Source organism: Anomaloglossus baeobatrachus, chromosome 6 (genome assembly GCF_048569485.1).
Source record: "Anomaloglossus baeobatrachus isolate aAnoBae1 chromosome 6, aAnoBae1.hap1, whole genome shotgun sequence".
In the NCBI taxonomy this organism is placed as follows: Eukaryota; Metazoa; Chordata; class Amphibia; order Anura; family Aromobatidae; genus Anomaloglossus; species Anomaloglossus baeobatrachus.
Window position 1 is genome coordinate 23,078,365 of NC_134358.1, and position 121,896 is coordinate 23,200,260.

At 49.6% G+C, this 121,896-nt stretch overlaps 1 protein-coding gene across 3 annotated transcripts; it reads left to right on the forward strand.

The window, feature by feature from the left end:
* Positions 1–51,992: 51,992 nt before the first annotated feature.
* On the forward strand, positions 51,993–121,336 carry PTP4A3 (protein tyrosine phosphatase 4A3). Of its 3 annotated transcripts, none has more exons than XM_075352817.1 (7): positions 51,993–52,063; positions 81,476–81,508; positions 110,180–110,836; positions 116,038–116,130; positions 118,478–118,608; positions 119,350–119,424; positions 120,688–121,336. In XM_075352817.1, the coding sequence occupies exons 3-7, from the start codon at positions 110,732–110,734 to the stop codon at positions 120,803–120,805; spliced, it is 522 nt and encodes a 173-aa protein (XP_075208932.1). In that variant the 5' UTR covers positions 51,993–52,063; positions 81,476–81,508; positions 110,180–110,731; the 3' UTR covers positions 120,806–121,336. The 3 variants fall into 3 exon arrangements, with proteins under 3 accessions (XP_075208932.1, XP_075208934.1, XP_075208933.1); XM_075352819.1 differs by having other exon boundaries at positions 52,032–52,063; positions 81,476–81,504; XM_075352818.1 differs by lacking the exon at positions 51,993–52,063 and adding an exon at positions 57,995–58,060.
* Positions 121,337–121,896: the final 560 nt, after the last annotated feature.

Here is a 121,896-nt window from a genome sequence, read left to right on the forward strand (position 1 = left end):
GTGGGAATAATGACAGATGCCAACGGAAACTGAGCCAGAACAGATCAAAGATAGATGGAAAGAATACACGGAGCATTTCTACAAGAACCAATCAGTGATAGGGGAAGAAACTAAGACTGGAAATGATAGAGAACCGAACATCTTGAAAAGACAAAATAAGTTCTGTGATAAGGCTTCTGTCAAAACATAACTGGATAAGACAATATTCTCGTAGAGCTAATAAATAAATAAATAATAACAAGCATAAATGGAATGAAGGACATATTATGGAGTGTCAAGATGGAAAGCTCCAACATGGGACTCCTACTCAATACAGTACAGCCAGGTACAACCAGGACACATTTGAGATGGACGACGACAAACTGGAAGTTGTAAAGGAATTCAACCTACATAAATCAATGATCATTCAAGGTCCAGCGATGAAACCGGAAGTCCATAGGAGAAGAGCTTTAGGCAAATCAACAATGAAGTCAATGGACAAGGTCTTCGAATCGAGGAACATTTCACTAGTAACGAATACATAGCTCGTACATAGTCTGGTCTCGGCTCGTACGTAGTCTGGTCTTGGCTAGTACGTAGTCTGGTCTCGGCTAGTACATAGTCTGGTCTCGGCTAGTACGTAGTCTGGTCTCGGCTAGTACGTAGTCTGGTCTCGGCTAGTACGTAGTCTGGTCTCGGCTAGTACGTAGTCTGGTCTCGGCTAGTACGTAGTCTGGTCTCAGCTAGTACGTAGTCTGGTCTCGGCTAGTACGTAGTCTGGTCTCGGCTAGTACGTAGTCTGGTCTCGGCTAGTACGTAGTCTGGTCTCGGCTAGTACGTAGTCTGGTCTCGGCTAGTACGTAGTCTGGTCTCGGCTAGTACGTAGTCTGGTCTCGGCTAGTACGTAGTCTGGTCTCGGCTAGTACGTAGTCTGGTCTCGGCTAGTACGTAGTCTGGTCTCGGCTAGTACGTAGTCTGGTCTCGGCTAGTACGTAGTCTGGTCTCGGCTAGTACGTAGTCTGGTCTCGGCTAGTACGTAGTCTGGTCTCGGCTAGTACGTAGTCTGGTCTCGGCTAGTACGTAGTCTGGTCTCGGCTAGTACGTAGTCTGGGCTTTTCTGTAGTAACATAAGGAGGAGAAACCTGGACGATAAAGAAACAAGACAGAAGAAGAATTAACACCTTCAAAATGTTGTGCTGGAGAAGGAAGTTATCAATACCAGGGATAGCAAAAAGAACAAATAAATCAATTTTGGAACAAATCAAGCCAGACATGTCAGTCAAAGCAAGGATCACAAAGCTAAGACTTTCCTACCTTGGACACATTATACGAAGAGAACAATCACTAGAGAAGGACATCATGGTCCGCTGAATAGAAGGATCAAGGCAAAGAGGAAGACCAGCAAACCAATGGCTTGATACAATCAAGATAACAGAGAAAAAGACTCTGGTGGACTTATCCATACACGAGATCGATCTTTCTACAGAGCGTTCATCCATCAAGTCACCATGGCTCGAGATTGTGCTGAAAGACATAAAAAACAATTATGAGTAAAACACAGATTTTAGGGTAATGGGCTTTGAAGAACATTTTGTTCTCAAGTCCAGTATACAACTAACATAATACTGCTCCTATGTAGAAAAATATCTCTTATTCTGCACCTATGTACAAGAATATAACTACTATAATACTGCCTCTATGTACAAGAATATAACTACTATAATACTGCCTCCTATGTACAAGAATATAACTACTATAATACTGCTCCTATGTACAAGAATATAACTACTATAATACTGCCCTCTATGTACAAGAATATAACTACTATAATACTGCTCCTATGTACAAGAATATAACTACTATAATACTGCCTCCTATGTACAAGAATATAACTACTATAATACTGCTCCTATGTACAAGAATATAACTACTATAATACTGCCCTCTATGTACAAGAATATAACTACTATAATACTGCTCCTATGTACAAGAATACAACTACTATAATACTGCTCCTATGTACAAGAATATAACTACTATAATACTGCTCCTATGTACAGGAATATAACTACTATAATAATGCCTCCTATGTACAAGAATATAACTACTATAATACTGCTCCTATGTACAGGAATATAACTACTATAATACTGCCTCCTATGTACAAGAATATAACTACTATAATACTGCCTCCTATGTACAAGAATATTACTACTATAATACTGCTCCCTATGTACAAGAATAGAACTACTATAATACTGCTCCTATGTACAAGAATATAACTACTATAATACTGCCCCTATATATAAGAATATAACTACTATAATACTGCTCCTATGTACAAGAATATAACTACTATAATACTGCCCCTATGTACAAGAATATAACTACTATAATACTGCTCCTATGTACAGGAATATAACTACTATAATACTGCTCCCTATGTACAAGAATATAACTACTATAATACTGCCCCTATGTACAAGAATATAACTACTATAATACTGCTCCCTATGTACAGGAATATAACTACTATAATACTGCCCTCTATGTACAAGAATATAACTAATATAATACTGCCCACTATGTACAAGAATATAACTACTATAATACTGCCCCCTATGTTCAAGAATATAACTACTATAATACTGCCTCCTATGTACAAGAATATAACTACTATAATACTGCCCCCTATGTACAAGAATATAACTACTATAATACTGCCCCCTATGTACAAGAATATAACTACTATAATACTGCTCCTATGTACAAGAATATAACTACTATAATACTGCCCTCTATGTACAAGAATATAACTGCTATAATACTGCCCCTATATACAAGAATATAACTACTATAATACTGCTCCTATATACAAGAATATAACTACTATAATACTGCTCCCTATGTACAAGAATATAACTACTATAATACTGCCTCTATGTACAAGAATATAACTACTATAATACTACCCCCTATGTACAAGAATATAACTACTATAATACTGCTCCCTATGTGCAAGAATATAACTACTATAATACTGCCTCTATGTACAAGAATATAACTACTATAATACTACTCCTATGTACAAGAATATAACTACTATAATACTGCCCTCTATGTATAAGAATATAACTGCTATAATACTGCCCCTATATACAAGAATATAACTACTATAATACTGCCCCTATGTACAAGAATATAACTACTATAATACTGCTCCTATATACAAGAATATAACTGCTATAATACTGCCCCTATGTACAAGAATATAACTACTATAATACTGCTCCCTATGTACAAGAATATAACTACTATAATACTGCCCCCTATGTACAAGAATATAACTACTATAATACTGCTCCTATATACAAGAATATAACTGCTATAATACTGCCCCTATGTACAAGAATATAACTACTATAATACTGCTCCTATATACAAGAATATAACTGCTATAATACTGCCCCTATGTACAAGAATATAACTACTATAATACTGCTCCTATATACAAGAATATAACTGCTATAATACTGCCCCTATGTTGTAGATTATATCCCCAGCTTCTGTGTTACTGTTTCCCGCTGTTAATGATCCGTCAGTGCTCTGTGTACAGGACGTTTCAGTTCTTCTGTAATGTATTTTCTGCACCCGTATCAGTGACAGGAAACATTTGTGTTTTGCCACCTGCAGCAGTTCCAGTAAATGTATTTCCCGTTTTATAAATTTTCTAGCAATTTTTAGCCGCGTGCGGAAGTCTCATGTCATAATTAGTGCTTTATTTATACTGGAGGCTATAATTGAATGGAACAAAAAAATATTAGAGAAGCTGAAGTTGTAGAGATGGAAATTCTGTGGAAAGTCTAAAAACAAGTTCAGTAGGAGGGATTCCCTGGTATCTGAAGTGATGGAAAATCACAGTAATTTACCCTTGTAAGTTTATGCTCCGGATGGTTTCTGCCTCTGCACTGCGCAGCCCTCTGCATTGGGGGCTCAGAGATACAGCTGTCCCTTAATTTGGACCCTCAGCTAAATTTGGCACCGTTTTATAAGGATGTATGTCACCTTCATTGTTTTCATTAATATTGAAGAATAGCTAAAAGTGACTTCTAATGGAGAGTAGAGATGAGCGGACCTCTGGATGTTCGCCGGGCTCAGCCTGACTTAAAATAAAAGTTTGGGACCTGGACTTGACCCCGGACACTGAACCCAATATCAGTCAATGGACAGCCAAACTTATTTGCTTAAAATGGCTATTAACTGGGTATAGTAAGGGCTAGGAGTCTACAAAAGGAAAAAGAAGGCCATTGCTCTCCAAACAAATGAGAATAGGAAATAAATAAATAAAAAATGGCGTGGGCTCCCACCTAATTTGATAACCAGTGGTGTGGGTAAATAAAGTAGTAGCTGCGGGCTGCAACCCCCAGCTGTCTGCTTTACCTTGGCTGATTATCAAAAATAGAAGAGATCCCATGCCATTTTTTTAATTATATTTAAATAAATATTTTTAAAATAAATATAGTGTGGGCTCCCCCATATTTTTTTTATATACAGCCAAGGTAAAGCAGACAGCTGATGGTTGTTGATATCAGAGCGGGAAGGTCTATGGTTATTTGGCCCTTCCCAGCTTAAGAACACCAGCCCGCAGCTGCCCCAGAAATGCTGCAATATAATGTATATATGCTCCAATTCTGGTGCTTTGCCCGGCTCTACCCGATTGCTCTGGTGTGGCAGCAATCAAGGTAATTGGTTTTTGGGGTTAAGTCAGCTGTGAATCGTCAGCTAGAATCAAGCCAAGGGGTTAGTAACGGAGAGGTGTCTATCAGACACCCCCATCACTAATCTGGCAAGTGTAGAGTTAAAAAAAACACACAGGGAAAATAAAAGTTTATTTGAATAAAGGCTCCCCCACACTCCTTCATTCACCAATTTATTAATTAACAAGAAATCCTGGAAGTTCCAAAATAAGTGTAAGGTCCCACAGCGCGCATGGATTCCTATACAGTCTCGTTCTGAGAATGTTACTGCTGGTGAGCAGTACGTACGGAATTTCTCATGAGTAGTGACATCATCACTCGTGATAAACTCTGGGCTGCCACCGACCGGCAGTAACCTCTATCTTCTCAGAACGAGGCTGCATAGAGGTCACTTGCCAGTCAGCAGTAGCTCAGAGTTTATCACGAGCGGTGACTGCTTATGAGAAATTCCATACCTACTGCTCACCGGCAGTAACGTCTATGCAGCCTCGTTCTTAGAACATTCTCAGTACGAGGCGGCATAGGAATCCAATGGGTGCCGTGGGACATTACAATTTGGAGTATGTCGGAGCTTCTAGGATTTATTTTTCATTAATAAATTGGTGAACAAGGGAGTGTGTGGGGGAGTCTTTATTCAAATAAACTTTACACAGATAAATCCTAACAGCTGGAGGCTGGTATTCTCAAGCTGGGGATACCCATTGTTATTGGGCGCCCCCAGCCTAAAAATATCAGCCAGCAGCCTCTCGGAATTGCCGCATCCATTATATGCGTCAGCCCTGTCACTTTACCGGGCTCTTGCCGATTGACCTATTGCAGTGGCAGTTGGGGTAAGGAGGGAGTTAATGGCAGCCCATAGCAGCGACTAAGTCTTAGATTAGTAATGAAAGGTGTCTATGAGACGCCCCCATCACGTATCGGTAAGTGAAAGTAAATAAACACAAACACCCAAAAAATCTTTTATTTGAAATAAACGACAAAAAAGCCACCCTATTTCACCCCTTTACTAACCCCCAAAATACCACTGCAGGTTCGACATAATCCACACGAGGTCCCAAGAGGCTTCCACCACTACTACATCTGAAGCTCACAGCAAGCACCATAGAACATGAGAGTCCGCTGTGAGCTCCATGCTGCGACTAAAGAGAGCTGCGTGATCAGTGGTGTCGTCACTCAGTTTAGCCACTGCCCCAGCTGGAGTCATCCACCTGCGACAGCAAATCACTCGAGTGACTGAAGTGAGCCGCGCAGTCAGTGGTGACATCACTCAGGATAGCTGCGGCCACAGGAGTCCTCCACCTGTGACCGCAAATCACCTGAGCGACGTCACTGCTGATCCCGCAGCCCACTTCAGTTGCTGAGTGGAGTTCACAGCGCGCAGTCATGTTCTATGGTGCTTGCTGTGAGCTTCAGAAGTAGCATTTTTGCCGTGGGTGCTATATTTTAGGGCCAAAAACGTGCATCTTTGTGGTCACCACAAAAATGCAGCATGCGCACATAGCCTAATACTCCAATTGATCTACAAAATATGTGCGCAAAACTCTGGGGGTCTCCTAGGAGTGTATCCAATGAAGCGCTGCAAAATCAGATGGAATTGAGACACTGAAGACTTGCAATATGTAATTGTATGTTTTGATACAAGAAAAAGAGCGGTCTTGAAAAAGAAATATAAAAAAAAAAGAAGTGTCTTCCCCATGTCAGGATTAAACCACCAGGATCAGAAATGTCTCCAATGCTGGCCGTTAGTGTTGGAGGGCAGCAATAAATAACATTCATCCTGCTCATATCACTGCACACAGTATCATGTATAAGATTATGTAGGAAGAAGTTAAAGGGGAAAATCCCTATAGCAAATAAACAGCCTGTGAGCCCTTGGTGCTAATATATACAGCCTCCAACACCCGGTGACAGCTGCGGAGGTGCCGTTGCGTTTCTGTTGATGTCAGTTGTGATGTTCCGGGAAGCCACTTGTAAGAAAATAAATACAGAGTGAGAAGTTGTTAACAAAGTGTCCTACAAAATGTGAGAGGCGCAAACACCAGCACATTTCCTGCAAGGTCTCTGTCCCTGCCTCAACTCTCAAAACTTCCACATTCACATCCGAAAACTTTATTACACATCCAAGAAAGTCATCGATATATTGGAGCAAGTCCAGAGAAGAGCAACCAAGAAGGTAGAAGGTCTGCAAACCATGTCCTATGAAGAACGGGTAAAGAACCAGAGATGTTTAGTTTGAAAAAGAGAAGGCTGAGAGGAGACTTAATAGCGGTCTACAAATATCTGAAAGGTGGTCACAGGGCAGAGGGATCTACCCTATTCTCATTAGCACAAGAAAGTATAAGAAGCAATGGGATGAAACTTAAAAGGAAGGAGATTCAGATTAGACATTAGGAAAAACTTTCTGACAGTGAGGGCAGTCAGGGAGTGGAACAGGCGACCACAGGAGGCAGTGAGGGCAGTCAGGGAGTGGAACAGGCACCCACGGGAGGTGGTGAGGGCAGTCAGAGAGTGGAACAGGCTACCACAGGAGGCAGTGAGGGCAGTCAGGGAATGGAACAGGCACCCACGGGAGGCAGTGAGGGCAGTCAGGGAGTGGAACAGGTGACCACGGAAGGCAGTGAGGGCAGTCAGGGAGTGGAACAGGCTACCACAGGAGGCAGTGAGGGCAGTCAGGGAGTGGAACAGGTGACCACGGAAGGCAGTGAGGGCAGTCAGGGAGTGGAACAGGCTACCACAGGAGGCAGTGAGGGCAGTCAGGGAGTGGAACAGGTGACCACGGAAGGCAGTGAGGGCAGTCAGGGAGTGGAACAGGTGACCACAGGAGGCAGTGAGGGCAGTCAGGGAGTGGAACAGGCTACCACGGGAGGTGGGGAGCTCTCCATCAATGGAAATCTTCAAGCGGAAATATAAATAAATATATATATATATATATATATAAACATATAGCTGGGCTGATTTAGGAAAGCCTGCACTCGCAGGGGGTTGAACCCGATGGCCCTTGAGGTCCCTTCCAACTATACCCCAACCATCGGGAAAGTCAAGTATTAGGACATGATGGTGGCTGTGATTTCCTGATGGAGACTGTAGAAGTTTTGGTACAAGGTCAATATAAAGCTCCGTTCGCTACTCAGTCGGGGCGACATTGGAGGTAAAAGTCAGAATTATTTTTTACATTCCATTGCAAATTTTTTTTTTTTCGTTTTTTTTTTTTTTTTTAAATATCTACAAACGTTCTGCTGTTTGAAACAAAGAACAATGTAAATAGTCGAACATAACAAATGGTTTTTCCAAATTCAGCACAAAATGGACTTGGAAATGGGCCCCCTTACCACTTGGGCCCCTGTGCGGCTGCACCAATGATATGTCCACCCCTGACCCTTCGTCCTTATTAAAGCCCCTCTGGTTGTTATGCCCTGCTGGACACATGATGCCAAAACCAGACACCAGCTGCTGGCAGGGTTTCTGAGGAATCTTAGCCAAATGCTAATGAGCCATTGCCTCCAGGTCGCTAATTTTCTTGGGTTTCCTGCACCCTCAGATTTTCACATCCTAAATAAAAGACGTCCACTCCAGAATTCTAAAATCTTCCAGAGCTTCTTCTAACGCCAAGCCTTGGTATCCTTTGGGAAGATTCAATGATGTCCATCTTGCCCTCCACAAGCTGAGGTTTCCAGTACAAGAGGAAGCAAAGCAGCCGCAAAGATTCACAGAGCCATTTCCATGCTTCACTGTAGACATAACCGGGCCTCCACCATGAGTCACTGAAGACATTATGAAGCCACTGCCATGCTTCACTGTAGGCATCACCGAGCCACTGTCACGCTTCAATGTAGGCATCACCAAGCCAATGCCATATTTCACTGTAAGAAACACAGAGCCACCACTATGCTAATATATAGGAATCACCGAGCCACCGTCTTGCTTTACTGTAGCCACCACCACCATGCTAATGTAGGCGTCACCATCACTGTAGGCATTACCAAGCAATGGGCCAGGCAATGGTCACTGTAGGCATCACTGAGCCACAGCCATTCTTCACAATATTCATCATAGAGCCCCTGCTATGCTTAATTGTAGGGATCTCTGAGTCATAACTCATACTTTACTGTAAAAATCATAGCGCCAACGCCATTCTTTATTGATGACATCACCGAGCTACCACGATGCTTCACTGTAAGCATCACCGAGTCCCTGTCATGTTTCACAGTAGGCATCATTGAACCCCCACCATTCTTTACTGTAGGAATTTCCATGCCACAACTATGCTTTACTGCTGGCATCATCAAACCCCTGACAAGCTTCACTGTAGACATCATCCAGCCACCACCATGCTTCACTTTAGGCATCACCAAGCCCTCGCCATGCTTCACTGTAGACATCACCAAGCACCGGCCATGCTTCACTATAAATATCATCCAGTAACAATTATGCTTCAATGTAGCCATCATCCAGTCACCCTTATGCTTCACTGTAGTCATCACCAGGCCACCACCATACTTTACTGTAGGCATCACTGAGCCCTGGTATTCTTCAAAGTAGACATCACCAAACACCCACAGTGTTTCACTGTAGGCATCACCAAGCCTTGCTAGTCTTCAAAATAGGCATCACCGAGCCCCCGCCATGCTTCACTGTAGGCAGGAGGCACTTGTCAACTTATGCTTTGTTTTTCTTCCTCCAGACATACCACTGAACCATAGGCCCCAAAAATTTTACTTTTTTTTCATTCTTCCAAAGAACATAATTGCAGAGCTTCTGTCACTTTGTGTTGAATTTAGTGAAACCAATTATTATATTAGTTGTACTGAACTATTTAACTTGTTCTTGTTTAATTTGTTTATAAGTGCAGAAAGTTTGTAAAATTGCTAATAAGTCTAATTGACAATCGAGCAGTGAAATATTTTGTTTGTAATTATTTTCCCTAATGAAAAGCCTTTGATGAATGTCACTTTATAGCTTCCTTTATATGTGCCCTTTTTGTATGTTAATTTGTGGAATGCCTTCTGGTCCTGGATCACATCGGCCCCCTGCGGTGCACTAGTCTGTGTCACCTAGAGGACAACTGAACTAGCGAACAATGAGCAAACAGCCTTGATTAGGTTTCCCCAATCCTGTGGGACACAATACCCTGAAATGGGAGCTGAGGGATATAAAAAGGAGCCTGCTCTTATCACCAGTGATTCTACAGGACTTCAGCTTAGGGTCCATGGTTCCAGTGTGTGGATTACAGAACTGCTCCACTACCCAACAATGAGTACACAAATTTGTTTGGAGAATCCAGGTTGAGACTAATGGTCCAGTCACACTAAGCAACTTACCAGCGATCCCAACAACGATAGGGATCGCTGGTAAGTTGCTAGGAGGTTGCTGGTGAGATGTCACACTGCGACGCTCCAGCGATCCCACCAGCAACCTGACCTGGCAGGGATCGCTGGAGCGTCGCTACACAAGTTGCTGGTGAGCTCACCAGCAACCAGTGACCAGCCCCCAGCGCCGCGTGGAAGATGCTGCGCTTGGTAACTAAGGTAAATATCGGGTAACCAACCCGATATTTACCTTGGTTACCACCGCACGGAGCTACACGTGCAGAGAGCAGGGAGCCGCGCACACCGCTTAGCGCTGGCTCCTTGCTCTCCTAGCTACAGCACACATCGGGTTAATTACCTGATGTGTGCTGCAGCTAAATGTGCACAGAGCAGGGAGCCGCGCACACCGCTTAGCGCTGGCTCCCTGCTCTCCTAGTTACAGCACACATCGGGTTAATTAACCCGATGTGTGCTGCAGCTAAATGTGCACAGAGCAAGGTGAGACTCTGTCACTTGCACCATCTTGTATCCTTCCTGGGAATGTACTGTTGTCTGTTGGGAAACCAATAATGTCTTACCGGAGTGTGGTTCCCTTGTGACGCCCTGGACTAGCCAGGTAGTCACAAATAGCGCCCCGAATAACACCTGTCCCTCACAAGGTAATACCAGCCAACCACATTAAACCCTAGTCACCTCCCTCAGGGTTTGATGGACACACCAGGGGGCGGAGCCAGGTGGTTGGCCATGCCCACCGAGGAGTTCACAGGTCCTGAGGCAGGAAAACACAGATTAGTTTTGAAGTTCAAGTCTGAAGGCAGGCCCGTGCCAAGGTCTGCAACACTGTGACAGGTGTCCGGATTGGAGCCCGGGCACCTTTGGCTAGGAGGCATACGGTGGCCTCAGCCTGCAGGAGCCGGGAAGACAGAGCCGGGAAGGCAGAGAGATCCCACGGGCCAGCGTCTGGGGCCAACGGGCTCTCCCGACATCCACAAAGCCAGGGAGCGGGCTACCGACGCTGAAGCGCAGGCAGCCACAAAGACACAACACGGTGCAGGAGAAAGGCAGAGACCACCAGCCGGGTGGGGGACCAGACGCAGCCGGCTGCGGGCACCGACCACCATCATCTTGGTTTACCAGAGACTTGTGTGTGTTATTAATAGTGAGTTCAACAGTGCCCTCCGGCCACGCACCTCCCTGCAGCGCCCATCACACAGCACCCAACAGGTCCCGGGGCCACCATCCCTACCCACGGAGGGGTTAACATCTTGCCGCGCAACATCTCCCCCGGGTGCCCAGTAACCACAGCGGTTGTGCCCACCTTCACCACAACCCGTGGGTGGCATCACGAACTCAAACACGGCTCCGGCCGTACACCTACGTCCCCATAAAGCGCCAGTCCCCCTTCAGATCGAAGTGGAAGATGGGGCCCCCGGGTCCGGAGACGCTCGAGCCACCACCCGGCAGGTCTGGACCCGAGCGGCTCGGTTGCAGCCAAGCGTGGGGCGGTACACATCGACTCTTCTGGCGTCACGAACAGGATACTTACCCATTCACTTACCTTGAAGTGCGCCTTGAAGTTGAAGTCAGCGGTGACCCGTTGAAAATTTTCAGAATCCGCCATTTTGCCACCATTTTTTGGCGCAGAGATTCCCGCCAAAAGCCGTCTTCCCCGCGAAAAAAGCGCGAGAGTTGAAGCCCCGCCCCCTGGGAACACGGCCGTGCCGAAAAGCCGGAAGTCGCAAAAGGAAACTGACCGGCCTGAGAAGGGAGTGCCGCGAAAAGACCAAGGCGGGGCGGGCGAGGATCCCGCGCCATGTGACCGAGCAGATATAGGGCAGGGACTCCAGGACTCTGCCACCCTTCTGGTTCCTGGACCCCGAGCGAGTGCTATGGCTGACCCGTCCGGCAAGCCCGAAACCCCGGAGCCCGCGCCCAGAACAGTGGCGTTGGTGGTAGCCCGGACGACGCAGATTTGTCACCGTCTGCAGGCCCAGGTGCGCTTCCTGATGGAGCGGTGGGTAGCCGAGATGGAGGAAGTAGCTGCGGCAGTGCGAGTACGTGAAGTGGAGGCAGCCTTGGAGGAGCAGGTGAGCGACCCACACCCCTATGTCCCTGAGGGACCGGCCGCTGCGGCTGAGGGACTCGGTCTGCCCCCGCCTTCCATACTGCCTCCCTCGCCGCTCGTAATGGTTGCCGCTGTTCCCCTGATTGGTCCGCTGCCACCGACACCGGCAGCGGAGCCCATCCTACCCGCCTGTGAGGACCCGCCTGTGGGAGCAGCCCGCGGACGGCCGGTTACCCGACCAGCGCCAATCACCTGAGATTCTCACCTGATTAAGAAAAGTTTGAGTAGGTAGCGGCACCCGGCTACCATACTGCAAGTCCCCGTTGGGACCATGTTAATGTTCCCGTGTTTTATCTCCGTTTAAAAAGAGACAAGGCCGAGAACTTGCAGGCCACCCAAAAACTTTTGGGCTTTGTAAATAGCCCCTTGGACCACCCTTTCAGACCTACAGTCTCCGGAGAGGCTGGTTGGAGGAAGGGCCTGCGATGAACTTTTAACCTGCTTAAAATGTAAAAATATTAATATACTTGTATATGCTTCTCCGTTTTATCTTTTCCAGTTTCAACAAAAATAAACGGTGGTGGTCGGACAGCCCGCGGACGGTCTGTGGCTAACCATGGGAGAGTGTGATGCCCTGGACTAGCCAGCTAGTCACAAATAGCGCCCCGCATAACACCTGTCCCTCACAAGGTAACACCAGCCAACCACATTAAACCCTAGTCACCTCCCTCAGGGTTTGATGGACACACCAGGGGGCGGAGCCAGGCGGTTGGCCACGCCCACCGAGGAGTTCACAGGTCCTGACCAGGAAAACACAAACAGATTAGTTTTGAAGTTCAAGTCTGAAGGCAGGCCCGTGCCAAGGTCTGCAACACTGTGACAGGTGTCCGGGTTGGAGCCCGGGCACCTTTGGCTAGGAGGCATACGGTGGCCTCAGCCTGCAGGAGACGGGAAGACAGCTAGGTGGAACCGTGGTGGACCGGGACAGGGTAGTGGCCCGCCGATACCGACCCGGGGAACCGACCCGGAAACTGGAGCACAAAGGGGGGTACTCCGACCCTGAAGCTAGGTCCAGAAGCTACTGGGGACTAGCTAATTAACTGATTGAGGCTAGGACTTTAGGTCCTTTCCAACCCAAAGTCCCGACTGAAGACAACAGCACACCGAGGGGGATAGAAAGCCACCGCACAGGCAGAGAGATCCCACGGGCCAGCGTCTGCGGGCAACGGGCTCTAGTCCCGACATCCACAAAGCTGGGGAGCGGGCTACCAACGCTGAAGCGCAGGCAGCCACAAAGACACAACACGGTGCAGGAGAAAGGCAGAGACCACCAGCCGGGTGGGGGACCAGCTTCGACAGATCAAGCACCAGGCCACACATACAATACACTGTCAGATTTGATTCAGGAATTGGTTCGTTGGGATGCCCAGCATGTCATGGAGGACAATGAACAATGAACACCTTGCCGAGGTTGGCCCAGAGGAATTGCTTGCCACATCAAGGATCCAGTAGCAGTTTGGAATCAACAACCCAGTCCCAAGCAGCCTGAATCCAGGAGTTGTTTGTCACATTGGGGCCTGAAGCCTCACGTAGGGGGAAGGCTTGTGTTATGGAAGTTATGGAATCAGTTTTGGGAGTTCCAGTTCCCCTTCTACCAGCACCAGCCCCTACCTCCATGGTGATCCACCACAAAGGAAATCCTCTCAGCTACAGGGTCATGCCAGTTTTGCAAGGACCAAGGTTGATGAACACCTGTAAAGCTTTGAGACGCTGATGCACCAGTTGTCCATTGCTGATGGCAAATACCTGTGGACTAGTTTGAATGGCCGGGCCCAGGATGCAGGTTGATCCCTTAGGCCTCACAACTGCCTGGACTATGGGACAATTAAGGACAACCTCTTGGCCCTTTTTACCATCATCCCCAAGAGATATTGCACCAAGTTCTGGACTTTGTTTCACCAGGGCCTCTTATGTAGAATTTGGCAGTCAACTCTGATGGCAGTGCAACGGCTGGGTTGATCGTTGGGCTTCTCACTCCTTGCTGCCCTTTGGGACGCAATTTTGCTACCGCAACTTATGAAGAAGATGGCCTCAGAAATACAAGATTGGGTAGCCGATCGGAATCCCGACTGGCCGATAGGTTTACAGCTAATTGGAGACCCGATATATCCACCAAGCTTAGGAGGAGACCCCTCAAACAGGGACTTTGTGTCACGGGTACAGACAGTACTGTGGTGTCTGTAAAGTCACAGTGTTTTGCTGAGAAACTGCTCCCTAACCTTTTATTATTCCTGGTTGGTATATTTGGTATCCTATGTATCTCCTCTGCTTGTTTTTCATCCCTTTCTCTTTAGGTCCCTGCGGAGTTCTTCACCATTTCAGATGTTTTTCATCAGCACTTTCCCTTTGTGTCTTTATACACCCTCATTTGTCCTTACTCTGTGCTGGTGATAGGTCTAATACCCTCAATAAGTCTTCAGTGAAAGCAGTCGGCTTGTATTCTTCTGAAGAAACGTTGTTATTTGCAGGTCCTCTCTCTGAGTTATCTGGCGATAAATTACTCATTTTCTTTTTCCCCTGATTGTTATCCCTGTGTCTTTTTCAGAGCTTTGTGGGGTTGACTAAGCGCTCAACCCATCCGCTTCCTACCTAGGGCCTATTTCAGGATCAGCCAGGGTCAGGTATCCGTCTCGGCGCAAGGGTGCGGAACCAATCTAGGGTGGTGAGGGAATCCAGTGCCCAGCGGCAGGCTTGGTCAAGGGTCACAATTTACCCCTTCTGTAGATACAGGGTTTCCCTTCCCTTTTACTTGGCATTTCCTCGTACCTAGCAAGACTTACTGGACATCTTTAATTGAGTAGGGTTTCCACAGGTGATATTGACTAATCAGGGGGCCCAGTTAAAAAGCGACCCGATTCAGACCCTATGGGAGAAACATGTAGTCCGCCTCATGCGCACCACACTCCAACACTCCAGCACCTTGAAACTAACGGGTTGTGTGAGTGCAATGAAACACTCAAGCTGCTCCTTAGCTGGTGTATGGTGTCCGAGGGGGTGGACTGGGATAAAAATTTGCAGCAACTCCTCTTAATCTACTAGGAGGTGCTGCAGGCTTTTAGTGGGTTTTTCCCTTCAAATTGTTGTACAGCCGAAAAGTAGCAGAGCTTTTAGAGCCGATACGAGAGAGTTGCGAGGGCACCTTCCAAACATAAGAGGTTCCTATTCAGGATTATGTCCAAAATTTTAGAGAAAAGATGAGGTACCTCATGGCCTTTGTGCACGGGAATTTAGAAGCAGCTCAGGACAGGGAACAAAGATGTTACAACCAACTGCCCGAATCAGAGAAATTGCCTTTAGACAGAAGGTTCTAGTACTAGTACTGGTACGCAAAATCAAGCCGCAAGCCAAGTGGGTATATCTGTTCACCATTACTAGGTAATGCGGGAATACTGACTTCATGGTGGCCCAAGATCGAGCAAATGTTTGAGAACGGACCTACCAGGTCAATGGGTTCAAGCGTATGAGGCTAGAAAGACCACCAACTTAGCACTTTGTTGTCCCCTTTTAGAGGATCCAGATATGGACCAGATCCCAGTCTTATTTGACTCCAAAAAGGGAAGGAGGGTGATGGATGTCCCATTGGGGAAGCAGCTTGGTCCATCACAGAATCAGCAATTAACAAACCTGCTCGGAACAAATGGACCGCTGTTCACGAGTTGGCATGGTTGAACACCCATGGTGCAGCATCATGTCAACGCATGGGCAGCCACTCCACTCAGACAACCGGCCTACCAGGTGACACCCCTGGTATTGGCAATGATGAAGGCCAAGGTGGATGACATGTGAAGTGAATGATGTGTTGAATATGGGGGTTGTAGTTCCTTCCCTTAACCCATGAGCTGCCAGTGCAGTTAGTGCCCAAGAAGGATAAGACTAGTTGCTTCTGAGTGAACTATAGGCCACGCAATGAGTTCAGTGTTACGAACACCTACCCCATGCCTCAGGTGGATGAACTACTGTACAGGTTGGGGGGGGGGGGGGTCTGTGTTCATATCTACGATAGATCTGAGCAAGGGAAACTGACAGCTCCCACTCACAAAAGAGGTTCAAGAGAAGTCAGTGTTCTTCACCCCTTTTTTGAGTTCACCGGCACGCCGAACAATCCGCTTACTTTACAAAGGAAGGTAGACCAGTTAATAGAGAGATGTCAGGGGTATGTTCAGGCCTTTCTTGATGACACTCAGGGCCGTATTTACCATTAGGCACCCGTGGTCCCGTGCCTGGGGCGGCAGGATGCGGGGGGGCGGCACCTTCTAGCAGTAAAAAAAAAAATTTTTTTTTTTACATATCCATTAAATCCGCTGTATTTTCGGAGGGGGGAGGGGGGAGAGGCGCACCTCCATTTATTTGTATCCGCATCAATTAAGGCGCGAATGCAGACAAACTGCGGCGGCCGGGCACAGAGAGCTGATTAACCCCGGAACTGCCGGCGCCTGCACTTCCGGGGTCACAGGCGTGCCAATCAGCTCCTTCCTCTGTGCTGCGTCCAATGCTGTGTGGATTTCACATGCAGAGCTCACAGCAGGACGTCGTAGAGGACGCCGCGATGGAAGCCGGTGTCAGAAGAGGATACTCACATGAGCCAGGAAGATGACAGCGGGCCCTGGAGCAGGTAAGTGCTCGCAGAGCTGCAGATTCATAAGGAGCGTGGGGGTGTCTCTAATGCAGACTGGAGATCTGCGCATGTGGTGGGGGGAGAGAGGCTGATATTGGGGGAGACTTGGGGGGAGAGAAGCAGATACTGGGGGAGGCTGGGAGGAGAGAGTCTGATGCTGGGGGAGGCTGATGCTGGGGGAGGCTAAGAGGGGGGAGGCTGATGCTGGGGGAGGCTAGGAGGGGGGAGGCTGATGCTGGGGGAGGCTGACGCTGGGGGAGGCTGGGAGGAGGGAGGCTGAGGCTGATGCTGGGGGAGGCTGGGAGGAGGGAGGCTGATGCTGGGGGAGGCTGGGAGGAGGGAGGCTGATGTTGGGGGAGGCTGGGAGGAGGGAGGCTGATGCTGGGGGAGGCTGATGCTGGGGGAGGCTGGGAGGAGGGAGGCTGATGCTGAGGGAGGCTGATGCTGGGGGAGGCTGGGAGGAGGGAGGCTGATGCTGAGGGAGGCTGATGCTGGGGGAGGCTGGGAGGAAAGAGGCTGATGCTGGGGGAGGCTGATGCTGGGGGAGGCTGGGAGGAAAGAGGCTGATGCTGGGGGAGGCTGATGCTGGGGGAGGCTGGGAGGAGGGAGGCTGATGCTGAGGGAGGCTGATGCTGAGGGAGGCTGATGCTGGGGGAGGCTGGGAGGAGGGAGGCTGATGCTGGGGGAGGCTGGGAGGAGGGAGGCTGATGTTGGGGGAGGCTGATGCTGGGGGAGGCTGGGAGGAGAGAGGCTGATGCTGGGGGAGGCTGGGAGGAGGGAGGCTGATGCTGGGGGAGGCTGGGAGGAGGGAGGCTGATGTTGGGGGAGGCTGGGAGGAGGGAGGCTGATGCTGGGGGAGGCTGGAAGGAGGGAGGCTGATGCTGAGGGAGGCTGATGCTGGGGGAGGCTGGGAGGAAAGAGGCTGATGCTGGGGGAGGCTGATGCTGGGGGAGGCTGGGAGGAGGGAGGCTGATGCTGAGGGAGGCTGATGCTGGGGGAGGCTGGGAGGAGAGAGGCTGATGCTGGGGGAGGCTGGGAGGAGGGAGGCTGATGCTGGGGGAGGCTGGGAGGAGGGAGGCTGATGCTGGAGGAGGCTGGGAGAAGGGAGGCTGATGCTGAGGGAGGCTGATGCTGGGGGAGGCTGGGAGGAGAGAGGCTGATGCTGGGGGAGGCTAATGCTGGGGAAGGCTGGGAGGGGGAAGCTGATGCTGAGGGAGGCTGGGAGGAGAGAGGCTGATGCTGGGGGAGGCTGATGCTAGGGAAGGCTGGGAGGACAGAGGCTGATGCTGGGGGAGGCTGATGCTGGGAGAGGCTGGGAGGGGGGAGGCTGATGCTGGGGGAGGCTGGGAGGGGGGAGGCTGGGAGGAGAGAGGCTGATGCTGGGGGAGGCTGGGAGAAGAGAGGCTGATGCTGGGGGCAGAGAGGCTGATGCTGGGGGCAGAGAGGCTGATGCTGGGGGAAGCTGGGGGAGAGAGGCTGATGCTGCGGGAAGCCCTCTTCCCAGCCTCCCCCCTCCCAGCCTCCCCCAGCATCAGCCTCCCCCCTCCCAGCCTCTCCCAGCATCAGCCTCCCCCAGCATCAGCCTCTGTCCTCCCAGCCTCCCCTAGCATCAGCCTCCCCCAGCATCAGCCTCTCTCCTCCCAGCCTCCCTCAGCATCAGCTTCCCCCTCCCAGCCTCCCCCAGCATCAGCCTCCCCCAGCATCAGCCTCTCTCCTCCCAGCCTCCCCCAGCATCAGCCTCCCTCCTCCCAGCCTCCCCCAGCATCAGCCTCCCCCAGAATCAGCCTCCCTCCTCCCAGCCTCCTCCAGCATCAGCCTCCCTCCTCCCAGCCTCCCCCAGCATCAGCCTCCCTCCTCCCAGCCTCCCCCAGCATCAGTCTCTCTCCTCCCAGCCTCCCCCAGCATCAGCCTCCCTCAGCATCAGCCTCCCTCCTCCCAGCCTCACCCAGCATCAGCCTCCCCCAGCATCAGCCTCTTTCCTCCCAGCCTCCCCCAGCATCACCCTCCTCAGCATCAGCCTCCCTCCTTCCAGCTGATGCTGGGGGATGCTGGGGGAGAGAGGCTGATGCTGGGGAAAGCTGGGGGAGAGAGGCTGAAACTGGGGGAGGCTGGGGGGAGAGAGGCTGATGCTGGGGGACGCTGGGGGGAGAGAGGTTGATGCTGGGGGGCTGTGGAAAAGAGGCTGATGCTGGGGGAGAGGCTGCTGCTGAAGGCGGGGGAGAGAGGCTGCTGCTGGGGGAATGGGAGAGAGGGGCCAATGCTAGAGACAGAGGACAAGGGTCGAGGGATAGTGCAATGACAAAATCGATGGGGGGAGTGTAAGGACTCAGAATGAGAGGGGGGCAGCATTGGGAGCTCATTATGGAGAAGGTGCAGCATGTGTGGGCTCAGTATGGAGTGGAACAATGTAGGGGAGTCAATATCAAGAGTGGGGTAGTGTGTGTGTGTGTGGGGGGGTGTCTCAGCATAAGCGTTAGTGTGGTGGTCTTAGTATGATGAATGGGGCAGCATGGAGGTGTCATTATGGAAAAGAGGAAGGCAGCATTAGGAGCTCATGGAGAGGGGCAGCATGCATGGGACATTGTGAGGAGGGGGCAGCATGCATGGGACATTGTGAGGAGGGGGCAGCATGCATGGGACATTGTGAGGAGGGGGCAGCATGCATGGGACATTGTGAGGAGGGGGCAGCATGCATGGGACACTGTGAGGAGGGAGCAGCATGCATGGGACATTGTGAGGAGGGGGCAGCATGCATGGGACATTGTGAGGAGGGGGCAGCATGCACGGGACATTGTGAGGAGGGGGCAGCATGCATGGGACACTGTGAGGAGGGGGCAGCATGCATGGGACATTGTGAGGAGGGGGCAGCATGCATGGGACATTGTGAGGAGGGGGCAGCATGCATGGGACATTGTGAGGAGGGGGCAGCATGCATGGGACATTGTGAGGAGGGGGCAGCATGCATGGGACATTGTGAGGAGGGGGCAGCATGATGTGAGGACAATGTGCAGATCATATTTCATAATTGAGGAAGGTGTGGTGGGTATAATTTATAAGGGAGGGCAGTGTGTAGTCTATTAGGGGCAGTGTGACAGTCACAGTATATAAGTGGGGACGGTGTGGTGGGAGTATTTTATACTCATGCTATGGTTTGATGTGCCTGTGGTGATCCCCATTAGGGGGGGGTTAGTGCCCTTCGTTTCTCATTGAAACTTTTTCAAGTGTTTTACAGAGTAGATCTGCCTTAAACAGATGTCGTGTGCGAAAACTCATAGTGTTACGTTGTCACTAAGGGGCGCGACCACTTAAAGTGCCTAGGGCAGCACGAAGGCAAAATACAGCCCTGATGACACTGCTATCTTCAGCGACACCTGGGAAGAGCATCTTCAGCACATGTCCAAGGTCCTGTAGAGAGTAGCCAAAGCCTAGCTCACCATCTGACCCGGTAAGTGCCAAATGGGAATGGCTGAAGTGTTATGCTTGGGACATCGGCTGGGAAGTGGGTGCATTCATTCAGAACCTGCAAAAGTAGAATTTGTTACCCAGTGGCCCTGGCAAGTCAGCCAAAAACAGGTCGGCACATTCTTAGGGACTGCAAATTATCGAACGTTTATCCACAGTTACAGTACAGGTTCTCACTAAACTCACCACCAAAAGGTACGGCCGCACCTCATCTAGACCTCAGCATGCGAGTCCGCATTCCTCCAGTTGAAAGCACTGCTAGAGCCCAGTCATAACTACTCCAGACTTCTACCACCAGTTCATTGTTCAAATAGATGCATTAGATACAGTGACTCCAAGAGTCATGGGCCTTTGTTTTATGAGGGATTATCCAGTGTCCTTTTTGTATGCTAATGTGGCGCCCTGGACAAGCCAGGGGCCACAGAGCACAACACCCACAGCACCCCACACTCCCAGCAGGCACACCGAAGTCAGACAAAAACCCTTGTTGCCTTCCTCCAGGGGCTGATGATCACACCAGGGGGTGGGCCAGGTGGTTGGTCTCCACCCACCGAGGTGTTCACAGTCCTGGAGGCGGGAAAAGAGCTCAGCAACAACACCGCAGCCGTCTGTGGGACCCGTCCATCCAGCCGAGTGTTTTACCGAGAACTGTGTCTTCATTATTGGGCTGAGTGAGTACCACCGTGCCGTGCGGCACAGCGCTGCTCCCGCGACCCTGCACCTCACCAGGCCCCGTAACCCGCCTGCCATCCACCCCTACCCCATCACCGGGCCCCGGGACAACCAACCCCCTACCCACGGAGGGGAGAACTAACAACAAAGCTGCTCCCTGTCACCGCTCCCGGGATTCCCCGTCCAGAGCAGCAGTGGTGTCATCAAAATCACCACAACCGTGGGTGGCGTCACGGACAATAACAATAAATCCCCACAATCAATCCCCTTTTCACTCACGGGCGAGGAGCGCCGCTCGAGTCCCCGGGATCTGGCCCACCGACCGAGCCACCACCGAGCAGCGGCAGCCGCAGCAGCAGCGGCCGGACCCGAGCAGTGGGAGAGCGCGGCGTCCCCTCCTCCGCCCGCGACAACTTGGCGCCACGAACAGGATCCTACCGCTCTGCCGTTGGGTAGAGGTGCGCCTTGTTATTGCCGGAGGTGTCCGGCTGAAAATTTGCAGAAGCCGCCATCTTTGGCGTGAAGAATTCCAGCTCGAGCATCTCCTCGAGTAAGCCAAAACCCCGCCCTGATAGAGGAGGAGCCGGAAAGAAACTAAGGGGGACGAAATGGCGGCTGGTCGCATGTGAGCGCGGCTATAAAAGCAGAGACGCCAGGACTCTACAGCGATACTGTGTTCCTGGAAGACTTTATTGCCAAAATGCACAGTCCGACTACCAACGAGGACGCTCCCGCACCCGGCACGGCGACGTGGCTGAGGGACCGGACCGTCCCGCTGAGTAACCGTCTGCAGGCCCACATGCAGCTCCTCCTGGAGGAGTGGGAGACCGACATGGCGGATGTGGTGGCTGCTATGCGGAGACGCGAGGTGGAAGAGGATTTGGAGGAGCGGGTAAGAGACCCACGCCCCTGTATTCCCGAGGGATCGGCCACTGCGGCTGAGGAGCCCGGCCTGCGCCCGCTCACCCTGCCTCCCTCCCCGCTACCCGTGTTAGCTGCTGCCGCCCCGCCACTAGGCCCGCTACCTGTCCAACTGGTAGCGATACCCTGCCAACCCACCCCGGCGGACCAACCGGCTGCAGACGCTCAGGACTCCCCTGAGTCGCTCCCGTGGGAGCTGCTGGGACTGCGGCCCCTTAATGAAGATATGCCAGAAGCCCCGGCAGTGATTGCGCCGGACCCCGAGCCCGGGACCGTGGCATGGATGAAGGCCCGAGTGATAGAGTTCCACCGACGCCAGCAAAGTCAGATATTCCGTATGATGGAGCAGTGGACCAACGAAGTGGAAACGCTGGTTGCAACCGCCCCAATGTATGGGAAGGGAGTAGATGTGATGGAGCCAATGGGTAGCCCACGTCCCCATGTCCTACCAGGACCAGTCACTGAGGCTGGGGGGCCCGGCCCTGTCTCGGCCCTCGTATCATCCCTACCATTATTCTTGGGGCGCCCCAGCATTAACCAACCTGACCTACTACCCCAAGCTACCGCAGAAGAATCTGATGTGCTGGATACTGGAGGCCAGGAGGCTGCGGCAGCTGGCGGCAACCCGCCTGACGCAGAGACAGGTGATAGTGACTCCAGTGACTCTAGCTCCGGTGCTGAACCCATCCCTGGAAGCGCGGCGGCAAGTGAGCGCCCCCGCTACGTGGGAGAACCGGTGGTTTATTACACCCCGTGCAATGGTGGAAACGGATACCGGGCACCCCTTTCACAGCAGGCCTGCCACTGCATGTTTGATATGCTGGTGGCGGATGGTGGGGCCGCCTCGCCTCTTCAGAAGAATCAGAATAAGGGCAGCGGAATGCCGTTGTCACCGTCCCCGTTGGGACCACCACTGTTTAAAGTTTGAAAGTTTTTGCAAAAATGATAAGTAATGACACCGTGAAAATTCACCTGATTTACTGCTGATTGAAACCGGTTGTTACCGGCACCGTTGTCCCCGTGGGGACCGTTCAAAAAGTTGCATAAAGGACTCTTTATGGACAAGCCCGAGAACTTGCAGGGCAACCACAAACTTAGTGGCATGTAAATAATGTTATGTTGTGGCTTCCACCGTTATCGCCTCCGGAGAGGCAGATTGGAGGAAGGGCCCGCAGTGGAGCAGGCTGGGGCCCAGCCACCACCGGAACCGGTGGCAATCCTCTGGGGGTTTCAGGGGTTCCCCATGGACGTGGGTCCCCTGAAAAGGACAGAACCCGCTCAGGCAATTTGTGCAGGACTGGGGTCAAGGGGTGCTGCCTGTTTGCTAGGGGCAGCATCAGGGCCAGGTTGCTTGGGTGGGAGAGAGCGGAATCCATAACCGTTACGCAACGTTTAAGTAAGAGTACCTCCCGATGTGGGAAGATGTTATTATACTTGTAAATATGTGTTACCGTTTAACCGTTTTAATATTTTTCAGTTGGTGAAAATAAAACCGGTTATGGACGGGCAGCCCGCGGACGGTCTGCATTTAACTAAGGGGGAATGTGGCGCCCTGGACAAGCCAGGGGCCACAGAGCACAATACCCACAGCACCCCACACTCCCAGCAGGCACACCGAAGTCAGACAAAAACCCTTGTTGCCTTCCTCCAGGGGCTGATGATCACACCAGGGGGTGGGCCAGGAGGTTGGTCCCGCCCACCGAGGAGTTCACAGTCCTGGAGGCGGGAAAAGAGCTCAGATTAGTTTTGGAGGTGAAAGTGGAAGGAGGAAAGTGTGGTAGTGGAGCAACTGACTGACAGTGTCCGGGTGTGCGGCCCGGGCGAGACAGCAAGGTTGGCAGACGCTGGTGACCGTCTGCAGGAGTGGCCTATCAGAGTTACCGTAAGGACCATGGACGGGCGGTGGCCCGGCGGTACCGGACCGGTACACGAAGAGAAGTCAGCACCATCTGGCAGGGGCTTTCGGACCCCGGCAAGGCTAGGAGTCGCCGTGAATTTGCCGAATCCGTTAGTGAAGGGGACCTCCTGGGTCTCCAAACAGCTAAGTCCCGACAGAAAGCAACAGTCCAACCAGAAGAGGGAGACACCGCCACCGCCAAGGCAACCGTTTCTCAGGGCCAGAGCCTGCGGGCAAGAAGGGGCTCTTCCAGCCCACATCCAAGCTGGGGAGCGGGTTACCGGTGGGAACCCATCGGAACCAACAACCGTACACAGGTGCAGGGAAAGGCAGTCACCATCAACCTGCCGGGAGCAACAACACCGCAGCCGTCTGTGGGACCCGTCCATCCAGCCGAGTGTTTTACCGAGAACTGTGTCTTCATCATTGGGCTGAGTGAGTACCACCGTGCCGTGCGGCACAGCGCTGCCCCCGCGACCCTGCACCTCACCAGGCCCTGTAACCCGCCTGCCATCCACCCCTACCCCATCACCGGGCCCCGGGACAACCAACCCCCTACCCACGGAGGGGAGAACTAACAACAAAGCTGCTCCCTGTCACCGCTCCCGGGATTCCCCGTCCAGAGCAGCGGTGGTGTCATCAAAATCACCACAACCGTGGGTGGCGTCACGGACAATAACAATAAATCCCTACAATCAATCCCCTTTTCACTCACGGGCGAGGAGCGCCGCTCGAGTCCCCGGGATCTGGCCCACCGACCGACCCACCACCGAGCAGCGGCAGCCGCAGCAGCAGCAGCGGCCGGACCCGAGCAGTGGGAGAGCGCGGCGTCCCCTCCTCCGCCCGCGACATTAGCATGTGGAATTCCTGCCGGTTTCAGATTGCACCAGCACCTTACGGTGTACTGCGTCATCTGGAAGACAATTGAACAAGCAAACAATGAGGAAACAGCCATGATGATCTTCCCCCAATCCTGTGGGGCACAATGCCCTGAAATGGGACCTGAGGAATATAAAAAGTGACTTTCTCCTATCACTGGTGATTCTACAGGACTTCAGCCCAGGGACCATGGTTCCAACTGGTAGATTAGAGAACTGCTCTATTAGCCAACACTGGGTAGGCAAATTAATTTGGAGAACCCAGGTTAGGACTATCTGGTCACTTGGCCACATACCTCACTGTGCCTGGTCGACTTTCCAAGCTTGCTGCTATCTCCTAACAGTGGATGCTCGCCAAAAGCAGGGTGCTGCTGACTGGGGTAGTGGCCCTGGATGCCCCGAGGTCAGAAAGATTATAATCTCTGGTGACCCCGTGGAAGAATGAGACTGTCACTTGCACCATCTCGTGTACTTGCTTGGAATGTATATACTGTTGTTTCTTTTGAACCCAATGAAGTCTTACTGGAGTGCTTCTTGAAAATCCAGTTAGAAGGATCCCACCAGGGAGGGAGAAATCTGTGGGTCCTACACCATTTCCCAGTAATGCGGTGGAATCAGCTTGGAATATGGATGATGTTCATGTTCCAGCCTCGTCAACCATTTTCACAGACGTGGAGAATTACATTCTTCCCGATGTGATGACAGATGTCTGAAGTTCTCAGGGCTGAAGAAAACTTTTATCCACAACTGGATTACAGAGCTCTGTGTCTCACAAGCTTGAGGGCAAGTAGATAGTCATCCATCAACTCCTCCTGAACGCAAGGGAAATCTTGTCCAAGGTTTGCGGGATGATTTCCATTTGAGCTTCTCTGTGAGTGCTGGACCAAATCTGATCTTTGGCCTCATAGTCTGCAAACACTTGAATCCCAGGAATCCCGTCAACTTTCTCTGACCCATTTAAGAAGGAAAACTAACGTAGGCATGACGTGTTCAGCTACAGATTATACACAACCTAAAAATCACGTCTGAACTCCGGAGACGTGACTTTCCTTTCTCTAAGGATGGCCATATACTTTTGATTCCAAAGAAGATGCTGGCATGTCTCCAAACTGATTCCTCTAGTAGCTAATGTACTCCATTACCCAGTTTCCATATTATCTCCACTTTCCAGTTGTTGCCCCAGAGGAACCCCTCAGGTACATCCCATAAAAGGTTCCCCATACAGTACCACTGTTTCCCTTTTCCATCAACAGAGATGGACTATAAACTTGCCTGTCCATAAGAGGCACCTTCAGAGATATCCCCACCTAATATCATAGGATGACCCATCAAGGTGCCTGCCCCAACATACAACCTCTCCTCATTGCTTTGCGGGAAGTTCCCAACAGTTCATAAGGAGGTCCATCAGAGTGCCTCCTACATAGATGCCTCATCTGCCTCCCAGAAATGCTCCCCTGCCCCAGAAATCTGGAAAATGAGAAGCACACAATGCTTTGTGATACATTATCGTGCTACACCCGGTATATGAAATTGGTGAAATCCATAGTCACAACTGCAGTGATTTTCCCCAAAAATGATCATGATGGACGCCACGTTCTAGAAAATCATTTTTGGCAGATTCGTGGCAGTTCTGCTGTAATTCAAGGTTTATTTGCACTGTATTACTTACAGCAAGATGGGCTGTAGTGTGTACATCGCCCTGGCCAAAAACTAGTACTCTAGCAGGATACAGCTAAACCCCCACTAAAATGGAAGCATCACAGGTGCAGGCGGAGCGAATCACACACACACCTCCATGGAAAGGAGGGGGGCGACTGCTAGATGATAAAACTGCACACTAGTGGCTTGCAGATGTGGCGCCCTGGCCTAGCCAGGTCATCACAGATAACACACAAACACCCCACCCCCAGTAGACAGGGACACCAGCCAAACACAAAATCCTTGTTGCCTCCCTCCAGGGTCTGATGTCCACACCAGGTGGGGCGGAGCCAAGCGGTTGGCTCCACCCACCAAAGAGTTCACAGGCCTGGAGGTGGGAAAAGTGGCAGATAGAGTTTAGAGTTGGAAGTGAGAGGAGTAATCACTTGGGTGTCTGGGTTTGTGGCCCAGGCACTGACAGCAAGGTTGGCAGACGGTGGTGGCCGTCTGCAGGAGTGGTGAAGCAACGCGAAACCGTAGGACCGGGGTCTGGCGACGGCCCGCCGGTACCGACCGGGGAGCGAAGTGAAGCCAGCACACACAGGCAGGGCCATCGGACCCCGACCAGGCTTGGAGCCGCCGACAATAGTCAAATCCGAGTGTGACGGGAACCCCAGGGGTTTCCTAACAGCAAAAGACCCGATTGAAGGCAACCGCCCACACCGTGAGGGTATACAGCTACCGCCTAAGGCTAGAGACCCAAGGGCCAGCGCCTGCGGGCAAAGGGGGCTCCTCCGGTACCCATACACCGGGGAGCGGACTACCGTTGGGGATCCATAGTAGTCAAACGAGAACATCAAGGTGCAGGGAAAGACAGCCGCCATCACCTGTCTGGGGAGAGACACTGCAGCCGGCTGCGGAACCCGTCCATCCAGGCCTTTGGTTTACCGAGGACTTTGTACCTTTCTTGCTGAGTGAGTACACCAGTGCCATCTGGCACCCCCCCGCGCTGTCCCTGCAACCCTGCACCTCACCGACCCTGCCTCCCCGTCACCTCATCGGGCCCCGGGACCACCGACCCCTACCCACGGAGGGGGAAAACAACATCCCAGCTGCTCCCTACCATCGCTCCCGGGATCCCCGTTACCAGCAGCGGTGGTGCCCATCTTCACCACGACCCGTGGGTGGCGTCCCGGACTAAATCCCCCAAACCAAACACCCATTTCACTCACGGGCGAGGAGCGCCGCTCGAGCCCCCGGATCCGGCCCACTGCTCGAGCCACCGAGCAGCAGCCGCAGCAGCGCCGGACCCGAGTGTTAGCGAGAGCGCAGCAGCGGCGGCGTCCTCCCCGCCCGCGACACATAGAGCGCTGTTCACACATGCAGATAACACAGTCACAAACCCGCAGCCTATTAGGTGACGCCCATACTATTAGATCAGGTGGGCTGCCAAGCCGTACCCCACCTGTGTATCATGCACGGACAGACACTCTACAGTGCAAGGCCCAACAGAAAGGGGCCTGGCTGTATCCTGTACAAAAAAAAAATAAAAAATGAGGTTTTTGTTGGTATTTATGGCCATAAAAACGTAAGCCTGAGGTCCCGTGACACGGGTTGTAGGCGTACGTTTTTATGGCCAAAAATACCAACAACAAACCCCATGGTTTTTTTTTTTGGACAGGATACAGCCAGGCCCCTTTCTGTTGGGCCTTGCACTGTAGAGTGTCTGTCCGTGCATCATCTAATCGCTGGAGTCAGACACCCCGCACCCCCGATGATCAGCTGTTCTCAGTCCCGGCGGTGGCAGCAGGGGGCCAGAAATGCTCAGTTCTGGAGCTGCTCCATCTTCTGATAGTGGCCATGGCTGGGTACTGCACATCCGCCTCCTATTGATCTGAACGGGAGGCGGATGTGCAGTATCCGGCCGCGACCATTGTCAGACAATGCAGCATCTCCAGAACTCAGCATCTCTGGCTGTCTGCTGCTGCCACCAGGCCCGAAAACAGCTGATCGGTGGAGGTGCGGGGTGTCGGACCCCGGCCGATCAGACATTGATGACCTATCCTAAGGTCGTCAATATAAAGTTGTCAACCTCTGTAAAGCAACTTAAGTTGACATGTCCTGTAATCATTCAGTAGAACAGATCCAGCAGCGATCCATTGGCAAAAAAGTTGTGCAAACACAACTTTCTTATCCATTTTGAAATATATGATTTTTGCAGGATGCGTTTTTTAAACAGTTGAGTCCATGGAAAACGGATCTCTTGCTAATTATCTTCCATTTGAAACTGATCCAAAAAACGGATCCTTTACAAAAGAAAGAAAAAAAGAAGGCTAAATAACAATCAGGTAACAGATCCATTTTCCATAGACTCATATGTTAAAAAAACGGAACTTTCAAAAATCAGTTTTATCAAAACGGACCAGAAAGTTGTTTTTGCAGAACGTTTCTGCTAACGGATCCATTCTAATGGAGAATTACTGGCCATAAGAACTGAGCCTTAGCGTCTTTTTCCGATGCTTTACAGAAGTTCTGCTCTTAAAAATGCTGGAAAAAGCCCTTAGAAAATGCTCAAAATGATTTTCCTGAAAAAAGATCTGCTTTTAAAATGTTCAGGCTTTTCAGCATCTGGTGGGAGAAAAGAAAGTGCAGGTCACCTCTTTTCAGCATATACTGACGGAAAACTTATAACCGTTTTAGGAAAAGAAAAACTCCTCCAAAAACTCCCCAAAATAACTCCCTTCAGTTTAAATAAACCCCAAAATCTTGCAGCTACCATTAGATTCATTTTCTCTGGTGAGCACAAGCTTCACAGTCACAGTCGTAGTCTGTAATTCAGTCACAGTCATAGGCTGTAATTCAGTCACAGTCATAGGCTGTTATTCAGTTACAGTTGTAGGCTATAATTCAGTCACAGTCATAGTCTGTAATTCAGTCACAGTCATAGTCTGTAATTCAGTCACAGTCATAGGCTGTAATTCAGTCACAGTTGTAGGTTGTAATTCAGTCACAGTCGTAGTCTGTAATTCAGTCACAGTTGTAGGTTGTAATTCAGTCACAGTCGTAGTCTGTAATTCAGTCACAGTGGTAGGTTGTAATTGACTTGTGACATGTAAGCGTCACCTGGACCATTTGAAGAGTGGTAACGTTACTGATGTCACTGCACTTCAGAGGCGTGGGGTCTCGTGCGGAGCAGCATCACCAAGAAGTGGCTGTTGGCATAGTCTATGGAGCCTCAGACCGAGGTTCCATAGACTTTATTGATTAGATTCTCTCTGGACCACGTTGAGCCTGCTGAGGATTTTTTATTTTTTAATAAATGGGTGAACGAGGAAAAGTGTCTTGTCTTATTTCTCTGTATATACAGTGTTGTCCACCCATGTTCTGTCCACCGCCATTAATTTGAGAACGGCGGCAGCTATAGGCATAGAAGTGGTGTCTAGGTATAGTAAAGTAGCCATGCGCTACGCAATGAAACCACCTATAGCGCCACCTGGTGGAAAACAACAGAGTTAGCATTTTTATCTAAAAAACGGAACGAGATAGAGAAAAAAAGCGAATTACAAAGTTGTAGGGCATCATCAATTCAATACGAATCGACACCTTGCATACAGAAATGCTATGATTAAAACGTGTAAAACTCACAAGGCTGCGGAGTGAAGCGATACCTCATGGAGACCTTCCTACAAGTCATTGGGTACGGTGGCTGTGTGGAGTGGCCTCCGCTCACCGGACCTGACCCCATTGGACTTCTTTCTGTGAGGTCACATCAAACAGCAGGTGTATGCGACCCCTCCACCAACATTTCAGGACCTACAACGACGTATTACAGATGCAAACGTGTCACCTACCATATTGCACAGCGTGCAGCAAGATACAGTATGCTGTCCAGAGTCCAGATGTGCATTTCAGCTGACGGGGGCCACTTTGAGCATCAACATTAAATGAGCGCAATATGTGTGACCAGCATTCAATGTTTTGAGGGGGTCATGGGTTTCATATCATAGCATTTCTGTATGCAAGGTGTCGATTCGTATTGAATTGATGATGCCCTACGATTTTTTAATTCACTTTTTTTTTCTATCTCGTTCCGTTTTTGAGATAAAAATGCTAACTCCGTTATTTTCCACCAGGTGGCGCTATAGGAGGTTCCATTGCGTAGCGCATGGATACTTTACTATACCTAGACACCACTTCTATGCCTATAGCTGCTGCTGTTCTCAAGTTAATGGCGGTGGACAGGAGATGGGTGGACACACTGCATACTGTATATTTTTTTGCAGCTTTCCACTTGTGGACTATGACGGGTTCGCTGAACTACGAAGCGTTTGCTTGGCTTTACTGCTTATCAAAAATGTGAAGGGACCAACAAGGTTTATGATTTAAAAAGAGAAAAACACAGCAGTGACAATAAACGGCTTCACCCGACCACTGACCATGAGTGGGAAAAAGATTTTGTGTTATCATTCATATTCTCTGAAAAAAGGCCAAAAAAAGCAAAAAAAATCTGCCAGGGTGTGTAAACTTTTGAGCACAAAAGTACTGTATATATATATGAATATCTATTGATCTCTGCACATCCTTAACACATAAGCCCATTTATTTCAGTGTCATGTGTCATTTTTTTCTGGCAAGTGTCACACGGATAGTATATGGATGACACATACATATATACATGGGTGTCACAAAAACGTTACACACATATGGTACACGGATGACACACATGTACAAACAGAATGCCAAAACAGACCGTGCCACATATGTGGTTTTTTTATGTGCATGTGTGAAGAGGGCCAAAGTGTCACAGGATGTCAGGGGATAACAGGCCCTAAAGCTAGGGGGACCTTAGCTTTCCGTACTGCCAGAAATACCTCTGATGGTGATGATGTCTGGGCCGCCTTCCTAGCCTTACTCCTAGCCAGACCTAATCTTATACCCCCTCTCCTCCATCCCAGTAGAAGACCGGGTCAGGAGTGGTTGAACCCACAGATCTGGACAAACAGGGGAAACCAAATTCATCACACAGCAGGCTCACACTGATTAATCAGACAACAAATGTTAAGGGGGAAAATAAAGAGCAGGGAGGAAACAACCAAACAACAAAATGAATTCCACAACATACAAAGCAGCACACAATAAATCATAAATCACCAGTTGCTGGAACATAACAGTACATGGAAAAGATAAGCAAATGCTATAGTCAGCATGGCAAGACAGATTCCTCCATCTTAAAAAGGTGGGGAGTGCCTGTGATAGGTCTATCACAAGATGTGATCCAAGAGGTAACCAGCAGGCTAATAGAAATTAATTCCTGCTAGTCCGGTCACTGATGAGCCCTCAGCTGATCGATATCCAAACCTGCCTGTGCAACTCAGAAGCCCCAGAGAAAGGATAGTGTAGAGTGTCCGAGTCTGTAGTGTGAACAGTGTCTGATGCCGCCATGACATTTGGCGAGTTTAGCGCCAAACACTGAGACACAAAGACTGTGTTCGTCCGTGATGTCATAATTGTATATGGCTTTTTTTGCTTTAGGCTGCGTTCTATATTGATGATGGTCATGATCTCACACCTTCATTCTGTGCTGACATCACAGGAATTTTTGGATTTATTTCTGGGCTGAAATCGATTTTTCAAAATCAATCCCTCTTTGATTACACGCTGTGGGTATTTCAGACAAACCTTTAAAAAGAACCTGTCAATGGCCCAAACCACAGGCAGTAGGTGTCCGGCTGGTTACCTCTTGGATCACATGTTTTGGGAGACCTATCACAAGTACTCCTTTTTAAGATGGAGGAATCTGTTTTCCCATGCAGACTATAGCATTTGCTAATCCGGTCCGTGTGCTGTTGTGTTCCAACTGGTGATTGTTGCTTGGTGTGCTGTTGAATTCCTTCTGTCAGCTACATTTTATTCTGGAAGGCTACAAAGAAAACACGCTATCCAAAAGACAGATGATAACTTGCTAATTGGTGGGCATCGCACCGTTGGGACCCGCACTGATCGGGGAATTTGTATCCCTATTATGACAAGTGATCACCCTTCCCATGAATAGGCGATGGCTTGTTTCACCAACCACTTTCAGGTGGTTTGCAAGTAGCTTATTAACTTAATGATAATTGATGTTTTGTGTAACTATGGGTCTATTTACATGAACCAAACGGTGGCAGTTGATTGGTAAACATTTACGGATCGGTGTAGTTAAATAGCCTGTTTACAGACCGCAGTAAATGATGTGCACAGAACAAGCTGTACCAGGCGTCTTCTCCAGACTGGAGGTTTCAGCTTCTTCCACAGATGTTTAAAAGGGTGTAGATCGGGGCTCATAGAAGCCACTGGCTGCTGAAGAGTCCGATACTTTGCTCTCAGCCGTTCTTGTTGAGTTTCAGGTCATCATCGTGTTGGACCTGTGACTACGTTTTCTGACACCCGGCAGCACATTTTGCTCCAGAATTCCTTCAAAGTCAGGCGCTTTCATTGCACCTTGCACCGATACAAGACCCCCCCCTGCCAGAGGCAGAAAAGCATCCCCAAAACATAACAGCCTCCACCATGTCTCACAGTAGGTCCAATGTTTTTTATTCTTTTATTGTTCATTGTTGCGTCTGTGAGCATAGATAACCCAAAAAGCTCCAGTTTTGTCTCATCTGTCCAACGGACGTTGTCCCAGAAGCTTGATGACTTGTCGATATGCATTTTGGCAAATTATAGCCTCATCTTTTGAAAATTTGCTCCTTGGTCGTCTTCCATGAACTCTATTTTAGACAACACAACAACTGATGGCCTGATCTCCCACTAATGGATTTTCACCTAAGAAAGATATTTATCCGTCATGTTATCAGGGAAGCGCCTGGCTCAAATATATTCTGCATCCGGACAATCACCCTAAATATCCAGCCAATGTCATTAAGGCTAGATGCGCACGCTGCAGTTTTGTTGTCACAAAAAAATGCACCTTTGAGACATCAAAACTGTACCAAAAATTGCAGCTTGTCCCAGAGAGCCTGGAAATGTAAAAAAAAAACAAAACCTAAAATAACGCTTGTAATGATGGTACGTTTTTGGTGCATTTTTGTCAATTCTAACTTTGATACATTTTTTGTGAAAAATAGTAATGGGCGGACCAGTCTGTAAAGTCCGACCCATGCAAGGTCAAAGGCTCCCGGATCGGGCACTCAGGAAGTAAAAATAAAAAAATAATGTGAAAAAAATAATAAAGAAAGCGCGCTATACTTACCACTCCGGCACAGCTATAACTGCTCCTGCGGCCACTCATTGTTCTTCCGGGGGCGCTCATTAGGCTCATGCATATTCACTGCTTTCCCCACCCACCGGCGTCTGTGATTGGTTGCAGTCAGACAGCGCCCGCCAGCCTGCATGACAGCCCATCTGACGCTTCCAATCGCAGACCAAGTCTGTGGGACTATAGCGTACAGTAAAAATAAATTAAAAAATTGACGTAGGGTCCCCATCATATTATGATACCAAGCACAGATAAAGCCTATGGCTACAGGCTGCGGCCCCCAGCCATGCACTTATCTTGGCTGGGTATCAAACTAAAAGGAACCGCATTCATTTTTTTTTGTTTTTCTTTTAATTATTTAAAAAAAATGATAAAAAAAAAAGCATTCTCCCACCTCATTTTTGATACCCAGTCATGATAAAGCCAGACAGCTGGGGACTGGTATTCTCAGGTTGGTGAGACTTAAGTTTATTGGGAGCCCCCCAGCCTAAAAATAGCAGCCTGCAGCCGCTCAGAATTGTTGCATTAGATGCGACAATTCCAGCACTTTACCCGGCTCTTCTCAATAATAAGGAGTTAATTGCAGCTTACAGCTGCCACTAAGCCCTAGATTAGTAATGGGGAGGGATCTATCAGACCCCCCCATTACTAATCTGTAAGTGAAAAGAAATAAACACAAACATGGAAAAAATCCTTTATTTGGAATAGAATTTTAAAAAAAAAACACCCTCTCTCACCACTTTATTAACCCCCCAAAAAACCCCTGCAGGTTCGACCTTGCGATCGCCAAGTATTTATGGGATTTAGATTTCCTTTTTATTCATTCACTTTGCATTTAATAAACTTTAATACTTCTACTTTTGAAAGTATTCCTACTTTGCAGCATTTTTTTCTATCCCTGCCAAAAAACTTTTGCATAATACTGTATAATGGTTCCTTCATATGAAACAGTATCAGGACAGAAAGAACATTTGAATATATTTGGAAGCGGAGGCTCCTGGAATGATATGGAGCTAAACAAGAGAACGTGATATTATCCGGCTCTAGAGAAACAACTGTGAAATTGCAGTTTATTTTGTGCTGTATAATCAGACAGTGCCCGTATAAGAACAGGTTCGGGCGGCTAAAAACAGAAGAGACAGTGACAGTGATAACGCAGGAAACGGTTATATTCCCAGACAATTGTACAGTTGGCTCCAGACCCGGGAAGACTCTTTCAACTCTGCGCAAAGTGTGTTTGGACGTCCCCGAGATACTGCGGTTGTGATACTTCCTTCGCGTTGGCACTGACACCGCCATAAGACATTGGCCACAAGGGAAATTGTATCACAAAAACATCCGTTTAAGTCCAGCAAGGAAATGACACTGAAAGCTGTGTACTGCGGTAACAGATAATAAAAATGTAATAAAAATCAATTGTCAAGAACCATTCTGCTGGCTGATAAGAACATAAGTGCTGCAGCAATGTCAAGAATATAACTGCTATAATACTGCCCCTATGTACAAGAATATAACTACTATAATACTGTCCCTATATACAAGAATATAACTACTATAATACTGCCCCCTATGTACAAGAATATAACTACTATAATACTGCTCCTATGTACAAGAATATAACTTCTATAATACTGCCCCTATGTACAAGAATATAACTACTATAATACTGCTCCTATGTACAAGAATATAACTTCTATAATACTGCCCCTATGTACAAGAATATAACTACTATAATACTGCCCCTATGTACAAGAATATAACTTCTATAATACTGCCCCTATGTACAAGAATATAACTACTATAATACTGCTCCTATGTACAAGAATATAACTTCTATAATACTGCCCCTATGTACAAGAATATAACTACTATAATACTGCCCCTATGTACAAGAATATAACTACTATAATACTGCCCCTATGTACAAGAATATAACTACTATAATACTGCCCCATGTACAAGAATATAACTACTATAATACTGCCCCCTATGTACAAGAATATAACTGCTATAATACTGCCCCTATGTACAAGAATATAACTTCTATAATACTGCCCCTATGTACAAGAATATAACTACTATAATACTGCTCCTATGTACAAGAATATAACTGCTATAATACTGCCCCTATGTACAAGAATATAAATACTATAATACTGCACCTATGTATAAGAATATAACTACTATAACACTGCCCTCTATGTACAAGAATATAACTACTATAATACTGCCCCTATGTACAAGAATATAACTACTATATTACTGCCCCTATGTACAAGAATATCACTACTATAATACTGCTCATATGTACAAGAATATAACTGCTACAATACTGCCCCTATGTACAAAAATATAACTACTATAATACTGCCCCCTATGTACAAGAATATAACTACTATAATACTGCCCCTATGTACAAGAATATAACTACTATATTACTGCCCCTATGTACAAGAATATAACTACTATAATACTGCTCCCTATGTACAAGAATATAACTACTATAATACTACCCCCTATATACAGGAATATAACTACTATAATACTGCTCCCTATGTACAAGAATATAACTACTATAATACTACCCCCTATATACAGGAATATAACTACTATAATACTGCTCCTATATACAAGAATATAACTACTATAATACTGCCCCCTATGTACAAGAATATAACTACTATAATACTGCCCCCTATGTACAAGAATATAACTACTATAATATTACCCCCTATATACAGGAATATAACTACTATAATACTGCCCCTATGTACAAGAATATAACTACTATAATACTGCCCCCTATGTACAAGAATATAACTACTATAATACTGCCCCTATGTACAAGAATATAACTACTATAATACTGCCCCTATGTACAAGAATATAACTACTATAATACTGCTCCTATGTACAAGAATATAACTAGTATAATACTGCCCCTATGTACAAGAATATAACTACTATAATACTGCCCGCTATGTACAAGAATATAACTACTATAATACTGCCCCCTATGTGCAAGAATATAACTACTATAATACTGCCCCTATGTACAAGAATATAACTACTATAATACTGCCTCTATGTACAAGAATATAACTACTATAATACTGCCCCCTATGTGCAAGAATATAACTACTATAATACTGCCCCTATGTACAAGAATATAACTACTATAATACTGCTCATATGTACAAGAATATAACTGTTATAATACTGCCCCTATGTACAAGAATATAACTACTATAATACTGCTCATATGTACAAGAATATAACTATTATAATACTTCACGTTGACACATGTATGTGCTTCACATGGGGATGACAGAGGACGACTCTGCTAGACACCTCGGGATTGGGGGTTGCAATGCAATACTCCCGGTCAATTCTCTTCCCGTCAATTGTCTGAGAGGAATCATGAGGTCTCTGATGCACATTAGATGGTTCACGTGTCGGGGTGGGGGGGGGGGGGGCAGTTATGTGGATTTTTTTCTCACTCTATGAAGCCTGTGTATACTCGCAGTCTGCAGTTATGTCTGACTCTCGCTCATTGCTCGCCTCCTCCGGGCACAGGAGAGACATATTTTTCTGCATTCAGCTCCCATGTGAACTAGGTCCATGCAGTTTCTGTATCTTGGTTACCGATTGTGTACAGTTACCGGCTTCTTATTTACCTCCTTCTCAGCTATGCCGTGACGTGTTCTATCACAGTAAATAGTGTAGTGTTATTTACATAGTTATGTATCCAGGAAATTACAGCTTGCACGTTTATTTCAATGTGACAGTAGTAAATCGAGGACACCCAGGCACAGCATAATAAAGGAGGGCATAAAAAGATCAGAATTATGGGGAAGACCCACAGAGCCCTGAACCTGCAGCTGTACAGAAAAGACCCACCGAGCTCTGAACCTGCAGCTCCACAGGAAAGACCCACAGAGCCCTGAACCTGCAGCTCCACAGGAAAGACCCACAGAGCCCTGAACCTGCAGCTCCACAGGAAAGACCCACTGAGCCCTGAACCTGCAGCTGTACAGAGAAGACCCACCGAGCTCTGAACCTGCAGCTCCACAGGAAAGACCCACAGAGCCCTGAACCTGCAGCTCCACAGGGAAGGCCCCCTAAGCTCTGAACCTGCAGCTCCACAGGGAATACCCACTGAGCCCTGAACCTGCAGCTGTACAGAGAAGACCCACCGAGCTCTGAACCTGCAGCTGTACAGAGAAGACCCACCGAGCTCTGAACCTGCAGCTCCACAGGAAAGACCCACAGAGCCCTGAACCTGCAGCTGTACAGAGAAGACCCACTGAGCTCTGAACCTGCAGCTCCACAGGAAAGACCCACAGAGCCCTGAACCTGCAGCTCCACAGGGAAGACTCACTGAGCCCTGAACCTGCAGCTACACAGGGAAGACCCACTGAGCCCTGAACCTGCAGTTGTACAGGGAAGACCCACAGAGCCCTGAACCTCCAGCCACACAGGGAATACCCACTGAGCCCTGAACCTGCAGTTGTACAGGGAAGACCCACAGAGCCCTGAACCTGCAGCTACACAGGGAAGACCCACTGAGCCCTGAACCTGTAGCTGTACAGAAAACACACAATGAGCTCTGAACCTGCAGCTGTACGGGGGAAGACCCACTGAGCCCTGAACCTGTAGCTGTACAGAAAACACACAATGAGCTCTGAACCTGCAGCTGTACGGGGGAAGACCCACTGAGCCCTGAACCTGCAGCTGTATAAGCAGGGAACACTCATTGAGCCATGAACCTACAGTCTCCCAAGCAGTGAACACATACTGATCTCTGAACCTACAGCTCACCCAGCCGGAGAAACCCACAGATCAACAGTAACTAAAATATTGTGCATGCTCAGAGCGCTCAACGTGTAGTTCTGCTTTACGCTCATGCCCCTGGTTTGGGCTCAACTCCACATCAATCTGTGCTTCAGCAACCCTGTCTCCTACTACTGTCATCTGTACACCTGCTGTTCTTCCGAGGTCTTCTCTTACTTCACCATCTGTCACAGCTCTTCTGTTAAGCAGCCATTGGCGCTTGTTTTTGTCGCCATATATGTTACGTAACTGTGCCCATGTCCGTTATCTGTCTATTTATTCCTGGACTTCATTAAACAATTATTTTGTATTCCATGAGTCTATGTTCCTTGTGCTGCACCTCGCTGCTACATTGGCGCCCGCATAGCCACATGTTCGTGTTCTGCGTGCTCCACTTAGCTGCTTCACCGGCGCCCGCATGTCCACCTGGACTAGGAGGAATACAGGATCCACCACCACTGGGTGGGCTCGACCCAGAAAACACACTGTGAGTAGAACATCTCCCACTACGCTCTGTACCTGCAACTCTAGAAGCAGAGGACAACTGAGCAGCTCTGATGTTGTAGCTTTACAAGCAGAGCATTCCCACTGAATGCTGAGACAGCAGCTCCACAAACAGGTGACACTCACTGAGGTCTGAACCTGCAACTTAAAAAGAAGGGAACTCTCACTGAGGTTTAAGCTTGCACTCCTACAGCATGGGACAGTCACTGAGGTTTGAGCCTTCAGCTCTACAAGTAAGTAACATTCACTGAAGTCTGAACCATCAGATCCATAAGAAGGGGACACTCACTGAAGTCTAAACCTGCAGCTCCATAAGCAGGGAATATTCCTTGAGGTCTGAACCTGTAGCTCCACACTAAGGGAGCACTCACTGAAGTTTATACCTGCAGCTCCACAAGAAGGGAACACTCACTGAGGTCTGAGCCTACAGCTCCACACTAAGGGAGCACTCACTGAGGTCTGAACCTGCAGCTCCACAAGAAGGGAACACTCACTGAGGTCTGAACCTGCAGCTCCACAAGAAGGGAACACTCACTGAGGTCTGAACCTGCAGCTCCACAAGAAGGGAACACTCACTGAGGTCTGAGCCTACAGCTCCACAAGAAAAGAACACTCACTGAAGTTTATACCTGCAGCTCCACAAGCAGAAAACACTCCCTGAGGTCCAAACTGCATCTCACCAAACAAGTAGAAAGTAGAAATAACTACTGAGCTCTGAACCTCCACATAGAGAGAAAACCCACTGAGCTCTAAACCTGCAGCTTCACAAGCAAGGAATAACTACTGAGCTCTGAACCTCCGCATAGAGGGAAAACCCACTGAGCTCTAAACCTGCAGCTTCACAAGCAAGGAATAACTACTGAGCTCTGAACCTCCACATGGAGGGAAAACCCACTGAGCTCTAAACCTGCAGCTTCACAAGCAAGGAATAACTACTGAGCTCTGAACCTCCGCATAGAGGGAAAACCAACTGAGCTCTAAACCTGCAGCTTCACAAGCAAGGAATAACCACTGAGCTCTGAACCTCCACATAGAAGGAAAACCCACTGAGCTCTAAACCTGCAGCTTCACAAGCAAGGAATAATTACTGAACTCTGAACCTCCACATGGAGGGAAAACACACTGAGCTCTATACCTGCAGCTCACAAGCAAGGAATAACTACTGAGCTCTGAAACTCCACATGGAGGGAAAACACACTGAGCTCTATACCTGCAGCTCACAAGCAAGGAATAATTACTGAACTCTGAACCTCCACATACAGGGAAAACACACTGAGCTCTAAACCTGCAGCTTCACAAACAAGGAATAATTACTGAACTCTGAACCTCCACATAGAAGGAAAACCCACTGAGCTCTAAACCTGCAGCTTCACAAGCAAGGAATAACCACTGAGCTCTGAACCTCCACATAGAAGGAAAACCCACTGAGCTCTAAACCTGCAGCTTCACAAGCAAGGAATACCTACGGAGCTCTGAACCTCCACATAGAAGGAAAACCCACTGAACTCTAAACCTGCAGCTTTACAAGCAAGGAATAATTGCTGAGCTCTAAACCTCCACATACAGGGAAAACACACTGAGCTCTAAACCTGCAGCTTCACAAACAAGGAATAATTACTGAACTCTGAACCTCCACATACAAGGAAAACCCACTGAGCTCTAAACCTGCAGCTCACAAGCAAGGAATAACTACTGAGCTCTGAACCTCCACATAGAAGGAAAACCCACTGAACTCTAAACCTGCAGCTTCACAAGCAAGGAATAACTACGGAGCTCTGAACCTCCACATGGAGGGAAAACACACTGAGCTCTAAACCTGCAGCTCACAAGCAAGGAATAACCACTGAGCTCTGAACCTCCACATGGAGGCAAAACACACTGAGCTCTAAACCTGCAGCTTCACAAGCAAGGAATAACTACTGAGCTCTGAACCTCCGCATAGAGGGAAAACCCACTGAGCTCTAAACCTGCAGCTTCACAAGCAAGGAATAACTACTGAGCTCTGAACCTCCACATGGAGGGAAAACCCACTGAGCTCTAAACCTGCAGCTTCACAAGCAAGGAATAACTACTGAGCTCTGAACCTCCGCATAGAGGGAAAACCAACTGAGCTCTAAACCTGCAGCTTCACAAGCAAGGAATAACCACTGAGCTCTGAACCTCCACATAGAAGGAAAACCCACTGAGCTCTAAACCTGCAGCTTCACAAGCAAGGAATAATTACTGAACTCTGAACCTCCACATGGAGGGAAAACACACTGAGCTCTATACCTGCAGCTCACAAGCAAGGAATAACTACTGAGCTCTGAAACTCCACATGGAGGGAAAACACACTGAGCTCTATACCTGCAGCTCACAAGCAAGGAATAATTACTGAACTCTGAACCTCCACATACAGGGAAAACACACTGAGCTCTAAACCTGCAGCTTCACAAACAAGGAATAATTACTGAACTCTGAACCTCCACATAGAAGGAAAACCCACTGAGCTCTAAACCTGCAGCTTCACAAGCAAGGAATAACCACTGAGCTCTGAACCTCCACATAGAAGGAAAACCCACTGAGCTCTAAACCTGCAGCTTCACAAGCAAGGAATACCTACGGAGCTCTGAACCTCCACATAGAAGGAAAACCCACTGAACTCTAAACCTGCAGCTTTACAAGCAAGGAATAATTGCTGAGCTCTAAACCTCCACATACAGGGAAAACACACTGAGCTCTAAACCTGCAGCTTCACAAACAAGGAATAATTACTGAACTCTGAACCTCCACATACAAGGAAAACCCACTGAGCTCTAAACCTGCAGCTCACAAGCAAGGAATAACTACTGAGCTCTGAACCTCCACATAGAAGGAAAACCCACTGAACTCTAAACCTGCAGCTTCACAAGCAAGGAATAACTACGGAGCTCTGAACCTCCACATGGAGGGAAAACACACTGAGCTCTAAACCTGCAGCTTCACAAGCAAGGAATAACTACTGAGCTCTGAACCTCCACATGGAGGGAAAACACACTGAGCTCTAAACCTGCAGCTCACAAGCAAGGAATAACCACTGAGCTCTGAACCTCCACATGGAGGCAAAACACACTGAGCTCTAAACCTGCAGCTTCACAAGCAAGGAATAACTACTGAACTCTGAACCTCCACATGGAAGGAAAACCCACTGAGCTCTAAACCTGCAGCTTCACAAGCAGATACACAGGGAAAAAAAGAGAGAAATTCGGCTAACAATGACAAAGGTGCATATTCCAATCTTATACGGAACGTGACTGTCCCTGTTTCTAGGTGTGTAAAAATCAGTAAACCATCTGGAGGGTCTATATTTATGGTTTGACATGGAAGGTTGCGATAAACACTGTGCTATCCCGAGAATGTCTTCAGATCTAGAAATAACGCCTTGTATACATGGGCAGATTAGACAGGTGATTTGCTCTGAGTAATGCATTGGCGATGAGTGGGAAACGTAGATGTTTATCCCCTTGCTAATACCAGTAATAATTTGATTCATCTTGATGTGACCTTCCAGAAGCATGACCACCTCTGCCTGGCTGGCGTCAGCACCGGCGTGGTGTGAATAGCTCTGCAGCTACAGCCACGATTAGATTTCCCTAAGGACATAACCTGCCTGGTGGATTTGTAAACAGCCTGACCGAGGGAGCCTGAAAGGTCACTTATGTATCTGTTCAGAAAGGCAAAAACATATCGGGATCTGCAGAATCTGCTGCAAGCTGCACCGATGGGTCTAGGTCAAAAAATGGCTTCCGTCAATAGGATTGTTTCCATTCAATGAAAGCAAACAGAGACGTTTTATTAGGCGCTGATTAAAGTGTTTTCTCAAGTGACGCATATCACCAAGGTATACTATGTTATCTGATCCAAACCACTGCTGAGGAGGCAAAAAAAACAATGAAGGGCACAGGGCGAAAAATCAGCCACAGAGACCGCTATTGTCAGAGCACTGACCCCAATGATCAAGAAGTGACATATTGTATGTGGAAAAGGCATTACAAGGCAAAAAAAGACCAAACTTTAAGGATTTTTTTACTGAACCCCTTCAGCCCCCAGCAACTTTTCATTGTTTCCTCCTTTTTCCCCCCCGAGAGACAAATCTTTTTTATTTTTCCATCAATACAACCATATGAGGGCTTGTATTTTGCAGGACGAGTCGTACTTTTGATTGACACCATTCATTCTGCCCCATATTGTACTGGAAAGTGAGAAAAAAAAATCCAAGTGTTGTGAAATTGCAATAGGTACAATTTTACGATTGTGCGTTTATTTCTTTTCACTTGCAGATTAGTAATGGGGGGGGGGGTGTCTCAGACGCCCCCCCATTACATATCTAGGGCTTAGTGTCAGCTGTCAGCTGTTATTAACCCCTTTTTACCCCAATTGAAGGGTAAGGGGTAGGGATTGTCACATCTAATGAATGTAATAATTCTGGGCGACTGCAGGCTGCTATTTTTAGTTTGGCGGGGCCAATAAGCATGGGTCTCCCCAGCCTGAGAATACCAACCCCTAGCTGTCGGGCTTTATCATGACTGGGTATCAAAATTGGGGTGACAGCATGCCATTTTTTTAAAATATTTTCATTAAAATAATAAAAAAAAACCAAAACACATGCGTTGCCTCATATTTTGATACACAGCCAAGATAAGCGCATGGATGGGGGCTGCAGCCTATAGCCATATGCTTTATCTCCGTTGGGTATCATAATATGGGAGGACACTACAGCAATTTTTTTTTAAATGTATTTTTATACAACGATTTAGACCCGCAGAAAGGGTCTGTGATCTCAAATAGTCAGACAATGTCACACAGGCTGGGGGCGTGTCTGTCTGCAACCAATCACAGGGGCCAGGACTACCGGTGGGCGGGGGAATCAGTGCTTATGGATGAAGCTAATGAGTGGCCCTGGAAGCAGTTATAGCTGTGCCGGAGACTCGGTAAGTATAGCTCGCTTGCTCTAATCCTCCTATCCCTTCTACCACCATTTCTAAGCATTGGATTCTTGTCCCCATAGACTTATATGGGGACCAACGTCCGGTCAGATATCTGGGATACATTTCAGGCTGGAACCGATTTTTTTTTTTTTTTTAAATCCGGTTAGTCCCACCGAACCTGCATATCTGCGAGTCCTCAGCACTATTAGTTACGAGTACCGAGCACCCGAGCATGGTAGTGCCCGCTCATCACTAGTTACGAGTACAGAGCACCCGAGCATGGTAGTGCCCGCTCATCACTAGTTACGAGTACTGAGCACCCGAGCATGGTAGTGCCCGATCATCACTAGTTACCAGTACTGAGCACCCGAGCATGGTAGTGCCCGCTCATCACTAGTTATGAGTACAGAGCACCCAAGCATGGTAGTGCCCGCTCATCACTAGTTACCAGTACTGAGCACCCGAGCATAGTAGTGCCCGCTCATCACTAGTTACGAGTACAGAGCACCCAAGCATGGTAGTGCCCGCTCATCACTAGTTACCAGTACTGAGCACCCGAGCATGGTAGTGCCCGCTCATCACTAGTTACCAGTACTGAGCACCCAAGCATGGTAGTGCCCGCTCATCACTAGTTACCAGTACTGAGCACCTGAGCATGGTAGTGCCCGCTCATCACTAGTTACAAGTACCAAGCACCCGAGCATGGTAGTGCCCGCTCATCACTAGTTACGAGTACTGAGCACCCGAGCATGGTAGTGCCCGCTCATCACTAGTTACGAGTACTGGGCACCTGAGCATGGTAGTGCACGCTCATCACTAGTTACGAGTACCGAGCACCTGAGTATGGTAGTGCCCGCTCATCACTAGTTACGAGTACTGAGCACCCGAGCATGGTAGTGCCCGCTCATCACTAGTTACTAGTACTGAGCACCCAAGCATGGTAGTGCCCGCTCATCACTAGTAACGAGTACTGAGCACCCGAGCATGGTAGTGCCCGCTCATCACTAGTTACGAGTACTGAGCACCCGAGCATGGTAGTGCCCGCTCATCACTAGTTACGAGTACCGTGTGACGCCCGCATTAAAGTCTTTCCTTTCTCTGCGCATTGCTGGTCTCCAGAATGAGTTTAGTGAGACGGTCAGTGAGCGCATTGTAGATGTGACACTACCAGTCTTTTTTTCTGAAGTCCTCTATCCAGATTTTACACTATAGACCACATTGCAGCGGAGCTGAACTTTGGAGTCGTAAATCAGCTGAGAGGGAAAACAGAAAAGTGATTATCTCTCCATCAGAAGGAGCTCGGTGACAGCGTCTACAGGCAGCAATGTGCGGGGACATGAGGGCTCTCACACTGGAGTATAAAAAAAATCCGTCCATTTCTCATCCAAAAAAGTAGAACCATCCGTTTGGTTTTCTATGTCTGCGAGTGCGATGTGATCCGTATGACATCAGATATTATTGTTCAATCATTCACAACCATGTACGGTGTTCAGTGCTACAGAATGGGAACGGAAAATCGGACGTCACGCAGACACCGCGCGGACATGCGTTTGGCATCCGATTTTTTTCCTGCACCCATTGACTTGCACTGACGAGTCGTGCCCGATAGATGAGTGCTGAGAAAAACCTCGTAGATGGTCTCGGCCTCATTCACTCACACTGGCCGGAGTGCGGTTTCTTCTCACGCTGCACTCATCCGCTTTTACTCAGACTCAGGAAGCAACACCGTGCAACAATGATACTGCACCCGAACCCAGAAATATGTATCCAAACATAGAAGCATTGTACTGTCTGCTGAGCTGTGTATCTAATCCTCTCCTGTGTGATACTATCTGCTGAGCTGTGTATGTAATCCTCTCCTGTGTGATACAATCTGCTGAGCTGTGTATGTAATCCTCTCCTGTGTGATACTGTCTGCTGAGCTGTGTATCTAATCCTATCCTGTGTGATACTGTCTGCTGAGCTGTATCTAATCCTCTCCTGTGTGATACCATCTGCTGAGCTGTATCTAATCCTCTCCTGTGTGATACTGTCTGCTGAGCTGTATCTAATCCTCTACTGTGTGATACTATCTGCTGAGCCGTGTATCTAATCCTCTCCTGTGTGATACTATCTGCTGAGCTGTGTATCTAATCCTCTCCTGTGTGATACTGTCTGCTGAGCTGTATCTAATCCTCTCCTGTGTGATACTATCTGCTGAGCTGTGTATGTAATCCTCTCCTGTGTGATACCATCTGCTGAGCTGTATCTAATCCTCTCCTGTGTGATACTGTCTGCTGAGCTGTATCTAATCCTCTACTGTGTGATACTATCTGCTGAGCCGTGTATCTAATCCTCTCCTGTGTGATACTATCTGCTGAGCCGTGTATCTAATCCTCTCCTGTGTGATACTGTCTGCTGAGCTGTGTATCTAAACCTCTCCTGTGTGAAACTGTCTACTGAGCCTTGTATCTAATCCTCTCCTGTGTGATACTGTCTGCTGAGCTGTGTATCTAATCCTCTCCTGTGTGATACTGTCTGCTGAGCTGTGTATCTAATCATCTCCTGTGTGATACCGGCTGCTGAGTTGTGTATCTAATCCTCTCCTGTGTGATACTGTCTGCTGAGCCGTGTATCTAATCCTCTCCTGTGTGATACTGTCTGCTGAGCCGTGTATCTAATCCTATCCTGTGTGATACTGTCTGCTGAGCCGTGTATCTAATCCTCTCCTGTGTGATACTGTCTGCACAGCTGTGTATCTAATCCTCTCCTGTGTGATACTGTCTGCTGAGCCGTGTATCTAATCCTCTCCTGTGTGATACTGTCTGCTGAGCTGTGTATCTAATCCTCTCCTGTGTGATACTGTCTGCTGAGCTGTGTATCTAATCCTCTCCTGTGTGATAGTGTCTGCTGAGCTGTGTATCTAGAGTAAAAGTAGCCCTGGCACACCGTTTATTTCCCAATTGTAATAACGAAGAAAATGAAAATCTCTTTTGTATTTTTATTGAAGAAGATGATACAGATGCAGAAAGTCCGCCTGTGACAACGTTTCGGCCTTCATTTCGGCCTTCATCTGGTCGGACAGACTGACTATTTGTGGATAGATTTGTAAAATCCTAGGATAATCGCGGAGTCCCGTCAATATTTCAGATTATACTTATAGACCTATTCTGTGATACAGAAGTAATACTTCGCTCTATGCGAGCGTCTGACCAATATGTGTGGCTGGATGTATACACAATCTTTAGACAGGGCTGCTGTGTGGCAGATGGCTATCCAAGGAAATATAAGTATCAAAGAACTTGGTTTTAGTTCTTAGTTCATTTCTACATAGTAGAGACGAAGAGTAGTGGTGCCACAAGTTACATATTGCATGAGATCTGGGGTACTATGTCTTAGGCCCCCTTCACACGTCCGTGATACACGTGCGTGTTTGTTCCGTTTCCGTATATACCGGAGACACGGCCAAACGTGCACCAATGTTAATCTATGATTGTGGTCACACGTCCGTTATTTCATTATGTCCGTGTGTGCGTGTCCGTGATCCGTATGTGTTTGCGTTTGGCACGGATGCATGTCCGTTATCTGCACGGAGCACGCACACGTGGACACAATGAAAGTCTATGGGTACGTGCACACACGTTAGTAAACACGTATGCATCTACCTATAGCCCGTGTCCGTTTGGTGTTTTTATTTCTAGTGATGTCGGCCATTCTTTCTATTTCTGTGTATGTCGGTCAATCTCCCTGAGTCCATCGGTCAGTCTCTCTGTCGGTCTCTCTGTCTGTCTGTCCCTCTCTCACAGTCTGTCGGTCAGTTTCCCCCCCTCTCTCATACTTACCGTTCCCCAATCTCCGGCGCAGCGCTGCACGGCGTTCACACTGCTGCGGCGGCTTTTACTATTTTGAAAAAGCCGGCCGCCCATTAAACAATCTCGTATTCCCTGCTTTCCCCGCCCACCGGCGCCTATGATTGGTTGCAGTGAGCCACACCCCCACGCTGAGTGACAGGTGTCTCACTGCACCCAATCACAGCAGCCGGTGGGCGTGTCTATACTGTGCAGTAAAATAAATAAATAAATAATTAAAAAAAAACGGCGTGCGGTCCCCCCAATTTTAATGCCAGCCAGATAAAGCCATACGGCTGCAGGCTGGTATTCTCAGGATGGGGAGCTCCACGTTATGGGGAGCCCCCCACCCTAACAATATCAGTCAGCAGCCGCCCAGAATTGCCGCATACATTATATGCGACAGTTCTGGGGCTGTACCCGGCTCTTCCCGATTTGCCCTGGTGCTTTGGCAAATCGGGGTAATAAGGAGTTATTGGCAGCCCATAGCTGCCACTAAATCCTAGATTAATCATGTCAGGCGTCTATGAGACACCCTCCATGATTAATCTGTAAATAACAGTAAATAAACACACACATGAAAAAATCCTTTATTAGAAATAAAAACACACACATATACCCTGGTTCACCACTTTAATCAGCCCCGAAAAAGCCCTCCATGTCCGGCGTACTCCAAGATGGTCCAGCGTCGCATCCAGCGCTGCTGCATGGAGGTGACAGGAGCTGCAGAAGACACAGCCGCTCCGGTCACCTCCACGCAGCTAATGAAGACAGCTGCGCGATCAGCTGATCTGTCACTGAGGTTACCCGCGGCCACCGCTGGATCCAGTGACAGCGGGTAACCTCAGTGACAGCTCAGCTGATCGCACGGCTGTATTCATTACCTGCGTGGAGGTGACCGGAGCGGCGGTGTCTTCTGCAGCTCCTGTCACCTCCATGCAGCAGCGCTGGAAGCGACGCTGGACCATCCTGGAGTACGCCGGACATGGAGGGCTTTTTTGGGGCTGATTAAAGTGGATAACCAGGGTATATGTGTGTGTTTTTATTTCTAATAAAGGATTTTTCGGGTGTGTGTGTTTATTTACTGTTATTTACAGATTAATCATGGAGGGTGTCTCATAGACGCCTGACATGATTAATCTAGGATTTAGTGGCAGCTATGAGCTGCCAATAACTCCTTATTACCCCGATTTGCCAAAGCACCAGGGCAAATCGGGAAGAGCCGGGTACAGCCCCAGAACTGTCGCATATAATGTATGCGGCAATTCTGGGCGGCTGCTGACTGATATTGTTAGGCTGGGGGGCTCCCCATAACGTGGAGATCCCCATCCTGAGAATACCAGCCTTCAGCCGTATGGCTTTATCTGGCTGGCATTAAAATTGGGGGGGGACCGCACGCCGTTTTTTTTTAAATATTTATTTATTTATTTTACTGCACAGTATAGACACGCCCACCGGCTGCTGTGATTGGGTGCAGTGTGACACCTGTCACTCAGCGTGGGGGCGTGTCTCACTGCAACCAATCATAGGCGCCAGTGGGCGGGGAAAGCAGGGAATAGGAGATTGTTTAATGAGCGGCCGGCTTTTTCAAAATAGTAAAAGCCGCCGCAGCAGTGTGAATGCCGTGCAGCGCCGCGCCGGGGATCGAGGAACGGTGAGTATGAGAGAGGGGGGGAAACTTCAGTCACTCGGGGGATTAGCGGTCACCTGTGAATCCTTCACAGGTGACCGCTAATCAGTACTCGACACAGACAGAGCCGCGGTATGAGGATGAAGTCGGGTGAAGTTCACCCGAGTTCATTCTCATCGCGCAACTCTGTCTGCTGTCAGCCGACATTTATAAATGACATTGTGCATCACACACACGGACATTCCACACGGACATTCCACGTACACATACACGTTAATTCCACACGCACACACGGACGTTCTGCACACAAACACGGCTAGCATACGCAATTCACACAGGTGCCACACGGACCATAAAAACGGACACAAAAACGGGACACGGACCCGAAAAACGGCCCGTAACACACGTGCGTGTTTTTCACGGACGTGTGAAGGGGGCCTAAGACTTAGTTCATATGCACAAGGCAGAAAGAGTGAATGATTGGAGTCCACAGGTGCCTGGGAACAGGAGCTTTATGCCTCAGAAATCCGGTTTGTTTAGTGGCCAATGGGGCTTGGGGATACAGCGGTGAGGCAGGTAAGGAAATCAGTGTGTGTGAAGACCGCTTGCGTGCCCTGTGCGTCCGGTGAGGTGGGCCTAATCCTCTCCTGTGTGATACCGTCTGCTGAGCTGTATCTAATCCTCTCCTGTGTGATACTGTCTGCTGAGCTGTATCTAATCCTCTCCTGTGTGATACTGTCTGCTGAGCTGTATCTAATTCTCTACTGTGTGATACTATCTGCTGAGCCGTGTATCTAATCCTCTCCTGTGTGATACCATCTGCTGAGCTGTATCTAATCCTCTCCTGTGTGATACTATCTGCTGAGCCGTGTATCTAATCCTCTCCTGTGTGATACCATCTGCTGAGCTGTATCTAATCCTCTCCTGTGTGATACTATCTGCTGAGCCGTGTATCTAATCCTCTCCTGTGTGATACTGTCTGCTGAGCTGTATCTAATCCTCTCCTGTGTGATACTGTCTGCTGAGCTGTATCTAATCCTCTCCTGTGTGATACTGTCTGCTGAGCTGTATCTAATCCTCTACTGTGTGATACTATCTGCTGAGCTGTGTATCTAATCCTCTCCTGTGTGATACTATCTGCTGAGCCGTGTATCTAATCCTATCCTGTGTGATACTGTCTGCTGAGCTGTATCTAATCCTCTCCTGTGTGATACTGTCTGCTGAGCTGTGTATCTAATCCTCTCCTGTGTGATACTATCTGCTGAGCCGTGTATCTAATCCTATCCTGTGTGATACTGTCTGCTGAGCTGTGTATCTAATCCTCTCCTGTGTGATACTGTCTGCTGAGCTGTATCTAATCCTCTCCTGTGTGATACTGTCTGCTGAGCTGTGTATCTAATCCTCTCCTGTGTGATACTGTCTGCTGAGCTGTATCTAATCCTCTCCTGTGTGATACTGTCTGCTGAGCTGTATCTAATCCTCTCCTGTGTGATACTGTCTGCTGAGCTGTGTATCTAATCCTCTCCTGTGTGATACTGTCTTCTGAGCTGTGTATCTAATCCTCTCCTGTGTGATACTGTCTTCTGAGCTGTGTATCTAATCCTCTCCTGTGTGATACTATCTGCTGAGCCGTGTATCTAATCCTCTCCTGTGTGATACTGTCTTCTGAGCTGTGTATCTAATCCTATCCTGTGTGATACTGTCTGCTGAGCTGTATATCTAATCCTCTCCTGTGTGATACTGTCTGCTGAGCTGTGTATCTAATCCTCTCCTGTGTGATACTATCTGCTGAGCCGTGTATCTAATCCTATCCTGTGTGATACTGTCTGCTGAGCTGTATATCTAATCCTCTCCTGTGTGATACTATCTGCTGAGCCGTGTATCTAATCCTATCCTGTGTGATACTGTCTGCTGAGCTGTATATCTAATCCTCTCCTGTGTGATACTGTCTGCTGAGCTGTATATCTAATCCTATCCTGTGTGATACTGTCTGCTGAGCCGTGTATCTAATCCTATCCTGTGTGATACTGTCTGCTGAGCCGTGTATCTAATCCTATCCTGTGTGATACTGTCTGCTGAGCTGTATCTAATCCTCTCCTGTGTGATACTGTCTGCTGAGCCGTGTATCTAATCCTCTCCTGTGTGATACTGTCTGCTGAGCCATGTATCTAATCCTATCCTGTGTGATACTGTCTGCTGAGCTGTGTATCTAATCCTATCCTGTGTGATACTGTCTGCTGAGCTGTGTATCTAATCCTATCCTGTGTGATACTGTCTGCTGAGCTGTATCTAATCCTCTCCTGTGTGATACCATGTGCTGAGCAGTGTATCTAATCCTCTCCTGTGTGATACCATGTGCTGAGCACTGTACCCACTATCACCATGTATGATGCCGTAAGTTCTCCGGGTACAATGGCTGACGGTGTGGGGGGCGGCTCCCGGGTTTCCTAGGCCGGTGGTCCAGGCTGTGCGGGGTTTCCCTCCCTCTCTGCCCGGGGTGCAGGTCACCTCAGGACACTCGGGTCTCCTTTGCTCCAGGTCACGTGACGGCCACATAGTTTCACTGGAGCCTCGCCCAATCAGCGTGTCCAGGGTTACCGAGCGGTGGGCGGAGTTTAGAGCGTATGAGACGTGTGACACTCAAAAGGAGGCGTGGTGAGCCTGACGTTGTTCGTAGTAGGGCGTGGCTCTATCGCTTGTATAGCAAAGGGGGCGTGTTCACTAGATGGGCGGGGCGTGCACTAGAGGCGGGGCCGCTCGGTGGCGGGGGAGGCAGTATCGGCACGCAGCACCACGGTGAAGCATCGCGGCTGGAGATCGGGCGGAGAGCACGGTAAGCTGCGGCCGAGGCGGAGAGGGAGGGAGCAGTGAAAGATGTCTGCCGGGGCCCGGGCAACGGCCGGAGGCACAAAGAGCTGAGATTCCCGTTATATCACGTAGTCAGCAGCGCTGTGCCGGGCGGAGCGACGTACAGGACCGTGTGCGGTGTATAATCACCCCTCTGTATACCGCCCCCGTGCTGTATATGGGGGGAAACCCCGTGTATACTGCCCCCGTGCTGTGTATGGGGTGTATCCCCCCGTGTATACTGCCCCCGTGCTGTGTATGGGGTGTATCCCCCGTGTATACTGCCCCCGTGCTGTGTATGGGGTGTATCCCCCGTGTATACTGCCCCCGTGCTGTGTATGGGGTGTATCCCCCGTGTATACTGCCCCCGTGCTGTGTATACTGCCCCCGTGCTGTGTATGGGGTGTATCCCCCGTGTATACCGCCCCCGTGCTGTGTATGGGGTGTATTCCCCGTGTATACCGCCCCCGTGCTGTGTATGGGGTGTATTCCCCGTGTATACCGCCCCCGTGCTGTGTATGGGGTGTATTCCCCGTGTATACTGCCCCCGTGCTGTATATCTGGGGTGTATCCCCCGTGTATACTGCCCCCGTGCTGTGTATGGGGTGTATTCCCCGTGTATAGTGCCCCCGTGCTGTATATCTGGGGTGTATCCCCCGTGTATACTGCCCCCGTGCTGTGTATGGGGTGTATCCCCCGTGTATACTGCCCCCGTGCTGTGTGTGGGGTGTATCCCCTGTGTATAGTGCCCCCCGTGCTGTGTGTGGGGTGTATCCCCCGTGTATAGTGCCCCCCGTGCTGTGTATGGGGTGTATCCCCCGTGTATACTGCCCCCGTGCTGTGTGTGTGGGGTGTATCCCCCGTGTATACTGCCCCCGTGCTGTGTATGGGGTGTATCCCCCGTGTATAGTGCCCCCCGTGCTGTATATGGGGTGTATCCCCCGTGTATAGTGCCCCCCGTGCTGTATATGGGGTGTATCCCCCGTGTATACTGCCCCCGTGCTGTGTATGGGGTGTATCCCCCGTGTATACTGCCCCCGTGCTGTGTATGGGGTGTATCCCCCGTGTATACTGCCCCCATGCTGTGTATGGGGTGTATACCCCCGTATATACTGCCCCCCGTGCTGTGTATGGGGTGTATTCCCCGTGTATACCTCCCCCGTGCTGTGTATGGGGTGTATTCCCCCGTGTATACCGCCCCCGTGCTGTATATGTGAGGTGTGTCCCCCGTGTATATAGTCCCCGTGCTGTATATGTGAGGTGTGTCCCCCGTGTATACAGTCCCCGTGCTGTATATGTGAGGTGTGTCCCCCGTGTATACAGTCCCCGTGCTGTATATGTGAGGTGTGTCCCCCGTGTATACAGTCCCCGTGCTGTATATGTGAGGTGTGTCCCCCGTGTATACAGTCCCCGTGCTGTATATGTGAGGTGTGTCCCCCGTGTATACAGTCCCCGTGCTGTATATGTGAGGTGTGTCCCCCGTGTATACAGTCCCCGTGCTGTATATGTGAGGTGTGTCCCCCGTGTATACAGTCCCCGTGCTGTATATGTGAGGTGTGTCCCCCGTGTATACAGTCCCCGTGCTGTATATGTGAGGTGTGTCCCCCGTGTATACAGTCGCCGTGCTGTATATGTGAGGTGTGTATACCGCCCCCATGCTGTATATGTGAGGTGTGTCCCCCGTGTATACCGCCCCCGTGCTGTATATGTGAGGTGTGTCCCCCGTGTATACCGCCCCCGTGCTGTATATGTGAGGTGTGTCCCCCGTGTATATAGTCCCCGTGCTGTATATGTGAGGTGTGTCCCCCGTGTATACAGTCCCCGTGCTGTATATGTGAGCTGTGTCCCCCGTGTATACAGTCCCCGTGCTGTATATGTGAGCTGTGTCCCCCGTGTATACAGTCCCCGTGCTGTATATGTGAGCTGTGTCCCCCGTGTATACAGTCCCCGTGCTGTATATGTGAGCTGTGTCCCCCGTGTATACAGTCCCCGTGCTGTATATGTGAGGTGTGTCCCCCGTGTATACAGTCCCCGTGCTGTATATGTGAGGTGTGTCCCCCGTGCTGTATATGTGAGGTGTGTCCCCCGTGTATACCGTCCCCGTGCTGTATATGTGAGGTGTGTCCCCCGTGTATACAGTCCCCGTGCTGTATATGTGAGGTGTGTCCCCCGTGTATACAGTCCCCGTGCTGTATATGTGAGGTGTGTCCCCCGTGTATACAGTCCCCGTGCTGTATATGTGAGGTGTGTCCCCCGTGTATACAGTCCCCGTGCTGTATATGTGAGGTGTGTCCCCCGTGTATACAGTCCCCGTGCTGTATATGTGAGGTGTGTCCCCCGTGTATACAGTCCCCGTGCTGTATATGTGAGGTGTGTCCCCCGTGTATACAGTCCCCGTGCTGTATATGTGAGGTGTGTCCCCCGTGTATACAGTCGCCGTGCTGTATATGTGAGGTGTGTATACCGCCCCCGTGCTGTATATGTGAGGTGTGTCCCCCGTGTATACCGCCCCCGTGCTGTATATGTGAGGTGTGTCCCCCGTGTATACAGTCCCCGTGCTGTATATGTGAGGTGTGTCCCCCGTGTATACAGTCCCCGTGCTGTATATGTGAGCTGTGTCCCCCGTGTATACAGTCCCCGTGCTGTATATGTGAGCTGTGTCCCCCGTGTATACAGTCCCCGTGCTGTGTATGGGGTGTATCCCCCGTGTATACTGCCCCCGTGCTGTATATGTGAGCTGTGTCCCCCGTGTATACCGCCCCCGTGCTGTATATGTGAGGTGTGTCCCCCGTGTATACCGCCCCCGTGCTGTATATGTGAGGTGTGTCCCCCGTGTATACAGTCCCCGTGCTGTATATGTGAGGTGTGTCCCCCGTGTATACCGCCCCCGTGCTGTGTATGGGGTGTATCCCCCGTGTATACTGCCCCCGTGCTGTGTATGGGGTGTATCCCCCGTGTATACTGCCCCCATGCTGTGTATGGGGTGTATACCCCCGTATATACTGCCCCCGTGCTGTATATGTGGGGTGTATACCCCCGTATATACCGCCCCCGTGCTGTATATGTGAGGTGTGTCCCCCGTGTATACCGTCCCCGTGCTGTATATGTGAGGTGTGTCCCCCGTGTATACCGTCCCCGTGCTGTATATGTGAGGTGTGTCCCCCGTGTATACCGTCCCCGTGCTGTATATGTGAGGTGTGTCCCCCGTGTATACCGTCCCCGTGCTGTATATGTGAGGTGTTTCCCCCGTGTATACAGTCCCCGTGCTGTATATGTGAGGTGTGTCCCCCGTGTACAGTCCCCGTGCTGTATATGTGAGGTGTTTCCCCCGTGTATACAGTCCCCGTGCTGTATATGTGAGGTGTGTCCCCCGTGTATACAGTCCCCGTGCTGTATATGTGAGGTGTGTCCCCCGTGTATACAGTCCCCGTGCTGTATATGTGAGGTGTGTCCCCCGTGTATACAGTCCCCGTGCTGTATATGTGAGGTGTGTCCCCCGTGTATACAGTCCCCGTGCTGTATATGTGAGGTGTGTCCCCCGTGTATACAGTCCCCGTGCTGTATATGTGAGGTGTGTCCCCCGTGTATACAGTCCCCGTGCTGTATATGTGAGGTGTGTCCCCCGTGTATACAGTCCCCGTGCTGTATATGTGAGGTGTGTCCCCCGTGTATACAGTCCCCGTGCTGTATATGTGAGGTGTGTCCCCCGTGTATACAGTCCCCGTGCTGTATATGTGAGGTGTGTCCCCCGTGTATACAGTCCCCGTGCTGTATATGTGAGGTGTTTCCCCCGTGTATACAGTCCCCGTGCTGTATATGTGAGGTGTTTCCCCCGTGTATACAGTCCCCGTGCTGTATATGTGAGGTGTGTCCCCCGTGTATACAGTCCCCGTGCTGTATATGTGGGGTTTATTCCCCGTGTATACCGCCCCCGTGCTGTATATGTGGGGTGTGTCCCCCGTGCGGCGCATGGGGTATATCCCCGCTCCGCTCTATGGGGTGGCTGTTCTTTATGTTCTATTCTGATGTGCAGTGGTTGATACGTGGTGGATATCTTGTGGTCTGTACGCTCTGCTCTATGGGGTGGATATCTTGTGGTCTGTACGCTCTGCTCTATGGGGTGGATATCTTGTGGTCTGTACGCTCTGCTCTATGGGGTGGATATCTTGTGGTCTGTACGCTCTGCTCTATGGGGTGGATATCTTGTGGTCTGTACGCTCTGCTCTATGGGGTGGATATCTTGTGGTCTGTACGCTCTGCTCTATGGGGTGGATATCTTGTGGTCTGTACGCTCTGCTCTATGGGGTGGATATCTTGCGGTCTGTACGCTCTGCTCTATGGGGTGGATATCTTCTGATCACCTCGTTGATAAGTTGTCGATATGTTTTGCATTAAAGAGTGTGCTTCATATTCTGCGGTCTGTACGCTCTGCTCTATGGGGTGGATATGCTCTGTGCGCTCCGCTCTGATGAGGTGGATATGTTCTGTTTTGTACGCTCCACTCTGATACGTGGTGGATACGCTCTGCTCTGAAATGTGGTGGATATGTTTTGTCCTGTATGTTCCGTCCTTATGTGGTGGATCCGCTCCGCTCTGTGGTGGATATCTTCAGTCCTTATGTGGTGGATATGCTCTGTGCGCTCCGCTCTGAGATATGGTGGATATGTTCAATCCTGTATGTTCCTTCCTTATGTGTTGGATATGCTCTGTACGCTCCGCTCTAATGTGGTGGATACGCTCCGCTCTAATATGTGGTGGATATGCTCTGTATGCTCCGCTGTAATATGTGGTGGATACGCTCCGCTTTGATATGTGGTGGATATGCTCTGCATTATGGGGTGGATATGCTCTGTACGCTCCGCTCTAATGTGGTGGATACGCTCCGCTCTGATATGTGGTAGATATGCTCTGTATGCTCCGCTCTAATGGGGTGGATACGCTCCGCTCTGATATGTGGTAGATATGCTCTGCATTATGGGGTGGATATGCTCTGTATGCTCCGCTCTAATGTGGTGGATACGCTCCGCTCTATGTGGTGGATATGCTCTGCATTATGGGGTGGATATGCTCTGTATGCTATGCTCCGCTCTGATATGTGGTGGATATGCTCTGCATTATGGGGTGGATATGCTCTGTATGCTTTGCTCTGATATGTGGTGGATATGCTCTGCATTATGGGGTGGATATGCTCTGTACGCTCCGCTCTGATATGTGGTGGATATGCTCTGCATTATGGGGTGGATATGCTCTGTACGCTCCGCTTTGATATGTGGTGGATATGCTCTGCATTATGGGGTGGATATGCTCTGTATGCTCCGCTGTAATATGTGGTGGATATGCTCTGCATTAAGGGGTGGATATGCTCTGCATTATGGGGTGGATATGCTCTGTACGCTCCGCTGTAATATGTGGTGGATATGCTCTGCATTATGGGGTGGATATGCTCTGCATTATGGGGTGGATATGCTCTGTACGCTCCGCTGTAATATGTGGTGGATATGCTCTGCATTATGTGGTGGATATGCTCTGTACGCTCCGCTCTAATGTGGTGGATACGCTCCGCTCTGATATGTGGTGGATATGCTCTGCATTATGGGCTGGATATGCTCTGTACGCTCCGCTGTAATATGTGGTGGATATGCTCTGCATTATGGGGTGGATATGCTCTGTACGCTCCGCTGTAATGTGGTGGATCCGCTCCGCTCCATTGTTACTGGCTCTGTACAGCGGGATTATCAGAGTAACAGATGGCGATTCCTCTCCACAACAATAGCCGCTCCGTCCTGCGCCGCTCGCTGCTGGATTGAGTCACCGTGGAGGGTGAGATCAGCCGGAGACTCACCGGGCTCGTCCTCTTATTGGGTGACTCGTCCCCTGACCCCCCCCCCTCTGCAGACACCCCCCTCATATCTCTGCCCGGTTCATCACATTGATGTCACTAGGATCCCGCCGTCCTCCGTGCCACAAGCTGTGACTGGAGCAGGTACAGGGGCAGACTGGGGCTCAGGGTGGAGGGAATATAATGGGTTGGGGGGGCTGCAGTCGGCCCCCTCCAGTGACTGCCCGTATTCATTCTCACCGTGGGCACAGCCAGTCTCATAATTGGCACATTCTGAACTTTCTGCCCAAATCTGATTTTATTCTGACTCGGTGGTGATGGGGTTACCCTGGAGGGGTCGGAGTGTGCGCCCCCCAAGCTGACACTGCGGTATGTGCCCCCTCTGTAGCCTGCCCCAGCCCCTCTTATCGGCTTTCGTTATATAGTCATTTGAGTGGGACCCCACTGATCGATGGCTTTGATTTAAAAGCCACATCAATAGTGCTGGAGTGGGCGCCTGTACGTGGCTGTCGCACATGCGTGGTTTTTGGGGTGTAGTTGCTCAACATGACTGTCCTTAGGCCCTGTGCGCACGAGAAAAAGGATTTTTCTCAAGAAATTTCTTGAGTCTGAAAGATTAGCGCACTTGTGTTAAAAATGCACAAATAACGCACCAAAAAATGCATGAGTTTTTACCGTGTTTTTGACGCTTTTTTTATGCGGTTTTGGTGCTTTTTTCCCATAGGTTGATCCCTGCGGATTTTTAACATTATCTATGGCAAAATAACGCAGGTACCTGCAGAAAAGACGTGACGTGAACATTCTTTTTCTCAAGAAGTTCTGCAGAAAGAATGTTCTTGAGAAAAAAAACGCAGTGTGCACAGCTTTTTTTTTTTTTTCTCCATAGGTTTTGCAGGGGAATGCCTGCAGAAAGGTTACAAGAATTTCTCAAGAAATTTCTGCAGCAAAAACGAAAAGCCGGTAAGGCCCTGTGCGCACACTGCAATTTTTACTTGTGTTTTTTCCGTCTTTACGGCAGAAATTTCTTGAGAAAATGGTTGTAACCTTTCTGGAGACATTCCCCAGCAAAACCTATAGAAAAAAATAGCTGTGCACACGCTGCGTTTTTTTTTTTTTTCTGCAGAATTTCTTGAGAAAAAGAATGAGCATGTCAAGTTTCTGCAGGTACATGCGTTATTTGCCATAGATAATGGTAAAAAAAAAAGACCGCAGGGACCAACTTGCGGAAAAAAGCACCAAAAACGCATAAAGCGTCAAAAACGCTTAAAAAAAGCGTAAAATGAATGCGTTTTTTGTGCGTTTTTTTAATCGCAAGTGCGCTTATCTTTCAGACTCGAAATATCCTTTTTCTAGTGTGCACAGGGCCTAAAACGTGTGATCTTACCGCGCAGCAACCACAAACAATATACAGGAAAGTGCGTCATTGAAAAAAAAAAACTGCAATTCGTCCTGCAAAAAAAAAAAAAAGCCCTGATAAGTCAACGGAAAACTAAGTTATGGCTCTTGGAAGAAAGGAAGGAAAAGATGAAAGTGTTTGAGTCTTGGCGGCGCGGGGAAGGGCGAGCGCGGGTTTCCCTCGTGTCTGCAGCTTTCAGTTACTCTTGCACTTCGCGTTTTTTAGCTTTTGTGATGGAAAGTTACTTTTGTGGTTTCTGTCGGGTTTTCCATCCTGATGTATAAATATCGGCACAGAACACGAGTTCAGCTTTATAATATTAGTAGGGACGATCAAATACCTCAAATATTCGGCTTCGCGAATATCCGACGATTTGGTCGCCGCTATGCGAATATTCGATGCGCAATGTAAGTCTATGGGAGCCCGAATAGTTCAGAATAGTTGTTAGACTTACTTTGCGCATCAAATAGTGGTGACCTAGTCGCGAAGCCAAATATTTGAGGTATTTGATCATCCCTAATAATTAGGAAGTTTGGGCCCTGCAGTAATTAGTACGGCCCGCCAGCGTGGATGAGCGGTGAACGGGCGGGTACGTGGGGGGCGTCCATAGATAATGTTTTTTTGCAACCAAATGTTTGTCATCGGACCGGAGGGGGGTCCGATAAATAGGCTACAAATGCACATTTGCCCTTTAGGTCAATCCTTGTGACACACAGGTATGTCCTGGGCTCTGCATCCGGTACCCTTCGGGGTCTGTAGCCACCGACTAAATCGGTCCGTAAGATTCCACTGTTTCTTTGGGTCTCGGGTCCCATTGAGCCGTACTTGGTCACGGTGGCCTGCCAGAGGCGGCATTTGGGCTAGTTTAATAACAGGACTGTGACCAATATACCTCCCACTTCTTCAGGAGTCTCCTCTTTGATAATGAGTCTCGCTCCTCGGGGGCGGATACTTGAGATTATGGCTATTTGGGCATTGCCTCAAAGGACTCTGCACAGTGAAGTCAATGGGTTTCTTATGCAATGCTTCAATGTGTAATGCTTAATTTCTCCTGTGGTGGCGCTGCAGGGAATCTACTATTTCTGCTCAGTTTCCTTGCAGATTGTAGCCACGTTTTAGGGCTTTACCAATAGCAAAACGTGGCTTCTCGATACAGATTTCAGACTGTTGAGGCCTCTGTGCACATTATGGTAATGTCTGCCGATATTGACGGGTTCGGACGATGGTCTAATGTGTGTAGGGGGCGCCTGACAACTGATGGTATGGGGAGATGTCTGTCGCACGTCTGATTTCGGACAGTCGCGTTGTTCTTTTGGAGATGAGCCACGAGCTGGCTCGGAGGACGCGGGAACGCTCGGCCAAGTGTGGCACAGATAGCCGATCGGCCAAAGCATGGTTTCCCACGCAGTGGCGTAACTAGAGTTTGATGGGCCCCGGTGCAAAGTTCGGACCTGGGCCCCCTTTCTACGTACACTGACACTTGGGGTACAGGATAATGACACTGACACTTGGCTCTTTCCCTCAGCAACCAGCTTTCCTATGTTCTGATATCCATCTTGTCCTCGGCACCCAGCTTCTCCATGCTCTGCTATACATCTTTCCCTCAGCACCCAGCTTTCCCATATCAGAGCATGGGAAAGCTGGGTGCTGAGGTGTACAGCAGAGCATGGGAAAGCTGGGTGCTGAGGTGTACAGCAGAGCATGGGAAAGCTGGGTGCTGAGGTGTACAGCAGAGCATGGGAAAGCTGGGTGCTGAGGTGTACAGCAGAGCATGGGAAAGCTGGGTGCTGAGGTGTACAGCAGAGCATGGGAAAGCTGGGTGCTGAGGTGTACAGCAGAGCATGGGAAAGCTGGGTGCTGAGGTGTACAGCAGAGCATGGGAAAGCTGGGTGCTGAGGTGTACAGCAGAGCATGGGAAAGCTGGGTGCTGAGGTGTACAGCAGAGCATGGGAAAGCTGGGTGCTGAGGTGTACAGCAGAGCATGGGAAAGCTGGGTGCTGAGGTGTACAGCAGAGCATGGGAAAGCTGGGTGCTGAGGTGTACAGCAGAGCATGGGAAAGCTGGGTGCTGAGGTGTACAGCAGAGCATGGGAAAGCTGGGTGCTGAGGTGTACAGCAGAGCATGGGAAAGCTGGGTGCTGAGGTGTACAGCAGAGCATGGGAAAGCTGGGTGCTGAGGTGTACAGCAGAGCATGGGAAAGCTGGGTGCTGAGGGAAAGAGCCCTTTTGCAATCTCGAATGTTCACCTTGTCAACTTCTCGTCCATAACACTGGGCATCATGGGGCAAGTGTCCCAAAAAATTGGATGGGGGCGGGTATTCTCACATGTTCTACAACCATTGCCCTGACCTTTCGGGACCCCGATCAATCCCAAGAAGAAAGTGGACCCCTTCTGCCGCCCCAGTCTCCCTGAATCGGATGCGGTGTGACCTCGCGCCCATCACTATATAGGATGGGGTGACCCTTTTGGATCTGTAGTGGTGCAGCTTGCGTTTCTCCAGGGGCAGCCGGCATCAACCCTGTCCTGGCCGGATGGCACAGATGCACAGTAACCTAGTTTTGCCGGTGACTCACGCTGGGTTTTGTGCCATTTGGCCAAACCTTTGTGCATTACTCATTGTGTGACGGCTTTGATTGTAACACCCGGCGGCCGGGGCGGCTCGTAATATCCCAAACAAGAACGCCTCCTAGGGAGCTACATCTCCAATCTGTGGTGTAACTACAACCCCCATCATGTTCCCTCCACCGGGGTCCATAGATCAGGTCCCATACTGGCAATGGCATGGATTTGTGTTGCCTATATCCTCCTGGATGACCACACGTGGTGCGCTCGCTCTCGGAATCTAGTCCTGGGTGGCATTCTGCTGTTGCCATGGCAACGCTTGGATCACCGAGACGATTACTCCGCTGATACATATCCAGGCTCTGATCCGGCCGCTGTGAAGGAGGCAGTTTGACGTGTGCCGACGTTTTTGATACGGTTTCTGCTGCTGTTTTTTTTTGGGGGGGGCAGAGGGGCTTTTAAACTTTCCAATATTCAAGGGTATAATCTGCTGTGACATTTGCGCATGTTTGGATTTTGCAGCTGATTCCCGGTTTTGCACGTGTGCAGCAGGACAGAGACTCTGCAGAGACGCTGCGCTGCTTCCCCAGAAAAGTCTGACTTTTCATTTTTGCTGTCCGCACACTTTTTTTTTTTTTTAAGCTGCGTTTTTGAGCTTAAAAAAAATGGACGTGTCAATTCTTTTCTGTGTTTTTCTACGTTCCCCCCCCCCATGCAATGCATTGGAAAAACGCAGTGATCTGAAACACAGCCAAAAACGCACCGAAACATGGTAAAAACGCATGCTTTTTTTGTGCGTTTTTAGCTGCCACAAACGCAGCATCAAGAAATTGCTCAGTGCGCGCACAGCCTAAGGCCATGTGCACACTGTGATGTTTTTGCACTTCTCAAGAACACTGCATTTTTGGCTGCAAAAAATGCTCGCAAACGCACCAGCGGCAAAAATGCGTTTCGGTGCGTTTTTGGCTGCATTTTTCCAATGCATTTCATGGGTGAAAAACGCAGGAAATAATTGACATGTCCATATTTTTTTTTTTTTTTTTTCCCTCAAAAACTTAGCTAAAAAAAAGTTGTGCAGACAGCAAAAATGAAGTCATAGGCTGTGCGCACGCTGCGTTTTTTTACCGCGCTTTTGCGGTGCGCTTTTGGGCTCAACATTTTAAGCGTTGTGCTTCCCCAGCAAAGTCTGACTTTTCATTTTTGGTGTCCGCACAGTTTTTGTTTTTTGTTTTTTTTTGGCTGTGTTTTTGAGCTGTTAAAAAAAAAAAAAAAAAATGGACATGTCAATTCTTTTCCTGTGTTTTTCCACCCATGCAATGCTTTGGAAAAACGCAGAAACGCAATAAAAAAAAGCTGCGTTTTTATCGCTGCGTTTTTGCTGCGGGTGTGTTTTTGTTTTGTTTGGGCTTTTTTGTTTTTTTTTTCTGCAAAAAACGCAGCGTGCGCACATAGCCATAGACTTTGCTGGGGAAGCAGTCCTGCAGTTTTGAGTCCAAAAACGCACCCGAAAAACACGGAAAAAACGCTCCGTGCGCACATAGCCTAACCGGCGTGTGATAAGGGGTTGCTTACTTGGCTCAGTGTGGATTGGGTGCTGATGTGCAGTACGTCGCTTATGTCGCCAGTTTTTCGTGTATAGATTTTTTTTTTTTTCCACCTTTTTGTTGTCCGGGTGCGATGGGGTCAGGGGAGGTTTCACCAGTCAGGGATTCCCTCTCCGGTGGATCGGCCGAGCCCCCTCCTCCTCCGTTTGTCTTGGCGTTCCCTTCTATTACTCATTAATTTTTACAAAGCTGTCGAGTTGTCTTTGAAGTGAAGGAATCAGTGAATCGTGGTCACCGCCGACGCTCGTATCGACTTTATGGGAACGTTGCGTTTCCTTCCACCGCGGCGGCAATCGATGGGTGCACTTGTGTCTCCTGACGCCGGATACTTCTTCACTACATTGTAACGAGCCGCGCACGCACCGGAGCGGCACCGACATCCGGGTGCAAATTGTGTCAGCAAGCGGAGCGCTCCACAACTGTCAGGAACGAGGGCAACTCATGTTCTTAAATGTCTACATAACATAAACATTGTATCAATCCAGGGAGAAAACCTGTGCGCTGTTACATGAATGATACATCCATTTATGCAGCAGGTGTTCGGCACGGATTTCACCCCTTTTTGGCAATATCTGCTTGTCAGGCTATGTTCACACATTTTTTTTTTTTTTTTTTAAAGTATATAGCCACGTTGCAGATTTTCTGCACACAAAACTGCATCTGTTGGCAGGAAAAACGCTGCGGAAAAAAACTTTTTTCAATGCTTTTTTTTTTTATGCATTCAGATGGGAAAAACGCTGAAACAATTTCCGTGTCAAATCTTTTGTGAGGATTTTTTTTTACTGCACCAAAAGCTGCGCAGAGAAAGGGCTGCGCAGAGAAAGGGCTGCGCAGAGTGCACAGCAAGTCAGGATTCTCAGACTTTGCTGGGATGTATTTTTCCCTTGCAGTATTGATTAAAAGCTGTAGGAAAAACTCGTGGAAAAAACGTAGTCTGGGCACACAGCATTAAGCATTGTCCACACAGTCCAGGTTTTCATGCAGATTTGGTGCAGTTGCCGTAAACTGTGTCACTTTGTTTTTGTGGGGTTTTTTTTTACCTGTATTTTTCTATTGGATATAGTGAAAGAACGCACCAAAAAAGCATGCGTTTTTTTTAATGCTTTTATTTCAGCCAGAAGTGCATTTTATGCTGGAGAAACAAAACTGCAGTGTGTGCACATGGCCTTAGGCCGCTTTGACACTTGCGTTCAGCACAATCCGCCGCTATGGAGAATAGCGCAGTCCGTTAACGCACTGCGCTAGTCGCCATAGACTTGTATTGACGATGCACCGTAACGCAAGTGTCTGCGTTGCATCCGCTGGACGACGCTGAGTTGTTGTTTTGACGCAGCGTCCTGCATGTAGCATTTTTTGGGGTTGTTAAAATAACGCACTTTGATGGATTCCGGTAGAATCCGCCAAGGTGTCGAATGATTGTCTATGGGGGGGGGGGGCGGATTCCGCCGCAATGCACTAAGCGGCGGAATCTGATGACTGACTCCATCACCTTCTATTGAGCATGCTCAGCATGTCCAGCAGAACTATCTAAATCGTTTAAAATCACTCCTGGTCTCTTCCTCCCTCCCCCCCCCCCCCCCCCCGCCTTCTCTCCTCTCTCCCCCTCTCATACTCACCGATCCGCGGCGCTGCACGGCTGTCACAAAGCTCTGGCGGCTTCTCCAGCTTTTGAAAATGCCAGCCGCTCATTATTCCTTCTCGTATTCACTGCTTTCCCCGCCCACCGACACCTATGATTGGTTGCAGTCAGACCTGCCCCCACGCTGAGTGACAGCTGTCTCACTGCAACCAATCACAGCCGCCAGTGAGCGGGTGTATATCGTGCAGTACAATAAATAATTAAAAAATGACGTGCGGTCCCCCCTAATTTTGATACCAGCCAAGGTAAAGCCACACGGCTGAAGGCTGGAATTCTCAGGATGGGGAGCCCCCCAGCCTAAAAATATCAACCAGCAGCCGCCCGGAATTGCCGCATCAATTAGATGCGACAGTCCCGGGACTCAACCGGGCTCATCCCGAATTGCCCTGGTGTGGTGGCAATCGAGGTAATTAAAAGTTAATGGCAGCCCATAAGTCCTAGGTTAATCATGGCAGGCGTCTCCCAGAGATACCTTCCATGATTAACCTGCATTTGAAAGTAAATAAACACACACACCCGAAAAATCATTTATTTGAAATAAAAGACAAAAAAAACACCCTCTTTCAGCACATTATTAAAATCCCCCCTTTATTGCCATGATCGAATTCCACTGCAAAAATAAGCAGCGTTTGCATGAGATTTCAGGATTCTGTGGTTTGCCGGCATGAAGAAAACCTTGAGGTTTTGTGACATATCAGTGCAGAAAAATAAGCATCAAAACTGCGATGTGTGCACAGACCCTAGGAGATCCATGTTTTCCAAAGGATTTGCAACAAAGCATTGCCCCTGTCAATCGTTCTATAATCTTTGCGTAAATACATGATGGTTAGTGGCGATGCTCTGGACCCCCGGGTGGGCTCTGATGATTAGCCGGGCCCCGTGCCGTTCCTGCCTCTCCGGCGCCGGCCTCCCTCAGCCGCCATCTCCCGTCAGCCTCTGATTAGCGTAATTAAGACGTGGGGATTAGGCGATTATAGGTTGTGGACATGAGTTGTCTTGTTCCTCTCCGCGAGGATCTGTTAATTAAACATAAATGTGTTTGTACAGAAATGTATTACTCCAATAATAATGTGTTAGATCGCGGTACCAGGAAAAACGGAAACTCGAGCTGCGGTTCCAAGTACAAGCCTGGAAAATGGGGCCATGAGATGAGCCTCATAAACATGCCCACGTCAAATGTGGCCGTACGTCAGGCAGATGAAGGGTAGAACAGTAGATCCTCGCCACGGGGCGGCGGAAGGGGAGAGCGGCGGGGTCCCTCGGGGGGGCGGAAGGGGAGAACAGTGGGTCCCTCGGCGCGTGGCGGAGGAAGGGGAGAGCCGTGGGTCCCTCGGGGCGGAGGAAGGGGAGAACAGTGGGTCCCTCGGCGAGGGGCGGAGGAAGGGGAGAGCGGCGGGGTCCCTTGGGGCGGCGGAAGGGGAGAGCGGCGGGGTCCCTTGGGGCGGAGGAAGGGGAGAGCCGTGGGTCCCTCGGGGCGGAGGAAGGGGAGAGCGGCGGGGTCCCTCGGGGCGGAGGAAGGGGAGAGCCGTGGGTCCCTCGGGGAGGAGGAAGGGGAGAGCCGTGGGTTCCTCGGGGCGGAGGAAGGGGAGCTTCTTGGCACGTACCCCCTGTAGTGCAGGAAGCCTTCATGTTTGGTCCCAGCTTTCCTTCTCTATTTTTGCTCGTCCTCTGTGCGTTGTGCTGTGGTGCGCGGCACAGAGGTTCTCACAGTCCTCGGAGGTTTACTATTCCCATGTCCATTATAAAGCTGTTTGTGTAACATTGTGAGATGCCGTGCCACAGCTGGAATGCCGTGTTAATGTGGGTCGCCCTGAAGCCCAGGTCCATCCTGTATTCTTGCTTATTGACGTTGGCTCACCAGTCACTGCGGTGGGGGGGTACAAGGGTCTTGCCACGGGACTGTTTACGTTGGGTTCAGACCATGAAATATCCAGATTTTGTTACAAGACTATGGCAAACTGCTTCTGTAAGAAGGGGGATACATTTTTAGATCTTTGGGATTGTATTGGTTTTTGCGCATGTTCCGATGAGCTCTGGCGCTCCTGGGCAGTTGGATGGATGTTTGCGCATGTTCCGGTGAGCTCTGGCGCTCCTGGGCAGTTGGATGGATGTTTGCGCATGTTCCGGTGAGCTCTGGCGCTCCTGGGCAGTTGGATGGATGTTTGCGCATGTTCCGGTGAGCTCTGGCGCTCCTGGGCAGTTGGATGGATGTTTGCGCATGTTCCGGTGAGCTCTGGCGCTCCTGGGCAGTTGGATGTTTGCTTGCGCATGTTTCGGTGAGCTCTGGCGCTCTTGGGCAGTTGGATGGATGTTTGCACTTGGTCCGGTGAGCTCTGGCGGTCCTTGGTAGTTGGATGGATGTTTGCATATGGTCCGGTGAGCTCTGGCGGTCCTGGGTAGTTGGATGGATGTTTGCATATGGTCCGGTGAGCTCTGGCGGTCCTGGGTAGTTGGATGGATGTTTGCATATGGTCCGGTGAGCTCTGGCGGTCCTGGGTAGTTGGATGGATGTTTGCATATGGTCCGGTGAGCTCTGGCGGTCCTGGGTAGTTGGATGGATGTTGGTGCTCTAGATTTAGGCGATTTCGGTCATATTGGGAACATGGATTCGTTTTATCTGTGGATTTTCACCTTTAGAAGTTTCTTGTACTTCCAGGAAATCAAAAGTTGGAGTGTTTTATTTTATTTGGGGTCCAGGATTCGCCATTTTTCTTCACATGGCGATTATTTAGCTTCCTATATAGTTTTGTGATTTTACTGATCCTTTAACCCTGCCTTTGACCTTGGATGCCTGAGAATATGTGAGTCCGGTCAGCGCAGGAATACCCGGGCTTGCACATATCCAGCTGCTGCCGTCGCTCCGCTCGCTCCTGGAGGCGTCCCAAGTATCGGGCAGCACATGGATCCGACACGACCCAGCCGGGGGCGAGCGCGGGAACGGCCAGGTCAGCCGGTAAATATAGTCCATGTGAATGACAGGTTGACGTCTCCCGTGGAACATTCCCTACCTTGCAAGTTACACAGAGAACTTTCTAATCCTGCAAAGGGCAAATGGGAAGAAATGGATCAGGAACCGCGTATGACCGGTCTGAGATATTTTCGGGGGCCTATTTGGGTACATGAAGTCTTCTGCTGTTTGGGTTTCCACTGACGATCAGCAGGTTTACAATCCGGACCTTAAAAAGAGAAATTGGGCGTCTCACCTACGTTTCCATTAAATGGGTGGGTTACTACCAGTCTGTATGATGGAAATGCAATTGCCAAGTGCTCCACTTGGGCAAGGCATCGCATGGCACAACGAAGAGGATACAACGGGGCCTGGAAAAGGGTAGGAAGGCCCTTACGGTAGGGAGAGGGAAGACTGGTAACCATCTGACACTAACCTGTGTCCGGACCCTGAGCTCCAAAACATCACTGATTGGGTCTTCCCCTGCCGCAATCACATGCCTAGTACCTAGCTGTCCCTGCTGTCACCCTGGCTAGTGAGAATGCTGGTGAGTGCGTGAGACTTAATCACTATGGTAATAAGATACGGGAAAGAAGAAAATAAAGGATTCCACAGTTGTCCTCCATCTAAGGTTGTCCGTTTAGAGTGAATCTATAACCGGCATCATGTGATGGAACATGGAACTATTTAAAGAGCTTCCTCTTTAAAGTCACAAGTTCCATCACCTGACGCCGGTTATAGATTCATTCTGAATGGTCACAAACCGGCTGTACCTGAGAGACTAACCATGGACTACCAATAAGGAAAAGGTCATTAACCAAAAGAAAGCAACTAGAGTCTCACAAGACAAAACCCTTGTGACAAGGAGGGGGTTTAATTGCATTTTAAGAATAAAGTGTAAAATGTCAAAGTATGTAAAATATTACTGGTCAAAGCCCCTGCCACTGGTGGTCGTGGTTTACACCACACCAGTCACTGGCTTTCATTACCTTGTCAAGGTAGACAACATGAGACCGCTGAGCCCAGTGAATGGCTGCAGCGGTCCTGCAGATGGGACCAACCAGCTGCATCCCTGGAATCAAAAAGCAATGGAAATTAAGCACTAAAATGGCAAGTCATATTTATACCCCAATTTTTCTTTTGAAATCGACCATCCCTTGGGTTTCAGGGCATGTACTCGAATACTGCTCCATCCCTCCTCGCCACCTCTGCGGTTGTGGACTGTTCAGCAGGAAGGTCCCCGGGGCATTCAATTGAATTGCAAAAGTTCTAATAATCAAACATTTATATACTAATTATCCAACGTGGACATTTATGGGGAAATCCAATTTTTGAGCCATTCGTTTGGTATTTCCTAAACGTGGGTCTTGGGGAATTTGTCCATTGCATGCAGTCACTCGTTACATGAGCGGTTTTATGTAAGGTGAGGCTCTTATGGCAGTTTTATGGGTGTAGTATGGGTTTATTGGATGCATGGTCGGGATAGCGCTTGCATGTTTAATTTGTGCCTCCACAAGAGGCTTTCGGGACCAGATTGTGACCACGTTGGTTGGCGGAGAGCTCCTTACTTCTGTGGCCACCATTTAGAGTTGACCCCCAGATGTCGTCTTGACCCATCAGAATTTCTAATATTTGGGCTTCCTTCTCGATAACTATAGAAATGGCTAAAAATGTTGGATTTTTGGGGGCGCGGTGACCTCCGGAGACGCAACACCAGGGTCAATCACGCAGAAGGATTTACTTTTGGAAGAAAGTTTAGCGTGCACGCCCAAGGTCCTCGACCACCATGTTTGGTAGCTCGTGTGCCCAAGGTCCTCGACCACCATGTTTGGTAGCTCGTGTGCCCAAGGTCCTCGACCACCATGTTTGGTAGCTCGTGTGCCCAAGGTCCTCGACCACCATGTTTGGTAGCTCGTGTGCCCAAGGTCCTCGACCACCATGTTTGGTAGCTCGTGTGCCCAAGGTCCTCGACCACCATGTTTGGTAGCTCGTGTGCCCCCAAGGTCCTCGACCACCATGTTTGGTAGCTCGTGTGCCCCCAAGGTCCTCGACCACCATGTTTGGTAGCTCGTGTGCCCCCAAGGTCCTCGACCACCATGTTTGGTAGCTCGTGTGCCCCCAAGGTCCTCGACCACCATGTTTGGTAGCTCGTGTGCCCCCAAGGTCCTCGACCACCATGTTTGGTAGCTCGTGTGCCCCCAAGGTCCTCGACCACCATGTTTGGTAGCTCGTGTGCCCCCAAGGTCCTCGACCACCATGTTTGGTAGCTCGTGTGCCCCCAAGGTCCTCGACCACCATGTTTGGTAGCTCGTGTGCCCCCAAGGTCCTCGACCACCATGTTTGGTAGCTCGTGTGGTTTGTCTTTTGGTGGCGGCACAGCTCAAATTCATTGTTTAGTAGAGAATAAATTGACCTCTAGGAATGTGGCCGCGGTGTGTGAGGTGGCCCTTATTGTGGCACTTTTGGCGGGGCCCTTTTATGCCTTTGTTGTCCCAGTGCCAGTGTCACTTTATCTATTTACTTGTCGCCTCATCGGTGAATAGAGAAAGGAAGAACGTCTTTGAAGCGGAGAAAAGCCGGCGCTTGGAATGTGGGCCAGTGTTCTCCGGCCGGGGCCGGTACCCGGCTCTTAGCTGGCAGCTGGACTTTCAGGGGCCGGTATTGTGCCAGTAATTCCCTCTTCATCCTCACCAGATACTTGGAATGCCTTTGAAGTCGTCCCCAGCCCCCTCCATTCACAGTCCGCCTTCTGCAATGAGAAGCTGATCTGTGCAAACCCCCGACGCAACAACAAGGCAAAATGTCGCAGGGTCTTGTATCTGACATTTACAAAACTTTAAGTAAAATAATGAAAACCTGAAAAGACATTTTCAAACCAAACCATTTTTTTTTTTTTATCATCCAAAATTATTATATTATATTATTATGCATAGGTACTATAATACTGCCCCTATGTACAAGAATATAACTACTATAATACTGCCCCTATGTACAAGAATATAACTACTATAATACTGCCCCCTATGTACAAGAATATAACTACTATAATACTGCCCCTATGTACAAGAATATAACTACTATAATATTGCCCCTATGTACAAGAATATAACCACTATAATACTGTCCCCTATGTACAAGAATATAACTACTATAATACTGCCCCCTATATACAAGAATATAACTACTATAATACTGCCCCTATATACAAGAATATAACCACTATAATACTGTCCCCTATGTACAAGAATATAACTACTATAATACTGCCCCCTATATACAAGAATATAACTACTATAATACTGCCCCTATGTACAAGAATATAACTACTATAATACTGCCCCTATGTACAAGAATATAACTACTATAATACTGCCCCCTATATACAAGAATATAACTACTATAATACTGCCCCCTATATACAAGAATATAACTACTATAATACTGTTTAAAAGAACAGAGAGTCCTCAGTGGTTGATACCTTTTAATGGCTAACTGAAAAGATGGTAATAATTGCAAGCTTTCGAGACTACTCAGGTCTCTTCATCAGGCATGGTATACCATGGATATACCATGCCTGATGAAGAGACCTGAGTAGTCTCGAAAGCTTGCAATTATTACCATCTTTTCAGTTAGCCATTAAAAGGTATCAACCACTGAGGACTCTCTGTTCTTTTAAACAATTTTTTTTATCTCTACTGGCTAACACGGTACAAAGATATATTTTACTTGTACTATAATACTGCCACCTATATACAAGAATATAACTACTATAATACTGCCCCTATATACAAGAATATAACTACTATAATACTGCCCCTATGTACAAGAATATAACTACTATAATACTGCCCCCTATGTACAAGAATATAACTACTATAATACTGCTCCCTATGTACAAGAATATAACTACTATAATACTGCTCCCTATGTACAAGAATATAACTACTATAATACTGCTCCCTATGTACAAGAATATAACTACTATAATACTGCTCCTATGTACAAGAATATAACTACTATAATACTGCTCCTATGTACAAGAATATAACTACTATAATACTGCCCTTCTATACAAGAATATAACTACTATAATACTGCTCCCTATGTACAAGAATATAACTACTATAATACTGCTCCTATGTACAAGAATATAACTACTATAATACTGCTCCTATGTACAAGAATATAACTACTATAATACTGCTCCCTATGTACAAGAATAGAACTACTATAATACTGCCCTTCTATACAAGAATATAACTACTATAATACTGCCCCTATGTACAAGAATATAACTACTATAATACTGCCCCTATGTACAAGAATATAGCTACTATAATACTGCCCTTATATACAAGAATATAACTACTATAATACTGCCCCTATGTACAGGAATATAACTACTATAATACTGCCCCTATGTACAAGAATATAACTACTATAATACTGCCCCTATGTACAGGAATATAACTACTATAATACTGCCCCTATGTACAGGAATATAACTACTATAATACTGCCCCCTATGTACAAGAATATAACTACTATAATACTGCCCCCTATGTACAAGAATATAACTACTATAATACTGCCCCCTATGTACAAGAATATAACTACTATAATACTGCCCCCTATGTACAAGAATATAACTACTATAATACTGCCCCCTATGTACAAGAATATAACTACTATAATACTGCCCCCTATGTACAAGAATATAACTACTATAATACTGCCCCCTATGTACAAGAATATAACTACTATAATACTGCCCCCTATGTACAAGAATATAACTACTATAATACTGCCCCTATGTACAAGAATATAACTACTATAATACTGCCCCTATGTACAGGAATATAACTACTATAATACTGCCCCCTATGTACAAGAATATAACTACTATAATACTGCCCCCTATGTACAAGAATATAACTACTATAATACTGCCCCCTATGTACAAGAATATAACTACTATAATACTGCCCCCTATGTACAAGAATATAACTACTATAATACTGCCCCCTATGTACAAGAATATAACTACTATAATACTGCCCCCTATGTACAAGAATATAACTACTATAATACTGCCCCCTATGTACAAGAATATAACTACTATAATACTGCCCCCTATGTACAAGAATATAACTACTATAATACTGCCCCTATGTACAAGAATATAACTACTATAATACTGCCCCTATGTACAAGAATATAACTACTATAATACTGCCCCTATGTACAGGAATATAACTACTATAATACTGCCCCTATGTACAAGAATATAACTACTATAATACTGCCCCCTATGTACAAGAATATAACGAAAAACAGCATTGTGGTAGTTATGTTTTTAATGACCGTTAAAATGAATCAATGTTTTGGTTCCTGGGAATATTGCGCCTCCTCGTTTGGCAGTATTTTTTTTTCTTGGTTCACACAGGAACTCTATAAGATTGGTGGGTCGTCCTGAGCTTTACACCCGGGGTCAGGTTCTATCATAATCAGTGGCTGGTGAATTGGCTCGGGTACTGAAAGAGTCTGTTCTTGCTGCTCTCGAGGTTGCCAGAAAACGCTTGGGGTCTCCAAAGCAAAGAGCGAGCCAAGACCTTCTCTACTATTTATTTTGACATAAAAATACATGTGCCCAGCAAGCGGAGGACTGTGAGGGTATCTATAGCCGTGCTGACGCCATTTCCCTCGCTGAGGCACTCGCCATCTGGATTCCCATTAGCGCGGGGGCAGCATGTCGGCCTTTTGAGTGTCTATAATGAACTCCTAATATATGATTTTAACCTTCTCCCAAGACTTCACTGATTACTCAGTTTTTACTATCTTTCATGTATATTCCCAAGAATCTAACAAATACTGCCCTTATGTACAGAATTAGTACTGCTATAATACTGCCTCCTATGTACAAGAATATAACTACTATAATACTGCCTCCTATGTACAAGAATATAACTACTATACAGTCATATGAAAATGTTTGGGCACCCCTATTATTGTTAACTTTTTTTCTTTATAACAATTTGGGTTTTTGCTATTTCAGTTTCATATATCTAATAACTGATGGACTGAGTAATATTTCTGGATTGAAATGAGGTTTATTGTACTAACAGAAAATGTGCAATCCGCATTTAAACAAAATTTGACCGGTGCAAAAGTATGGGCACCCTTATGAATTTCTTGATTTGAACCCTCCTAACTACTTTTTACTGACTTACTAAAGCACTAAATTGGTTTTGTAACCTCACTGAGCTTTGAACTTCATAGGCAGGTGTATCCAATCATGAGAAAAGGTATTTAAGGTGGCCACTTGCAAGTTGTTCTCCTATTTGAATCTCCTATGAAGAGTGGCATCATGGGCTCCTCAAAACAACTCTCAAATGATCTGAAAACAAAGATTATTCAACATAGTTGTTCAGGGGAAGGTACAAAAAGCTGTCTCAGAGATTTACACTATCAGTTTCCACTGTGAGGAACATAGTAAGGAAATGGAAGAACACAGGTACAGTTCTTGTTACGCCCAGAAGTGGCAGGCCAAGAAAAATATCAGAAAGGCAGAGAAGAGGAATGGTGAGAACAGTCAAGCACAATCCACAGACCACCTCCAAAGACCTGCAGCATCATCTTGCTGCAGATGGTGTCAATGTGCATCGGTCAACAATACAGCGCACATTGCACAAGGAGAAGCTGTATGGGAGAGTGATGCGAAAGAAGCCGTTTCTGCAAACACGCCACAAACAGAGTCGTCTGAGGTATGCAAAAGCACATTTGGACAAGCCAGTTACATTTTGGAAGAAGGTCCTGTGGACTGATGAAACAAAGATTGGGTTGTTTGGTCATACAAAAAGGCGTTATGCATGGAGGCAAAAAAACACGGCATTCCAAGAAAAGCACTTGCTGCCCACAGTAAAATTTGGTGGAGGTTCCATCATGCTTTGGGGCTGTGTGGCCAATGCCGGCACCGGGAATCTTGATAAAGTTGAGGGTCGCATGGATTCAACTCAGTATCAGCAGATTCTTGACAATAATGTGCAAGAATCAGTGACGAAGTTGAAGTTACGCAGGGGATGGATATTTCAGCAAGACAATGATCCAAAACACCGCTCCAAATCTACTCAGGCATTCATGCAGAGGAACAATTACAATGTTCTGGAATGGCCATCCCAGTCCCCAGACCTGAATATCATTGAACATCTGTGGGATGATGTGAAGCGGCTGTCCATGCTCGGCGACCATCAAACTTAACTGAACTGGAATTGTTTTGTAAACAGGAAATGGTCAAATCTACCTTCATCCAGGATCCAGGAACTCATTAACAGCTACAGGAAGCGACTAGAGGCTGTGATTTCTGCAAAAGGAGGATCTACAAAATATTAATGTCACTTTTATGTTGAGGTGCCCATACTTTTGCACCGGTCAAATTTGTTTAAATACGGATTACACATTTTCTGTTAGTACAATAAACCTCATTTCAACCCAGAAATATTACTCAGTCCATCAGTTATTAGATATATGACACTGAAATAGCAAAAACCCAAATTATTATAAAGAAAAAAGGTTAACATTAATAGGGGTGCCAAAACTTTTTCATATGACTATATAACTACTATAATACTGCCCCATGTACAAGAATATAACTGCTATAATACTATACTTTATGGTGGCAGTCGAAGGCATAAACATAATCTCCAAACACTGTTTCTTTGACCTTTTCTGATCAGTTTTGTAGATACGTTGTTGCATGTTGTGTGATTTCCTGATGGATACAGCCTATTATTAGGAGTCACGCTGTGCAGGGGCAGGTGACTGTTTTCCAGCTGTTGTTTTGTAGGTTATTTTTGCTGGTGTCGCTCATCTGTCAGAATAATGACCGGTCTCAGGCACCTTGTACCTGATGGATTTATGTGAACTGTTCTTCACTAAAAAAATAATAAAATATGTATAAATACTTTGTCGTTAGTAGTTTTATATATATAAAAATAATAATAATAATAATAATAATAATCAGATATTAATTTGGGAAATATAAATTATTACGTTGTAAAAAAAACTAAAACAACAAATCGCCCTTAAAAATGCAAAATGTTTACGGATTCTGTGTAGGCATTTCCGGATGTATCATTCTATCTGATGTTTTACATGCCGCCATACCCGCCGAATTGTTAGTGCTTTCCTGACAATTCTTTACTGCCTCAGGCTTTGAATGTAAAGGGAATCTCAAAAAGACCGAACATGTGCACCGTAACATCACAACTCTGTGCTTTAAGTGAGAACATTAGAAAGTGTGAAAATATAACTACTATAATACTGCTCCTATGTACAAGAATATAACTACTATAATACTGCCCCCTATGTACAAGAATATAACTACTATAATACTGCCCCTATGTACAAGAATATAACTACTATAATACTGCCCCTATGTACAAGAATATCACTACTATAATACTGCCCCTATGTACAAGAATATAACTACTATAATACTGCCCCTATGTACAAGAATATAACTACTATAATACTGCCCTCTATGTACAAGAATATAACTACTATAATACTGCCCCTATGTACAAGAATATAACTACTATAATACTGCCCCTATGTACATGTGCTTTGCGGATTATATGGAGGACACATTGTTACGTTTCCTGTATACATGTAATCCTGAGTGTGAGTGGGTGAGCCGCGCAGCGCTTTCTTGCTGATCTTTCTGTGGGAATCTGATCCGTGCTGCGGGGCATCGCTGGGGACTGCTTCTCTTGCTGCACATTCTTACTTTGTTTATAACCTTGGGGAGCAATGACTGAACCTAGATGACGTTCGGCTTTAATACAAATGTCCAGGATCGTGGTATTTTTTTACTGTAATTCCTCCCTGATTGACTTTCTATTATTTCCTGAGCACATTGCCGGTCAGATATCACTAGGAGTATGCTGCACTGTTTGCTGCTCGTGGTGGAGTGTTCAGCGGGTACTAAGGGGGGCAAATGGGTAATTACAGGAGTGAGTGCACTACAGGTCCCAGAGATGATCATGGCCGCTCTGGCACGCTTCCTTCCATATACCGCACCCATCAGGGGCTTCTCCAGGTTCATAAATTAAAATGATGGGTAAGGTGTGATCGGACGTTGCGCTCCGGGCCCTGGGGTTTCCTCAAGTCAAATCTTTAGCTTTCCTCACCTCTCCACAAGTGGAAATCTGCGGCTCACCGGCCTGGCAAGCTCTGCCGAGAATGGCCGCCAGGAATGCCCTGGCCACCAGCCCGAAACAAGAGAATCCGTTTGTCCCACCGTCCGAATGGCTGTCGGCACATTCTGCCAAGCACATTGCAAGGTGTACAGATTTACAGGCGGTAGATGAGCATGCAAAGGTTTGTGCACCCCTGTTATTGTGAACAGTTAAGCAAGATTAAATGATCTCTAAAAGGCATAACGTTACAGATGACACGATTCCTTTGTATTTTAGGCAAAAAAAGAAAAAAACCCTTTAAAAATTATAAATAGGAAAATGAGCCAATGCAAAAGTTTGGACATCCTTGGAGATTTGTGTGCTCAAATAACTTTGACTAAGTTTTTAGGCCTTAATTATCCTGTTAGGGTTATGGCTTCACTCTCATCAGATGATGTAAATTTCACAGCTTTATAAAAACCCGGCCTCCTCTAACCTTGTGCCAAAAACGGCAGCCATGGGATCTCCTAAGCTGCTGCCTAGCGCTCTGAAAATGGTGGAGGTCCACAAAGCAGAAGGCGATTAAGAAGATAGCAAGAAGTTTTCTAGGTGCCTTTTCCTCAGTTTGAAATGTAATTAAGAAATGGCCATTACCAGGAACAGTGGAGGTCATAAGGTCTGGAAGACCAAGCAAAATTTCTGAGAGCTGCTGGTAGGATTGCTAGAGGCAAATCAAAGCCCCTGCCTGACTGCAAAAGACCCTCAGGAAGATTTAGCAGACTCTGGAGTTGTGGTACATTGTTCTACTGTTCAGAGACACCTGCACAAATATGGCCTTCATGGAAGAGTCATCAGAAGAAATCCTCTCCTGCATCCTCACCATAAAATTCAGCATCAGAAGTCTGCAAAAGAACATCTAAACAAGCCTGATGCTTTTTGGAAACAAGTCCAGTGGACCGATGAGGTTAAAATAGAACTGTATACCTTTCATCATTGTGGTCATGTGTGGAGAAAAAAGGACACAGAATTTCAGGAAAAGAACATCTTGCCAACCATTAAGCATGGGTGTGGAACAATCATGCTTTGGGGTTGTGTTGCAGCCAATGGCGCGAGGAGCGTTTCATGGGTCGAGGGAAGAATGGATTCAATGAAATTTCAACAAATTTCTTCATGCAAACAGAACACCTTGTGTACAAAAAGCTGAACGTGGAGAGGAGATAAGAGGATGGTTTCTACAAATGGATAATGATCCTAAACACACACCAAAATCCACAATGGACACCTAAAAAGGTGCAAGCTGAAGTTTTTACAATGGCCTCACAATCCCCTGATCTGAACATCATTGGAAATCTGTGGCAAGACCTCAAAGAGCAGTGCATGCAAGACGAGCCAGGAATATCACAGAACTGGAAGACGTCTCCAAGGAAGAGCAGTGCATGCAAGACGAGCCAGGAATCTCACAGAACTGGACGACGTTTCCAAGGAAGAGCAGTGCATGCAAGACGAGCCAGGAATCTCACAGAACTGGACGATGTCTCCAAGGAAGAGCAGTGCATGCAAGACGAGCCAGGAATCTCACAGAACTGGAAGACGTCTCCAAGGAAGAGCAGTGCACGCAAGACGAGCCAGGAATCTCACAGAACTGGAAGACGTCTCCAAGGAGGAATGGATGAAAATCCCTTGAAGTGAAAGCCTCCTGGATGTTACAAAAACTTTAAAAGCTGGGTTACTTGGCATAGGGGGTGCTACTAGGTACTAAACATGCAGGGTGCCCAAACTTTTACACCAGTCCATTTTCCTCTCTTGTTAATTTAAAAATGTAAAAGATGACATTTCTTTTGCCTAAAATACAAAGGAAAGGTGTCATTTTTAACTTTTTTTTTTTTTTTTTTTATGCCTTTTAGAGATCATTTGAACTTGCTTAACTGTTCACAATAAGTCATTTTGACCAGGGGTGCCTGAACTTTTGCATGCAGGTGTTGGTGGGTGGTAGTTGGTGGGATGTGGTTGTTCCCCCTGACTCGCCCCTGATCTGGCAGCCGCTGTCACCTGCAGCCCCACGTGTCCGGGTTATATATATCGCTCCGCTGGCGGCAGATGACCGGACTCTTCTTCTGTTATGCCTCCTTATTACACAGCTTTTACTATTTTCCACAGTTTCCAGTCCATGATTGGTCACGGCTCTAGATCCCCGAGGTTTTAATAATCTCAAGTTGATCCCGTTATTAAAGAGCTTCTGATTTCTTCTCCATTTCTCTTAAATATGATTTTTAACTCCTTTACTATTTTTCAGCAATTTTCCTCCTGTTTGTGTGTGAATCCTCCGCTTTACAGTACGTTATTCCCTCTCCATAGATTAAAGGGGGACTTTCTGATCACTGGGGGGGGGGGGGTGTCTCTTTAGGACGACCTTTTGTTACTGAAATAAAGCAATACCCCGAGACTGGAGCCCTGCGGCCGATCGGACGGGGGCCAATGTGTACATACCGTAATCATCATTTGGAGCAGAGGTTGAACATTTGCACCTCCGCTGCATTCAGGAGGGGGGCTCCGAACCCCAGTCTAGGATTACTGAGGGTCCCACAGGTCTCTATTTGACCCCAAGTTGTCAGCAGGTTATATCTATTGTGATATTGGGAATATTGTAAGTGGATACATTGTTTTGTGAGTGGAACAGCCAAGATTCCGGAGTGATACATTGTAGCCAATCATCTGCTGCTGGAATCTGAAGGCTGCATTCACATGTTGCGTTTTTGTTGCAATTTTGTTTGCTGCATTTCTTGTTTGTTTTTATTTTTTTTGTTGCTTTTTTTCACAAGTTTTACGCAAATTAAAAGCTGATTATTTTTTTTTTCCAACATCAACAAACAAATCTTATACACCTGATTCCCTTTTTTCTTTTTTTTTCGGACCAAAAAATGCAGCAGTTTTCAATTTCAAAGTAGCAGATACACACTCAATTCTTTCAGAATTTTTTCTGTGTATAATATATTATATATTATATTATATTTTACACATACATACACGTGTGTGTGTGTGTATATTATATATATGTGTGTAAAATGTGTGTATGTATGTGTATAATATATATGTGTATAATATATGTGTATAATATGTGTATAATATATGTGTATAATATATAGATATAGATATGATATTTATATATTATAATATAATTTTACACACACACATATGTGGGTGTATAATATATATATATATATATATATATATATATATATATATATATATATATATATATATATATATATATATATATATATATATATATATATATATATATATATATATATATATATATATATATATATATATATAATATATATATATAATAGTAATAATGAATAATATTTCTTTTTTTAAAATTGAAAGTGCTGCTTTTGTGGTGAATAACTTTTTATTAATCTTGCACTGTAGACCAATGACAAACCAAAATAAAACAAAAAATGCAGCAAAACCTGTTTTTTGGGTGCAGATTTTGCCTGCAGCAAGAACGCACTGTGTGAACATAGCCAAAAATTCAGCAGCTGCACAAACCAGAGTTTGCTACAATGTATCAGTCTGAAGTGAACGGAGCACTTTCTGCATCCAGCGCAGATGTATCCGCTCCTCAGCTGGACCATTAGTGCCATTCACTGACAGCAAACACTGCTCTTGGAGAACTTTTCAATTTCACAGGGATTAAGTAAAACTTCAAACTATTCTATATTATTTATTCATTTATATAGCGCTATTAATTCCACAGCGCTTTACATACATTGACAATACTGTCCCCATTGGGGCTCACAATCTACCGTAAATTCCCTATCAGTATGTCTTTTGGAGAAGGAAAGCGCAGCCGAGCTGTCTTCTCCATACATATGCACACTCGTTTTGGTGGGCATGCATGTGTGATCAGTAATGAGCTCAGAGGAGACTTTGTAATTCAATGCTGCCAGGTTCTCATTCTGATCTGTAAGGGGGCAGTCGAAAGACCCCCACCCCTCCACCACCCCCCATACAGGTCAGACAGTAGGCGCACCAGCTATAACCTGATGTGTATGGGGGAGGTCACTGCATGGGGGGTGTATTTTACCATCTGGCCCCCTGAGTCTTCCTGTGCAGGAAATGGGCTGTCGGAGCCCGTTGGGGGTCCGCACTAATATTTGGCGGGTGATGCTTTGTACATTTTGCTGATGGAGGTGACCAGGCGCTAATACCGTGATTATCTGTTACAGGTAGAGTTGCAGCTTCTGGACGGCCGGAGGTAGGTGAGTGATATACGGTGTTTATGTATCTCCTGTTTTTGTTACTTATTGTTATGAATACTTATGTTGCGTTTTTAGTGTTTCCCATTATATCTTTATGATGTGCAGATGGCAAAAATTCTCGTTCACCCAGAAGAGCGCCCCCTCTTGCGCTTGGGTTGTGTTTGGTATTGCTCCTTAGCCCATTTAGCTGAGCAGCAGACACGGCCTATGAGTGATTGTCTGGCTGTTCCCGGGAGAGGGCGACAGGACGTCTTTGTATCTTGTCTGGCTGAATAAGACCCCCGTAGACTTTGGATTGCCCTCTTCCTCCCATGGTGCCTTTCACTTGTTTAACATAGAGCTCCGCTTGTGATTTCAGCGAGGACAGGGCTGCAGAAGTTCATAGAATGAGTTTTTCCAGAGTATTTCAGGAGGAGGTGTGGCTCAATGTGTACAGCAGCCCAGAGTATTTCAGGAGGTGTGGCTCCACATGTAGGGCAGTCCCCCCAGCAGCCCAGAGTATTTCAGGAGGAAGTGTGGCTCAATGTGTACAGCCGTCCCCCAGCAGCACAGAGTATTTCAGGAGGAGGTGTGGCTCAGCTTGTAAGGCAGTCCCCCAGCAGCCCAGAGTATTTCAGAGGAGGTGTGGCTCTGTGTAGGGCAGTCCCCCAGCAGCACAGAGTATTTCAGGAGGAGGGTCTAGGTCAATGTGTAGGGCAGAGTTCCCAGCACCACAGAGTGTTTTGGTCCTTGCTCTCCCACAAGACAAGATCTACTCACTCCAGCCCTGAAATACTCTGTCCTGTTGGGAATAGACCTCCTCGGCCTTTCATGGAAAGATCACACTCCCTCTGTAATACTGAGAATTATAGTCTAAGGAACTGGAAATTCCAGCAAGTGTGTGATGTTTGTGGGAGGTGCAGAGTATTCCAGGAGAGGAGTGTGCTGGTCTTGCGAGAAGTCGAGCTAAAATACTCTGTACTGCAGGTTATACTCTCTCCTACAAAAACATTGCACCCCTCCTGAAATACTCTGTACTGCTTGAGGACTGAGCTCTTATTATTCTGTAACTCAGTTGGTTTCCGCCTTTAAAAGTTCAGCCCCACCCTTCCTGAAATACTCTGTGCTGCTGGAAGGATCCTGCATCGACTACAATTTAATGGCCAAAAAGACAGGTGTAATCCCGCACGCGACCGTTACATAGTGGACAATGATGGGTCGTTTCAGCAGCGCAGAGTATTTCAGGAAAAAAAGTTTGCTACTCATGTGGGAAGTCTGACTTGGAGATGCTGGGGACCTAGCACCTTTCATCAGCACAGAGTATTTCAGGAGTGGTATGGCTGATCTTTTAGGGCGGTAACCAACAGAATTTACATAATAGGAGGAGCTTGGTCCTCAAGCAGCACAGAGTATTTCAGGAGGGATGCAATGTTTTTTGTGGGAGCGAGTATCCCCTGCAGCACAGAGTATTTCAGGAGACAGGTTTCTGCTCATGTGGGAAATCAGTACCTTTTGGCATCCACAAGTCTGACTTCCCACATGAGCAGAAACCTGTTTCCTGAAATACTCTGTGCTGCAGGGGATACTCGCTCCCACAAAAAAACATTGCATCCCTTCTGTAATACTGTGCTGCAGGGGATACTCCCACAAAAAAACATTGCATCCCCCTGAAATACTCTGTGCTGCAGGGGATACTCGCTCCCACAAAAATTGCATTCCTCCTGAAATGCTGTGCTGCAGGTTATACTCGAGCCCACAAAAAAAACATTGTATCCCTCCTGAAATACTCTGTGCTGCTTGAGGACCAAGCTCCTCCTATTATGTAAATTCAGTTGGTTACCGCCCTAAAAGATCAGCCATACCACTCCTGAAATACTCTGTGCTGATGAAAGGTGCTAGGTCCCCAGCATCTCCAAGTCAGACTTCCCACATTAGTAGAAACTTTTTTCCTGAAATACTCTGCCCTGCTGAAACGACCCATCATTGTCCACTATGTAACGGTCGCGTGCAGGATTACACCTGTCTTTTTGGCCATTAAATAGTAGTCGATGCAGGATCCTTCCAGCAGCCCAGAGTATTTCAGGAGGGGTGGGGCTGAACTTTTAAAGGCGGAAACCAACTGAGTTACAGAATAATAAGAGCGCAGCCCTCAAGCAGCACAGAGTATTTCAAGAGGGATGCATTGTTTTTTGTGGGAGAGAGTATCCCCTGCAGCACAGAGTATTTCAGGAGACCAGGTTTTCTGCTCATGTGGAAAGTCAGACTTGTGGATGCCAAAAGGTGCTATGTCCCCAGGAGCACAGAGTATTTCAGGAGACGACTGTGCTGAGCTGCATACTGAGTGTTTATAGTTTCTGGAGCTGTTCCCAGCAGCACAGAGTATTTCAGGAAGCTCCGGTGCTTTGGTTGTCAGTAACGCTTTGGTGTCCTTCTCCTGCGCTGCACCCGTGCTCTTTGCCTGTAACCTTGGTGAAGTCCCCGCGTGCTCTCGGACGGGCAGTCCTCGTTCTTGCACTTTTTTTTCACATGGTGGCGTGAATGCGTCAGTTTTCAGTAACGCTGGAACATTGTGTTTCCGAGAAGCCGCCGAGCGAGAATTTCCTCCTCTAAGAATAAACCGCTGCATCGCGTTTATGCAAATCGCTGTTTTGTTTTTTTTTTCTGTCGAGGCCGGAATATTCTCGGATATTCTCCTTTCGTATATATATAATTTGGCAGTGGAATGATTCTGCTCTGCCCGGTGGCGGGGCGCAGCCGTATCCCAGGACCCCGGCGGCCCCAGCCGTCAGCGAGGTCACAGGAGCCCCAGGGGCGCGGGCGGGGGCCTCCCCTGCAATCCGCAAACACTAAACTAAGTGGACATTTATTATTCCTGGGAAGTTTCAAATATATAATGTGTACAATGTCGCCGAGATCGCCGGGGTCTGATCTGTGCTAATTCCTGGAAATGCTAAAAAAAGAGCCCCCAGCTCTGCATCATCTGTAGGGACCCCGGAAGTCAGACCCCCAATAATAGTGATGACATAACCCACTATGGGGGTCACCATATCCTTGGAGAGAATAGTGCCCGTGTGTGATAATCATTCCCATAGACTCGTAGCTCGCTCATACCACTCCACATGTCCTATTAGGACCCCCGTCCTCTTGATTAGTCTGGGTTGGGGGTGTCCCAAAATGTCAGTGACCCAATAGATCTTCGTTCCAGCAAAATGGAGTGGTGGTGGCAGCAATTGTACAGAAGGGTCCCAATCCCTGGGCTCAGCTGTGATGTTGAGGTCTCCTGAGACCCCCGAGCCATCATGTTGTCTCCTTCTGGCGCGGAGGTCTCCTTCTGGCGCGGAGGTCTCCTTCTGGCGCGGAGGTCTCCTTCTGGCGCGGAGGTCTCCTTCTGGCGCGGAGGTCTCCTTCTGGCGCGGAGGTCTCCTTCTGGCGCGGAGGTCTCCTTCTGGCGCGGAGGTCTCCTTCTGGCGCGGAGGTCTCCTTCTGGCGCGGAGGTCTCCTTCTGGCGCGGAGGTCTCCTTCTGGCGCGGAGGTCTCCTTCTGGCGCGGAGGTCTCCTTCTGGCGCGGAGGTCTCCTTCTGGCGCGGAGGTCTCCTTCTGGCGCGGAGGTCTCCTTCTGGCGCGGAGGTCTCCTTCTGGCGCGGAGGTCTCCTTCTGGCGCGGAGGTCTCCTTCTGGCGCGGAGGTCTCCTTCTGGCGCGGAGGTCTCCTTCTGGCGCGGAGGTCTCCTTCTGGCGCGGAGGTCTCCTTCTGGCGCGGAGGTCTCCTTCTGGCGCGGAGGTCTCCTTCTGGCGCGGAGGTCTCCTTCTGGCGCGGAGGTCTCCTTCTGGCGCGGAGGTCTCCTTCTGGCGCGGAGGTCTCCTTCTGGCGCGGAGGTCTCCTTCTGGCGCGGAGGTCTCCTTCTGGCGCGGAGGTCTCCTTCTGGCGCGGAGGTCTCCTTCTGGCGCGGAGGTCTCCTTCTGGCGCGGAGGTCTCCTTCTGGCGCGGAGGTCTCCTTCTGGCGCGGAGGTCTCCTTCTGGCGCGGAGGTCTCCTTCTGGCGCGGAGGTCTCCTTCGTCAGATGTTTGACTGTAGGGGGCAGTATTTAATAGTTGTCAGCTCTTGGTCACATACTCATTAGGGTGCTGGTGAGCAGTTTCCTTCCCTCGGTGCTCCGTCTGGAGGCCGGTTTGGAGCGACATTCTGCTTGTTTGTGTCCGGTTTGGTTCAGATGGTGTTGAATAATTGCCTTGGTTTCTTGGTGTGGTCAGTGCCGTCCCCCGCGCCCTTCCTCCCCGGGTCACACACGAGGGCACGTTAGGCGGCCTGTCATCCTCCTGCCGGATGAGCGTCCATGTGTCCCCTTCCTGGTCCCCGGCCGGCGAGCAGCGCAGGGTGGTCTCTGATTAAAACCTTCTTCTCTTCACATTCTTGACAAGTATAACAATGAGTCTCTGGAAGTTGTGAATTAATGCGCTGACATGGCGGCGGCTGCGGGGAGCCAAGAACGCAGCACTAGCTGCGTGTACGGAGCCCGGAGGATATGGATATTACTTATATATGGAAAACCCGATAACTAGAGCGATCTGCAATTGCAAAAAGCCGAATGGACCCACAAGCTCCAAATTCACAGCTTTTTCTGCAAAGATTTGCAATATGTTAAGCCGCGGGGGGCTCAGGAGGGCTGGACATTATATGGGCGCTATGTAATCCCGCGTGGGGCTCAGGAGGGATGGACATTATATGGGCGCTATGTAATCCTGCGTGGGGCTCAGGAGGGATGGACATTATATGGGTGCTATGTAATCCCGCGTGGGGCTCAGGAGGGATGGACATTATATGGGCGCTATGTAATCCCGCGTGGGGCTCAGGAGGGATGGACATTATATGGGCGCTATGTAATCCCGCGTGGGGCTCAGGAGGGCCGGTCATTATATGGGTGTCATGTAATCCTGTGGGGGGGGCGGGGCTCAGGAGGGCTGGTCATTATATGGGTGCTGTGTAATCCCGCGGGGGGCTCAGGAGGGCTGGTCATTATATGGGTGCTGTGTAATCCCGCGGGGGGCTCAGGAGGGCTGGTCATTATATGGGTGCTGTGTAATCCCGCGGGGGGCTCAGGAGGGCTGGTCATTATATGGGTGCTGTGTAATTCTGCGGGGGTATCAGGAGGGCTGGTCATTATATGGGTGCTGTGTAATCCCGCGGGGGGGGCTCAGGAGGGCTGGTCATTATATGGGTGCTGTGTAATTCTGCGGGGGTATCAGGAGGGCTGGTCATTATATGGGTGCTGTGTAATCCCGCGGGGGGGGGCTCAGGAGGGCTGGTCATTATATGGGCGCTGTGTAATCCCGCGGGGGGGGCTCAGGAGGGCTGGTCATTATATGGGCGCTGTGTAATCCCGCGGGGGGGCTCAGGAGGGCTGGTCATTATATGGGTGCTGTGTAATCCTGCTGGGGGCTCAGGAGGGCCGGTCATTATATGGGCGCTGTGTAATCCTGCCATGTTTGCTCTCAGTCACAGCGGCCGCAGGGTCGGTAACGCAGAGCAGCTGTGCAGAGCTGCACTCCCCTGTGGACACCCTCCATGGTATCTTTTTTTTTTTTTTTTTTTTTTTTTTTTTTTGGGGGGGGTGGCATTGACATCACTAATTGAAGACAGACCCGAGATGCAGAACAGCAGGAAATGCCGGAGTCCCTCGCTCTGCTCCAGAACACTTAGCTGCTTTCTAGAAAACTGGTGGAGGCTCCTTTAATCTGAGATTCCCGCGGCCTCTATAGATTACCGGAGCTCATCACGGGGGCCGCGGGCCGGGGGGGACCCCATTATAGGACTTCATTCCTGCCCTGCATTACTCTCCAGGCAGAGACGCTGATCATTCTGATCTTTATGGTTCTAGAACGGAATTCTAGAGCTGCAGTATAGACTGACACTGCAACTGGCAATGTGCAATAGAGCGCTCCGAGAGCCAAACCCTCCTGCTGCTTCTGGGCATGAGCAATGCGCTCCTGGATGTCAGATGCAGCAGTGCGGAGTTTGCGCTTTGCTCTGCCTGAGCACATAGGATGGAGATCTGTGATTTTTACATGGGACTGCTCGGAGGGTTAACTGACAGGTTGAGCTCTGCTACATCGGGGTGTATTTTGGGAAGTGAATGTTGGGATGTCGCCCTCCTGCTTTATAATCCGTTTCTTCCCTCCCTGATCCCTCGTCTGGTGGGGAGCGCTCCATTCCCCCTGCGCACAGTACACGAGAGCGTGCGGCGCTGTGTGTGGCGCTGCAGATTTCTTACAGCCGCACTTATTTATTTACTGATCACGCTCCATCCCGGGCAGGAAAAACCTCTGACGTCCGCACAACGTAAGAAAGCTCCCAGCTGCTGATAGGAGGGAAATCCCAGAGGATAAAGGCTCGTCCAGCGGCAGGGACACAGAGCTCCCCGGCCAGCCGTACTGCCCTCCGTCCGGACACAGAGCTCCCCGGCCAGCCGTACTGCCCTCCGTCCGGACACAGAGCTCCCCGGCCAGCCGTACTGCCCTCCGTCCGGACACAGAGCTCCCCGGCCAGCCGTACTGCCCTCCGTCCGGACACAGAGCTCCCCGGCCAGCCGTACTGCCCTCCGTCCGGACACAGAGCTCCCCGGCCAGCCGTACTGCCCTCCGTCCGGACACAGAGCTCCCCGGCCAGCCGTACTGCCCTCCGTCCGGACACAGAGCTCCCCGGCCAGCCGTACTGCCCTCCGTCCGGACACAGAGCTCCCCGGCCGGACCCGGAGCTCTGCAGCCTGCACTGCTGCTCCCCGGCCGGCCGTACTACTCCCCGGCCGGCCGTACTGTTCTTTGACTGGACACAGTGCTCCCCGGCCAGCCGTACTGTTCTTTGACTGGACACAGTGCTCCCCGGCCAGCCGTACTACTCCCCGGCCAGACACTGCTCCCCAGCCAGCACCACATCTCTGCACAACAGGTGAGTTACTTCAGGGGGTGGGATCCAGTGTGCAGAGGGGTGCGGTGAGAGGATTGTCATCTGTTTGGGGGGATCTTAGCATCTTTTTTTGTTTTCTGAGAGCAAAACCCGGTTACCCTTTACAATAAGACAGGGTCTTATATTGTTTTTTGCGCCAAAAGATGGGCTAGGGCCAATTTTGGAGGGGGTGGGGATTGTTTATATTTGAGTTGGTTGATATTGTGATTTGCTGATTTCTGGGGTAACTGCACTTCAGAATAAGTATAAGGATGGATCGTTGTCAGGGCATGCTGGGAGTTGTAGTTTCTGCACTTCACCAGGGCCAATTCCGTAGAAAATACTTCAGTCGACCTCTGTAGGCTGCTGCCACCTATTGCTCCCAGTTTAAAATGGCAGATAACAGTGAACAATAGATTGTAAGCTAACTATGCAGCACATAAAGACATCAGGATTAGTCGCTGCACCAGCTGGGGTGACGATCTCCAGGCGGACTCTTTGGTTCCTCTAGTCTGTGGGATTACAGACTTCGCAGCCCTACAGAAAAAGTGAAGGAGTCTGCCCAGAGATCGCCACCCCAAGGACGAGAGGAAACAGGAGTCCACCTGATTTAGTCACCCCCAAAGCCTAGAGGAAGTTGAGGAGTCCGCACAGAGATCGCCACCCCGAAGACTAGAGAAAGCAGATCTCCGGGCGGACTCCTCTCCCTATTTGTGGGTTGGCGATCTCTAGGCGGATCCCTCGGCTTCCTCTCTTTGATGGGGTGGTGATCTCTGAGTGGACTCCTCTTCTTCCTATCATTGGTGGGGTGATGATCTCCAGGCGGACTCCTTTTGCTTCCTCTCGTTGATGGGGTGGCGATCTCTAGGTAGACTCCTCGGCTTCCTCTCGTTGATGGGGTGGCGATCTCTAGGTAGACTCCTCGGCTTCCTCTCATTGATGGGGTGGCGATCTCTAAGTAGACTCCTCGGCTTCCTCTCGTTGATGGGGTGGCGATCTCTAGGTAGACTCCTCGGCTTCCTCTCGTTGATGGGGTGGCGATCTCTAGGCGGACTCCTCGGCTTCCTCTCGTTGATGGGGTGGCGATCTCTAGGCGGACTCCTCGGCTTCCTCTCGTTGATGGGGTGGCGATCTCTAGGCGGACTCCTCGGCTTCCTCTCGTTGATGGGGTGGCGATCTCTAGGTAGACTCCTCGGCTTCCTCTCGTTGATGGGGTGGCGATCTCTAGGTAGACTCCTCGGCTTCCTCTCGTTGATGGGGTGGCGATCTCTAGGTAGACTCCTCAGCTTCCTCTCGTTGATGGGGTGGCGATCTCTGGGCGGACTCCTCGGCTTCCTCTCGTTGATGGGGTGGCGATCTCTGGGCGGACTCCTCTGCTTCCTCTCGTCGGTGAAGTGATAATCTCCGGGTGGACTTCTCTGCTTCCTCTCGTCGGTGGGGTGGCAATCTCTGGGCGGACTCCTCTGCTTCTTCTCGTTGGTGGGGTGGCAATCTCTGGGCGGACTCCTCTGCTTCCTCTCGTCGGTGAAGTGATAATCTCCGGGTGGACTTCTCTGCTTCCTCTCGTCGGTGGGGTGGCGATCTTTGGGCAAACTCCTCTACTTCCTCTCGTCTGTGCCAGATCCTACTCCGTTCCCTCCCCTTAACAGCAGATGTCCCTTAACCTGCAATGGCTGATAACAGAACACAATAGAATTCATTCACTTAAATGGCTAATAAAGAGATGGAGGTATTAGTCACATTTGTGTCCAGACTGGAGCCGGGGAGCCTGGACTTGGCTTTTTTTGGACGGCAGACGCCTTATTGTCGCGTGTTTTTGGTATCGTCTTGTTCCCACCGCGGGTCGGTGCCTTGAATCTGACCTACATGGCGGCAGCAGAGTGGCTCCATCTGATACCGCGCTGCCGCTCTTCACATGCCCTGATTTACCACGTGAAATGCCAGTCCCCAGCCTTATCTCCCCACGTGGCCCCTCTTCTGGAGCCGCAGCCGTACCCATTAGTGCCCACGTCTGCCTTGTCCTGGGACGGTGGCACAACAAGCAAGTTAACCCCTTCACAACAAGGCAGGTTCAAGTTTCCACTACTTTTTTTTTTTTTTTTTTTTTTTTTCTTCCCAATCCAATTATGGGGCTTACAGCCGATATCGGAGGCGACTCTGCCCCCGGCGTCCGCTGCATGAGGGATGTCTGGGGGGCGTTCGCTCATGAGGACGGCTTTTGTCCATATATTCTTAGGGTCACTAATACCGCCGCAACGAAGCCCTAAAGCCACCCCCTGCTGCGCCTTCCCCCATGCTTTACACTGCAGTCCTGCTCCATGAGGGCACAGCTGTGATCAGCGACATAGCCGTCCACCTCTCCCACCTCCATCGTCCGGACCCGAGGCCCCTGTCCTCACTATAAGGCTATGTGCCCACGCTGCGGATTTACCGCGGATTTTGCCGCGGATTTACCGCGGATTTGCCGAAAATCTGCAGCAGCAGCGCTTCCAAGCCATTTCAATGGCATTTTGGAAATGCTGTGCCCATGCTGCGGATTTTTCCGCTGCGGATTTGCCGCGGATTTTGATCCGGAAAAATCTGCAGCATGTCAATTGTTTGGTGCAGATTTGGTGCGGATTTTTGGCTTTGAATGGGGAAAAAAAAAAAAAAAATCCGCGGGTGCGGATTTGCCGCGAAAGTCGCGGATTTTCAGGCAGAAAAATCCACAGGTACATTCTACCGTGGACACATAGCCTAACACGGCTCTGACATCATACCGGGGGCTTTATATGGCGGCACACTCTGCTTCTGCGCAGGTGTCAGACATTTTTATTTTATATTTTTCATTGTTTGTTCTTCGGAAACATCCAAAATAGAAATATGCAAATGTAATCAAATATATGCAAATGGAGACCGCAAATTTTGGATCAGTCTTTTCCCATTGGTCAGAGCTGGACCTGCTGCTTTACATGAAAGGATAAATGATGATCCTCCTGTGATCTATGGACGTCTGTGACTTCCTGAGAGAAGTTGCTGTATCTTTGTGCGGTTTTCAGGACCTCCGCTTGCTTTCAGTGAGTAGAAATGTCCTTGGCTGGAAAAACTCAAATCTTCTGACTGCCGGGAACGATCATTGTCTCCAGTTAGGAGATCCCTCCTCCAGACTGATACATTGTAACAGAGGTTTGTGCTGCTGATGTATTTAAAGGGGCAACTCCTCATCAGAAATGGTTAAAAAGAAAGTGTGCAATTAACCTCCCCGTCTGAGTGTGTTCCTGAGTGAGGAGCACAGCACTTACAAGCTCCTTCCTATAGTTTGTAAGCACTGGATTTCCCTGCGCTCCTCTGATGCTGCAGAGGAATGGAAGAGCGCACCATTTAGGTGTAAGCATGATGCTGGTCAACTGTCAATCCTGCAGGAGCCCGGGAGCGGTGCGTCAATATTGATGTGGAGTAAAGCCCCTTTAAACCTTGGTTCTATTGTTCAGTTGCCCATACTGTGCAGATGTGCCCTAAATACACCAGAAGGAACCGTCTCTTTTTAAACCAGACTGGATGAAGTTTATAAAGGGCCCCATGATGTGTGAGAACAGTGCAATGCCTCGTTTCTCCTGTGGGGGCGCTGCACTGCGAGGGCCCGGCCCTTTAATGCTGAGCCGGTGTAAGGGTATGTGCGCACGTTGCTTTTTACCTGCTTTTTACCTGCTTTTTTGCTGCTTTTTCTTCTGCGCTGTTTAATGCCAAAATGGATGTGTTCTTCTATTCAAGCAAAGTCTATGGGAATTTGGGTTTCTTGTTCACACTATGTTGTTAAAAATGCTGCCTTTTTGTGGCAGAACTTTGGGCAAAAACTCAGCTTTGCAGTGCAAAACCCAAATGGCAAAAACAATTGACATGTTGCTTCTTTGAAAAGCTGAGTTTTTGACCAAAGTTCTGCCACAAAAAGGCAGCATTTTGAACAACATAGTGTGAACAAGAAACCCAAATTCCCATAGACTTTGCTTGAATAGAAGAACACATCCATTTTGGCATTAAACAGCGCAGAAGAAAAAGCAGGTAAAAAGCAGGTAAAAAGCAACGTGCGCACATACCCTAAATATCCTGTTGACAGCTTTGCCTGTTTTCGCTCTCACGTGTGGTGGCCCCCGCTGATGTGACTAGTGGCCCCAGGGGGCTCGCTGCATCTGGAGGAATCTGCACTAATTGGCGCTTACACTCCTGTGTGCTGGATAATGACTGCCGGGACGTGCACAACCGCGACTTTGGTTTTTCGGCTCCTCTCCATTATCATACATCTCTGCTTGCTGTCTGTAAATGGTAACGTTTACACCCATAAGGTAAAGAGAGATGAATAACGCTTCCGCGGCCTCCTTTTGCGCCCCGGGCCTCCTTTTGCGCCCCGGGCCTCCTTTTGCGCCCCGGGCCTCCTTTTGCGCCCCGGGCCTCCTTTTGCGCCCCGGGCCTCCTTTTGCGCCCCGGGCCTCCTTTTGCGCCCCGGGCCTCCTTTTGCGCCCCGGGCCTCCTTTTGCGCCCCGGGCCTCCTTTTGCGCCCCGGGCCTCCTTTTGCGCCCCGGGCCTCCTTTTGCGCCCCGGGCCTCCTTTTGCGCCCCGGGCCTCCTTTTGCGCCCCGGGCCTCCTTTTGCGCCCCGGGCCTCCTTTTGCTCCCCGGGCCTCCTTTTGCGCCCCGGGCCTCCTTTTGCGCCCCGGGCCTCCTTTTGCGCCCCGGGCCTCCTTTTGCGCCCCGGGCCTCCTTTTGCGCCCCGGGCCTCCTTTTGCGCCCCGGGCCTCCTTTTGCGCCCCGGGCCTCCTTTTGCGCCCCGGGCCTCCTTTTGCGCCCCGGGCCTCCTTTTGCGCCCCGGGCCTCCTTTTGCGCCCCGGGCCTCCTTTTGCGCCCCGGGCCTCCTTTTGCGCCCCGGGCCTCCTTTTGCGCCCCGGGCCTCCTTTTGCGCCCCGGGCCTCCTTTTGCGCCCCGGGCCTCCTTTTGCGCCCCGGGCCTCCTTTTGCGCCCCGGGCCTCCTTTTGCGCCCCGGGCCTCCTTTTGCGCCCCGGGCCTCCTTTTGCGCCCCGGGCCTCCTTTTGCGCCCCGGGCCTCCTTTTGCGCCCCGGGCCTCCTTTTGCGCCCCGGGCCTCCTTTTGCGCCCCGGGCCTCCTTTTGCGCCCCGGGCCTCCTTTTGCGCCCCGGGCCTCCTTTTGCGCCCCGGGCCTCCTTTTGCGCCCCGGGCCTCCTTTTGCGCCCCGGGCCTCCTTTTGCGCCCCGGGCCTCCTTTTGCGCCCCGGGCCTCCTTTTGCGCCCCGGGCCTCCTTTTGCGCCCCGGGCCTCCTTTTGCGCCCCGGGCCTCCTTTTGCGCCCCGGGCCTCCTTTTGCGCCCCGGGCCTCCTTTTGCGCCCCGGGCCTCCTTTTGCGCCCCGGGCCTCCTTTTGCGCCCCGGGCCTCCTTTTGCGCCCCGGGCCTCCTTTTGCGCCCCGGGCCTCCGCGGCACCTTCGTATATTGTAGCTGGAGTGAATGGGGTGGAGCTGCAGTACCGCACACTGCCTGTGCACTGGGGTGGCGCTGTCTTATGAAGAATGCGGTCACCATTCTCCGGGATGTGTGCGATGGCTGCAATGTATCCAGTTATTCCTAATGGACTGATGGCCTCACCTGCACTGATACATTGTTACAAAGTGTCTACATTGGAGACAATTGTGACAAACCCTCAGCTGTGAATCATCTCCGGTGAGGACAGAATTTCAAATTAAGAAATCACTGACAGCAAGCAGAGATCTTAAGATGTGAGGAATTGAATTGCATAATCTTCTCGAAGTTTCCAGACGTAAGTTCCCGAGTTTTCCGCAGTTCTTTGCAGTTTGCCAGTCCTTGGTGGAAGCTGGCACCGGGCATTGATTGTCCCGGGGGGCTGAGCTTTTAACCCTTTGTCTCGCTGGCACGGCTTGTTGGCAGTGATGTGGCAGGAGCGCTGGCGTCGGGCATTGGAGGCAGCAGACTGTACCAGATTAGATCTCCGCGTTATTGCCCACGCGGCTGGCACCCAGCGCCCTGTCATTATAAGCCCGTCCGCGGTGCCAGCGCACAGATCCGGCTCATTGGTGCAGTCACTGCACATCGCTCGGCCTCCATTGAGCCTAAATTACATGCTGTCCTGCACGGACTGTGAAAACGCCGGATTAACTGCCCGATATAGCACAGGCGCCGGCGCTGTCCGGACCCAGAACCGTGCTGTGCCGCCTCCCAGACCCGGCATACAGGTCACTAGCCCATAGGGGGCGCCCTAGCCCTCAGTCGGGTCTGGATCTCCGGACTCCTGACCCTATGATCCTGCCTTATAGGACCAGACTGATTAAAGAACTGGCCGCGGTGGAGCGTTTAAGGTTACTTTATAGGGGTTGGAGCTCTAGTTTTCTGAGATGAGGCCAAAAATAACATGGGCCACCGCCGGGGGGGGGGGGGGGGGGTGTGCGCTCTCTGCACACGGGGTCGCCGCCAGGGGAGTGGGTCGCGCTCTCTGCACACGGGGTCGCCGCCAGGGGGGAGGGGGCCCGCTCTCTGCACACGGGGTCGCCGCCAGGGGGGGGGGGCGCGCCCTCTGCACACGGGGTCGCCGCCAGGAGGGGGGGCGGCGCTCTCTGCACACGGGATCGCCGCCAGGAAGGGGGGGGGGTGCGCGCTCTCTGCACACGGGGTCGCCGCCGGGGGGGAGCGCTCTCTGCACACGGGGTCGCCACCAGGAAGGGGGGGGGGTGCGCGCTCTCTGCACACGGGGTCGCCGCCGGGGGGGGAGCGCTCTCTGCACACGGGGTCACCGCCTGGGGGGGGGGGGTGCTTTATGCACACGGGGTCGCCGGGGGGGGTGTGCGCTTTATGCTCACGGGGTCGCCGCCAGGGGGGGGCGCGCTCTCTGCACACGGGGTCGCCGCCGGGGTGGGGGGGGGGGGCGCACTTTATGCACACGGGGTCGCCGCACTCTCGCTCTGCACACGGGGTCGCCGCCAGGGGGGGTGCGCTCTCTGCACACAGATCTTCGTGCCTTCCAGGTCCAGTTGTGCTGCGGAGGGGTGGGGGATGGGCTGTATATTGTGCGCTGGGTCCTGCCATCAGATCATATAAGGTAAAAACTGAAATCTCCTCCTGGAGAAGCCGCAGGTCAGTCCCATGTAACCTGGTGTACGTGTGATGTGAGCTCGGGTTGCAGGGGACATGCCAGCCCCGGGGTGCGGAGCGCAGGGTGGGCGGCGGAGCCTATATTTGGCCCGGAGCACCCTCACAAGTCAATCTGTCTTCTACACAGAGCCAAGACGCGCTCTGCAGACCATAATAACCCAGGAACATTTTCCACCTTTTACAGAGGATGAAACCCCTCTATAAGGCAGTCTTATGTACATTTAGAGGGACATCATTTCTGCATCAGCATTCTGCCAGAACTATAGGTGCTGGAATATGCACCACTGGCTCAGCCCTCTGCTGCTATAGACAGATTACCCTTAACAGACAGGCGGCGGCCATCAAGTTAGAAGGGAGACTTCTGTTGTCCGGCACTTTGGTGTGATTTTTTTTTTCGGGGGTAAGACCATTTTTATTTTAGGTGATTTGCAGATTGTATTTGTCATTTTCTCCATCAAATGAGATCAAGTTGTCTGAAAAGGAATTTGACAGCTCCTTGGACTGAAGTCGCCCAGCACCGAGGCTGGCGGTCAAACTGGAGGCGGCGCTGGGTGGGGAATAGAGCTGGAGTGACGGAGGCTTCAGATCTACCATATAGTCCTTTTGGCCTAATTTGTATATCAAATCAAAAGTGGATTTCTCAGTAATGGAGTGGACCGGCCATGTAAAGGTAGTGCTGGACTGGTCTTCCAAAGAGCTATATGCACATGTAAAGATTGGGGGGGGTCAAATCCTGAAGGGGGGGAATAAGCCGCAGGCAGCCCACTAAGGTGGGAGCAAAGATTTGGAAATGGCGCAACACAGTATGTCTGATCCTTCCATCCCATGGCAACAGTTGTGAAGGGACAGGTTACACCCGACCCCAAACATGTCCAGCTATTACCCGCTCCAGATCAGGGATTTCAGGGGCAGAGCTGTAATACTTGGTGTCACCTGGGGGGGGCGCTGCAGGGAGATGGAGCACTTGCTTATTGATTTCCCCCGCCCGAGCCAGTTCTGACCCCCCCCCGAGCCAGTAACTAAGTTCTAGGGGTTTTTTCACTCTGATATAACTTCTGTAACTTGATGCCGAGCACTTGTCACTTTACATGAATCAAAACAAGGTTACTGCTGTCATGGCGACCGGGAAGCTGTTGTCACGGAGGACTGTGGGATGATGTCTCTGGTGGAGTCGTTACTTGGTCCTGTGCTCCTCGTACATCTAGAGAATTCTCCGTTATGTAACTTGTCCTCGAATACGAAGTGGCTTTCCTCCCCCTTCCTTTACTTCTTTACCTTTTTCTTCTTTCCCACCTCTCCCTTCCCTGTCCTTCCTTCCCTCCTGTTCTTTCCCCTCCCTGTTCGGTCTTTCCCCTCCCTGTTCGGTCTTTCCCCTCCCTGTTCGGTCTATCCCCTCCCTGTTCGGTCTTTCCCCTCCCTGTTCGGTCTTTCCCCTCCCTGTTCGGTCTTTCCCCTCCCTGTTCGGTCTTTCCCCTCCCTGTTCGGTCTTTCCCCTCCCTGTTCGGTCTTTCCCCTCCCTGTTCGTTCTTTCCCCTCCCTGTTCGTTCTTTCCCCTCCCTGTTCGTTCTTTCCCCTCCCTGTTCGGTCTTTCCCCTCCCTGTTCGGTCTTTCCCCTCCCTGTTCGGTCTTTCCCCTCCCTGTTCGGTCTTTCCCCTCCCTGTTCGGTCTTTCCCCTCCCTGTTCGGTCTTTCCCCTCCCTGTTCGGTCTTTCCCCTCCCTGTTCGGTCTTTCCCCTCCCTGTTCGGTCTTTCCCCTCCCTGTTCGGTCTTTCCCCTCCCTGTTCGGTCTTTCCCCTCCCTGTTCGGTCTTTCCCCTCCCTGTTCGGTCTTTCCCCTCCCTGTTCGGTCTTTCCCCTCCCTGTTCGGTCTTTCCCCTCCCTGTTCGGTCTTTCCCCTCCCTGTTCGGTCTTTCCCCTCCCTGTTCGGTCTTTCCCCTCCCTGTTCGGTCTTTCCCCTCCCTGTTCGGTCTTTCCCCTCCCTGTTCGGTCTTTCCCCTCCCTGTTCGGTCTTTCCCCTCCCTGTTCGGTCTTTCCCCTCCCTGTTCGGTCTTTCCCCTCCCTGTTCGGTCTTTCCCCTCCCTGTTCGGTCTTTCCCCTCCCTGTTCGGTCTTTCCCCTCCCTGTTCGGTCTTTCCCCTCCCTGTTCGGTCTTTCCCCTCCCTGTTCGGTCTTTCCCCTCCCTGTTCGGTCTTTCCCCTCCCTGTTCGGTCTTTCCCCTCCCTGTTCGGTCTTTCCCCTCCCTGTTCGGTCTTTCCCCTCCCTGTTCGGTCTTTCCCCTCCCTGTTCGGTCTTTCCCCTCCCTGTTCGGTCTTTCCCCTCCCTGTTCGGTCTTTCCCCTCCCTGTTCGGTCTTTCCCCTCCCTGTTCGGTCTTTCCCCTCCCTGTTCGGTCTTTCCCCTCCCTGTTCGGTCTTTCCCCTCCCTGTTCGGTCTTTCCCCTCCCTGTTCGGTCTTTCCCCTCCCTGTTCGGTCTTTCCCCTCCCTGTTCGGTCTTTCCCCTCCCTGTTCGGTCTTTCCCCTCCCTGTTCGGTCTTTCCCCTCCCTGTTCGGTCTTTCCCCTCCCTGTTCGGTCTTTCCCCTCCCTGTTCGGTCTTTCCCCTCCCTGTTCGGTCTTTCCCCTCCCTGTTCGGTCTTTCCCCTCCCTGTTCGGTCTTTCCCCTCCCTGTTCGGTCTTTCCCCTCCCTGTTCGGTCTTTCCCCTCCCTGTTCGGTCTTTCCCCTCCCTGTTCGGTCTTTCCCCTCCCTGTTCGGTCTTTCCCCTCCCTGTTCGGTCTTTCCCCTCCCTGTTCGGTCTTTCCCCTCCCTGTTCGGTCTTTCCCCTCCCTGTTCGGTCTTTCCCCTCCCTGTTCGGTCTTTCCCCTCCCTGTTCGGTCTTTCCCCTCCCTGTTCGGTCTTTCCCCTCCCTGTTCGGTCTTTCCCCTCCCTGTTCGGTCTTTCCCCTCCCTGTTCGGTCTTTCCCCTCCCTGTTCGGTCTTTCCCCTCCCTGTTCGGTCTTTCCCCTCCCTGTTCGGTCTTTCCCCTCCCTGTTCGGTCCATTCAGGGGACTCGCAGAGGGGAGGTGCTTAGGAGCAGTAAGAGTCCAGGACTCTTTAACATGAAAGCTCCGCCTCCTGGACACTGTAATCCCTGCACAGGGAACGTTAACACTTCCTCTGTCTTGGTGTTAACCCGACCGGCGATTTAGGTAGAATTGGTCTACCACTTTTACTTTTGAGCGGTGAATAAGGGTGAGGGGCTCTTTTTTTTTTTTTTTTTCCCCTTGCTATTTTCAAGATCCCTGCTTGCGCTGGTGAATGGGCACCATCTTTGCCTCTGACCTTGTGTGGGGTTCAGCTGGAAATGGTCGGCCCTCACATTCACTGGCAGCAAATCAGAAAAGGTCCGTTAGGAGTCTCGACACGGGAAATAGCCAGATATCCCTCCGGGAAGGACCTAGCCGAGGAGTGGCTCTTTTTAGGAGACCACCATAATCACCATATTAAGTGGCCCTATAAGTCAATATCCAGCTCTTTGACAAGTTTAAAGATATGACAAGGTAAATACCAAGGCCAGGTATCCATCCACAGACAGCTGTTTCGGGGTATTGCCCCTCATCAGTGTGGAGTAGGATTCTGGCTGGGTGGGAGCAATGCCTAGTAGACCAACAAGACAAAACAATCACTGATCTCGGGGAGACCAGCCAGAGAAAACACTGCCGGCAGCCAGCGAGGGCGCTCAACACAGTGAAATCCTAGGTGCATTGCCCCCTGGGAAGTATGCAAATCAAAAAGGTCTGTGAGCAATGCACCTAGGATTTCACTGTGTTGAGCGCCTTTGCTGGCTGCCGGCAGTGTTTTCTCTGGCTGGTGTCCCCTAGATCAGTGATTGTTTTGATTCACTGACAGCAAGCAGAAGTGGGAATGTTGAACATGAGGTTTAATGGGTTATTGCCAGGACCGCACACTTTCTAGGATATGGGTCTGCTGTGCCCCCCCATGTGACCGCTTGCTGCCCCCTGCGCCCATCTCCTGTATTCCTTGGCCCTTTAAGACCATGTTATGGAGGCGGTCTCCTTCCCAGGGCCCCGGTGCGGGGGAGGGGAGGCTTCTGTGCGCTCGGCATTTTCCAGGCACCGTGTGATGTCGCTGACACGTCGCCCATTTCAATTGCAATATTTTACACCTTGATGGTGTCTGCAGGGTTTTCCTATTACAGCCGCCATCATCAGGCCCGGCTGTTACCATGGCAGCACAGGCCTTCTGAATGGCTGAGTACAGAGAGCGATGTGTCTCCGTTACCAGCCTCACCCCACATCACAGACCGGACCCCGAAAACATGCAGCCCCTCCACAGTCAACCTCACCCCACACCACAGACCGGACCCCGAAAACATGCAGCCCCTCCACAGCCAGCCTCACCCCACATCACAGACCGGACCCCGAAAACATGCAGCCCCTCCACAGCCAACCTCACCCCACATCACAGACCGGACCCCGAAAACATGCAGCCCCTCCACAGCCAACCTCACCCCACACCACAGACCGGACCCCGAAAACATGCAGCCCCTCCACAGCCAGCCTCACCCCACATCACAGACCGGACCCCGAAAACATGCAGCCCCTCCACAGCCAACCTCACCCCACATCACAGACCAGACCCTGAAAACATGCAGCCCCTCCACAGCCAGCATCACCCCACATCACAGACCGGACCCCGAAAACATGCAGCCCCTCCACAGCCAGCCTCACCCCACATCACAGACCGGACCCCGAAAACATGCAGCCCCTCCACAGCCAGCATCACCCCACATCACAGACCGGACCCCGAAAACATGCAGCCCCTCCACAGCCAACCTCACCCCACATCACAGACCGGACCCCGAAAACATGCAGCCCCTCCACAGCCAACCTCACCCCACATGACAGACCGGACCCCGAAAACATGCAGCCCCTCCACAGCCAACCTCACCCCACATCACAGACCGGACCCCGAAAACATGCAGCCCCTCCACAGCCAACCTCACCCCACATGACAGACCGGACCCCGAAAACATGCAGCCCCTCCACAGCCAGCCTCACCCCACATCAGACCGGACCCCGAAAACATGCAGCCCCTCCACAGCCAGCCTCAACCCACATCAGACCGGACCCCGAAAACATGCAGCCCCTCCACAGCCAACCTCACCCCACATCACAGACCGGACCCCGAAAACATGCAGCCCCTCCACAGCCAGCCTCACCCCACATCAGACCGGACCCCGAAAACATGCAGCCCCTCCACAGCCAACCTCACCCCACATGACAGACCGGACCCCGAAAACATGCAGCCCCTCCACAGCCAACCTCACCCCACATCACAGACCGGACCCCGAAAACATGCAGCCCCTCCACAGCCAGCCTCACCCCACACCACAGACCGGACCCCGAAAACATGCAGCCCCTCCACAGCCAGCCTCACCCCACATCAGACCGGACCCCGAAAACATGCAGCCCCTCCACAGCCAACCTCACCCAACATGACAGACCGGACCCCGAAAACATGCAGCCCCTCCACAGCCAACCTCACCCCACATCACAGACCGGACCCCGAAAACATGCAGCCCCTCCACAGCCAGCCTCACCCCACACCACAGACCGGACCCCGAAAACATGCAGCCCCTCCACAGCCAGCCTCACCCCACATCAGACCGGACCCCGAAAGCATGCAGCCCCTCCACAGCCAGCCTCACCCCACATCACAGACCGGACCCCGAAAACATGCAGCCCCTCCACAGCCAACCTCACCCCACATCACAGACCGGACCCCAACATCCCCACCTAATAGTCCGGCAGCGTCTCTATTGGGCCACGGGTAGAGTAGGCACGGTATAGGTGACCATATATACACACACACACACACACATGGTGGGGGGGGGGACATGGCCGCACTCATCCCACAGCCCCCCCCCCAGTAATGGCTGATAACTGGGAGCAATAGAATGCACTCACCTGTCCTACAGTCTCCTCCCCCCCAGTGATGGCTGATAGAGAGTAATAGACTGTACTCGCCTGTCCTGCAGTCTCCTCCCCCAGTAGTGGCTGATAACAGGGAGTAATTGTACTCACCTGTCCTACAGTCTCCTCCCCCAGTAATGGCTGATAACAGGGAGTAATAGATTGTAGTCACCTTTCCTACAATTGCATATCCCTGTTCTCCAGTGGCTGATAACGGGGAGCAGTAGCGTGCCCTCCCCTGGAGTGTATCTGGGGTGCAGTGTGCCCCGTTTCCTCCGGTGATATTACAGATGGGAGTCCCCTGCACCGTGTAATGGAGATACATTCCTGTGTGTGAATAGTCAGCTGCCATAGCGGAGACTGCGCCCTGCTGACAACCTGGATCCACACAACAGCCCTGAGCGAGGAGGAGGAGGAGGAAGAAAAGCGCATTTGTGTAGGGATTAGTTACTGTAAGAGCCTTACAAGTGCAAGTAGTGTGTGACGGTGTCAGCATCGTGTGCTGCGGGCAGCTGCGACTGGTTCTGTGCGGAGCCCTGCACAGCCTGCCGAGGAGGAGAGCTCTGCATAGCCTGCCACAGGGTGCCGAAGAGAGCCGGCACAGCGTGCCACAGGGTGCCAGGGAGAGCTCTCCACAGCCTGCCGAGGAGGAGAGCTCTGCATAGCCAGCCACAGGGTGCCAAGGAGGAGAGCCGGCGCAGCGTGCCACAGGGTGCAAAGGAGAGCTCTTCACAGCCTGCCGAGGAGGAGAGCTCTGCATAGCCAGCCACAGGGTGCCAAGGAGGAGAGCCGGCGCAGCGTGCCACAGGGTGCAAAGGAGAGCTCTCCACAGCCTGCCGAGGAGGAGAGCTCTGCATAGCCAGCCACAGGGTGCCAAGGAGGAGAGCCGGCGCAGCGTGCCACAGAGTGCTGAGGAGGAGAGCCAGCGCAGGGTGCTGAGCAGAGGCCTGCACAGCCTACCGAAGAGAGCCGGAACAGGGTGCCGAAGGGTGAGAGCCCTGCACAGCGTGCCACGGGGTGCCGAGGAGGAGAGCTCTGCACAGCGTGCCAGTGTGCCATAGAGGAGCGCTCTACACGGCCAGCCACAGTGTAGAGGAGAGCAGGCACTGCCAGGATCCCCTGCAACTACTACTGGTATCAGGTCTGTACATACAGCCTCTATATATACCGGGGCAGGGGACCCCTATAATCAGTATCGGGTCTGTACATACAGCCTCTATATATACCGGGGCGGGGGACCCCTATAATCAGTATCGGGTCTGTACATGCAGCCTCTATGTACACCGAGGCAGGGGTCCCCTATAATCAGTATCGGAGGTTTGTACGTGCAGCCCCCCCTGTGCCTTCTCCAGGCTTCCATGCTGTCACATAATGACACAGTATGACCTTACCGCTCCCTATGATTGCAGAGCTGGTGAAGGCAGGCTACTGCTCACTGGTATCAGCCAGTTTGGGCTGGGTAGAGGGTGACTGTAGTGTTAGTCATGGGATGAATGGAGGGCAAGTGAGCATCCTTCCGTGGCTGTCGGTCGCTCCTGGTCTCGGCTGCGTCTCGTGGTCAGCGGATTGTTGGGGGGCTGCTGTGCGGAGGGGCTGATTCTTCTGCTGGTACCCCCGGGGCTGACGTTACCGGGTGATGAATCCAGCGTGACATTTTGTATCCGGCTCCAGATACTGATTCTTGTGCCTGCAGGAGGCAGCGTCCGCGCCCCCTCCTACATCTGAGCAAACTCCGCAGGCGCAGCACCAGACTGTGCAGAATTAGCCAATTTTTCTGGGGGATACACTTTTTTTTTTTTTTTTTTTTTTTTTTTTTTTTTCCCCTCCCCCTGGCGATCTCTGTGCCCCCCGACCTCCTGTAATGGACTCCAGGGGGCACAAGATGCTATGACAGGAGACCACAGACGTGACACAGGAGGGAGGGGGGTTTTGTTTTGGGTTGTGTTTTTTTTTTTTGTTTGTTTTTTCTTTTTTACTTATCCTTTGAATAAACCCTTCTTGCTCCCCTCCAGGATCTGCGGATTTTGTGGCGGGTTCAGAGGGAATCATTCTCAAATCCCACCATAAATGGGGGGTGACGTCACTGATTGACGATACGCGCAGATCTGCGGCGTCAGAACATTAGTGGCCGCCCCCAAAACTGCCCCCTCCCGAGAGCGCTGGGTCTTTCTAATGAGCACAAGAAAAACTTTTTTCCTTTCCTTTTTTTTTTTTTTTTTTTTTAACGCAAAACAGTTTATAAAAACCGCAGCAACCACCTATTTAAGGGGGGAAAAATGAGGCCCCCTGAGAACTGAACCGCCCCCCCCCCGTAGGGTCTGCCTCTGCCAGCCCTAAACAATGCGGCTCAGTTTGGACTGAACTTTGGCCCCTTCAGTGTAAACAGTTGGGGGGAGATGGTCACATGACCGCGGCATGTAATAATGATTTTTATCCATATAGTGCCATCATATACCGCAGCACTGTACACTTCAGACGGGACATTACAAAGCCAAGAGGAGTGGGGGTCCGGCTCACAGATTAATCTATGAATCCCCCCAGCAGCTTGTACACACATGTCAGCAGGTATGGAGGTGGCATTGCCCGGGGACCCTCTCCTGTCGGCAGGTATGGAGGTGGCATTGCCCGGGGACCCTCTCCTGTCAGCAGGTATGGAGGTGGCATCGCCCGGGTACCCTCTCCTGTCAGCAGGTATGGAGGTGGCATTGCCCGGGGACCCTCTCCTGTCAGCAGGTATGGAGGTGGCATTGCCCGGGGACCCTCTCCTGTCAGCAGGTATGGAGGTGGCATTGCCCGGGGACACTCTCCTGTCGGCAGGTATGGAGGTGGCATTGCCCGGGGACCCTCTCCTGTCGGCAGGTATGGAGGTGGCATTGCCCGGGGACCCTCTCCTGTCAGCAGGTATGGAGGTGGCATCGCCCGGGTACCCTCTCCTGTCAGCAGGTATGGAGGTGGCATTGCCCGGGGACCCTCTCCTGTCGGCAGGTATGGAGGTGGCATTGCCCGGGGACCCTCTCCTGTCGGCAGGTATGGAGGTGGCATCGCCCGGGGACCCTCTCCTGTCGGCAGGTATGGAGGTGGTATTGCCCGGGGACCCTCTCCTGTCGGCAGGTATGGAGGTGGCATCGCCCGGGGGACCCTCTCCTGTCGGCAGGTATGGAGGTGGCATCGCCCGGGGACCCTCTCCTGTCGGCAGGTATGGAGGTGGCATTGCCCGGGGACCCTCTCCTGTCGGCAGGTATGGAGGTGGCATCGCCCGGGGACCCTCTCCTGTCGGCAGGTATGGAGGTGGCATCGCCCGGGGACCCTCTCCTGTCGGCAGGTATGGAGGTGGCATTGCCCGGGGACCCTCTCCTGTCGGCAGGTATGGAGGCGGCATTGCCCGGGGACCCTCTCCTGTCGGCAGGTATGGAGGCGGCATTGCCCGGGGACCCTCTCCTGTCGGCAGGTATGGAGGCGGCATTGCCCGGGGACCCTCTCCTGTCGGCAGGTATGGAGGCGGCATCGCCCGGGGACCCTCTCCTGTCGGCAGGTATGGAGGTGGCATCGCCCGGGGACCCTCTCCTGTCGGCAGGTATGGAGGTGGCATCGCCCGGGGACCCTCTCCTGTCGGCAGGTATGGAGGTGGCATTGCCCGGGGACCCTCTCCTGTCGGCAGGTATGGAGGTGGCATTGCCCGGGGACCCTCTCCTGTCGGCAGGTATGGAGGCGGCATTGCCCGGGGACCCTCTCCTGTCGGCAGGTATGGAGGCGGCATTGCCCGGGGACCCTCTCCTGTCGGCAGGTATGGAGGCGGCATTGCCCGGGGACCCTCTCCTGTCGGCAGGTATGGAGGCGGCATTGCCCGGGGACCCTCTCCTGTCGGCAGGTATGGAGGCGGCATTGCCCGGGGACCCTCTCCTGTCGGCAGGTATGGAGGCGGCATTGCCCGGGGACCCTCTCCTGTCGGCAGGTATGGAGGCGGCATTGCCCGGGGACCCTCTCCTGTCGGCAGGTATGGAGGCGGCATTGCCCGGGGACCCTCTCCTGTCGGCAGGTATGGAGGCGGCATTGCCCGGGGACCCTCTCCTGTCGGCAGGTATGGAGGCGGCATTGCCCGGGGACCCTCTCCTGTCGGCAGGTATGGAGGCGGCATCGCCCGGGGACCCTCTCCTGTCGGCAGGTATGGAGGCGGCATCGCCCGGGGACCCTCTCCTGTCGGAAGGTATGGAGGCGGCATTGCCCGGGGACCCTCTCCTGTCGGAAGGTATGGAGGTGGCATTGCCCGGGTACCCTCTCCTGTCAGCAGGTATGGAGGCGGTATCGCTCTAGGGCCCTCTCTTCTGTCAGCGGCCATTTAGGTAGCATCACCTTGGGGTGGCTTCTACTCTCACCGCCTGCAGCAGGATTGGGGGCCGTTCCCGCTCACGTTCCCTTTCTAGATTTAATACAGTAGTTATTCCTATCTCCAAGATCCTATCCCCAATATGTAGTAGGTTTAATAATATTAAATGCCTCCAATTACAAATGTAGTATAGTTCTCCTGATTAGTTATGTCTCTTACCTCATGTGCAGGGCATTGCAGCTTAGGTATCCATGGGTACGACCACTCATATAGTGAGTCAGTTAGTTACTCATGGTCCTAACCATTTGATAGCTAAGCTGCAATGCCCTGCACATGAGGTGAGACATAACTAATCAGGAGAGCTATACTACATTTCTAATTGGAGGTATTTAATATTATTTTGCCTACTACATATTGGGATAGGATCTTGGAGATGGGAATACCCCTTTTGTCGTTCCCACATCAGATCGTACTTCTGTCATGGTCATCGGCAGTAATTAATCCAGCAGCTTCTATAAAGCGGAGGCCACGTGACACTCGGGCTATGTATCCTCAGGAGGGGCGGTGGGCTTATTAATTCCTCATCTGATCTCATACTGTATTTCATAGTAACACATAAAGGAGACTGACAATAGCGCCACCATTGCCTACAGGCTGTGTGCGGTACTGCAGCTCAGCCCTTTTAATCTGTGAGCACCAGACTGTGGATGGGTAAAATACAGTTTCTAAAATTAGGAAGAATCTGATGTATATGGGGGTCCCAGATCTCCCCGGCAGATATCGGAAAGCGAATAATCGGGCAGTTGGTAACGAAAGGACCGAACACTGAAATATCAGAGGTGCATGATCGCGGCTGCGCACTCGTGTTTGGGGAATACATCTCATGACCCTCCATACACATTCACACTGGATTCACCCAAATGGGGAGTTACCGCCACACCGCTCACCCCCCCCCCCCTCACCCAGAACACTGGGATCGGGCATGTTGGAATCAATCAGCCCCATCCCTCTCTCATCTGACATCTGCTGTAAGGCAAAGGTTGGGAGGCCACATATTGATGGGTGTTGAGTCTTTTTTTTTTCCCAAAACTGACCAGTTTGACCTTTATCACAACAACCATGACGTGTCCTCGTCCCTCCCCTCCCCCACAGCGGAGCACAAGGAGCAAACACTTCACTGCCGAATATCCCTCCGAGCCATGACAGCCCATGTAGGTCACTACAAGATCGAGATCAGAGCGCAGTGACGCATCGGGCCCTGACTCACGGGTTTACTGGCCGGTCATTGTATCAGGCCTGCTAAAAATAGTGGGACCAGTCTCTTCCAGAATGATGTCACCTTGGGTGGGATCGTCCTCCTATTCTGCGTCTTCCCCACCTCCACTCGTATGTCATCTGATAGACATGTGCTTTGTGTGTCTCACCCCGGGGCGTCCATGTGATCCATACTCTGCTATATATAGAGGTCCGGATAGGAAGCCGGGTGCACCGCCGTGACCACAGTCCTCAACCTCTCACCGGAGGCTCAACCGGCTGCAAACCTCAGCCTCCGAAAAATGGGGTCAGGGCTCGATGATTGGGTGTATGTGCTGTGAGGACGGAGATATAAGGGTCAAAAATACCCCGTCTGTGGGAGAGGTGGGCCGTCCAGGCCAAGCTTAAAAGGCAAGACCATCCGTGGTCCCGTGCAACGTTCCACCAGAGCCACTCTCGTCCTCCTGGAGCAGAGCGAATTCCAGGGAGCATTGCCCAACCTATGTGTCCCAAACCCAACCGGTGCTCTCCAGAAGAAGAAACCCTACCCGTGTGTCACGTCTGGTGCACGTGTATGGAGCAGGCTCAGGAGCTGCACCTGCTCCATACACTGTGACTGCCGGCTGTGCTGCACAGTCTGCACCCGCTCCATACACTGTGACTGCCGGCTGTGCTGCACAGTCTGCACCCGCTCCATACACTGTGACTGCCGGCTGTGCTGCACAGTCTGCACCCGCTCCATACACTGTGACTGCTGGCTGTGCTGCACAGTCTGCACTTGCTCCATACACTGTGACTGCCGGCTGTGCTGCACAGTCTGCACTTGCTCCATACACTGTGACTGCCGGGTGTGCTGCACAGTCTGCACCCGCTCCATACACTGTGACTGCCGGCTGTGCTGCACAGTCTGCACCCGCTCCATACACTGTGACTGCCGGCTGTGCTGCACAGTCTGCACCCGCTCCATACACTGTGACTACCAGCTGTGCTGCGCAGTCTGCACCCGCTCCATACACTGTGACTGCCGGCTGTGCTGCGCTGTCTTCTAATTCTGGATGTGCTAATTATTGCCACCAGCGAGGGATTGGCTTCTGGAGACGTGCGCCCACACATACATATTTATCCAAAAGGTTTGTGCTGTTATCCACATACGTGGAGGAGTTCATGTCTGTTCATGTAGAAGGTTGGCTCCAGTGTGCCGCCATATGGTGCCACTGTAAGGGAACGCTTATTGTAGCCCGGGAGAGAATAACTCCACGACATGCCATGCAGCGGACTGTGCCGCAGCTAACTGGGAAAACAATGGCCACGTGGAGGTAGCCGGTGGGCTCAAAACGGCTGCAGCGCGTCATATGTGATGTCTCACCGGAGAAGGCACTGGTGGGGTGCAGGTTGGAGGTGGTTCACAGGGCCGACAGCCACGGACCACCAATGTGGCTACTGGACACAAACCTGTGTGTTACATTTTTTATTTTATTCACATTTTTATTATGTATGTGTGTGTATATGTATGTGTGTGTATATGTATGTGTGTGTATATGTATGTGTGTGTATATGTATGTGTGTGTATATGTATGTGTGTGTGTGTATATATATATATATATATATATATATATATATATATATATATATATATATATATATATATATATATGTGTGTATGTGTATGTATATGTGTATATATATGTATATATAATATATATATGTGTATATATGTATTTTATTTATATATTAAAAATAATTTAGAAATATATATAATAGAAAATGTAGTTTACGAATTTACAATAAAATAAAAATAATGTAATTTAGAAATGTAATGTATATTACATTTTATTATATCTATATTAAATTTAATATAAAAATATATATGTTTATTACATTTTTTAACATATATATTTTTATATTAAATTTAATATAGATATAATAAAATGTAATATAAATTTCATTTATAAATTACATTATATATTTTTATTTTGTATATTCGTAAACTACATTTTCTATTATAAATTAAATTTTATATTGTATATTTCTAAATTATATTATAGATTTTTATTTTGAGAAAATATAATTTAGAAATATATAATATAAAATTTAATTTATAATAGAAAATGTAGTTTACGAATATACAATAAAATAAAAATATATAATGTAATTTATAAATGTAATGTATATTTATATCTATATTATATTACATTTAATATAAGAATATATATGTTAAATGTAATAAAAAATGTAATTTACAAATATAAAATCTAATTTAATATAAAATAAAATGTATTACATTTTATTTATATATTACAAGAAAATGTAATATATAAAAAAGAAATATAGAAGAAAATGTAATTTATAAATATATAATATAAAATGTAATTTATAATAGAAAATGTAGTTTACGAATAAATAAAAATAAAAATTTTATAAAATGTAATTTATAAATATAAAATGTAATGTATATTACATTTTTATTTATATTAAATGTAATATATAAATATATTAGAAAATGTAATTTACGATGTAATTTACAAATATAAAATGTAATACTTTTTATTTTATATTGTTACATTTTATTTTTTCTACATTTAATCTTATATTTTATATTTTTTTTTTTACAACCTAATTCTTTCCTGACCATTTAACACACTATATATATATATATATATATATATATATATATATATATATATATATATATATATATATATATATATATATATATATATATATATATATATATATATATATATATATTATATAATTTTTTTAATTTTTTTATGTGCATTATATGGTAAAATGAATGGTGTAATTTGAAGACTTTGTCCCAGAAAAAGACAGGCCTTCATATGGCTGCCTCAAAGATAAAGGGGGAAAAGTAAGATAAAGAATTGCTGTCCAAAAAAGGCTAAAACAATTAAGTGCAATTACCATATTGACCTCTAGGTGTCAGTATTGCGCAATCACTTCCCTTTTTGAACATCTCCCTTTCCAACCTGCTGTAAAGTGTGATGCACGTAATTAACTGACATGGCACACTGCTAATTTTTTTGTTTTTTCTTTTTCTATTTCTTCCAGTTCTGACTTTGGAGATATATGGAGCTGCTGAAAAACACCTTTGAATACTGTCACGCCCAACACCATCTCTCCGCATGAATTTCACGCCTGTGGCATTGCTCCGGAGCCGGCTCGCGGGCAGCGCGCACCATTAGAGGCCTCTGTGCTCAGTTCTCCAGCAGAAGACTCTTGCATCTCTGGAACCCTGTTGTCCGGTCACAGTCCGCCGCGGCCGTAAAATTCACAGTATATCCAGATGGGGTAACGTGATCGGTCCAATAGGATCAGCTGTTTTCCTCTGAGCTGCCAGGACTCATCACTAAGATTTTTTTTTTTTTTAAGTATATTAATATACGGAAGGAAAAGTCTCTGAAACTTAAGTGTTAAACTTTTTTGGATCCGGATCCTGAGCCTTGTGCGCGGGCCGTTACCCTACAGCCTCCCGACCCTTTTACTGGTTTGGGTGGGGTTTTTTTTTTTGTTTTTTTTTTAAGAGATTTTGCACAATATTTGTGTTCTGCGTTTCTTTTGTACGTTTTTATCTACTCCTTTGTACCTCTTGAACGTTTCGCCATGGCTCGGATTAATCGCCCAGCACCAGTGGAAGTCTGCTACAAAAACATGCGCTTCCTGATCACCCACAACCCCACCAACGCCACGCTCAATACCTTCATAGAGGTGAGTGACGCTGACCGACGCACCTTGTATTGTGGAGAACACTGACATTTATCCCTAAGGTTTCAATTCCATTAATTCGGCATTGGAGCCTTAGAGATGAGCCGAAATTTTCTTTGCGGTGAACGCTTTCCTGCCATTGCAGAATAATACTATTTCTTGCCATCATGTGAATTGTACTGCATTTTTCCTCTTTAGCCTCCATATTTAATATACAGTTGCCTCTGAGCTAGTAGGTAGAGACTTACTGCTAATGACGTCTCCCATACACAGACATGAGGGATTCCTAGTTTGTTTTATATGTCACATGTTCAGAAGTAGCATGGAGGACATTGTACAGTGGTACAGAGCGGCGTAGCTGTGAATCCAGCACTAGAGTGAAAGAAAACACTAAAAAGCAGCAGCATGGAGAATATTGTACAGCTGTACTGAGCAGTGTAGCTATGAATACAGCTCAAGGTGAGAGAAAACGCTACAAAGCAGCAGCAGTGAGGACATTGAATAGCTGTACTGAGCAGTATAGCTGTAAACACACCTTTTGGGTGAGAGAACCCTAGAAATCAGCAGCATGGAGGATATTGTGCAGCTGTACTGAGTGGTGTAGCTGTGAATACAGCTCTTGGTGAGTTTAAATCCTAGAAAGCAGCAGCATGGAGGATACAGTGCAGCTTCTGAGCTGTGTAGCTGTGAATACATCCCTGGTTGAGAGGGAACCCTAGGAAACAGCAGCATAGAGGATTTTGTGAATCTGTACTGAGATGTTTAGTTGTGAATCCAGCTCTGGGTGAGAGAGAACACTAGAATGCAGCAGCATGGAGGACGTTGCGCAGCTATACTGGGCAGTCTAGCTTTGATTACATGTCTGGTTGTGAGAAAACCCTAGAAAGTCGCAGCATAGAGGATATTGAGCAGCTGTACCAAGCAGTGTAACTGTGAATACAGCTCTGAAGACACTATAAAGCGGCAGAATGGAAGACATTGTGCATCTGTACTGAGCTGTTAAGCTGTGAATGCAGCTCTGAGAGAAAACCCTAGAAAGCAGCAGCATGGAGGACATGGAGCAGCTGTATTGAGTGGTGTAGCTGTGAATCCAGCACTGGGTGAGCGTAAACCCTAGAAAGCAGCAGCATGGAGGATATTGTGCAGCTGTACCGAGTGGTGTAGCTGTGAATCCAGCACTGCGTGAGTAACCCCTATAAAAGCAGCAGCATGGAGGACATTACAGCTGTACCGAGTGGTGTAGCTGTGAATCCAGCTCTGAGTGAGTGTAAACCCTAGAAAGCAGCAGCAGTATAGAAGACATTGAGCAGCTGTACCAAGCAGTGTAACTGTGAATCCCAGCTCTGGGGTGAGAGAAGACAGCAGCATAGAGGATATTGTGCAGCCGTACTGCTTTTTACGGGGTGAGAGAAAACCCTAGAAAGCAGCAGTAGCATGGAGGACATTGTGCAGCTGCTCTGAGTGGTGTAGCTGTGAATACATCCCTGGTTGAGAGAGAACCCTAGGAAACAGCAGCATAGAGGATATTGTGAATCTGTACTGAGCGGTTAAGCTGTGAATCCAGCTCTGGGTGAGGGTAAACCCTAGAAAACAGCAGCATGGAGGACATTGTGCAGCTGTACCAAGCAGTGTAACTGTGAATCCAGCTCTGAGTGAGGGTAAACCCTAGAAAGCAGCAGCATGGAGGACATTACAGCTGTACTGAGTGGTGTAGCTGTGAATCCCAGCTCTGGGTGAGGGTAAACCCTAGAAAGCAGCAGCAGTATAGAAGACATTGAGCAGCTGTACCAAGCAGTGTAACTGTGAATCCCAGCTCTGGGGTGAGAGAAGACAGCAGCATAGAGGATATTGTGCAGCTGTACTGCTTTTTACGGGGTGAGAGAAAACCCTAGAAAGCAGCAGTAGCATGGAGGACATTGTGCAGCTGCTCTGAGTGGTGTAGCTGTGAATACATCCCTGGTTGAGAGAGAACCCTAGGAAACAGCAGCATAGAGGATATTGTGAATCTGTACTGAGCGGTTAAGCTGTGAATCCAGCTCTGGGTGAGGGTAAACCCTAGAAAACAGCAGCATGGAGGACATTGTGCAGCTGTACCAAGCAGTGTAACTGTGAATCCAGCTCTGAGTGAGGGTAAACCCTAGAAAGCAGCAGCATGGAGGACATTACAGCTGTACTGAGTGGTGTAGCTGTGAATCCAGCTCTGGGTGAGGGTAAACCCTAGAAAGCAGCAGCAGTATGGAAGACATTGAGCAGCTGTACCAAGCAGTGTAACTGTGAATCCCAGTTCTGGGGTGAGAGAAGACAGCAGCATAGAGGATATTGTGCAGCTGTACTGCTTTTTACTGGTTGAGAGAACCCTAGAATAGAAAGCAGCAGCATGGAGGACATTTATCACACGTGCCCTGGTCAGATGGTGCTGCTGCCTTCTAGTTTTCCTGCCTCCCCTTCATTCTTCACCTCCCCTGAGTATAGTATCAGCCGGCAGCTGTAATGCGATTCCTCAGTGATTCGGGAGTCTCTAGCTTTGACCCAGACAGATTTTCGCTGTAGTTCAGAGGGAATGTTGAGCCCAAGAGGCCGATAGAAGTGGCTCCTAGATGGAGCAGGAAGGATATTTCTCCTATAGGATATTATAGTTGGTATGTTATGAGAACTTTGCAGACCCTTCATCGCCCATTTAACCACTTGCAAACAACCAAACCCCAAACTTTCCTTCTGATCCACATTCTGCAAAGCTCCAATCCCAGCCTCCCTTTATGATCGTGTCCACTTTACTCCATCCATGGTCCCAGATTTCGGTACGTCTGAGCCCCCGCTGTCCCGCACATTGGTGCCTCGTCAGATTGTAGAAAGTGTCGCCTCTTCCCGCGCTGCACGATCGGGGCGTCCAAGTAATGACAGTACCTTAGCAGACGCGTTGTTATAATTGGGGACTTCTGCGCATGGATTTGGGGTAACGTTACACCTCGGCAGTTTTTGCCTTCAAGGCTCTGGAGCGCTGAGGATCCCGGCTATGTCGTCAGTTTGCTGCCTGCACAGATTCAGAGCTGCGAGCTTGTCCACAGCTTTGGGTGTGACTGGAGACTTCGGCATGATGTGATGGAAGGTGCCAGGTATTAGTTTAATGCCCGAGCCCCGGAGCTTCGCTCCTCGCCGTGTGCACAGCCGGGGACTTGGCAGCCGGCAGCACCGAGCTATTTCTGTGTAGCCGGCATGAACCGCCATCGTCTTAAGTCCCCGGGCGCAGGGTGGCCGGCTTCCAAGCACCGCGCGCCTCCTTATTGGAGGTTTGGGAACCTAAACTGATGTGGACTAAAAATAAATTGGATTTGGAGAGCACAAAAAAGGCGAATGATCATCCGACCGCGGAGAAGTCTCTGCAATTAATCCTGCCCGTGTTTACTGTCCAGATTAACCCTGCGCAGCCAAGAGTCGAGGCAAAAAGCATCCGAATACTCATCGTTCGCCTCTCAGGCCTCGCAGTGTGCCCCCCTTCACTGCCGTCCCGGCCTCGCAGTGTGCCCCCCTTCACTGCCGTCCCGGCCTCGCAGTGTGCCCCCCCCTTCACTGCCGTCCCGGCCTCGCAGCGTGCCCCCCTCCCTTCACTGCCGTCCCGGCCTCGCAGCGTGCCCCCCCCCTTCACTGCCGTCCCGGCCTCGCAGCGTGCCCCCCCCCTTCACTGCCGTCCCGGCCTCGCAGCGTGCCCCCCACCTTCACTGCCGTCCCGGCCTCGCAGCGTGCCCCCCACCTTCACTGCCGTCTTGGCCTCGCAGCGTGGCCCCCCCCCTCACTGCCGTCCCGGCCTCGCAGCGTGGCCCCCCCCTCACTGCCGTCCCGGCCTCGCAGCGTGGCCCCCCACCTTCACTGCCGTCTTGGCCTCGCAGCGTGGCCCCCCACCTTCACTGCCGTCCCGGCCTCGCAGCGTGGCCCCCCCCTCACTGCCGTCCCGGCCTCGCAGCGTGGCCCCCCCTTCACTGCCGTCCCGGCCTCGCAGCGTGGCCCCCCCTTCACTGCCGTCCCGGCCTCGCAGCGTGGCCCCCCCTTCACTGCCGTCCCGGCCTCGCAGCGTGGCCCCCCCCTTCACTGCCGTCCCGGCCTCGCAGCGTGGCCCCCCTTCAAATATATAATATAATATATAGATATAGATTATATATGTATATGTGTGTATATATATATATATATTATGTGTATATATATTATGTATATATGTGTGTATGTGTGTGTGTATATATATATAATATATATATGTATGTTGTTTCATGGTACCCAACTAATAACAGCCCAGTAATTGTTTCCGGGGCCGAAATCCATGATTTGCATTTACGACCTTGTATTTTTTTGCAAATGCAAATTGTCTCTCGTTGGCCATCCGACCGTCACTGCCGCGGTTTCTTCCTCCCTGTGCATTGACCGGGATGGTTTATGATGGCATTCTGTGGATTTTATACTAACTCTAGCTGCAAATGTAGTCAGTGCAAAAAGTTATGTGCAGTCCTATGTAACATTCAAGATAAAATCTGTGTCCGTAAGGCCGGCGTCACACGGTATATCGTGCGATATGTCGTCGGGGTCACGTCGTTAGTGACACACATCCGGCATCGTCAGATATCGTAGCGTGTGACAGTTCCGAGCGACTGTGAACGAGCAAAAATACTCACCTTATCGTTGCTCGTTGACACGTCGCTCATTTTCATAAAGTCGTTCCTCCTTCTGTGCGCCGGTTGTTCGTCGTTCCTGCGGCAGCACACATCGCTCCGTGTGACACCCCGGGAACGACGAACACAGCTTACCTGCGTCCCACCGGCAATGCAGAAGGAAGGAGGTGGGCGGGATGTTACGTCCCGCTCATCTCCGCCCCTCCGCTTCTATTGGCCGGCTGCCGTGTGACGTCGCTGTGACGCCGAACGTCCCTCCGCCTTCAGGAAGAGGATGTTTGCCGCCCACAGCGAGGTCGTTCGGGAGGTAAGTGCATGTGATGGGGGGTTAACGACTTTGTGCCACTGGCAACGAATTGCCCGTAACGCACAAACGACGGGGGCGGGTGCGATCGCACGATAAATCTGTGCGTGTGACGCCGGCCTTAGTCTCAGCTCTGCTACATATGTCAGAATAAGATGTTTTCCCATGTAAAAGTCTCGTCATGCGTTAAAGCCGTCCATGGTGTCCGGGCGCCCCCTGACTGTCTGCTTATGTCTCCTCCCCAGGATCTGAAGAAGTACGGAGCCACCACGGTGGTGAGGGTGTGCGAGGTGACCTACGACAAGACCCCTCTGGAGAAGGACGGCATCACTGTCATGGTAAGAGCGAGGGCCGCGCACACCTGTGTACATTTCTATGTGCCAAATATGTACACTTTTATTTTACTTTGCTCTTTCCCTTTAGTTAAATTGTGTTTTTTTTTTTTCTTTTTCAAATTTTTTTTTTTATTTTGAATGTGCAATATATAAATCTTTCTCTTTCTCTTTTTCTGTCTTTCGCGCTTTTGCGCTTTCGCTCTCTCCTGTGCATTCTGAGGATGTCAGGGTTTCAAATAATGGCGCCTAGGGTCAGCGTGTGCGCAGAAGGAGCTCTCCTCTGCGCACGCGCTGACTCCGACCACCATTATTTGAAGCGCCGACCGCCAACACCTTTTAGAATGGCCGGTGACTCCTCATTCTTCCCCCCCCCCCCCCCCCTCCCTCCCTCCCATGCACAGAGTGGCGTCACGGGCCCCCGTGCAGAGCAGCACCCGCGAGTATCTGGGGCCCCCTCTGTACTACTCGCAGTACCGCCCCTGCCTCCTGTGACCCCCACCCCCCCCCGCTCCCCCCTCTCTCTGGTAAGATACCACCAGATTAGAACGGACCCCATATATTTTTTTTTTTCCTCTTCTCCAAATTTGGGGTGTCTCATAATCCGGTGCGCCATATAAAATAACTCCGGTATAGAATGTATTTTCCCCCCCGCACTCGGCGCTCTGATAAGCGGGGCACTTTCCGTTTGTTGCTGATTATTAGAGCTGGAAATAGCTGAAGGACGGAGCGGTGGAAACTTTCCCCTGCGCCCGCTCCACATCTGAGGCCCTTATGTAATACACTTTACCTGTTGAGCCCGGGTTTTTATTTGTTTTCATACAACTTGACCAATGAGGACAGAAAAACAAAACTGGGGGTGTTTGTGCCGCCCCGGACAGAGGGGCTTTAGTTCTTCACTTTCCTGAGCCGCGTGGATTGATCCCCGTCTCTATTGGCGGCCACAGCTTTGTTTGTGATATTTGTGCATCCCCTGTTCCCTATGATTAGCCGTGCAGGACTGTAGGAAAGCTGGGTGCGAGCGGTGATATCCCTGTGCCCATCCAGGCATTGCGGAGCAGCCGGTGTCATTCCCGGCTCCGCAGATTCCTGGATGGCATACTTGGCAGTGCCAGGCTGTTTGCTGATGGGCGATTTTCCAGTCTGTTGCCCTTCAGTGTAGAAGCCTTCCAGGAAGATCTGCGCGGCCTCGCTCTATAAAATCCTCCGCCGACTATTAATCCTCCAAATCTTCCCCCCTCTGAACCGGGCGACCGTCCCAGAACATCGGGTATTCGGGCAAAGCTCAAATGCACTTACAGGGAAAAGAAAAGCCATTTTTGTGGCTCAGGAGACGGCTTTGAAGTCCAGTAATGTGTGTGCCTTATCTCCAGCCGCTCACGTGTTTACAGGCACTATATATAGCCGAGCGCGCTGCCGGAACCCAGCCCGTATCTGCCACTGCTCCGGCTGCAGAGCGCAGCGGGCATGATACTGGGCAGCGCCTCCCCTGTCGTACCCGCCGGGGCCGTGTCCATCTTTCCCGCCCCTGTCGTACCCGCCGGGGCCGTGTCCACCTTTCCCGCCCCTGTCGTACCCGCCGGGGCCGTGTCCACCTTTCCCGCCCCTGTCGTACCCGCTGGGGCCTGTCCTCACCCTTGTTTTCCAGCGACCACTCCTGCAGCTCAATTCTGTTGCCATCTCTAGAGAGCCAGTTTGCGCACCATGGTGCGCAATCTGGAACATATTACCCACTAAGTAGCCATCTTTTCTTGTCGGTAATGATGCGCAGCTGCAGCTCCTCTTCAGGACATTGGCCAGGACGCCTGGAGGAGTCGGCAGCCGGATTCACAGGGTCGTCGTCTCCTCCGGTCGTGGTAATATGGATCCTCTTCTTCCCGGTGCAGCTCCCGCCGCTCCCTTGTTGCAGAAAGTCTTACACTTTGTAGAGGAGATGACTCGAGATTTGCAGAGTTCCCCATTGTCTTTCTCGGACAGTAGGATATAAGACGTTATTCCTGGAAGCCTCCACTTCCATCATTGTGTGCACTCAGCTGTGTGCAGCCGGAGAGACAGATTTCCTGTGAATTCCCGCACCTTCTACCACGTCGTGTCCCACCCAAAGCCTCCCGACAGCGCAGACCTCTAGAGGAGTTTCCTTTTCTTTAAGTTCTCTTTTGCTGATTTATTAAATAAAAAGAAACCATTTCAGTCCTTGAAAAATTCTACTAGAAGTAAGGGAGAGGGGGAGGATGCAGCTGCAGCGTCTGAGACTGACCACTGTGAGGGGAGGGGGGGGGGGCAGCCAACCCTGTAGGGATATTATAGTACAAATTTTCGGCACTGTCGCTCATTTCTTGTTTCTCGTTGGCAGGATTGGCCTTTCGATGATGGCGCGCCACCTCCCAGCAAGATTGTGGACGACTGGCTCAACTTGCTGAAAGCAAAATTCTGTGAAGATCCAGGTTGCTGCGTGGCCGTGCACTGCGTGGCCGGACTGGGCAGGTGAGGACCGCGGGCGTCCATTGCAGATGAAAAATGGTTTAGGACTGGCTCTGTACCCTGCGTTGCCCGTCTGCACATCCCTAGGATCAGAGCTCTGCAAATACTGTGCATTTATGGAGGCCGGCCAGAAATATGGCTTATCTACTGACCCACGAAACCTCCCGCGCCCGGACCGTAGCCAGTGACACGCCGCGCCGGAGACCACGTGCGCATGTAATGAATGATCCCTTTGAGGTCTATTTGTCAAATCTGTCTCCGCAGACGGATTCTCCGGTGGGGCGCGGCACTTTACTTTGGCCGTGGAGAGGACGGCGGCTCTCGGGCTGCGAGCCAGAACATCTGGGGATGGAAATAGACCAAAATAGAGAACACAAGGTCACGGTGATCCCCCTGCACACATCTGGGGGGTGTTACATCCAAAAGAGAATTTAAGGTGAAACTATCGAGATCAGGTGTTGGATCCTTTACAGAAGTCACAGGAGAAATCATTAGGAGTGTCCACGCTTAATAAAGGGAGGCGCTGCGGGCTGGGGCCACCGGTGCTGCGGGCTAGGGCCACCGGCGCTGCACATCAGCCGCGATCTGCAGGGAGCAATTAGGAAGAGTTTAATTGACATTTATGCTCCTAAAAATTTGAGATGAAAAGTGACGATTAAATGTGGGCATGGAAAGTCAGCACCGAATGAAGGCCTCACATGCAGAGTCTCACTATGATGGATTTCTTCTTATTCTGTGTTTTAGGGCTCCTGTCCTAGTCGCTCTGGCGCTCATCGAGAGCGGGATGAAGTATGAAGACGCCATTCAGTTCATTCGGCAGTAAGTGTTATACCTTATGCTCACCTTTTTTTTTTTTTTTTTTTTTTTTTTTTTTTTTTCCCCCTTCCCTACCCCCCCTCCAGCCTCTCCCCTTTCTTCACCCCTCTCCCACCTCTGACCTTCATTTGCCCCTCTCCTTCACCTCTGACTTTCCTTCCTTCTTCCACCTCTGACTTTCCTCCTTCCTCCACTTCTGACTTTCCTTCCTTTTGCCTCTCCCGCCTCTATCCTTTCTTAGCCTTTCTCCTGCTTCTGACCTTTTTTTTCCTTCACCCCTTTCCCACTTGCCTCTGACCTTCTTTACTTCGCCCCTCTCCCGCCTGCCTCTGACCGACCGACCTTCCTTCCTACCTTCCTTCCTTCGCCCCTCTCCTGTCTGCCTCTCTCCTTCCTTCCTTCCTTTCCCTTTCCCTTTCCCTTTCCCTTTCCCTTTCCCTTTCCCTTTCCCTTTCCCTTTCCCTTTCCCTTCCCCTTCCCTTTCCCTTCCCTTCCCTCCCTCTCCTGCCTGCGTCTGTCCTTCCCTCCCTCCCTCCCTCTCCTGCCTGCGTCTGTCCTTCCCTCCCTCTCCTGCCTGCGTCTGTCCTTCCTTCCCTCCCTCCCTCCCTCCCTCTCCTGCCTGCGTCTGTCCTTCCTTCCCTCCCTCCCTCCCTCCCTCTCCTGCCTGCGTCTGTCCCTCCCTCCCTCCCTCTCCTGCCTGCGTCTGTCCTTCCCTCCCTCCCTCTCCTGCCTGCGTCTGTCCTTCCCTCCCTCCCTCTCCTGCCTGCGTCTGTCCTTCCCTCCCTCCCTCTCCTGCCTGCGTCTGTCCTTCCCTCCCTCCCTCCCTCCCTCTCCTGCCTGCGTCTGTCCTTCCCTCCCTCTCCTGCCTGCGTCTGTCCTTCCTTCCTTCCCTCCCTCCCTCTCCTGCCTGCGTCTGTCCTTCCTTCCTTCCTTCCTTCCCTCCCTCCCTCTCCTGCCTGCGTCTGTCCTTCCTTCCCTCCCTCCCTCTCCTGCCTGCGTCTGTCCGTCCTTCCGTCCGTCCGTCCTTCCTTCCTTCCTTCCTTCGCCCCTCTGACCTTTTTTCTCCTTCTCCCGTCCTTCCTTTTTCCGCCTCTGCTCGTCCGTCCTTCCTTTTTCCGCCTCTGATCGTCCGTCCGTTTTTCCTTCGCCTCTGACCTTCCTTTTTGGGAAGCTAACAATCTGTCAGAAAAACAATGTGTCCCCACCCTCGCCGCTCTCCCTCCATTGTACCCAATCAGTAACTGAGCTTGTGTTTTTCATTTGTAGAAAGCGCAGAGGCGCCATCAACAGCAAACAGCTGACGTACCTGGAAAAATACCGGCCAAAGCAGAGACTACGATTCAAAGACCCCCACAACCACAAAAACAAGTGCTGCATCATGTAGACGCCCAGACTCATTGCCAAAGCTCCCACACGGGCGCCCCATCCCCCTCCTCCGTAACACGAGCTTCTGCCATGAAGTCCGCAGCTTCCTCCAACCATCAATGACGATTCATTATCATTTTTGTTTGTTTTGTTGGTTTATTTTCATTTACGAAAAGCCACCAGTACTAGAAGTACCAGCAATCGCTTCCGCGGGATTGAGGCCGGGGTGGGCTACAATATGGGAGGCCGGATATTCCCATACCAGCAGATACGCGGACGCAACCATGTGAAGAATGTCACAATGCAGATATGATGAATTCTCGTAGATTATTTTTGTTTTTTGTTTTTTTGCTGCCCCCTTGTGGAAAAAGGGAGCACTTTGTTACGAAGCTCGTCCCATCAGACCATGTGCACACACTATAGGACGCGGACCCATCCGAGCCTTACTATACAGCATCTCCCATCGCCAGACCAGCTCAATCCATTAATTTACAAATTTACTGAAAAATTTGGACATGCCGCCAGCGACCACAACGGGGGGGGGGGGGGGGGGGGACAGGACACAAATCTGCTCCAACCAAGTCGGTTTTATATATCAATTTCTAAAGACTTGGGATTTCCAGCATTTAGTTTGTAAAATAATAATTTTTAGGGTGTTTTTTTTGCCTCTTGTAAATCTGCGCTCGCTGACTGAAGGATTTTTTGGGGTTTTTTTTTTTTTTTCGGAGGGGTGTTACACTGTATTATTGGGTCACAGTAGCCTTGAAGTCACAGACGGAAAAGGGTGAGAGTATGGGGTAAGGTCTGATTATCCGTGATGACCTCTGAACGGTTTAAAAAAGAAAAATTAAAAAAAAAAAAACTTTAAAAAAAATGACAAGATTGTGACTCGCGTACAAATGTCTGTTACATTTTTTTTTTCTTGATTTTTACTTTCGAATAATGGGTTTCCTTCATGACTGTATGAACTCGAAGGGCAGCCTGCCGAAAGTACAAAAATGTAGAGAAAAAATAAAAAAAAAAACTTCTGACGGTTTTTCCATAACTGTAAATCTGCAGCGCCTGCTTCATATAGAACTTGTATTTACAGGTCCAATCTACCTCTTCCTG

Excerpts from the sequence above, each read along its gene's own strand:
- PTP4A3 (XM_075352817.1), top strand. The coding sequence starts at position 110,732 with ATGGCTCGGATTAATCGCCCAGCACCAGTGGAAGTCTGCTACAAAAAC. Across the intron at positions 118,609-119,349 it reads TGCGTGGCCGGACTGGGCAG|GGCTCCTGTCCTAGTCGCTC; the intron begins GTGAGGACCGCG and ends TCTGTGTTTTAG. Across the intron at positions 119,425-120,687 it reads GCCATTCAGTTCATTCGGCA|AAAGCGCAGAGGCGCCATCA; the intron begins GTAAGTGTTATA and ends TTTCATTTGTAG.